This window comes from Theobroma cacao, chromosome 2 (genome assembly GCF_053813885.1).
Source record: "Theobroma cacao isolate CCN51 chromosome 2, ASM5381388v1, whole genome shotgun sequence".
In the NCBI taxonomy this organism is placed as follows: Eukaryota; Viridiplantae; Streptophyta; class Magnoliopsida; order Malvales; family Malvaceae; genus Theobroma; species Theobroma cacao.
The window spans coordinates 48,144,485-48,277,964 of record NC_142640.1 but is presented as its reverse complement, the minus strand read 5'-3'; the positions used below and the strand labels follow the sequence as shown (position 1 = coordinate 48,277,964).

The window sequence follows — 133,480 nt, the reverse complement described above, 5'->3', positions numbered from 1 at the left end:
AAGTAGGGACTTCTCTGGATTCTGCTCGGCACTGGAAACACAGGTGGAGTCAAGAGGATTTCGGGTTTAGGAGGCAAATAAGAGGGTCGTTTGGGAAGTAAGACTTAATTACTAAATAAAAAAATTATTATAAAATTAAAAAAAGAATATATTATAAAATTTTAAATCTTTTAAAAATGAGTGAGTCTCTATTGGTACTCGTCCCTCTTCCACGGACTATAAAAAAATTAAAAAGAATTTATAATATATATATATATATATGACATTAAATTTTTTAACAGTTCATTTTACATATAAAATGGGAACTGATTGAACCAGAACAATGGTTGGTTTTGTTAATATGTTTTTAGGCAATTTTGAGTTCTCGAGACAAGGTGATCCACAGGATTGACTTCCTTCAATGCAACTTGGAAACTTTGCCTTTAATGGAACTGAAAATTTTGGCCCATCCAAAAGATAAAACACAAAGAAACGCATACAAATCCAATCATGGCAAAAGGATCAAATTGATCTTCTTTTTCTTTGCCACATGCTTGACATGCCAAGTCCACCTACCACCTCTTGGCTTCTGCTAACACTACCCATTTGGATCAAAATCAAAATCAAAATCAAAATCAGTTTATTCTTCAAATTATGATAATTACCACTCAAATTAAGAATAAAAATCTAAGTGTCTTATCACATTCGATTTCACCACTAGGATATCATATTATAAGATTGTTTCTTTTTTGACACAATAACCTATAACTCAATCGAAAAATCAAAATAAAATTACGATCGAACTGTTATTATATTATAAAACTCAATAATGAATTTTGTCATTATATTTCAATTTTACTATTTCCATACAAATTTTATGGATTTTTGTTATTTTATATTTGAAAATCAATAAAATTAAAAGTATAACAACAAAATTAAATGATGGGCAACTCTTAATATAATATTGTGAGATATTTATGCGGGGGAATTGGATATATGTAATTATGAAAATATGGGTCTGACAGATTGAGAAATCATGGTCCAATCTCCAACTGCCCTCCCCACACCGCCAACCCAAATGGTACGTTTGGTTGGGGAAGAAGATATTGGAATTGGAAGTAGTAACAAAAAGCAAAAAACAGTCCATTTGAGACGCGAATACTTGGCCTCCCGGGATTGAGTGGATGTCACCGAACATTATTTATTTATTTAATAATTTTAATTGAAAAAAAATGAAAAATGGAAAGTACTGGTACTATTAAACGGCGCTCTCTTTCATCTTTTATGTGAATCCGTTCTCGACTGAGTGTCTACTTTTTGCAGATTCTCTAGAATTCCCAACTTCCCAGAAAAAAGAAAGAAAGAAAATCCCGGAAAATCACATTCTTTTCTATTCCGGGAAAGGAAACCAGAGAAATAAAATAAACAATCTTTTTTTAAATGTGTATGAAGAAACGGTGAACTCGGTGTGACTCATTTACTATAAAGAAGAAAAGAAACCGACTCTTGGCGTGACTTGGTGAGTAAAGTCGCCATCAGTGCAAAAAAATCTTTCTTCTCTAGTTGGTTTAGATTTATTTGTAAATTCTGGAATCTGGGTATTGTTTGTTTTGCCAGTTTGTTATCTGGGTAACCATCATTTTTCTTATTGTTGGATTTGTTTTGGTTTTTTTTTTTGGGGGGCGGGGGGTAAAAGTGGTCGCTTTAGATCCAAATAAGGTGTTAGAATAGAGGTTTTGGTAAGTTTAGTGTTATTTTTTTGGTTTCTGTTTAATTTTGTTCTGTTGTTAAAGGTGGTGCAAGTTTTCATTTTTTTAATGTGATCTTTATTTGTTTTGGTAATGTTGGGTCATTGAGGATCAAAATTTTGTGTTTTTATTGTTTGTTGAATGTAAAAGGTGTTTGTTTTGATCTTTAAAGATACTATGTTATAGCTTTATGTTGGATTTTTGTATTGGTTTTTCTGAAAACTGACAAGAGTTCACTAAATAAAGAAAAAGCTAATTAGTTTGTTTGCTATTGCTTGATTCTACTCTTTCTTTGGTACTTTTTACACTAAATGTCTGACAATTTCCTTGAGTATTTAATGTGAAAAATGAGATATTAGTGACTAGTACCACCGATAATCGTGACAGTTACCAATCCTAGGAGATAATAAATATGTATTGCTGTAATCTTTTATGATGACGATCTGAATAGCTGCTTGCCTTGCTCTTATCATTGTGGAGTTTGATGCTTTGGTTGCACTTTCATGGATTATTATGATATTAAAGTTTAACAAAGATTCTCATTTATCATCTTAATTTTTCTTTCATTTAGTGCAAAAAGAGTAGGTGAAATCTTTTATTTCCATAAAACTCTTACTGCTGTATCCATCCTTCAAGAACTGGATGAGATGCTCTTTCTTTTTTTTTTTTTTTTACTTTATATTTTCATGTTTAAAGTTATACAAGAGGAGAGCATAAGTGACTTGAATCTTAGATTTTACCTAAACTGCCATCATGCCTTTTAACTGATGTAATGCCAAGTCGTCTGTTGAAAAACTTAGAATTATGTACGCAAGGCATCTCGATGATTCATTTCCTGACCTTATACCGAAGGTTGAAGTCACTTAGAAGGTCAATATATTTTTTTATTAAACATCGTGTTAAGAACAATTGAGCACATGTGGGAGTAACAGATAAAGTCAGGGTGATTATCATTGCCTTCTAATGTGTCTGTGGCATCAAGTGACACAATCTTGACGTTTATAGATGACATGAGATTATCTTAGTTTTGCCAATGAATTTTGTTCTCTTACTTTAGTTTCAGTTTTGTTGTTGATTGACATTGTGATTGTTTTCTTATTGTACATATGCAACTTTTATTTAGAAATGATATACAGAAGATAAATGTCTGTCTTGCTTTCCAGCTGAAAGAATATCTGCCTTAGATTGGATGAAAATCTAGTTAGTTGATGTGCTTCACAGGCATACTGTAGCATTGAATCCTTTTCAGTGTCCCAAAGGGCACAGCTATTCTTTAATTGTTTCTCTGCACTACGTATTTATTTATTTATTTATTTATTTATTTTGTTTACTGTATCAGAGGTAGCTGTCATTTTCAATGGCTCAAGATGCTTCTAGTTTTGAATCACACCATAAGAAACCAGGTCTCTTAAAAGATCAAGTACGGCTGGTGAAGCGAAAGGGCTGTGATCGCCATGAGATTGTTCCAATCCAAGATCCTTTGTCTTTTGAGAAGGGGTTCTTTATTGTTATCCGTGCATGCCAACTGTTAGCACAGAAAAATGATGGAATAATATTAGTAGGATTAGCAGGTCCTTCTGGAGCAGGGAAGACTGTATTTACAGAAAAGATACTCAACTTCATGCCCAGCATTGCTATTATATCAATGGACAATTATAATGATTCTAGTCGAATAGTTGATGGAAACTTTGATGGTAATTCATCTTTTCTCCCATTTTACTGTCCTTTTGCAAAATGGTACTTTTGGAAGTTATTATACTCAGGAAGTAGCTACACCATTAAAAATGTCTTGACACCACTTTCTGGAGTAGTTTTTTAAATTTTTTCTTGTTCTTTTATTTTTTAAAATTAATTGATAACTTTGTATAAAGGCCTATGCTCTGACATGATTGGATTGACCATGATTTCTCTTTTTGTTTTTGTTTTGTGAACAATGACCTATTGAGAACCACTGAAAGGTGCTGTTCATTAGTGCAAGAATGTACGTATAATTATGTTAAAATGATCAAGGAAATTACTTCAATGATGTAAGTTCAACTATGGGCTAGTATGATAGCAGATGGGATGATTTTTTATTACCACTTTAACATTAAAAGCTGTTCCTGATTGACATTAAGGTCTTGGTTTGCCAAACTAATCCATTTACACAGAGTAAATAGAATGTGTCTTGCCCGACATCAAGTCCAGAAGCTGTGTATACTCTTGAGGATGTTAGTTGATGTGAGGTATGCATGTGCTTTTGGAAAAATTTTCAGCGAAACATCAAGTCCAGAAGCTCTGTGTGTGTGTGTGTGTTTAGTGAAAATATTTTGTGTTTACCATCAAACTTCGCTATGAAACTTCGCTGTGTTTACCATCAAACTTCGCTATGAAATTTTCAAAGGATAAACTCCCATTCATAGTTGAAAGCTATGAAAATATTTTAATTACTTATTTGTGCTTTATTCTTGAAAAAGCGCTACTAGTTTTTAGGTTCTGTAAAGCAATGCTGATATATTGTTTAGCATATGCACCATCTGGTGATGGTTGAATCTATGAATTTTGTGTATCTTAGTCTTGAAATTTCCAAATTTGCACCATTAATCCTTTTATTAATGAATTAACTCTCTACTAGCTTTTTGAGTAATATGTGCACTTTTTTTTTGTCTGTGTTTGTGATTATCTTCTTAATTCCATTGTCTTTTGTTGCCATCCCTTTTCATCATTCTGTTGATACATATGCTGTGCACATCTGGAATTTGTCTGCCTGTTTCTGTAGGGTGCAGTCAATTGGTTGTTACTATTATTTAAGTATCCTGGGTGTGAGGAATATCAATTTTCAATTGCCTTTGGTGACACATTGAAGTGCTAAACAAATTTCCTTGTTTGAAGAGCTTAGCCTCTGTTCTGGCTTTGGTGCCCTTAGAGCATGTAATTGGATTTCACTTGTGGTGGGGAACCCTATTAATGAGTTAAAGGCTTTCGAAGGTCTACATCAGTGGTTTTAGGTATTTATCCTTTGAATCTAGGGCACTTTTTGGTAGGTTTCTTTTGGACAACACAGTTTGTTTGGCAGACGGTTTTCTTCCATCCTTTCAACTTTCATTGCATGGATTGACCTATTTTCTTACATTAGCTTCTGTGCCTAAGCCTTTCCAACTTTGGATGATTGATTGATCAAAACCTCTTCAGAATCAAACTGTTTAAGTCTCCAGTGTTTATGTTCTCTGGGTGTTGCATATCTTGGATGATTCAGCTTGTCTGTTTTGTAAACTTCGACTCATACCTGCCTTCCATTTTGAGTTGTTTTTCTTGTTATCTTTTTTTCTGTGTTCAAATATGGTGTAGTATATGAATGTCCTTGAGTGTGCTTTATTTTTATAGGAATGAGATCTAAGACATCAATAGAAAGAGCATCTGTTTTAATTTTTTGTTTGAATATCTATATTGTTGGGAAGTCAAAGTTAAGGATTTTAACTGAAAGCAAGCAAAGCAAATGACAACCTTCTGATTCTTGTAAACAACAGATCCACGCTTGACAGATTATGATACATTGCTCCAGAATGTTCATGATTTAAAGCAAGGGAAGGAAGTCCAGGTTCCAATCTATGATTTCAAGACTAGTTCCCGAACAGGATACAGGTTGAACACTGCTTCATTTAGTGCATATCAGTACTATCATTTGCTTATAAAGCTGTTAAGGATTAAGTTTTTGCCGGTATGCCAAAGGAAAAGTAATGGTAACAGTAATAACATTGAATTGTGAATTGTAGAAGTAGTTGATCAATATAGTATTAATCCATAGTATAAAATCAATTAGATTTTTAATCAGATGGTCTGTAGTGCTTTCATATTTGGCTGCTAGATTTTATATTTAATCTAGCACATATACATGACAGGACCCTTGAAGTTCCAAGCTCCCGCATTGTAATTATTGAGGGCATTTATGCTTTGAGTGAAAAGTTACGACCTATGATGGATCTTCGAGTATCTGTTACAGGGGGAGTTCACTTTGACCTTGTTAAACGAGTCTTACGAGACATACAGCGTGCTGGCCAAGAACCTGAAGAAATAATCCATCAAATATCTGAAACTGTATGTTCAGCTCCCTTTCTTTGGTTGAAATTTATTACCACAGAGTGAGAAAAGGCTTAGTTTGTTGTTTTGTAAATCTTATGAACCTACTTTAATGCATTTCAGTGCATCATTGTTGTTTTCCGGTAGAACTCAGCATGTTCTATGTTATACAGGTATATCCAATGTACAAGGCCTTTATTGAGCCAGATCTCCAAACAGCACATATAAAAATCATTAACAAGTTCAATCCATTTACAGGATTTCAAAGTCCCACTTATATTTTAAAGGTTACTATTTGCACTGACTTTTTTGCTTGTTCCTCTATGTTACAATACTTTTAAAGTTGCTGGTGACTATACTTGTTGCTATCCCAGTAGCTATGTCCATAGCTGCTCTGGCATCTCAGTTTTTCTGTTTATTGTAGTCAGCAAGGAAGTTTACAGTGGATCAAATTAAGAGTGTTGTATCTGAAGAACATGCAGAAACAGAGGAGCAGACTTATGATATATATCTTCTACCTCCTGGTGAAGATCCAGAATCTTGCCAATCATATCTGCGGATGCGGAATAAAGATGGAAAATACAGTCTCATGTTTGAGGTTTGTCCCTCATATTTCATCTCTTGTTATCATGAGTTTAGGTCCTACAGATTTGAGTTCATATTTTCAGATATGATTGACGATATCACTGGTCCTATAATTAATGTATTACAAGAGTTAAGATTGTTGTAGGAATCTGGAGGAACCCTTGTAGATACATTGGGAAAACATGTATTTGTCTAGTTCTAAAATATAGTCTAGTTCTAAAAAAGCATAAATTTAAGATGCTTGACACTAATGAGCATATTTCAATAAACATAATTGTCATAAAAAAACCACCTGCCACTCGAATGGATTGAATTCTTTGGTTTTTTTTATCATGTTTTTTCGTTGTGCTTGATACCTCACCTTTCTCCTCTGGTGTATGTTTGTTAAAACCATACCAACTGATGAAAATTTCATTTGATGGTTTGTGATTCTCATTTTCAGGAATGGGTGACGGATAGTCCATTTGTCATATCTCCAAGGATTACATTTGAAGTTAGTGTGCGTCTTCTTGGTGGACTAATGGCCTTGGGTTATACAATAGCTGCCATCCTTAAAAGAAACAGCCATGTATTCTCTGATGATAGAGTTTGTGTGAAAATTGATTGGCTAGAACAGCTAAATCGTCAATATCTTCAGGTACTTATTAAGAATCTGAAATCTTCTTCTGAGAAAGTACTAGGATGGTGTTTTAGTAGTTTCAAAACTTCCTTCAGTTGAAAACTCATTCCTGATTTTCTAGTTTCTATAAATGTTTATAATTTTCTTCATATATTTTGCCTTTTGTTCACACAAATTATGTTTTATCTACTTTGCCTGTAATGATTCCCGCAAATTTTTTTTTCCATTATGTGAATTAACCTTCTTTCTGATGATTTTTATGTAATTGTCAATATATCCTTTGGAAGGGTGAAAACTTTTGAGTGTGGATTCATATGAAACACGGCATAGATGCTTCATAAGTGCCATTTATCTTTCTTGGAAGTGGCCAAATTAACATTTTAACTTGTGCTTTATATTTAGGAGGAGCTCAGATAATCATGTGAGGAATTTGATGATTTACTATATCAATTAAAACATCGGTCATATTTCTTGTGTCAAAATATCACTATAATTTGCAATTTAAGCTAATATTAAACTTTTTTTTTCGTAGTTTGTTCGTAGGCTACTACTAACCACTGTGTTTTAACATTCTTAAATAGGTGCAAGGAAGAGATCGCTTAGTTGTAAAATGTGTTGCAGAGCAGCTTGGTTTGGAAGGTTCATACATTCCACGTACCTATATTGAACAAATCCAATTGGAAAAGCTTGTAAATGAGGTTATGGTATGACAAGTCCCAAAAGCTTGTGATGTGTTTTTCAATTTTAGTAGCTCTCATCTAATAGTTGGACAGGCCCTGCCGGAGGATTTGAAGACAAAGCTCAGCCTAGATGAGGATCTGGTGTCAAGCCCAAAAGAAGCTCTCTTAAGAGCCTCTGCAGATAGGGTTGCCTTGAGAAATAAGCACCTCAAAAGGTGCAAATATCTGATACACATCTTCTGTCTGCAGCATGAGAATGTTATTTCATGGCCCTTTTCATGTGTATTTAACTAATAGAGTGATGCATGATAACATAAACAGTGGTATGTCACATTCATATTCAACTCAAAGGGAGAAGAATATACCCCACTTTGCTGGATATAGTGTGAACAACCGGAGGTTTGATGAGAGAAATTCAGACTCAGCTCTAGCACACCAGGTTTTTAAGTAGTTCTTTTAGCTTTGTACTTGATCTTTTACTAATATTTGTTTAAATGCTGTGGCAACTAATCTCTCCTGTATTATTCTTCTGCCCTGTGCAGGGAGTCATTACTCAGCTTTCAGATCAGATATCCTCTCTGAATGATAGGATGGATGAGTTTACAACCCGGGTCGAAGAGTTGAATTCCAAGTTAACCATCAAGAGAAGTAGTTCCAGCCAACAAAACTTGGCTTTTCAAGCGGATCCTTGCAATGGCTCTGCTCCAACTTCTTACTTCATCAATGGTTTAGGCAATGGTTCCATAATGCCCAATTCCTCATCTTCCTCCCAGCTGGCTAAGGATTCACCTTTAATCGAAGAGGTACTGTGGCTGGTCTCTTTAAGCCCTCTTATTTAAGTTTACAGATCAACAGAAGAGACCTGCATATGATCTAGATTGCTGGCAACAAGAGTCAAGACATTTGAGGTTCCTTTCAATTCTGGGAAAAGTTAGAAATTTTTAGGCATGGATCATATAAAATCTCCGTTAAGGGCTGATTTTGGTTGTCAAGGGACCAAGGGAATTGTGTCTTTGACATAATTTTGAAACACCAATGGCTAGAAACGACTTAAATATTGTTCATAGCACCTATTCAATTAAGCCTATATCTGCTCAAGTATATTTATTCATTTCAAGTTTCAGAGTCAGCTGCTATCCCTAAAATTTTTGTGCTCTATATCTATGAAGCAGATATCCATTGTTGCAAGGGGACAACGCCAAATCATGCACCAGTTAGACAACCTTAGTAATCTCCTTCATGAGAGACTTGGAGAGAGGTCTCAGCAAGCAAGTACAAGAAGGAAAAACATGGTGGCTGATGCAGAGCCTATCAAAGTTCCTCTAGTTCTAACAACATTGGTAATTGGCGGTCTAGGAATCTTCTTATACAGGGGCTTTTTAACCCGAGACTGATTCGAACCTCTGGAATATTTTTCACGTTTTCTTGTCCTTTTATAAGATTTTCTTTTGTCCCTCCAAGTGTTTTTGCAGCATTACTCTTCTACTCGGGAAAGACAGTCAAAAACTGATCATTAAGAGCTAACTGGGGGCAAACAAAACAATGCTTTCAAGCTTTCTCTTTGAGGGTTGTAAAAGAAGGGTGCTCTGGCTAATTTTTTTTTCTTCCATTTGTTTCACTTTGTGGGGGACTTCCTAGCCATATTGGCAAATGCTATTTTAGCCAGTTGTGACATTCTCTAGTTATAAATTAATAGTTATTTCTAGAGTAAAATTATGTAATCATTTTCACTTCCATGTGGATGATACGCATCTCCCTCTTTCAGTCTCATATGAAAACAATTTCGGCTACTTTGGACCTTCACATCAGATCCTCATCCAGGCTGAGATTAGCCAGTGCCATACTTATTCCAAGTTCCTCTTGTCTAGTCGGTTTTGGCTCAAATGAATATTTGGTTTTAATTATTAATCAATGAAGAATGAGAATGCTTTGCTGTTTCCCTTGGAGAGAGATAAAATAGAGAATAAAGAAAAGAACCTTGAGAGAGAAAAATATTTTTTTGATATTTTTTAAAGTAAATTATTAATATTTAGTTTTAAGTGTTAAAGATGTAAAATTTTAGCTCATTGATAAAGTGACAGTATTTGGTGAGCAGACAATGTATAATATAAATTTGATACACTTATAATTTTTGTACACTACTGACTTATCAAATGTTGTCACGCATTAATGAGATAAAAAATTTTAAAAATTTAAAATTAAATATTAATAATTTTTTAAAAATATATAAAAATAAAAAATTTCTTTATCTCTCCAACTCTCTCAGAACCATTCTTTTCTTGTTCTCTCCCTTTTATCTATCTCCAACTCTATCATCTTTTACTTTTCTCTTTCTTTCTTTAAAAATATGTTCGATAAAATTATGCAACCTCAAAAGTAATAAGATAATTAAATATTTCAAGATAATTTTTATATGTCGAAATTTAGTGATATATTTTTTTAAGTGATTTCTTCATTTGAATTTCTCCTCTTTCAACAAAAACTCAAAATACCCTATCAAATCAATCTGGTTTCAGCATTTCAACATCTGGTCTTAGCAATTTCTCTCTTAGGGTTCTAGAAAAATGCAATGTTTTGATTTGAATTCCTATTCTTTGAACAAAATCTTGAACTCTCTTATCAAATTTCTCAACTTCTAATTTGTTAGGGTTTCAACAACCTCTCTCTTGGAGTTTCAAAATTTTTTTATTTTGGATGCTTGGTGAAGAACAAGAAAACAATCTTGAAAGAGATTTTTAAGGAATAAGTGAGAATATTTTATTTTTTGTTTAATTAATCATTGAAAAACTTTTAATATTTAATTTAATTCAAAAATTTTAGTTTTATCTCTGAAATGGACAGTAGTGATCATAGTAAATAAAGTAGCTTGTCAATGAAAAATTATATAAATAGTCTAAAAAAAATTTCTAAATATACTTGGTAAAAATTGGTCATTGGTTTTTTTTAGTAATCTTGAGAATGCAGGTATAACTAGTGACTTGTAAAAATATAGCTATCAATAAATAAATAAAGTAAAATTATTTTTAGCTATTAATAAAATAAATAAAAGTAAAATTATTTTTGATTGGGAATCCGTGGATCTTAATCAATAAGAGATAAGATAGATTATTTTTGACAAGATAAGATAGATTATTTTTAATAAGATAAAATAAATTATTTGACATATAACAAAAGGAGAGTCATTATCTTATTCAGTAATAGATAAAATAAATCTTGATAAATAAAAGTCTTTACCGTTATGTTTTTTGTATTGGAAATATGTGTGACACTACTTAGATTGGTATGTATCTTTATAGTTTCTTTGATGTATTTCGATTATTTAAATTGGTATCTATCTATTTCTATTGTTTTTAAATCTAATTTCTTTTAAATAGGGACGTAATTTGTGCATTGGAAATATGTGCCACTTTCAATCACCTAGAATTCTTGTTGTGTCCGGACTAAGTTTCTGTGATGTAACCAAATTACTTAAACTAGCTCTTCCTTTAGTTTCTGAAATCTAAATTTCTTTTTAAATAGTGACGTAAATAGGTTGTTGTTATATGAGTTTTCACTTGTACCTAATCTAATAATATAAGGTTCGGTATCACCCTTAAGATATATATATATATATATATATATATATATATATATATATATGGGGTTTATATACACTACCAATTCATCAAATCATACCACATCATCACAATGATAATTTTAAAATTTGTAAGGACGTGAAATTAAATATTAAAACATTTTTAATAATTAATAAAGTAAAAAATAAAATATTTTTATTTCTCCCCAAACCCTCTTTCACATTTTTAGATTTCATTGTTGTTCTTCCTCAAATCCTAAAATCCTATTGAAACCTTAAGAGAGAGTGAGAAATTTGGTAAGAATATTTTTTTTATTGGAAAAATAGGAATCAAACCCTACAATCATATGATTGTATTTTTAAAGAAAATTTTTAATATATAATCAGAAGGAGTTGGAGAGAGAAAAAAAATTATTTTATGAATTTTTAAAGAAAATTTTTAATATTTAATTTTATCTTATATATATTTTTAAAGAAATTTTTTAATGTTTAGTTTTAAATCCTTACAAATTTTAAATATATCATTATGATGATGTAGCATGATTTGGTGAACTGATCTATACACTGTTAGTGTATCAAATATAAACATATATATATATATATATTAATCAAATAAATTAATTAGGTATTTAACAAATTAAATAACTAAATATCATATAAAAATTAATTATTTATATAATGTTTCAAAAATTTGTAATTTGTGGGATTTAAATTTTTATCCTTGCATACCTTTAACACAAGCTTTCCTATGTTAACCAACTTCTTTTTTTTTACTAATAAATATAAAATTAATTTTATATGATTTTTTGTTATTTAAGTTATTTAATTGGGATATAAATATGTTGTTGTTATATGGGTACCTGTGAGTACTTAGCTAACTTGATAACATAGGGTTCAAATGTGTTTTTTTTTTTTTTTTGAAAAGTAACTTTATCTTTGGTTATGAGGTGGATTAGGGTAAGGCTTTTAAAAGTCGACATGGATTCGGGTAGGTTTCGAGTATCACCTTTAGAATGCCTTAACGGGTTCAGGTACTCTACATTTGGTTATGGAGCAGATTAGGGTAAGGCTTTTAAAAGTCAACACGGGTTATGGGGCGAATTAGGGTAAGGCTTTTAAAAGCCAACATGGACTTAATTAAGTTTCAAGTATCACCTTAAGATTATATATAATCTTACAAAATTTTTAGATTTAGTGAAATTTGAACCTTTGTTCTCTTTACCTTTAAGATAATCCTTACCATCTTAATCAACTTACATTATTATAAACTAATAAATGTAAAATTAATTTATATTAGTTGAACTATGGTGCAAATTTAAACAAGTAAAATTCGTCTTAAGTATTTAATGAATTCAAATAATTAACAAATAGTGTTTTACTATTAGAATTCAGTTTTGGATAATGTTTTGCAACTTTAGGTGGGTTTTAATAGAGTTTGGATACCTTCATAGTTAAATGATTTTGGGTCGAGTAACTTAAAAATAACAGTACCCTACCCTTTTACATATATATTTTGGATAGTGTTTTATGATCTTGTTTGAGTTTTAATAGAATTCAGATACTTTATTAATTAAATGAATTTGGGATTGGGTAGCTCAAAAAAGCAGGTACCTTGCCCATTTATATCCCTAGTTTTAAATGCCATTAACATTAAGTGTTTACATAGTGCCATACTTAAAGTCTAAATTCCTCTTGTTTGATAGATTTTGGCTCAAATTAGTTCTAGGTTTTATATATTAATGAATAATGACACAATTACTTACCTAGGAGGATTCAATTGTCTTTTTGGAATAGGTATATATGTTTAATTAAAAATTGGAATGCATGTATATATAGAGTTTTTTTATGTCGTCCCACCTCTAAAGGTTTTTGACATTGTGAACCTGAGTTGGAGAGCAGAAAAGTGCTTGTTTATAAAGATTTACGTTGATTTCGTCCAGAAGCTGGAACATATGGTTTCTTCATTCGAATTTTCGCCTAGCAGAATAGATTGCCATAAGGTCCTGCGCCGGAGAGGGCATTCAGATATAATCAGTAACTTGCCAGACAATGTAATTGAAAGCATCCTTGGTAGATTGCCGATTCGAGATGCAGTGAGAACAAGTATCCTATCAAGAAGTTGGAGGTACAAGTGGACTGCGCTTCCTAATCTTGTATTCGATGTTATAGATGCTGACCGTTCTATTTTTCGCTTGAACAACAATGCCTCTCAGTTCGAGGATGACGATGAACTTGTTAAGGTTATTTACAGGATTCTTTGTCAGCACAAAAGCCCCATACTCAAGTTTCGCCTCCTAATCCAAAGCATGAGAAGCTATCCCGATGTTGATCAATGGATTAATTTCTTATCGAGGAACGGTATTAGGGAAATCAACCTCGAGTGTCTCAAGGAAGACCGGTATAAAATCCATTCTAGCTTGTTTTCGTGTGCAAACCTGAGGCAGCTGAGGCTTCAGCATTGCGTAATCCCATCACCTCCTCCGACGTTCAATGGATTCAACTGCCTTACTCGCCTTATAGTTTACAGTGTTACAGTCAACAATGAAGGGTTTGAGAATCTCGTTGCTAGATGCCCCCAACTTAACCAGTTGTACCTGATTTGTGTGGATGGTCTTGATAGACTGAACATTGATCATGCTCCCAAGCTGCAATCTTTGTTATTTGTTGGCAGTCTCAAATATATCTGCTTGAAGAACACCCCAAGTTTATCGCATGTGACAATTTCTTTGTCTCAACTGCCTGATATGAATGAGAATCTTTGGAATAATGGGGGATCAATCTCTTTGATCAACAACCTAGATTGCTTATCCAATCTTAAGAGTATTGTAGCAGGATTCTATTCTTTGAAGGTAAAATTTCCATTTTGTTATATTAATATAAACATCTATCTTTGTTGCTTAAAACATCTTGATGCATATTTTTTATTTCCATATTTTTTTGGGGGTGAAGTTCCTTGCTGAATGCAGGGCTAGAAAGAGGCTTCCATCAACATTTATCCATTTACGGTCCATTTACATCTCTATGCTAATGTTTGAAGACGTTGATTCACTGTCTTGCGTTGTTGGCTTGATTACAAGTTCACCAAATCTACATAAACTTGTTGTCACGGTGAGTTTCTATAATATTATTCTCTTCAATCATGTCACCATAACTATTTTGAGCTATATAATGAGATCAATTTTGTGATCATCCACAGACATGTACTAATTCAGCAGCAGAGATGGAAACAGCGACAGAGTATTTGGAAGGAGAAAGCCGCTCCATTGGTGGTTTGATGAAATTGAGATATGTTGTAATGAAGCAGATATCAGGTTTGGGGCCTGAGATGGAGTTGATGAAGTTGATACTTGCCAAGTCACCATCGCTTAAGCAAATGAAAATTGAACCCGACAAAACAGTTGATATCTCCAGTGAATCAAGGATATTGAAGGACTTGGTACGATTTCCTAGAGCTTCAAGAATTGCAGAAATCATATATCAGAACCAAGATCACAGCCCGGCTGACTGATCAACTCCTTGTTTTCCACTGCCTTTTCATCTCTCTCTCTACATATATATATATATATATATACACACACGCGCGCACGCACACGCGCTTGACACTTTGTAAATAACAAATTAATAAAAAAGAATACTCAAAATACTCTGAAACAATTTAAACAATATCTCTTTCATTTCCTTGTATTTTTCAATTTTTTCTACACTATTTTGTTGTTGCAAAATTTTATAGAAATTTGACAATTTTGCCACATATTGATTGATATCTAATGAATTAACTTTGTTAATATAAAACGCAATCAATCATTAAGTATCGTTTGTAGTCTGTAACTCTACATATTCACAGGATTTGATGTCAAATTTCGAGAATTAAATTTTACTGCAAATCATCTTGGCTGACTTTGGAAACTGCAGCTACGCTCAGCAGCGTGAGATTGATGCTCCTAATCTCAAGTTCCTCAAATGTTTCTATCTGTTTCAAAAATTCCCCACTTCTTGCAATATTCGTCAGTGTTCATGACCGTGATGAAGATTGGGGAGGCTTCCCTTTTATTTGTCTACCTGCTATAGTGTCGATTTTTGAGATCAACGGTACTCTTGTACAAGAGAAGAGTGTTTTGAATCAAAAACACATTGACCAGCTTGGAAAATGTCGCTACTGTTTTTCTGTCAAATTTTGTTAGTTGTTTTTTTCTTTTTGTCATTAATATCTAATTCGTTAAGCCTCTTAGTTTATGTATATGGTAAACTTGCAATTAAATTAAATTTAACTAAAACTCTACTGCAGTAAGATATATACATATATAGTGAAAATTGTCAAAAATAACCTTCGCAGTAAGGTGACTTCAAAATGACCGTCTCTATAATTTTAATTATTTTTAGTCAATGTTTGACATGACTTGATAAGAATACCCTTTAAACTAATTAATTCAAATAAATACATTTTAAACCAATTAATTCAAAAGAAGGCACGTCTCGGTTTCTTTCTTTCTGCTCTTCTGCCATTCAGTTAAAAATTCTAAAATTAATCTCGATTTAGATTTAGCTATCCCTTCGTCCAGCTCTCCAACGCCATCGGAGTATATATCTGGCCGTCTACCTCTCTAACGCTATCGAGGTCTACATCGGCAGTCAACTTTCTCACGATCTCAAAGTGTAGAGATGACATCAATGTATTTATTATGAGTTCTTAGGTTTATTTAGGGTTATTCGTAGAACGAAAAAGTTGATGGGTAAATTATATGAGTTTGGATTTGTCTTACCTTCACAACCTTCAATTTGTGAAATTGATTAACTATCACAACTTAGTTTAACAATTTATTTTTAAGCATATATATATTTTGATATTTGGTTGTAGTACATGAATGATAACTCATGTTATATTGAATATACATTTAATTTTTAAAATTTATATAAGAGTTTAAGTTAATTACTGCTGGTAATTTGAATTTACATTTTTTAAAGTAACGTGATTTAGATTTAAAAGTTATTAGACCAGTAATGTTTGTACTTGGATTGTTACAACTTGTCAAAAGTCTATACAGCCTTTTGCTTGATTAGAAGCTCTCCAAACTTGAGAAAGCTCAAAATCCGGGTTAGCTCGTTGTTATAGTATTATTAATGTCGATGTTGGTCCCTTGATAATCTTCTTAATAGTTTTTCTTGTGGGGGGAATCGTTCAATTATGAAGAACCATCACATGATTGTTTGCATCAGCTTCGAGAAGTAGAGCAGAATAACTTCAATTGTAAAATTTATGAATTAGATATGATTAGGTTTCTATTGATCAGATCATTGACAGTGATGAAATTGCCATTCAGTCCGGAAGCTGAAATCATATACCTGGATCCTTATGAGGAGAAATCTCCTTACATTTTCCCTATATAGTACACTGTTTTCCATTCCCAAGTTAGGTTTTCATGGAAGATTTTACTACCAGAGAGTATCTGATGAGGAAAACTCCCCAGCTCAGCAACGTTCTTCTTCCACTGTTTGAGAATCTTTTTCTGTATCTGCTAATTTGTTTCCTTCAAGAATTTGAAGCACTTCAGACATATTTGGTCTATGATTTGGATGGTGTTGGGTACAAGAAAGCGACAGCTGAATCATTCCCTCAAGCTCACTCTGATCGTATCTCTTTTTCAAGGCCTTGTCTATTAGCTCATCAAACCTTCTTTCCTTGTAAAATTTGTTCACCTGCAATAATGATAGCAGTTTGAGTAATTGAATCCATGGAGAAAGAAAGGAAGCAATTGAATTTCGGAAGCTATTCAGATTTCAAACCCAAGAATTGTTTAAAGTGCAAGAAGATCTCTGCTGCTTACCCAATCAATCATTGCCCTTTCCTCAATATCCATTTCCCCAAACTGCGAAGGTCCTTTGCCTGTCATTAATTCAAGTAAAAGAACTCCAAAAGCGAATACATCAGTTCTATCAGAGGCCTGACCTGTTGACAAATATTCTGGAGCAATGTACCCTATAGTTCCCCTCACAGCCGTTGTCACATGTGAATCCTGGTGTTCCATCAGCTTAACTAAACCAAAATCCCCCACAACAGGCTCGAACTGATCATCAAGCAGCACGTTTGCAGCCTTAACGTCCCTGTGAATGATCTTAGGGGCACACTGCTCGTGAAGGTATAATAGTCCCCTCGCTGTGCCAAGGGCAATTCTTTTTCTTGTACCCCAATCCAAGGCTGGTTTGCCTGCAAGACATCAAGAGAAGGAACAATGAAGTAAACTATAAATAGCCATTTATTCATTAAAAAATGTAGCAAAATCAAAGCAAGTGATTCAATTGTAGCAGAAAAAAAATACTGTTATGTTACCTTTGAGACGGGTAGCAACACTCCCATTAGACATAAAGGGATAAACTAAGAGCCTCTCTGTTGCTGTCATACAAAATCCATAGAGTTGTAGAAGGTTCCTGTGCACCGCTAAACTGATCATCTTTACTTCAGCTTGGAATTGGGTTTCCCCTCCAGCAGCATTTCCATCTATGAGCCTTTTAACTGCTACAACTGTCCCATCTTTAAGATATCCTTTGTAGACAGTCCCAAAACCACCCTTGCCCAGTATGTTTTTGCTGCTGAAGTTGTTTGTGGCAATAACAAGATCTTGGAAAGGGAGCCTCTTCAAGTTCCTAATGGATTCTTCTTCCTCGTTTGTGGCTAATAATATTCAAAGAAACAGACAGAGCTTACCTGAAATGTCAAGATTTTTAACTTTACTTTCAATAAACAAAAAGGAAAAGAGAAAGAACCTCACCATTGGCATTGAAGAATATTTGCTGCTTGTGTCTCAGCCGTCTCAGAAAAATGAAAATAAACCCCAAAACTAGTAGGCAGGTGCAGCTTAGGGAACCAAATGCTAAAGCAATTGCGTGGCTTTTGGGTTTTCCAGAAGGTTGTGAGTCTAACAAGTAAAAAGCACAGAAAAATGATGTCAGATTAAAGAATTAGGCAATCGTACAAATTTGGGAGAAGCCATATCAATATGGAATTAGAATTTCTAAACAGAACCGGAAAGTAACGTAATCTTAAGGCAGGTGATAGGATATATATAAAATTCTTAAATTCTAGATAGGGTGACTTAAATCGTGAATTTTACACTAAAGTCAAAAGGTAGGTGATTAATGGTTTGAAAAAGAATTAACACAACCTTTTGAACAAAACTTCAAGATAAGGACAAACTGAAGAAATATTAAGAGGGACAACTGTTCTTACTTTGTGAATTATTTAAGGAAAAAGATATTGGCATTGGTCTTGTTCTGGGGCAGTCTTGCCCATTCCCCGTGGCACAGATCAATGGGTTTCCGACAATGCTGTGTCAACTAAAAAAATGTATTAGCAAATAATAAATAGACAAAAATGGTACTAAAAAGTTATATAGTTAAATCTTTTGTTTTAAACATGGTAAAACACAGGACACCAAAGCTAACTCTAGGAGTAACTTACTTGAATGTTTTTGCATAGAACCCCGGCATAGGACCACTCAAATTATTGAAAGACATGTCCCTGGAAAATTCAGCAGATCCCACATATTGGTAACCCTTACTCTAACATGCATCATTTTGGAAAGAACACTAACTGGCATTCATGGGATTAAGAGAATTACAGGAAAGTAAGCTGAGTCATGTTTGCCAAGGAGGAAGGTATTGGTCCTGAGAGGCTGTTATTATTCAGCCTCCTGATACAAATTTAAAGAAAACCCATTATTACTTTCAAACTGATTCAAGTAAATAACTGTAATTCAGAAAAAAAAAAATGTGCTAAAGCATAGACAATATTTCAATATATATACATACAGGTATTGGAGGCTTTTTACATGGGACAGACTGCTGGGAATTTGACCAGAGAAGGAGTTGATAGAAAGATCAAGTGTGTTAAGCTTGGGAAGCTTCCCTAATTCGGAGGGTATATGTCCTGATATGTTGTTGTCCTGTAGGAGCCTGCAAAACATTCATTTAAGATACAAGGCTCTCTAGCTATAGTTAGCACAATTTGTCTGATGAGAATTTGATACTCACACATGTTGGAGATTTGTCAACTCTCCAATGGTAGGTGCAAGAGTACCAGACAAATTCAGGCTTGGAGCTCCTCTGAAACAAAATCATTTCAACCACATCACTGTATCTTCCCTAGTCTTTACTAAAGTACTAGAATATAGCTATTTATCTTTTTGTGTGTATTGTGTTGTCTTTCCAAGTTTCAATGAGTGAATATTTTGGTTGCTTTAAGTACTACTTACAGCCCAACGACTAGACCATCAGGATTGCAATTGATATAACTCCAACCGCATGGATCTATGGCTGTTGCATCCCAATTGTCAAGAACCCCAAGAGGATCAACCAGGAAATTCTTAATGACCATTAAAGCTTGCACTAAGAAAATTTCGAAAGAAAAAAAAAAAAAGGTTACTTCACAATTCAAATTTTAAAACTTCTTCAAGTATCATATATATGAGAAGGAACTGCGGTTACCTTCAAAATTGACAGCCTTTAGTGATAACAATGCAGACACAGAGGTGCAGAAGCAGAACAAGATCACACCATATAAAACAGATTTCTCTTTCCAGGAATTCATTGATCAGGTGCTTGCAGCTAGGACAACAGGCAAGGTAACTAAAAAAATCTAAGATCAGCTTCTTTATATAGCAGGAAGTGGGTGAGATGCTGATAAGAATTGCGAGGAAGATTCAAGAAAGCCAATCCTTTACTGGGCTTGTTTCATTATAAGTAGTGTTTACATCTCGTGCCAAGCCTCCCATGCAATCTTAGCATGCTTTCATCTTTACCAAATTCCTAACACAACATTATATAATCCAGGTGAAACCGATGCCACCTCTCTCTCTCTCTCCGGCACCGTTTGGAACGACAACTTTCAAGTCAACCTTGGTGTGTTGGGACGGACAGCACTGGAAGACAGGAATTCTTGGAAGCTTCAACACTATCCTGAATGAATAAAGCTCATCCATGATTCTTCAACGTGAATTGTTAAATATTCTGCTAATTACCTTTCATTTGTGCAGACTCACTGACCACCTTTAGCTGCATCACTAGCAAAAGCAGCCACATTGGCCCACAGCTGGCTTAATTTGTCTCAAGAATAAATTCGTGATTTGATTGTTAGAAGTATGGAAATGGAAATGCTAGGATTGATTAACTCCATATATAAGCAACCACTGCATATATGATAGTGTGGCTTTACAAGCTAAAACCTATTATAAATGAAGGATGAAGAATGAAAGATGAGGGGAAACAATGAAAATATCATCATCAATCAACAAGGAAACTAAAGCTGTTTAGTTCATTTTTCATTTTTATCATTCACTCTTATCTTTCACTATAATAAATGAAATAAGATAAATTAATACATTGCTAATATTAAATACTCTCATTTTATTATTTTTATGAAATTTTCAATAATAATTTATAAAGTAGTTATCCAATTATTTTTTAGAAAAAGAAACAAAAATTGAAAACCAATTTTATGTAAGTCTGAGAAAAAAAAAAGAAGAAAACAGAAATAAGTATGAGTATTTAAAGAAAGGCCCAAACATAGCCAGAACTCTAAGTCTAAATGGGCGCCCAACCCAAACATAAAATAGACTGTTCACTAAAAGCACAAACTCCAGCTAAAGTACAAAACAGTACAACACCCCACCGAACAAATTTAGTAAAGCTTTAACCTTCCAGCCATTTTTGCATCTTTAACTGCAGTATCTGATGAGAGAGATAAAGAGGAAGAACAAGACAGCAAGAGAGTAAGGAAACTTAGTTCTGCTTCTGGGTTTTCGATTTTATCCCAGGTTAGTTCTTTTTTTCTCACTGTTTTTTTCAGTCTCATATATTTACCTTTTTGCCACCCGGTTCTTTCAGTTTTATTTGATCCATGTCTTATGATCTGTTTCTTCTTCACTGATGGAAAGAATTAGGAAATCCCAATATTTTTTTAATCCTAAATTGCCCCCAATGATATGCATGAAAAGTTAATAAATTTGGTCTTTTTATTGAAGCTAAAATTACCGAGACATAGAATAGGCTATATTTCGATGAATTCATTGATATGTACTTAAATTATGCAGATGGATGATGTTTCCTGTCCGGATTTAATAAGTGATTTGCCTCAAAGCATTATAGAGGGTATCCTCACGCGTTTACCAATACGGGATGCTGTTAGGACTAGCATTTTATCAAGTAAATGGAGGTACAAGTGGGCAACGATTACTCAACTTGTTTTTGATGAGAAATGTGTGGATTTATCGAATGATCGATGTGAATTTGAGGATAGTCTTGTAAAATTCATCACTCGAGCTCTTTTTCTTCACCAAGGACCAATTCACAAGTTCCAGCTTACGACTACGTATTTGCAATGCTGCCCGGATATTGATCAATGGTTACTTTTCCTGTCGAGGAATGATATCAAAGAGTTGGTTCTTGAATTGGGAGAAGGAGAGTGGTTTAGAGTTCCTTCTTGTCTTTTTAATTGTAGAAAGCTGACCCGTTTGGAGCTTTTTCGTTGTGAATTGGATCCACCACCGAGTTTTAAAGGATTCTTGTGCTTGAAGAGTCTCAATCTTCACCAGGTTTTGGTTTCACCTGAGGCAATTGAAAGTCTTATATCTAGTTGCCCACTTCTTGAGAGCTTGGCATTGTCTTACTTTGATAGTTTAGCTCTCACTATCCATGCTCCAAATCTAAAGTATTTGTGCCTGGAAGGTGAATTTAAAGACATTTGTCTTGAAAATACCCCCCTTTTAGTTGCAATGTCAGTGGCTATGTACATGACTGATGACATAGCTGAACACTTTGAGCAAAGTTCAGGGTGCAACTTTAACAGGTTTCTTGGTGGTGTACCTCGTCTTGAGAGGCTCATTGGGCACATATACTTCACAAAGGTAAACTATCTTGCATTTCTAATTTGGTTTGTAAAGTCGATTTAGTTTGTAGTTGCTCCAAGGTACTGTCAGTTTAATGTTTTTCTGTTTTAAGTATTTGAGCATAGGTGATGACCCTGGAAGACTTCGTATTACGTATAACCATCTAAAAGTAGTAGAATTGTATCAAGTGAGTTTCGAAGATATGAAGGAGATACTCGTTGTTCTTCGCTTGATTACCAACACTCCTAATTTAAAGGAACTTCAAATTTCGGTGAGTGTTGTAGGTAGTTGTTGGCCTTCCCCAGCAACCCCCCCCTTCTTGTCTTTATATTTTCATTGACGGTTGATATTGTTGTCTTTTTCTACTTCATACACTACCTTATGGTGAATCATTCAAGATCCAAAGTGATCCTGTTCTCTCTGCATTGTTTTCTTTAGGGTTCCTCAAACACGTTAGCTGCTATTGATGCACCTGATTTGGATTTCTGGGACCAAAAATGCCCTACAGATTGCACATTCAAACAACTCAAAGTTGTGAAGATGACAGATATGTCTGGTGTGCCACATGAGATGGAGTTCATCAAATTTCTTCTTGCAAATTCACCTGCACTTGAGACAATGAGCATTTCACCTTGTGTATATCTTATGGATGGAAGAATTAATATGTTGATTGAGCTGTTGAGGTTTCGACGGGCTTCTGCTCAAGCTGAAATTTTGTTCATTCAAGATTAAGCATTGTGGGTCTGTTTATAAAAAACAATTATTTTGCCCTTCCATCTGCTAATTCCTTTCCTTTCTTTTGAAATCTCAAAGAACAGTTGGGCTCCAATTGCAATTTTTTTGTATCATATTCTTTTGAAATGTGAATAATAACATTATTGAGGAAATTGATATTATCTATAATGTTCAAGTGAAGTGATTGATCAGGACTTCATGGATGCTTATATAGGAAAGCTTGGAAATAACCTGAAGAAATTCAAGCAGTAAGTCATGTTCTTCCAGATTTGTACTGAGAATATATGATTTTCTAGAGTATCATGATTCATGTGTAGTTCTATTAGTATTTCCTCTTTTAGGCTAAAAACTTTGAGTTATGAATATTACAATACCATCACATGTACATGCACACATTGAACACATGCTTGCATAGATACATACACATAGATACACCCATGGTTGCATGCAGATAAAACCTAGTATAAAACTTGGGATTTCTAGTGATAAATGCCACTGATAGCCTTTTAAACTGCCTGACAGTTGTGGCATTAAATTTTAGAGAGCAAATAAAATTCATTTTGGAAGCATTTTTATTACAAGTAACTCACAGTAAAACATCCCCAGAAAAATTCTTCACTCACCAGTAGCAGGAAATGTAACACTCAACCTAAAAGTCAGTGTTTTTTTAATCCAAATCTGTACAATCAGAAATGAGACAGATTTAGAGTTTTCAGTATTATAATACTATACAACACGTTCCTGTCCTAAGATGCATTTGAGGTTTCTTCTTTTAAACAATTTATGATTCTCTCCCTTCTCTCAGAGGTGCATGTCATCTTGGTCCAGAGAGCTCCATTGCTTGAACCAGCAAGGAAGAGTCATCAGTAAGATCAGAGTATCTCTCTGAAGAGGAGAATTCATTGGCTCTGGACCTGGTTGCTTCAGCTCTCTGGGATGCTTCCCACTTCTCGGCAAGTCCATCACCTTCTAGCATGCGAACCACTTCTGACATCTTGGGTCTGTGACTTGGAAGGTATTGAGTGCATAGAAGAGCCACTTGAGCCATTTCTTCTAGCTCAATCCTATCATAATTGTTTTTCAGGTCCTTGTCAACTAGCATCTCAAGTTTCTTTTCTAGGTGAATTTTTCTTACCTGCATATAATAATAATAACCAGGTACATCAGATTTCTGCAATTTGATTCTTTGTGAGAATAGTCTGACAAGTAAAATTTCTTTAATTAGCTCACCCAGTCAAGCATGGCTCCTTTCTGGTTAGCTGTCTTCCCGAATTCGAGAGCTCTCAGTCCAGATATCAGCTCAAGTAGAAGGATACCGAACCCAAAAACATCTGTTTTCTCAGAGGACTGGCCAGTTGATAGATATTCCGGGGCTATATGTCCCACAGTGCCTCTCACAGCTGTTGTCACGTGGGAATCCCGGTGATCCAGCAACTTTGCCAATCCAAAATCTCCAACAATGGCCTCACAGTAATCATCAAGAAGTATATTTGCAGCCTTAACATCCCTATGAATTATCTTTGGGTCACACTGCTCGTGCAAGTACAATAATCCCCTAGCTGCTCCTAAAGCAATTCGTTTCCTTGTTCCCCAATCCAAGGCTGGTTTGGCTGCAAAGACAGAACTTACAATATTATTCACTGGTAAAATTTGCCTTATTTGACATTTAAGATTGGGGACAAATCAACATGCCATTGCATCTTATACTATTGGAGTATGCATTTGTTATATACTTCATAGTTATGATTGTTAGTTCTTAAGACTCCATAATTCGGGGGATTAGATCATATCAGTCTGAGTTGTAAGAGATTAGCAATGATTGCTGTTGCATTACCTTTGAGGCGAGAAGCAACACTACCATTGGACATGTAGGGATAAACCAAAAGTCTCTCTGTCGCTGTCATGCAAAATCCATAGAGCCGAAGGAGGTTGCGGTGAACTGCTAGGCTTATCATCTCAACTTCAGTCTGAAATTGGATTTCGCCTCCAATGGCATTTCCATCTTTAAGCCTTTTCACAGCTACTACTGTTCCATCCTGGAGATACCCCTTATATACGTTTCCGAAACCTCCTTTTCCAACCAAGTTCTTGCTGCTGAAGTTGTTAGTAGCTACCTGAAGTTCCTTGAAAGGGAACCTCTTCAAGTTTCCAAGGCAAACTTCTTCCCGATGTTGTTCTGAAATGTTCAAAAGAGTGTGTTTTATGGAGACAAATTAGCCCTTTCTTATAAACTACATGCTTTTTTCAGTGCAAGTATATTTATTTTTTCAGTTTACACTAACCATTAACATCAAAGAATATTTGCTGCTTGTGTCTTTGCCTGCACCAAAGAAGTAAACCAAATCCAAGAATAAGTAGACAGATGCAGCCTAGGCTTGAGCCAAAGGCTAAAACAATTCGGTGGCTTTTGGGTCTTCCAGAAGGTTGTGAGCCTAACAAGCAAAGCAATATTATGTCAGCTTAACAGAATTAAACAATTATACAAATTTTGGGAGAATATCAATATGGAATGTGACATAATCTTAAAGCAGGTGATAGGGTACATATAGAAATCTTAAATTCAAGATAGGGGGACATAAGTCATGAATTTTACACTAAAGTCAAAAGGTAGGTGCTTAATGGTTAGAAAAAGAATTAACACAGCTTTTTGAACAGAACTTCAAGAGGGAGAACTGTTCTTACTTTGTGAATTATTTAAGGGAAAAGATATTGGCATTGGTCTTGTTCTGGAGCAGTCTTGCTCATTCCCCGTGGCACAGATCAATGGGTTTCCGACAATGCTGTGCCAACTAGAAAAATGTGTTAGCAAATAATAAATAGAAAAAAATAGTACTAAGAAGTTATATAGTTAAATCTTTTGTTTTAAGCATGGTAAAACACAGGACACCATAGTTAACTTTTGGAGTAACTTACTTGAATGTTTTTGCATAGAACCCCGGCATAGGACCACTCAAATTATTGAAAGACAAGTCCCTGGAAAATTCAGCAGATCCCACATACTGGTAACCCTTACTCTTAACATGCATCATTTTGGAAAGAAAACTAACTGGCATTCATGGGATTAAGAGAATTACAGGAAAGTAAGCTGAGTCATGTTTGCCAAGGAGGAAGGTATTGGTCCTGAGAGGCTGTTATTATTCAGCCTCCTGATACAAATTTAAAGAAAACGCATTATTATTTTCAAACTGATTCAGGTAAATAACTGCAATTCAGAAAAAAAAAATGTGCTAAAGCATAGACAATATTTCAATATATATACTTACAGGTATTGGAGGCTTTTTACATGGGACAGACTGCTGGGAATTTGACCAGAGAAGGAGTTGCTAGAAAGATCAAGTGTGTTAAGCTTGGGAAGTTTCCCCAATTCGGAGGGTATATGTCCTGCTATATTGTTATCCTGTAGGAGCCTGCAAAACTTCCATTTAAGATACAAGGCACTCTAGCTATAGTTAGCACAATTTGTCTGATGAAAATTTGATACCCACACATGCTGGAGATTTGTCAAGTTTCCAATGGTAGGTGCAAGAGTACCAGACAAATTCTGGCTTGGAGCTCCGCTGCAACAAAATCATTTCAACCACATCACTGTAACTTCCCTAGTCTTTACTAAAGTACTAGAATATAACTATTTATCTTTTTGAGTGTATTGTGTTTGTCTTTCCAAGTTTGAATGAGTGTATATTTTGATTGCTTTCAGTACTACTTACAGGCCAACGACTAGACCATCAGGAGTGCAAGTGACCATACTCCAGCTACATGGATCAACAGCAGCCTCATCCCAATTGTCAAGAACCCGATGAGGATCAACCAGAAAATTTTTTATGCCCATTAAAGCTTGCACTGAAGAAAAGAAGAAAATTCAAAGAAACAAGAAAAAGGTTCATTTCCTGATTAAAATTTCCTTCTATGCATACAATTTCAAAAGACAACCATGTGTTTTCTTCCAATTATAATCAAAGTTCAGTTACCTTCAAAGTTAACACCTTTTGGTGAAAGCAATCCACATGCAGAACTCCACAAGCAGAGCAGGGCTACACAACACAAAACAAACTTCTCTTTCCTGAATTCCATTGTCTCAGTTGCAGCTCCAAGAAAGGTAACCAGCTTCTTTTGTATGTAGGGAACCAAGGAAGCAGGTAAGGAGCTGGTAGAAGTTTGTAAGCAGAGATTCAAACTGAAGCAATGCTTAAGTAGGATCGTTGTTGTTTTTTGCAATGTTTACATCAGTGAAAGTCCCCATGGTTCCTATACAAGAATAGAATTTGCACTCACTCTCAACTTTCTGTCAGAAACTCAGAACCAAGAGCCAAGAAAACCAGAGGGTTTGGATAGTTTTTAAAAAAAAAACAAAACAAAAGGCAGTAGAGACTAGTAACATGCCCGCCACTGGTTCAAGCAAAAGCAGAGAAAAAAGAATATATAAAAAAGCTATGCTACATTAGCCAAATCAAGATAATATCAACACAAAAAAAATCCTTTCAATCATATATTTATTTAGGGAATAGGATGTAAACAAAGCAAAGTGAGGTATTAACTGTTAAGCACATTAAGATTTATATTATAATTAGGAATGCTTAATTACCGAGTGGGGTTAGGCAGTTCTTGGGTGTCAGATTGAGAGAACCAAGTGTTGTTGGGATTGCTTTTTGATTTGCTAAAGCTTCCACTGTGGCCTGTGGGATCCAACATTCCCTGAGGTTGGCCATTTCTTTTATTTAAAAGCAGAAAATGGAGTCAGAAAATTCGATCTTCTAATTTGCTTTATAATAATTAATAGAAAAAAAAAAGGTGAGAATCTCGAGGGGATTGTGCTCGAGATTGTTGATGTAATAGCTTAGCTCCTCGTGAGATCTTTGTTGTGAGAATTATTGCACACCCATTGCTTCCTTTTTTTTTTTTTTTATCTTTTCTTATGCATTAATTTGTGTTAGGTGTTGCTTTTTTTTATTCTAGGACACTCACCTTGTCTCCCCCACTCCACAGTCAAGACTCTGTCCCATTTCACCAATCCGAAAGCACCCAACTTTATAAAGCAAAAGCTTCTCTCTCTCTCTCTCTCTCTCTCTCTCTCTCTCTCTCTCTCTTAATCTAAAGACATCAAAATATAATTTAATTGTTTTAATGTTTATTACTTTCCTGTTATTTGTGAATAATTATTCAATACATAACACTATTTCATATGGTGGTAGATCCTACATTATTGAATAATGACTATAATATCATTACCATTTGATAAACCTTTGTTCAATTTTTAGAACAAACATTCATAAATTAACGTAAATTACTATTTATAAGAATTGACGAACAAAAGTAAAGCATAGTCTGATATCATATTAAATTTTTAAAACAAATATTTAATTTAAAATTAATTAAAAATAAGTGAAAATGTTTTTGTTATATTTATATGTTTAGAATATCTTAACTTAAAATATGTAAGATTTTTTTTTATCATCCGACCTATAAATATAACAAAAAAAAATTATTTATTTTTAAATTGGATAATTGTAAGTAAAATTTAACGTTATTTATAAAAATTTTGTGAATAATTGTACTGTTTGATGACAAAATAACATTATATTTCGTATGGTGTCGGACCGTACATTATCTTGTAATGACAACAACTTCCTTAGCCCTCGGATGAAAATCCGAGGGTAATGATGGTGCTAGCTAGCAAACGCCCGAGAGTAGAAAATGAGATTCCATTTTCTCCCAAAACACCAATCATGAAAATGGAAGCAGAGGCTGATGATTGCTTGTTTTGGTACACGTGCAATGGAAACCCCACAGTGTGGTTGACTTGATCTTTCAAAGAGTTTTTCTCTTCTTCTCTAAAGTTTAAACATTAAGAAAGGAGAAGATTTGCTCGATGCAATATTCATGATCATTTTAACAGAAGTAAAGTTGATCAGATGGTTATGATTAATGATCAGACGTAAAGGTTTAGTATGATAAGATTAGCACCAGATCGGGACATTTTACGTGTATGGCCATGGAATGGCTAGGGAGCATCCTGGCTTCTTGGTTTTTCAGGCCATAGAAAGGCCACTGATAGCCAAAATCAGTTGCTTTCCTTAATCTCGACAATATGTTCGTTCAGTATTAAAAGTTAAATATTCTCATGAATTGTTCAAGTGGAAGTTTATTTGTCAATGGAGCAATGCCAACCAAGTGGAAAGGAGCACATATACTTTCACAGCTTAATAATAGGCAATCCAATATTTGTATGTAAAGTTGTGTGATTTGTCTGGTTTTTACCCAAATGCAAAGCCAAGAAGTTAAAAACAGGCACTTATCAGCAGGAATGTAGCTTTTGGATCTGTTCAGGGGGAGGGGGGGGAGGGGGGGTGAGGTTTGAGTACAATTTATGCCATTGAAAGGTAGATACGAGCCTTTTTATCACCATGAACTTCAACTTTGCATGAAAATTGCATTCAAACCACAAAGGAAGAAAGTGACTTTGGGAGGAAGATTCAGGTTAGATTGAGGTTTGGGTTCCACATTGTTTCGCTGCCCGACAAAAGGGCCTGTTTACTTGCCCATTTGATTGAACATTCGCATCAGATATCTGGAATGAGAATAGGAATGCTTGTCCACAGGTTAATATAACACAGTGAATTAAAGGCACTCTTGCAGTAGTTGGGTATATATGTCTCTTCCCATCATTAGTCCCCACCACCAAACAAGCATTCCACTTTAATGGATTCTTAAGATATAGTAGTGTATGTTTTTTAGTATGACAAGATATTGGGTCTTTTCTTCTCTCCTGCCATCTAATCTTATGCTTTGGCTCCTTTCCACGCACTTATTTTACTACTACTGTTTGCTGCTTTTAACTCTTTCTCACCTTGGGTTAGCAAAAGCTTTGGATCGAATCAATAAAAGAAATTGCCAGGCAGGGTCATGGAGGGCCAAAAAGGAGTCAAACAAGTAGGATCAAAAAAAGGAGGAAGTTGACCATATGATCCAAATGAAGAGGGATACCCCAAATGAGTAGGAAATAATTGTTCTTTTTCCGCCACTAGCTAGGGTGTGTTTGATTGAAGGAGCTACAACTCTTTTTTGAACAATTTGTACACCAAAGTCACATGAATTTAGCTCTGTCTTTGTCCCTTAAAGGCATAAAGAAGACATTATAAAGCTTCCAAAATAGTTGACACTCCCTAACCCCACCTCTTCTCCTCCTCAATTCACCCCCTGAATTTTTCTATTCAGTCTTCACCCCTATCGTTTTCTTTGTACCGAGTTCAGAGAATTCAGGTTTCAATCCACATGATTCTCCCACCGAGATCAGAGATTAATTGGAAATGTCGCCTAGCTAGACCAACAGAAATTAAGAGTCTCTTCTTTCAGTATCTCCAATCAAGGCCAAGCACTTGTTAATTTTTGTGAAGATTTCAACCAAGAAACCTGCCTCAACCAATTAATCGAGATCTCCAAAGGCTACCCTACTCAAAGGAGCTATGAACATGATAATAGCAGTTGGAAGGGCGAAGTGGCCAAGTTCTATCCATTAAAGGTTGGGCCAATAGAATAAATTCCCTTCAGAAAGGGCGCCCTTTAAAAGCTTAGGATGCCTCACACGCAAGCCATACTTTTTCTTTGCTTTTATAGTGCGTATACGACCTTTTTGTATTTACTAAATTCTTAATACCACACAACGTAAAGAGAGGTGAAAAGGAACGGTCATCTGATCTCCCCCCCTTGTTTGATGACTTTGGAATGTTGCTGATAAAAGGCACAGCAATTTCAAATGTGCATTAGCTCATGTACAGCCATTGCAGTTGTAACAAGCGTGAAAGAAGGCAGGCTTAGGAAACGTATACTATCTAACATAGGTCCCGTTTATAACCCCTTTTGATGAGCGAAATTGATGAGAGACCCAGAACCCATTCTGACACTGTTTGAGTTCAAATCTATGTTTCAACTCCTTTAATTTTTGACCCCTTGGTTAATTAATCTGTTTAATGGAAGGTAGGAATGCAGTCTAAAGATGTCTTGTTGACAAAATCACTGTGCGCAATGATATGATTTAACATGTTTTAGAAGCATTAGGAATAAAAAGTAAGTGGCAGCATCAGGATGCAGACAAAAATAATTCAGTCATAAAGCAAAAAAAATTATATAGCAAAAGGCAATACAAACAAACCAATAGAAAACAAACATCTCCACTACACATGGAAACAATTCACTGCTTTATCACAAGGATAATGGCACCCTGGAATCCATAGGTCATTTTCCAATTATGAAAGAGAATCCTGGAAGTAGTACTGCAGCTGAGTTACGTGACTAATGTAATCCACAATCTTATTTTACATGGAATTTTTTCCTTTATTCAACATCTTGATGTAACTGACGACCAAATTCGACTAGCAGACAACCCGGGCACGTATGAAAGTTGGCTCCAGTTTTGCTTTTTAGGAAAATTGCTTAGAATTCTTGACAAAAACAGTGAAAGTAGGAACTGTCAATGTTGGAGAAAAATTTGAGCAATTGGCGCCCGAGACTGTGCTTCAAGTAAACATTTTGTATCAGATTAGTGATTGATCAAACGTGGAAAACAACTGTCAACATTCACAAATCAGTTAGCAACTCGTTGCATTTAATATTGCTTAGGGAGATTAGGTTGTCAAGCAGCATAGTAAGAATTTTGAAGCTGATATGATTAAGGTCTACCTTCAACCAGGATTGGGGAAAAATAGTGAAGTTACTTTGAACTATATGCCTTTTCCCTTTGAACCCAAAAAGGAATTGTTCACGCATGTTCCAAACTTCATAATTTGGAGGGAACCCTATAAAGAGAATGATCTACCAAGCTTTTGGCTTCCTGTTAATAGCTGAATAGATGCATGTGAAGCCTCAAAGATGGTCCAGGTAATTGGGACACAATTTTAAAAGCTAAACAGTTAGCCCAACCAGCATGGTGGATTGATGATCCTTTTGGAAATGCTGTTCTATTAGCCAAGTTCTTGTAATCCAACTGTATCACCTGCTTCATAATTCTCAGGTCAAAACTGGTCCCATTCCACATCTCTTGCAAACCCCTCATTTCAAGGAATCATGGTGCCTGAATTTGGTTTGGAAACATGGTGACCACGATTGGTGCATCTAAAAGGATATGGACAGAGCCTTGACAGAGTGCATTCCACACAATAGCTCCAAGCCAGCTTACTTTCTGTTCAAAATTGCCTTTTATATTCACATACAATGTTTTTGTTCCTTCAGTCCTTTAGCTTAGTTTAGCCAGCCTATCTATAGTTGGACACCAAAATCCTAATACATCACGGTCAGTCAGCCCTGTGCTAGCCTTGGGTTAAAGATAGAATAGATTTGGTAGTTATGGTGACAACAGGGAACACAATTTGAGACAGCCGCATGTTTGAGTCCAGCTATTAATTTTTTTGCATCAGCAATCACTGTCTGAATTTGAGCCACAGTCTGGTCCTAACTTAACGGTCTTCTTTTATATGAACATTCAGAACAAAAGGCGGTCAAAGATTGCCGCTTTTCACCACGTTACTTTCTGCTATACCATGCAACTTTCTGCTCAAAGCCTGTTTTGAATTCAACTACTCAATATCAAGCATGTCAACAATGCCAGGCGCTCATCTGAATTGCTTTCTTTACTGTATATGTGAATAAAGCAGCAGCTGTCCCCAGTACCCTCAACATCAAAGGCACGAAGATAGACCAAGATAAAAAGATTATACTCTTTGCATTTTGATTAGTTTAAGAAAAAAGCACAGCAGCAATGTTTGTTTGGTTCAGATTTCAGTTACTTCTCAATTTTCCTCATTCTTTCCTAGCCCAAGACACCTTTAGTGGGTTCAGTTCTGCCAGCATAAACATACAGGAATGTCTTGATACCTCCAGCACTAGTAAGATCCTCAAGAAAACCAATAAGCAAGGTCCATCGTAAGATAAAAAGGGTCGGCAAAGGTAAAACACTGGCGCAAAAGGTGATTACCTACTTTAATGTGTGTATTTTAAGCGTTTGGAATATTGTAAGAACTGAGACACGCTTAAAAGCATACACAACAGACACGCTTAAAAGCATACACAACACTGAAAAGGATGATACCCATAGTCCATAGAATTCAAAAAAGTGGCTGCAAGCAGAAGCAGAAGCTCAAGCAAAAGCAACCCATGGCTACTTTGAGTGCAGAACTGATAAATATAAGGTGGATTCTCAGAATTCTAGAAAGAAAGCGTTGAATTGATTCCCGGACCAATAACTGCAAATATGGAAGTCGTTTCGAGCTGAGCTGAGCCTATTAAACAAATGAAGGCAAGTAATCTGATTGGTGATCAAATAATTATTAACATAGTAGGAGAGTTTAGGGTAGAAATAGTAACAAATAGATGCAACAGAGACAACTAAAGAAACTATATAGAGTAGCTATTTCACCATTAAAATGAGTACGAACTTTTACCAACCATTTCTGTAAAGCAGTGACCATGCACAACTTAAGTACTGACCAATTTAGTTCGATCATAAGTTGCAGCATTGGCTTCAAGGGGTTTGCAATTCTGATCTAACTGTGAAAATAAAATGCTTCCATAGAAAAAAAATTTAGATACAAATTCATACATAAATGTTAGAATGCAGAACTGAAATATAATGAAATAGCTTCAAGACTTGTATCAATGTCACAGTCTTAAAATTTTATTCATCTCACTGATAACGTACAAAAGATTACAGGCATTCATGTTTGTTCCCAACAGATTGAAAAAACGAATTAAAATAATATAATTTATTATTTAGTTACCTGCAATCCTTTTGCACATAGACATATTGGCAAAATATAGTGAATAAAGATCAAATGCAAACTTTAAAGCAGAAACATCAAAATCTTATTTGTTTGAGGGAACACACACAGAAATATTGGCCTCAGCACAGAAGATTGGAATGCAACTGATCGATTGGCAATATATTTTTCAGTTTCCAGTTATTTATGCACATTCTGCCCCAAGTGGAATCCAAGTTTTTAGTACATAAACAAGTCTTCAGCAAGAGTTGCATATCCTATAAGGCTATCACAGATGAACTCTAAACCCAATCAAACAGACTGACATTAGATCTTTTACAACTAGATGCAGTTTTATATGCTTTAATGATAGATGAGATCATGAAACAAGACAAATTGAAACAGAGTGTTGCAAGAGAGGTATTAACTTCCAACCATAATTGAAATGAGAGAAAACAGTGAATCTATCAAAAAAAAAAAAACAACAAAAGAATGAAAGAAAGAAGTATATATAATAGACAAAAAGTGTTCAGCATGCTTTGATTTCTTGTTAATCGTTGGATTGAAGCATTGGTGTGTGAAGAACACAAATTCCAAACGTGACCCTAGCTCAGATTGTCACGCCAATCTCCTTTCATTCGATCCCTCCTTTTTTATAATATTCTCTAGATTACTTTTATGTCATTTTGTATCAGAAAATTCTTTATAAGAGCTACATTGATGAGTTCTTAGTTGATTGGTTCTGTGACTGCAAAACGTAATCAATTACTGTGTTTCCTTGTATGTAAGGTTTATCACTTGTAACTTTTTTACGAATTAATGATAAGGGTAAATAAAAATTTAGAAACAATGACATTGATGCACGATTATCCTTTAACTTTTTGTATTTTCAATCATATGCTCTAAGAACTTTCTATGGTTCATAAGATTGGTTTCACAAGTTGAATTTGTTAATTTCATGTTTATTTTGATAAATTTTACTTTTTGATAAATTTTGCTTTCTGATAAATTTATCAAGTTAAAAATAAATTAAAAATTTTGATGGAGAGAGAATTTGAAAAAGAAAAATCAAGATAAAAACTAACCATCTAAACCAATAAGAAAATGAAACATGAGCCCTATAACTTCTACTAAATACAGAATATCCATTTTTGATCTAAACACAAACAATCAATGTGGTCTTTTAAAAAAGTCACATTTTCTTGTAACACTAAAACTATATTGTATGAATTAATGAATCACGTGACCCGCTTACATGTGATTGTCTTCTTCTTTGTAACAAGGAACCACTTGATGTGAACAACAATGAAAAACATTCTCATGCATAGATAGAACTCATTTTCTGATTTTTTTTTTTTTATAATTAGAGAAGGGGAGATTCGATCCTTACTCTATAAGCAGGGGATCATGCACTAACCAATGAGCCAAATACTCGAGTGCATTTTTTGACATATTATTGATTCCTTCTTATTCTAATTTCTAATAAAATTCAAAGTTGACCATGGACATTCGTAAATGTAAGGAAGACAGCAAAATCAACCCATTCCATGTTCTTTAACAGGTATAAAAAATTTCTGGAATTAACTAGATAAGAAAAAGATATGAATTCTATAATTTTCAAAATTCAGCACTTTGTGCAAAAATAAAATTTCACACTTGATTGTTGAACAACCTATAGTTGGATTCATTATTTAAATTGTCATAACATTGAATTTTTCAACAAGTATGATTTGATGGGTTTGGGCTCAAATTAATTTGGACTTCATTAGTATCTTAGTTAAAGTAGGATTAGGTCCCAAAAATATTAAGACTTGTTTTTATATTCCAATGCATTTTTTGCATTTTTACTTTTGAAGTAAAATACTATTTGGTAATGGCTTCAAGAAATTACTGTGTAGTGACGAAAATAATAATCAAATAAAACTTAAATTAAATCGTTTTACGTACTATTTTCTAAAAGACAAATGAAATTTTCATTAAGAGAAAGAGTTATAAAAACTATACTCCAAAACAGTAGTGGTAGAGGACAATATAAGAAAAGACATAAAAATCTCCTTTGCAAGACTTGTGTATACATACACAATAAAACCAAGATGATTTTATTTAATTAGGAATGATCATCCCCAGAGGAAGCTAATAGTGGAGTATTACATCAAGAGAATAAGAAACGAATATTATTATTACATGAAAAATTCCTGAAGGGTAATTCAGTTTGGCCTTGCTGCTGCTGCTGGGCAATGATCCTGTTTCCTTCTCTCCACATCCTACTTGCTCAGCTCCATTGGTACAAATGTAAGGGTTTCCTTCAATTCTGTATCAACTAAAAAATTATAAGCAACTAAAGTTTAAGCTGGCCAAGTTTCCTGTTTCCAGCAGGGTAAAATAAAATAAATAGGAAAAGAAAAGAGAAATTATTGGAGTGAGACTTGCCTAAATACTTTGGCAGGGAATGTGGGCGCATCACCACTCAAATTATTGAAGGATAAGTCTCTGGAAAATTGAACAAAAATCTATATCATCCTTGCCCCGAATATATCAAATTCATTAGGGAAGGAAAACTATACATATATATATATATTCATAGGGTGAAGAGATTACAACAAATGAAGCTGTGTCAAATTAGCCAAGGAAGCAGGAATTTCTCCAGATAGACTATTATTAGCCAGCCTCCTAAATAGCAATTCAAAAAACCAATTATTTATTAGAGTCAATCTGATTTTATTAACTATAACTTTTTTTTTAAAAAAAAAGTCACACAGGTTCATACAGGTATTGGAGGCTTGTTAAATGAGACAGGGTGCTGGGAATTTGACCAGCAAAGTTATTGTTGGAGAGGTCGAGAGTCTCAAGCTTAGAAAGGCTCCCTATCTCAGAGGGTATATCTCCTGATATATGGTTGTTCTGTAGAAGACTGCACGAAAAATTTTCATTTCAAAAGACATTCTGTCTATAACTTTTTTGTACTGAGAATTTTGATACTTACACCATTTGGATATTTGTCAAGTTCCCAATGGTAGGTGAAAGAAAACCAGACAAATTCTGGCTTGGAGCTCCTCTGCAACAATTTTGAACATTTACTCCCCAGTAACAATGCATCTGCTCTAATTCTCATTTATGAGTAAGAATAATACTACTTACAGGCCAACAACGAAACCATCAGGAGAGCAAGTGACCATATTCCAGCTGCATGGATCACGAGAGGAGTCATCCCAATTGTCTAGAACCTTATGAGGATCAACCAGGAGCCTTTTTATGCCAATTAAAGCTAGCACTGAATATATTTCCAGAAGAAGACAAATAAGGTTACATTCATGTTTTGAATTTTCTTCTTTTATATATTAACATCTATTCAGAAAACAGCCATGTAATTTCAATCACTTACCTTCATAGCCAACACCATTTGGTGCAACCAATGGAGATGCAGATGCAGAATTCCACAAGCAGAATAAGGCCACAGAACATAATAAAACAGAATTCTCTCCCCTGATTCCCATCGAGGTGTAGCTACAAAAGACAAAGTGCAATTTTAAACGATGCATAAACGGAAGAGGCTGAGACTAGCAACAGCAGGCACTTGCTACTTAGATATATCCCCCAACTGAATGTAAAATTGATAGTTACAAGTGCAGAAAAGAGAAGAATATATTCCTAGATTAATCCTGAGCAACAACTGCAGGTAAAGTAGTGGTTGACAAGCGATGCCTAATAAATAAACAAAGACTAAGGAAATGCGCTTCGCACTTGAACAGCTAATTACATAATGCTCCCAAGGGAGACTGATATGGTACAGGAGCTACAAGGATACAATTACGACCAAAAAAACACAAAGAATGTTAAGGAATCAATCCACTGCACAACTTATTGAGCAAAATCTTGAAATAATGTCCGATTCCATGGAGAGTGATCGAAAGTTAGAAAGAAAAGCTTGTCTAGTATATCTCTTAAGTTATAATGTTAGGGAATTTGTCATTTATGAAGCTGAAATTTCACTTCTTGAAAAGCCGACAGAATAGCGGAATGCATCATTTTTCTCATTAAAGAAAAAAAGGTATAGCAGATTGTGGAGACAAAGACACCTCAAGAGCAGCAATGGTAGAGGCAGAGCAATGGTCAGTCAGCATGCAGCCACTGAAAAATAAAAGAACCACAGATTGTCTGTGGCTGCTGGGATTCGAGCCCAGGTCTCTACGGCCACAACGTAGAATTCTTACCACTAAACTACAGCCACAATTTGTGACAGCAGTCGCAGATAAATTAATATTATTAGCTTCAATCGAAATTCTCGAATCTGTCTATATAAATCTCCCAAAAAGAGTGTTCACTAACCTTTAATCAAAAACCCCAAAAGTAGAAGAATCCGGTTCGCCAGGTAGGGCGAACATTTTATATAATTGGAGTTAGAAAAGTAGATTTCTTTGTACAAAACTTGTTTGACTTAGTTTTTTTTTTTAATTTAGAAACTATTATAAAACTCTTATAAAAAATAAAAATTTTAAATTTAGATTAAAATTGTTTGATAAATTTATTTTTATAAGTTCTTTTTATAGATAAATTATTTTTTTTTAAAAAAAAGGAGAAAGCTCATTCTCTTAAATTAAACTTTTCAGAATATGTTTGGTCAAAGCTATTATGAAACTTTTATGAAAAAATAATAATTTTTAAAATTAAATTAAAATTATTTGACAAAATAAATTATCTAAACTTTAATTTTGATTAAAATTACTATAAAAGGTATGCAATCACTTAATATATCAAAAAAAAAAAATTTTACTTCAAGTTCATATATAATTTTAGACGTTAAAATTTAAGCAATCTGTAAAAAAAAATAAAACAACTTTCAAACTTGTATGTATTAATAGTATTAATTTTTTGTTAATTTAACAAACAATTGGAAAAAAAATACTTCAAGAAAGAAGAGAAAAGAAGAAACAATGTATTTAACATTAAAATATTTTTTGATGAATTATTTTCTCTTAATTTTGAAAAAACAAAAAAAATTTAGATTTTAGTATTCTATTATTAGATTTTTTTTATAATTTTTGTAAAAAAAAATAAAAGAGACAAAGATCGTAATTTGAGTTAGAAAAGTGTGATTTATATATGGAAGGAAATGAGAGAGAGAATGATTGAGAAGAATAATTTTTGACAAAGTTACGTGCTTTTATTAAAAAAAAAAAAACTCTAGAGCTTTTCTGTAAATACGATTTGATATGATTTTTTTTTTCTAATTTTATTCTCACCGCCACTATTGTCTTGGAATTGATCTCTTTTCAATATATTCCATGGCCGACATACTATCAAATGTCATAATCAAATCTTAGCGACGACAAGATCAACGTGTATATATGCGTTTGTTGTTAATCACAGAAATCTTTTACTTCATTCCTATAGGTTCCTTTCAAGTCTTCTTCTGATCCGTCAAAGTTGGCCACCTTGTCCCTTTCCGACACACGCTACATGAGACGGATTTGAAACATTCCATTCATCCTCTTCACACCAGTTTCAATCTTTTAAGGCCACAAATTTCACAACCAAATATTCATGTAAATCTCTCATAGAAATAATATAAACCAAGTTCAATACAAACTTAAAACCCAAACTCTGCCAAATGGATGACAGTACATGTTCAAGTTTTTGGGTAACGTTGACACGAATTGAAGGACAAAGTACTAATAATACCGCATGCTCTCATTAGGCAATGCCTGCGGAGCAATTTATTTTTATTTAAATGAACCAACAGAAACTATAAAAGGAAATAACACCGTTCAAACTACTCCTCTTCCTCTTCTTCCTCTTTCCAGCAGCATTTCAGAGTTGATCTAGGAGATCCACAGCCCCCAGTACTGTTAAATTTCTGGTAGATGACGGAACCACCGATTCCAAGCTCTTCAATGCCTCTCTCTCCGCAACAGTATCCTTTCACATCCAGCAAACAGTTCTGTTCAAGTGACTGACCCGCAACATCAACATGCACTGCAACAGAGAAGTCACTTGGTTTGAAGCAAACCAACACCCTTTCCACCAACTGCTTCAGATTCAAATCTTTCGGATCATAGCCCACAGCTTCAAAGCTTGCATAACTAAACCCATCTTCTGGTGTAACATGAATAGTAGAAATTGCAGCCCCTTCAATTGCATTCATTGAATAACCACAGGGATCAAATTCAAAATCACATATCTCAGAATCTGGTAGAATCTTCCTTATGCCAGAGTTAATGGTCATAACAGCAGCCGAGCCTGATTGGTCTTTGTAGAATACTGAAGCCATTTCCCTGTCCAAACCAGTCAAGCACATCTCTACAGTGTAAATAGGGCCACTGGAGATGACTGCTTCTGCAGAAGCAGAGTACACATGCCATTTCTGTTTATCCAGGCCACCCATCACATAAGCCTTGCTGCCTCCGCCTAGCTTCCCAAAATAGCTATCAAGGATAGCAACTTCTTCAGAGAAGTTGCGGTGAGGATATGGCTGAGCACCGGGGAAGATAAAGCTCCCACGAGTATACCTAACAGATTTTATGGCAAGAGAAAGACCGCCAGCCAACTTTAAGATGGGTGGGATTGCAAGAAGCAATTTTGTTGTCCCACAGGTTTTAATGATGATCTTGTAAGGATAGACAAAGAGGCTAGACTCGGAAAGGACATAAGAGTCCACCTGCTTGTTTGACAGTGAGGAAACAATGGTGCACTCAGCTGGACCTAGAATCTCATCCAACTGGGCTTTCGACAGTGATCGCAGACCCTTTCCTTCAGGATCAACAAAGATGCCAGGCTCAAAAAATGAAATTTCGAGCCTCTTTTCATAACCCTCAAATCCAATTGCAGATACTGCCATTGCGATGTCAACCATGGGATACCACTAGAGCTGCAAAGTTTCTCAGAATCACACAAGTACACAGTTGCCAATTGCGGAGATCACAGTTGTAAAAAAATCACAGTCGCGAAGAGAGAGGAGGAAGAGGCCAGTCGAAGAAAAGATCTAAAACTAACAAAAGCAAAACAACAGCTGATTGACCACTACCAGTGGTCAGATGGCAAACTTGAGGATATCAGGATGGCTTGCGAGCGCACTGCAACACAATAAAAAGAACATCAGCATTATATGATAAACACAAGTAAAAAAGGCAAAAGCCTTCTTCATTATCAGCAATATGCAAAGATAAGCCACTACATACGTTGGAGTATGCAGCAGATCGGAACTTCTTGATGCCACCGTTTGGTCGAACGTCTTCAATGCTGTAACCGAGGGGAGCTTCGTAGAATAAGGATTTACTACTACTAGACTTCTTTTTCCCGCCTTTAGACTCCATTAGATTATATCATTCAGACACACCTACAAAAATATTAAAAACAAAAATTTGTCAGCTACATCATGTCAATATCAACAATGAATTCAAAAAATCAAGAAAATCTATGCTTAATTTCTAGACTTAGGAGAAAGTCCAGTCTTCAGACAAATCCAAAGTTCCAAGACAATACTGCCAAAATTCTGTGGAGAATTTGACTGCAACTGAGCAAAAAAGAGAATATGACTGCAAAATTGTTTTTCTCTTTCAAATACTAACATCTATATTTAAACAATAATAATCATGTAACAATATGGTATACACAGAGCAAGTCCATAGATATCTCCACATAAAGTTCAAGATCAGAGAATCAGACACAATTACAAGATTATTAAAAATTACAAAAAAAAAAACACATTAAATTCAACAAACACAAGAAAATTCAAACGATAGCAACAACCACAACTATCTTCTACAATATTAATAAAAATTCTAAAAACTACATAAATATAAAGAAAAGATTCAAGAAACGTGAGGAAAGCATTTCAGTTTATTCATCCAATAAATATAACAGTTTTGAATTTGTTAAAACATATAAAAATATATCCAATAAATAATTATAACGAAATCAAAATCCGTATTATAGGGCAGCTTGAAAAAAGATGATCATCTCGTCAAAGAATACATATTTTAATCCAAATACAAAACAATCAATCTTAGATTCAAGTCCCATGCAAAACTATCCGACTAATGATTCTAACGAAATCAAAATCCGTATCATAAAGCAGCTTGAAAATAGAAGAACATAAGCCTAAATTACTCATCTCGTCAAAGAATACAGCTTTTAATCCCAATACAAAACCAATCAATTCAAGTCCCATGCAAAACTATATATTAAAAGAATAATAAGCCAATCGTAAATCGTATCACCAATACGAAAAAAAACGAGTAAAAACCGCAAGAATCGATACTTACGATACAAAACTTGGAATTCTTCAATCAACGCCGGTAACAAAAGAATCGTTTACCAACCTCCAATCAGATCCTAAAGAGAATCGCAAAAACAACAAATCAGTACATGAAAAAGAACCGATGATTACTCAGATTTGAAAGAAACTCAATAGAAGAAGAAAAAAAGAGTACTTACCAAAATATAAAGAATTCAAGAAAAAAATCGAACGAAGAAAAACCTTCGGTAGATATGAAAAATAGAAGACGAGAGGCGGCGTAAGAGAAAGAGAGGTTTCGGTTGTTTCGAATTTCTCGCAACTCACGCAAATTATGAGAATGCGCTTTTGGGGCAGGAGGGGTAGTATTTATACAGGGGGGAGTAGGGCATTCTTCGTGAATCATGGAAAAGAATGCCACTGCTTGTTAACGATATTACGGTCTTGCCACTCCCCCGTTTTCAGGAAGGTTCCGGTAGTTTTCTTCTTACTTTATTATTTTTTTATTTTCCCCTGACTAATCTGCCCTTCCTGACCGCGGGCCAGCTGGATTTCCAATGATTATAAGTTTATAACCGATTGGGACCTAGAACTGGCGATATCTTTTAAACGTTGGAAACGTGTTTTCTGACATTGCATTAATTTTCATTAATTAAGATTTAAGAGTGAAGTATTTATTTCTCCTTGTCGAATCCAATAGCTTGTGGCCCTCGGCCAAGTGGAGTATTAAAGTGGTTCAATGTATTGTTTGAGAAGAGTGCACCTTCAAAATCCGAAAGGAATCAAATATTACTTTATTTATTCACATAAAATTATTAAAATTTTAAGAACAATGACATTTAAGTCTCCTTACATATTTCATTATAATATATTTAAAATATTAATAAATTAATATAATAAATGAACATATATCAATATTTTAATTTTTACTTGTGGAATTTAAAGATTATATCTTCAATTAAAATAATACAAAATAAATTTGAATATAAAATCGAAATCATTTGAACTTAAGAATGAATCCTCTCACTCAAATTAAGAGTTAAACATAGACACATATATTTTATTTTATACTTTATAATTTGAGGTCAAATGAATTTGTCTCATGAGATTTATAATTTACCACTTAACCACCCTATATTTATTTCCATTACTTTTTTGGTTAATGTTGTTAACTTTATTTTCAAGAATTTTCAAGTTTATCGATGTTTATTTTATTATTAATATTAATTTAATGATATAAAGGTTTTACTCTTATAATATCAAAAAATTTTAATGAATAAAAAATATTTAAATATCACTTTTTAAAAACATAATATTTTAAAAAGTTTTTGAACTATTTAATAAATTTTAAATGAATTATTAAGTTTTTAAATTTTATTTTGAATTAAATAAATCATCACAATTAATAATTAATTAATTATCATTGATCAAAACGTCGTTTCTATTTTTTATATCATGAGAGGTTAACATAAAAGTAAAAATATCATATAATTATATTATCATGTCACATCAATAAGTCACACTAATTTATTATGTCATGTCAACAAGTTAAGTTAATTTTAAATAACATAAAATAATAAGTAATATTTTAATTAATAATAATTAATTAATTATTATTTATAAAAATTTAATTGAATGTAATAAATAATGAATATTTATTAAAAAAATTAATAATTTATGAAAATTTTTTAATTATTATATCAAATTTAAATTTATTTAATTTAAATTGTAAAATACTTTTTCATTATTTACTTTTAAAAAAAAATTAAAAAAAAAAGAGATAGAAGATTAAGAGGAGATCCTTTTTTGTGAACATAACGATCGCATGATCAAATCTATAGTTCAATCAATCATTCATTCCCGCACTATAATAAAAGGAAAAACAAAAGGTCGGCTACCTAAATTGGCCAAGCAAAATTTCAAGTCACATACCCCACAGGGTAAAATAGACATAAAGGTGAGGATATTTCAGACATTTTAGATGGCAAAAAGGAAACCTCCAAAATATTTCCAATCTCTCTTTTAATTTATAGTATTCCGAAATTGGGTGGGTTTTGCTTTTTTTGACTAAGATGGGCGGGTGGGGGGCATTGATTCACAGCCGGAGAGTTCAGAAAAATTGGAAAAGGTCAATTCGTGTCCCAGATGAAACCTCTTACGCCCTCTTCAGATTTTGTGTGGGGGACGCTCGCTTTTGTTTTTATGATGATGATGGTAAGATTCTCACTGGCCCATCCTTCTGACACGTACGTGACTCCGGACTTGTAATTTTCTTTATCGTTGCTTTTTTTTTTTCTTCTTCTTATGTTTTATTGTATTTCTATAAATTATATATTATTCATTAAAAAAGACTCTAAATTTATTTTTTGAGATTTTAATTTATTATTTGATTAAATACTTAAACTAGGGTTAAATATAAATTTCAACGTCATTTCAATTCTCAAATAATTGATAATGACGTGGTATGTTGATATAATATAATTGATGATGATATAATATATTAATATGGCATGATAACATGATCACGTGATATTTTTTACTTTTTACATCAATATCATATGAATATAAAATGACAAATAGTATTTTGACTAATGATAATTAATGAACCATTAGTCATAAGGGTTTATTTGATAAAAAATAAATATAAAATGGTTTGATTGAAATGCAATAAAAGAATAAGGACTTATTTGAATTTTTTGTGAATAATTTAAGAGCTTTTTTGAGCATTATCTAAAATTTTATTAATCTCTTCATGGTACCTAATTACTCGATCTGAATTCGTGTAGATATAATAATTATATTTTACAATTCACATTCACGCACTTCATAAATAATTAAATTTATAAATATAGACAAATATTACAATTAAAATATATATAACAAATTATTTTAAAAATATCTCAAATAATAATTTTAAATAATAACAAATAAATAAACAAACATTCATAATTAGATTTGAGTATCAGGTATCCAAGGAGCAATAGCTGTACCTTGCTCAAATCTGAAACAAATACTAAACTTGTTACTTGAACTTGTCTCAATCTCGATTATAAGGTATATGTATCTTATATAATGGGTTAGATACTCACGAGTATCCATTGTTGTCTCTATTTTCATAAGAGTTAAGCTGTTAATTTTGTCTTGTTAAAATTATAAAAATATACTCAATTCAAAATTAATCCATTGATTGGTAATTAAAAATATTTTATGATTTTTTAAAGTAAAATTAACAACCTAATCTAGTACTAATTTAAAAAATCCACAAAATTCTAATTAAAAAAAACAAGTATATATCATACGAAAAAAATAGATATCACAAAATGCAAATGAAGATTATTTTATAATCTTTATTATATTGTGATAATTTTTAAATTTAAAAAATTTTTTAAAAAAAGAAAAGAGCTTTGTTCTCCACTCACGTCACATGTTTCAAAAGCTTGTCCGGTTTTGCCAACTGGCAGATCGTAATCCACTCAAGCAAAGAATGTTTAATGCAAATAATTATAAGGTCGTGATTCCTTGATCCAACAAAATAAAATAATTTGTGAGATTGGATCACTGGCCAAAACGACAAGGAAAAGATTCTTTGTTAGTCTTTTCTTTTTCTCTTTTTAATATTTAATTTGTACACTTTCTTTTGTCTTTCCAGTTTTCTCGACAACTTTAGAGATCCGAGACAATTATCCAAAGATACCGATATATATAATTTGTACCTTTTTAATTTTTTTAAAAAAATTCAAATTCAAACCTTTTAAATAAAAAAAATTAAAATGTGCAATATCACGAGTTACTGTAAAACTTATAAAACATTAGAATAAGTTTCACTCTTGCGGTAAAATCTTAGTTGCAGTATTTCTTTCTTGCAGTAAAACTCTCGTTGTAGTAGCTCTTTCACTTATAAGAGAGAGAGGTTTACTTTGAATTTAATACTTGTCATGGAGGGTTCTACATGAATGAAGAATTAGGTGAATTTTGATACATTTTTTTAATCAGTTGTAGTTTTCGAAAAAGTGTGAGTTAGTATTGTTCTTTAATCAATATTAGGTAAGATGTTTTGGCATAGAGATTTTAAATTTGAGTTAGGTTTTCCTTTTATATATAAAATATGTTAATTTGACGATATCAAGAAAATAAATTCAAACAAGTGGGTATATAATCTAACCTTACTAAATAAATAATACCATAATTATTGTAATATTTAGAGACTGTGTCACACATGAAAAGTAGAATTCTAATTGGATACATTGGGCTAGTTAGGTCAGTGAAATGAATGCCTAACTAAGCCCAAAGCATGTAACTCTATATGGGCTTTGTCCTTCATCTTTGGACGATTGATAGTTTGAAAGTGGGCTTCAAGGATTTTTTGCATGTTCAGAAAATATTGAACATTTCAATATAAATTTCAGCTTTCTATCACCATTTTTTTGTTTTTTTTTTCTTACAAATTTTATGAAAAATATGTCTTTTTTTCGAAGTTGAAGAAGAATGTATCCATTAGACTTGATATATCGTCCCACATTAGATGTAAATGTGATTGTTAAGATAATTTAAGTCAATTACTACTAATAATTTGAGTTTAAGTTTTCAATAATTACGTGTTTTAGATCCGAAAAGTTATTGTTCCAATGATACTTGGGCTGCTTATGGCACAAAGTTTTATCCAAAAGCCTAGTATTGATTATAAAGAGATATATTATTTTGTGGTGGATACAATTACATTTGTAAAATTATTAGTATGGCATTAAATGTGAAGATTGAAATACGTCTAATGAATGAAGCTACAACTTATTTATATGGATAACTTGATATCAATATCTATATGAAAATCCTTAAAAGACTTAAGATGCTTGAAGCACATAGTTCCCAAAAATTTTATTTGATCAAATTAAATAAATATGTATATTGGTTAAGTAATTCAATCACATGTGGTATAATCATTTTAGTGAATATTTGTTAAAAGAAAACTAAAAAAATGATTTTATCTATCCATGTGTTTTGTAAAAAGAATAGGATTTCAATTTGTCATAATTATTGTTTATGTTGATAATTTGAATATTATTGAAACTCTTGGAGAGTTATTAAAAGGTGAATTACTTAAAGAAAAAATTTGAGATGAAAGACTTTGGAAAAATCAAGTTTTGTTTTGAGTTTTCAAGTTAAATATTTGACAAATAAAATTTTTATCCATCAATCAAATTATATACCAAATGTTAAAATGATTTTATATAAACAAAGTACTTCCATTGAGTTTACTAATGGTTTTAAGGTTACTAAATATGAAAAAAGGCTATTTTCTACCTCGTGAGTATGATAAAAAGCTTCTTGATCCTGAAGTACCATATCTTAGTACAATCGGAGTACTAGTGTATCTTGCTAACAATGCACGACTTGATATATCATTTGTTGTAAATTTATTAGTAAGATACAATTATTCTCTCACTTGAAGATATTGGAATAGAATTAAACATATATTTAAATATTTCTAAACAACAATAGACATGAGCTTATATTACTCAAATATATTCAAATAGGATTTAATTGATTATGCATGTCTAAGATATTATCCAATTCACACAAGGCTTGATCTCAGACATGGTACTTATTCACATGTGGAGGTATGATTATTTCATAGTGTTTTGTAAAACAAATTATATTTGCTACTTTTTTTGGCTATGCGTAAATTTTAACAAATCACAAGGTAAGTTGTGAATATATCTAGTCTAAGATTTGTAACTTAATATATTCGAAAAATATGTGGCATGTCAACTAAGAACGAAATTCCAATAATGCTATATGAGGATAATATTGCCTACATAACTCAATTAAAGGACTAATACATTAAAGGTAATAGGACAAAACATATTTCATCAAAATTCTTCTTCACTCATGATCTTCAAGAAAAAAGTAATATTAGTATTCAGGAAATTTGTTCAAGTGACAATTTAGCAGATTTATTCATCAAAGCCCTTCTTATTGCAATGTTTGAAAAATTGATACAAAAGATTAGAATGCATCATTTTAAAGATCTTAAATAATGCAATCATTAAGGAGTAAAATACGCATTGTATTCTTTTCTTTTAGTAAGGTTTTTCCCACTAGGATTTTCTTGATAAGTTTTTTAATGAAACAATATTTCAAAAGTGTATTCTTGAAAAGAATTATATATTCTTTTTTCTTCACTTGAATTTTTTTCCATGAGGTTTTTTCTTATTAAGATTTTAACAAGACATATTCTTAATATGATGGACATTCAAGGAAAGTGTTATGAATATATATGTGAATGTCTATTATGACCCAAGAAGTTCAAATTAAGTTAAATAGCGCAAGATATAAGAATTATAATTTAATTTGAACTCTTATATTGAATTGAATTAGGATTAGAATTTAAGAGGTTATTGGCTTATAAATAGGCCCATCACTTTATTTATAAAGATACACTTCAATAAGATCTTTCTTACTTCACTAATACATTCTTTTATAATTATTTTTTAAATTATATTTTATTATCATAATTATTACAATATTTAGAGATTGTATCACACATGAAAAGCAGAATTTTAATTAGATACGTTGGGTTAGCTAGGTCAGTTACGTGAATGTATAACTAAGCCCAAAGCAAGTATGTACTACAAATGGGCTTTGTCTCTCATCTTTGGATTATTAATATTTTGAAAGTGGGCTTCAAGGATTTTTTGCATGTTCAGAAAATATATATTGACCATTTCAATATAAATTTTAGTTTTCTATCACCGCTTTTTGTTTTTCTTTTCTTATAAATTTTATGAAACATATGTCTGTTTTTACAGTTAAAAAAGAACATATCTCTTAAACATGATATCTCGTTTCATATCAAATGTGAATATGATTATTAACACGATCTAAGTCAAATACTATTAACAACTTAAATTTAAGTTTTTAATAATTATATAATTCAGATCCGAAAACTTGCTAATTTAATGATACCTAGACAGCTTTTCTAGAAAATGAAAAATTGAAAACAATGCTTATGTGCAATATATTTTAATAGTTTTGTTAAATTTGCTAGGGTAATTGAAAAATTTTGCAAAAATTAAAAATTAAATACACTTATTTCATTTGAGCCTCAAGACTGTTTCACTTTTAGATAAGTTGAGTGATGAATTATTTTAAAAGTTTAAATATGTTTAACTTCTAATATATCCCGTCACATAAAAGTCGGATTAATGATTAATGAGTTTTGCATGAATATAAGTGTGAAAAAAAAACAAAAGAGTACAAGGTTAAAAATGGTTAAAGAGCATTGCACATAAAGCTGATAAATGGGTAAGATATCATATAAAAAACTTAGAGAAAAAATGAGTGAAATTATCGAGATTCCAATTTGAGTCACATAATTCTGATATCATGTTATGTTGGTGTAATCTATTATCCCAAAAATTTAAATTGTCAAGAAATGGCTCAACTTATGATTAAGTTCTAACATATATGATAATAATTTTTGTACTAATTTTTATTCACATTATTTACGAAATTCACTAATTTTCAATCTCTATGTTATTTCTTTTATATAAATCATATAATAGTTGATGCTATTGTGTGTTTGTGTCTCCAATTTTCTTTTCAACGTTCTAATACTTTTGTAAAAGGCTTCCTTCATCCAACTAGATGCTTAATTAGGAGAGAACAGTAGTCATATTACTTGCCCTGTCACTTTTTTCTCAAAGATTTATGTTCTTTACATGACATGTAATTATTGAATAAATTCAGAGATGAAATCTATCCATTTATGAGTAAGTCAATTAATTTACAAATGAGGTACTGCAATCAAATTAATAAATTATTATTACATCAGATGGAACAAAAATGTGAAGACAAAAACGATAAGAGAAATAGTATTTCCCTCAAAGCATATATGTAGTAGTCTCCACTAAATAAAGATTGTACACATGTGATCCGTGTCACAGAGAAGGGGAAAAGTTGTAAGGTCAATTGAATTGCATATGAACTAGTCTGGATTTTCAAGCCATTGAACGTGGTTTTGTACGACAAAGAAAAGCCACATGCATGCTTAAATTATGTGCTCCACTATCCAACTTGTGTTTTATTTGTCATTTGAAAGAGAAAAAGCCTTTGGGTGCTCGAACAACTTGGCAGTTACTACCCAACTGATCACAAATTCACAACCACCTATAATTCAATGATATTGTACGAAGTTTACTAACATGATGTAACTTGACAGCATTGCTATTGCATGTAGAACAGCTCATTGTTAGATCCCATTTAGGTTTTCCTAATGCAGTAATCATTATTAAATGGATAAGGGTACCTGTATCCATCTACCATCCAGGCTAATTTTGTTTTTGTTTTTCACATTTCATTTGATATGCATTAGTAATAATAATTCTGTAATATGTCCCAACTTTTCATATTTTTCAAAAATAAATATATATGCATTTGGATATTTCTTTTTCACCAAAAGAGGGAAAAAAAGAAAAACCCAATTCATGTGCCCTGCTACCTTCCCCACCAACTAGCAATTACAACGTGACATAACTAAGAATTAAAGAAAACATTTTAATGTGCATGATTAATCTGCCACTCGTTTTATTTCTTAATTAGGTAAAAAAAATGTTTATGTCATGAATTTATGTTTTCAACTTAAATTATATGTTTTTTAGATAGAGAAATCTTTTATTGATATAAGATTCATGATACTTACACTAAAAATAAATCAATAATTTTGACGTCGGTAGGTCAAATCGATCTCTTTTTTTTTCACTAATTTAATAGTCGATTTAATTAAAGATTACATATATTATATTAGAATTTCTCTCTTGATGTGTTTTACTAGTACTTTGTTACCAGAGATAAAAGAGAGGTAATGTTAAAAGGGTTACTATCTTGTTCCTTTAATACACCACTTACCAAGTGCGGTGAGTGGGGGCAAAGGGGCAGGCCACATTAAAGTTTCTAACATAGTAATTCCTTTACGTCTCTTTTATTTGTTTTTATTTGATTTGTACCATATGTACTATGATTTTAAATATTAAAAATAAAATATAATTTCAGATCTTTTTTTTAAAAAAAAAAAAATATTTTTTGATTACATCTTGTCTAATAATTTGATTTTGAGTTAAAATTCTTATTCCTCCCCCAAGTGCAGTGAATATATGTATATCCCCAATGGTCAAGTGCTTCTGTCACCATGAAGATATTTCACTCATTCAAGCTTTTGTTCTTCGTACTTTTCCTCTCCCAAAACATCATACAATCCTTTCAACAACTTCCTGAGGGTGATGACCTCCAGAAGAATTACTACCAAATGGACCTCCCTCAAGTCACAGGACCGGAAAGCATCGCCTTTGATTGCAAAAACTGAGGGCCTTATGTTGGTGTCTCTGATGGCAGAATACTCAAATGGCAAGGACCCAATCTTGGTTGGAAGGAGTTTGCTATACCTTCTTCAGACAGGTATTTTATGCTACATCTGCCTGCACGAATACAATTACTTTTTCTTTCCTCTCATGTTTCTTTAAAGAGTATTGGCTGCAACTATATGTTTAAGAGAAGCAAACACTTCTGTTTTTGATAGATTTTTTTTTTGAAAGGTATAAGATTTCATTCATGCATCAGTCTAACGGTGACATGTTGTTAGACTATGAAAGAATCCCAAAAAAACTAACCCTCTGCTAGTACTCCACTCACCTCAACCCCCTGGAAACAACTCACTAAGAATTTAAAACAGGGCCATTTACCTGGTCTGTTTCCAGTTCTAATTACCGAAGTGGTTTTCACTTGTTGCCAGCCCACTATAAATTACCAAAAAAACTTTTATACATCATGCTTAAAATGTAACAGCCATGCATTACCGCTCAGGTACAGCCATGAATATATCATGAACATGATCATCTTGTTCGAAACTGGACTTTGAATCACCGGGGCAGTGATTTGCTCAACCTCATGATGGTGTCAGTGATTCGGTTTGCCTATATAAGCACTTGTTTGGGCCTCGTTTTTATAGATAATTTTATCCAACATGCATGTCTCCTTGCTAGAACATAAACCTAAAACCATACAGTTGGGTCAGCTCTTATTGAGCTAAGATATTCAAAGAAGTAAACCACAATACGACTCCCCACTCTTATCGCATATTGTATTATCTGTTTTTCAACAACTAGCATTGAAAGCTAAGCTGACAATATTGTTGCTGCAAAGACCTGGAAACCGACTTTTGATCTGTTAGCGTTGACCCAACATTTCTTGCCCTTTTATACTTGTACTATTTGAAGTCTTACTGAATTAAGAACTGGAATACCAAATTCTATATAAAATAGTTATTTGTCTAGTCCGTTCTCTTAAGTTAATAGTACTTGTTGACTTGAAGAACTTAGTTTGGAATTATTCACCATATATTTGTTCTAACAAAAGAAAATTACTATATGTTTGAAATAATAAGCAACTGATTGATTGCTCGTTTCTTTCATTTGTTGGGTTAGGAATAGGAAGGTGTGCGATGGGTCAACAAATCCAGACCTTGAATCAACATGCAGAAGGCCATTGGGCCTGAAATTCAACAGTGCAACATGCGATCTCCACATTGCAGATGCTTACTTTGGTCTCCTATTGGTCGGACCCAATGGTGGGGTGGCTCAACAACTAGCAACTTCAGCTGAAGGAGTACCTTTCAAATTTACAAATGCTTTAGACATTAATACCAACACTGGAGTAGTTTATTTTACAGATAGTAGCATTATCTTCCAAAGAAGGTACCTCAATTTTTCTCTCTCTATTGACATATAGATATATATATAGATATATAAACGAAAATTAATTATTATTATCATGATGGTGTAGGCATTATTTTTTATCAACAATAATGTTTGATAGAAGCGGAAGATTACTTAAATATGATTCTTGGACCAAGGAAGTAACGGTATTATACAAGGGTTTAGCGTTTCCAAATGGAGTGGCTTTAAGCAAGGACAATTCATTCCTTTTAGTTGCCGAAACAACTAAAATGAGAATTTTGAAGTTCAACCTTGATAGTACGACAGACAGTTATATTCCAGAACAGTTTGCGCAGTTGCCAAAAATGCCAGATAACATCAAGAGAAATGATAAAGGAGAGTTTTGGGTAGCACTAAACAGTGGAAGAGGAAGGATCCAAAATGACGGCGAGACCAAATTTTCTGTTGAAACAACTATCCGTTGGTTTACTCTAGACCCTGTCGGGGTCAAATATGACCAAGAGGGAAAGATTATGAAGCAGTTGGATGGAAATGGTGGAATCTGGTTTGATTCGGTTAGTGAAGTTGAAGAATTAAATGGAAAATTGTACCTAGGTTCAGTAGTCAAACCTTTCGTTGGTGTCCTATGCACATAAATTTTCAACTTCTATATGCCACTCCATAGAGTTTAAGTTGAGAGAATTACATGATTTAAATCTAAAAAGTTACTGGTTCAATGATACTTGGACGATTTTTCTCGAAAATGAAAATTGAAAGCCATGCCTATGTACTCTTTAATTTTAGTAGTTTTATTAAATTTTCTAGGGCAATTGTAAAATTTTGCAAAAATTAAAAATTAAATACATCTATTTCATATGAGCTTCAAGATTGTTTCACTTTTAGATAACTTTTTAAATATGTTAAACTTCAAAATTGTCCCGTCACATAAAAGTTGGATTAATGATCATTGAGTTTTCCATGAATATAAGTGTTAAAAAAAAAAAAGGAGTACAAGGTTAAAAATGGTTAAAGAGCATTGCACATAAAGCTGATAAATGGGCAAGATATCATATGAAAAAGTTAAAGAAAAAATGAGTGAAATTATCAAGATTCTAATTTGAGTTACACAATTTTGATATTATGTTGATGTAATCTGTTATCCCAAAAATTTAAATTGTCGAGAAATTATTCAAATTATGATTAAGTTCTAACATATATAATAATATTTTTTTATTAATTTTTATTCACATTATTTACGAAATTCACTATGTTTCTCTCTCTCTCTCTCTCTCTCTCTCTATATATATATATATATTAATCATATAATAGTTGATGCTAGTGTGTGTTTGTGTTTCCAATTTTCTTTTCAACATTCTAATACTTTTGTAAAAGGCTTCCTTCATCAACTTGATGCTTAATTAGGAGAGAACAGAAGTCATATTACTTGCCCCGTCACTTTTATCTCAAATATATATTTATATTCTTTACATGACATGTAATTATTGAATAGATTCAGAGATGAAATCTATCCATTTATGAGTAAATCAATTAATTTATAAATGAAATATTGCAATCAAATTAATAATAAATTATTATCACAAAAGTGTTAAGGCAAAACTGATAAGAGAAATAGTATTTTCCTCAAAGCATATATGTAGTCTCCACTAAATAATGATTGTACACATGTGGTCAGTGTCATATGTAAAGGGAAAAGTTGTAAGGTCAATTGAATTGCATATGAACTGCTGGTCTGGATTTTCAAGCCATTGAAATGGTTTTGTACAACAAAGAAAAGCCACATGCATGCTTAAATTATGTGCTACACTGTCCAATACGTACTTTATTTGTCGTTTGAAAGAGAAAAAACCTTTGGGTGCTCGACTAACTGGCAGCATTTATGCTTACTACCCAACTGATCACTAATTCACAACCACCTATAATTCAATGATATCGTACAAAGTTTACTAACATGATGTAACTTGACAGCATTGCAGTTGCATGTAGAACAGCTCATTGTTAGATCCGATTTAGGTTTCGCGAATGCAGAGATCATTAAATGAATAAGAAGGGTACCTGTATCCATCTAAGCTAATTTTGTTGAAATTTAGATTGACATCTAACTTGAAATTCATTGACAATAAATGAAGAGACTCTTATTATATTTATTTATTTAGAATATTCTTAACTTAATTGATGTGAGACTGTCATCTCTTTACTATCCTCCTCACATGTGCAGTTTTAGGTTGTTAGGTGGATAATTGCCTTGTATTCTCCTAGAGAAAAGGGGTGCAATGACACATTAAGTCTTCTGCCTGCAAGATTAAGGCTAGAAACTTGGTCGATTCAATTTAAAATTAATTGATAATAAATAGAGAGATCTTGATTATAATTATATATCTAAAATACTACTAATTTAATAGATATGGAAATCTCACCACTTTAATAAATCTAATACTGAATCGATATAAAAAACCAACAAACAAACAAACAAAAAATAAGCAATTACTATATATTTTGAAAAACTTGTTATAAATTATAATCCATTCGTTTATGGTTGACAATACATGTTTCTATTAATTTGCATTGTTGCTTTGGTGTGTGTATGTAAGATTTTGCTAGATTCCGTTGCCAAATAGTCAACTTAGAACCAATAATTGTAGACACCTCAAAAAATAAAATAAAATAAAATAAAATAAAATAAAATAAAATAAAATAAAATAAAATAAAATAAAATAAAATATAAAATAAAATAATTAAAAAAAGAGAATAATTAAAAAAAAAAAAGAAGGAATGGCTGGGCGTACGCCCAGCCATCCCTCCCCCAACCACCCTGAATGATGGGGGTTCTGGCTATCAACTCCATGGTGCCAGAACCCCATTACCGGGTTATCCAAATTTTTGGACAACCTGGCTTCAAAAGATGGACAACCTGCAAAAAGAGAGGGAAGAGAAAAAAAAACGATTCAAAAAAAATAGAGAGCCAATCGGTCAAAAAAAAAAACCAAGTTAAAAAAACCAAGAAAACCACAAATGCAAAAATCCTAGATCTACCAGCAGCAAGCTACCTAGCCACAATAACAAAAAAATCAAAACAAGCACAAAAAAAAAAAAAAAAGAAAACTAGAGATCTGAAAAATGAGTGAGAGGGGAGTTTAAGGGTAGAGAAAAAAGTTTTTTTTTTCGGGTAGGGGAGAACCGGCAGGGAGATCGGCGACAAAGGAGGCCTACCGGCAGAAAGTTGAAGAAGGAAGAAGGAGAGAAAGGAAGAGAGGAGATCCGCCGAGCGAGAGAGAAATAGAGAAGAGAAAGCCGAAGGAGAAGGAAAGAGAGGGATCAACCGGCCAAAGGGGAAGTTGAAGAGAGAAAGAAACGAAAAAGAAGAAGAAGAAGAAAAGAAAAAGTTAGAGAGAGAATAGAGAAAGTGATGGCTAGAGAGAGAAAAAGAGAGCCAAAAATGAAAGAGGAAGGAGAAAATAAGGTTTAAATACCTAGGGCTTGAGGGCCAAAACGGCGTCGTTTTGAGCGGTTCTACAGGCACCAAATGGTGTGTTTTGGGTCCTGCCTTGTGGGCCTCAAGAAGCAAATCGGTGTAGCAAATTTGGGCTTCTGCGAGCCATGGAGCTGGGCTAATCTGAGCCTAGAAGGGTATAACCCATCTTCTTTGGTTTGGGCATATTTCAATTAATTTTGAGTTAGTCCATTTTGTTAAATAAATTACATTTTTTGTTGTGATTTAAACCATATTAGGAAAAGTTAATTATACACATGTATATATATATATATATATATATATATATATATATATATAAATGTTTCTTTTAATGCTAAAAAATAATAATGATAGTAATAAATAAAAATAATAGTAAAAGAAGAATAAATATATATACATAAAATAAGTAAATAAATAGAAAGAAAATTCATAATACCTTTAGATTTTTTTTAAATATAATAAATAATAATACTAATAAAAATAAATAATAAAATAAATAAAAATAAATAAAATAAAATAAATAATAAATATAGTAATAATGATAAGTAAATGAGAAGAATAAAAAAAATAAAAAATGAAAAAATGATGAAATGATTATTCGAAAAATTTCACCTAAGAAAGGTAAAGAGTTGCTTTTTCTAAGTGGATTTTTTTGAATGTGAAGTTCGAGACGGATTTTCACCGAAGCGTCGGGATAAATTCAAACTCTAAACTCCAATACCCGTTAAGTCAAATAATCATTGTTAATAAATGATATATATATATTAGAAAATAACAGATTTACATAATATTGCATCCAAACTTAAATTAGTTAATTAGCTTAAATAAATATTACTAAATAAAGTTAATTTAATCATTTGAAAAAAATTAATTAATCGTTTATTTGACAAGTTATATAATAAAGTTAAATGTTAATCAACAATGTTAATTAAAAGATATGGATCTAAATAGAAAATAGAAAAACAAAAAATAATAATGATAATAAAAATAAATAAATAATCCATGAAAAAAATAATAGATAATAATAAACATATAAACAAAATGATAAATTGTTAAATACATAGTTGAGTGAATTATGAACCGCTTAAGTCAATAAACGCGTGCATGTAGACATAATCACTTTATCCTGTCATAGCATGCCACATTTATCTTGCAAATGGTGCGGTAATTCCGATGATGGGATTTCCCCGAAGAGCTTGTAGAGACTAGTTCTTCCGGGGATATCTTTAGGTGAGGAGAATTTCGAGACTTCACCAAAGCGTTGGGATGGTCTTCGAATAATTTTTCAATAAAAGATTACCAATCCCATTATTTAAAATAAACGAGTCATGACATCATTTTACGCTTGCATCACGTGCATACGTAAAACCAAATAAAAGATTCAGGCAGTCAGTTTAATAAAAATTTAGTTAATAAGTAGGAAATAAATCAAAAGTAGGCTATAATAGGATAACTTAAGATTAAATGATACCGTTCGTGGAACGAGCACCACGGAGGTGCTAACCCTTCTCCATGCGTAACCGCACTCCCGAACCCATCTCTAAAAAACGTGGATCAGTTCTCGTTCTTTCGACGGATCTAAAATTAATTTAGGACTTTGTCGATTAGAATCGGGTTAATAGGTGACCAATTACACTTAGATAAAAAAAAAGATTGATGGCAACTCTTAAACTGATTTATTTTCGCCGACGTCTAGCAGACAGGTTCCGAGACTCGCACGTTACTACAGATGACAACTCCGCTGGGGACATCGAAAGAAAAGCCATTAATTAATCATAAGTTATCTTAAGCCTTAAATAATTTACTGTTTTCCCTAGCATCAATTTTGCATATTTTTGTTTAATGCATTCATTTATTTTGCTATTATTACTTCACTATTGTTAATAATTGCGGGAAATTTAGGATAAGGGGAGTGTGAAATTATTGGTCCAAGGTCAGTATATTCCTTCTCACACACTACACATCTTGCATTCATGCATAAGCCTTCCACTCGGGCTTTGTCCTTAATTAGGAGGGAGTTAAGTAGCTACGCTCTTGTGAGGTGATAACCTCCGCATGGGCTAGTGAAGACTCCCACTCAGATCGAACCTAGTCTGTTTGAAGCTTGTAATGGGTGAGGATCGGGGTGCCTTACTAGTCCATGTGGACGACAGTGAGGAGCGATTTGGGAACCTTTAGCTCCATTTTCAACCCAAACTCAGCATGTAGAATACCGAGAGTCGCCTTTGCTTAGGTAGAGCTTCACCCGTGAGAATATACCTTTTGACTAGGTACACATGAAGGAATTTTTATAATCTCCTTGTTCTAAATTCTTTTCCGCGAGTAATAACGATATTAGGTTATTAATTACTTTTATTCATCTTTTTGGAATTTTTATTTATGGTGCTAACTTGAATTTTTTGTCATATGCATATTTGCATCATAATAGGAAAAGTATTTGTCACCTGACAACCTTTAACAGAGTAGATCCAGTTGCATACATGGAGTCATCATGGCCATCCTCAAGTTACGATGGAATTTATGAAGTGACTCAGCATATGGCGAGTGCCCAATAAAGTGAAGGAGATTGCTTGTCAAAGGATCATTTCTCATCACTACTTGATAGGGTCCACCTTGATCTTAAACAGAACGACTTCACCGATTTACTCAACATATGGGATAAGTGGGGGGCTACCACTCTGGCAAATTTCGATAGAAAATATGACCACATAGCTCGACTCCTTAAGGTCCAGATAGATGAACAGTTGTTGAAGGCCATTGTGCAATTTTGGGATCCGTCGTATAGATGCTTCGTGTTCAATAAGGTGGGTATGGTCCCCACAATTGAAGAGTACTCGGCTCTCCTATAAATCGATCTTGATAATTTGGGCAAGATATGTTGGAGAGGACAAAAGACTGGACACAGGCGAAAGTTAGCCAAGATGATGGGTATTACCCCAGCAGAAGTTGATCAAAACCTAAGGGAAAAAGGGGACAATGAATGTATCCCATGGAGTTTTCTACGTAGCTATATCATGAAGTATCGGGACACCGAGCAAGAACAACTTGTGATGGCCTTGGGAATTTATGGGCTAGTGATCTTTCCCAAAGTCTTGGGACATATAGAGGTTGAAATTATAGACTTCTACGAGCAAGTCATCAGCAAGGCCAATCCTTCACCCTCTATTCTAGCGAAAACTCTCAGATCACTGAATTACTGTCAAAGAAAAGGGCAAGGACGATTTGTGGGATGTGCACAACTTCTTTCCATCTGGATAGTAAGTCACTTTGAATGCAAGGTCGATAAGTTCAGAAAACTATTTCATCCGCAAACCACCCCTATCAGAGAATTTTGTGAGAGTGAATGGCCAGAAAATAGGACTAAGGAGCAATGGATCTCTAGACTTCGGGAACTCATGAGTGTGGAAGTAACATGGAGAGCTCCGTGGATGCCACATCACCCGATCTTGTACAAATGTAAAAATGAACCTTGGGTACCGTTAATGGGGCCATGGGGAGCAATCAGTTACGCCCTAATTATGGTGAGAAGACAATTTGGGTCAGAGCAGTTTGTGCCGATGACACACCGAATTAATACTTTGGAGTTTGCTTATGGAGAGCCAGGTTTTCTGAAAAGGATTGAGGAGATTGAGCAAGCTTGGAAGAAAACCAGCCGAGTTGATCGAGGGAGGTACACCGATGAAGTGACTACCGGATATCAGATATGGCATGACCAATGAGTTAAGGATGTGGTATATTCGAAAGAAGATGCACTGCGTGGCCTAGTTGATCCAGAACCACAAGACGCTTTGCTCGAAAGTGAGTTGGCTCGAAAGAAGTCTGAAGCTGAAAATGCCAGTTGGAAGCAACGGTATGAAGACCTCCAAAAAGAGTGTGAGAAAATGAAAAGAGAAGTAATTGAACAAAGAAAGAAGGTCTGAAAAATAGAAGGGAAGTATGAGAGCCTGAATGATAAGTTTTCTGCCACAACCAGTGAACTTCAAAGGGAAATACAAGTGAGAGAAAATCGAGGCAATGAACTTTAAGCACACAATGATGGATTAAGAAGTCAAGTGCAATTCCAACAAGAGTCCATCCAATTACTAAGATAGGAGTATGAAGAGCTCGAAGGGGTCATGACTACTTATTAACAGGAATATGAACGCCTCAAGCAACAGAGCACCAGAATTCAAGAGTGGGGTGAATCTTACAGACAAGCTTATACAGAGAAACACGACCAGATGGATTACTTGGTCTGGCAAATGAGGGAGGTGGCTTACAAGGTGAGATGCATGGCTTGGAAGACGGACATATTAAGGAGCCAGGTCTTTCCAGTTGGAAAATAAGAGCAACAGTTGATTAAGTATTTAGATGAGGTGTATAGCCATTATAATAAGATTGGCGAATATTTCTAGATGACTCCTGACTTGTAATCAAAGACAAATATCTTATGCAATGGATGACTTTGTTGTTGGGCATCATGTGACGAATACTTTTAGTACATAATCATTTATACATGCATAAATCATTATTTCATGACAATAAGTATTTTCATCTAAAAATAAAGATAATGGGTTCATTTTTTCATTCATGCATCGAATACGCATCTAATTCATGTTTATGATTACAATAAGGTTCCAAAATAGCTCGACCACCTAAGCCAAGTGACCAAAGTGTTCATAATACACGTCAGCGAGCAAGGATCATGGAAGAAGAACAAAGAGAGCGAATGGACAGAATGGAAAGAGCTCAGGAAGAAATGAGAGAACAATTAGCAAAGATGATGGAATTGATGATGAGTTTTAGTAAAGGAAAAAGAGTGATCGAAGAGCCAGCTCCGTCAGAAAACCCACCAGCTCAAGACAGTGGAAACTAAAGGGATGATCCACCCTATCCCAAAGGATTCACTCCACCACATGCCCAAACCTCTCAAAGGGTCCACTCTCAAGTGATGCCATCCGTTTATTACAATGCACCACCTCCGATGGGCCATCAACAGACTCATGGGCAATTTGGGTCATATTCTAGGATAAATCCTGCTGAACCAATACACGTCCCAGATTTAGACGATCCAAAAGAACAAGAGAAACTAAAAAAGGACTCGTCACAAACAGGAGAAAATGAAAAAGACCAGAAAAAGTACGATTTGTTAGAAAAGCGTCTTCGTGCTATCGAAGGAGTTGATAGGTTTGGTACCATGGACGCAACCGAGCTATGCTTAGTGCTGGATGTATTGATCCCTACCAAGTTCAAGGTTCCGAAATTTGAAAAATATGACGGAACAAAGTGTCCCATGGCACATATTACCATGTATTGTCGGAAGATGGCTGCACAGTCTCACGATGATAAGTTACTGATCCATTTTTTCCAAGACAGCTTGACTGGGTCAGTTGCTCGGTAGTACGTACAGCTAGATCGAAATCGTATTAAGACTTGGAAAGACCTAGCAAGAGCCTTCATAGCCCAATACAAGCATGTGGCTGAATTAGCTCCTGATCGGTTGTCATTGCAGACTATGGAAAAGAAGCAAAGCGAGAATTTCAAGGAATATGCCCAAAGGTGGAAAGATACAGCAGCGCAAGTTCAGCCACCTCTCACTGATAAGGAGATGACTGTGTTGTTCATAAACACACTCCGAGCTCCATTCTATGAGCGCTTGATCGGCAATGCCACAAAAAACTTTACAGATTTGGTCTTATCTGGAGAAATAATAGAAGGAGCTATCAAAAATGAAAAAATTGAAGAGCATGAAGTTGCCAGCTCAAAGAAAGGGAATACGCTCAAGAAAAAAGAAGGGGATGTGCAAGCAATCGTTCACGATAGCCAACAAGCCCACAACTTTAACCCATATTACCTGTACCCCTCATACCAACCCTTCTATCCGAACATAGGCAACATCACACAAAACCCATATGTGTACCAACCTACCCCGCAATCAACGTTTCAGACCAATGTTCTTCCACAAACTCCACCACCAAGACCGGTAGCTTCAACCAATAATCCTGGTCATGATCAAAGAGGACCTAAAACTACCCTAGAAAAACCAAAGTTTGATCCTATTCCAGTCCCTTACACTACATTGTTGCCACAACTCATAGAAAATTGACTCATTGCTCGAACCCCTTTAGAACCACTCTGACCACCTTTCCCGAAATGGTATGACCCGAATGCGCATTGTGATTACCATTTTGGAATTCAAGGGCACTCCACCAAGAATTGTACTGCTTTAAAACATAAAGTCCAAGCGCTCATTAAGGCAGGACTTTTAAATTTTGTCAAAAAAGACAGTTCAAGTGTTGATGGAAATCCTTTACCTAATCATAAAAGATCGACAGTGAACGTCATACATGAAGGGATGATTTGAAGGGTGAAAAAGAGTATTGATGAGATTCAAATGCCAATGGATAAAGTGTTTGAGGCGTTGTCCAAGATAAATGCCATCACTCCAGAACCCATCGACACAAAAGAATTGGGGCATGATCTCTCTTATTCTTGCAAATTTCATATAGGGGCAATTAGGCATTCTATTCAAAATTGTGATAGCTTTCGTTGTAAGTTGCAAGAATTGATGGATTCATCAGTAATTGAGTTTTATGAAGAAGCCGAAGAGAATTTGGTCGGAACCATAAATGGAGACACCCCAGCTGAAGTGGCATCAAGTTCATTCGGGGCGAACAAACCTAAACCTCTCACCATCTTTTATGAAAAAAACAAGAGCCCGATGAATGATACATCCCCTACTATGATTAGAAGTGGTATTACCATCGAAGTCCCCAGCCCGTTCCCTTACAAGAGCGATAAGGCTATCCCATGGAATTATGAGTGTAATATTTTGGGTACAACTTCATCCGCCCCCCAAGCATCTTTTGAAGATCTAACTGGTATGGGGGTATAACGCGATGTGGGAGATGTTATTCCCCTGAGATAGCGAAAAGAGTTGGAAAAGGGAAACCTGCACAGGGAGAGGGAGGCCTGAAGAAAGCAGATACCTTTTCCAAGGACCAAGTTGTCGAATCTGTAGTTGCTCCGAACAATGAGGTCAAAAATTTTGTTACCGAGAAAGAAGCGGGTGAATTTCTCAAGTTTATCAAACACAGTGAATACAGTGTGGTAGAACAATTAACCAAAATGCCTGCTCGCATCTCACTGTTGTCCTTGCTTTTGAATTTGGAAGCACACAGGAATGCACTACTTAAAGTCTTGAACCAAGCTTATGTGTCACAAGATATATCAGTGAAAAAGTTAGACCATATTGTGGGGAACATTACAGTGGGGAACTTCATTGCCTTTAATAATGAAGAAATCCCATCGGGTGGTCAGGGAAGTAACAAAGCTCTGCACATTACCATCAAATGCAAGGACCATACTGTACCTAAGGTCTTGGTCGACAATGGTTCAGCATTAAATGTCATGCCTCGCTCTACTTTAACCAAGTTGCCAGTAGATGTGTCTTATATGAGAACCAGCCGCATGGTTGTAAGGGCCTTTGACCGGACCACAAGGGAGGTGGTAGGGGACATTGAACTACCGATAAAAATTGGCTCTTGCATTTTTGAGGTCCAATTTCAAGTCATGGACATTGCCCCGTCATACAATTGCTTGTTAGGGCGTCCATGGATTCATATGGCGGGAGCCATACCATTTTCCCTTCATCAAAAAGTTAAATTCATAGCTGAGGGCCAACTAATAAGTGTATCTGCGGAGGAAGACATACTGGTTATTCAACCATCATCTGCTCCCTATGTAGAGGTGACAGAAGAAGTCCCAGAATGCTCTTTCAGATCTTTTGAATTTGTTAATGCTACTTATGTGGGGGAAAAAAAAGTGATACCGACTCCTCGTTTGTCAGTAGCAACTAAAATGGGGGTTAAGCAGATAGTGGGTAAAGGATGACGTGCCAGTTTGGGGTTAGGAAAGAATTAACAAGGAATTAACCGTCCTCTGACTCCAATAAAGAATGAAGAAAGGTTTGGTTTAGGGTACAAGCCTACCAAAGAAGAGAGAAGGAAACTGACAGCTCGAAAGAAAATTAAAAGGATGGCTCAACTTGAGGGAAAGGAAGAAGAATTTGAGGAACGGACAATCCCACACTTATATGAGACTTTTCGCTCTGTAGGTTTCATTCATCCCGAAGCACCAACAAAGGTCAATCAGGTTCTACGGATATTTGATGAGCTATCAATCCATATGATCAAAGATGAAGAACCTAACGAGAAGATTCATGTGGTGTATCCAGTACTGCTAGGAGAAGAGCTAAACAATTGGACAGTCACGGAATTGCCCATTATCTTTAAGTCTTTAGAAATGTAATGAACAATTTTATCTAAATGCCTATGTCCAAGGGTGTTAAGAGTAATTTCTTGTTTAAGTAGGGCTTTCTGTTACCTTTATCATTTAAATAAATGACAATGCATAATGTGTTTCATAATTCATCAATCTTTTTGCATATTTCCTTTCATCTATTCTTTTAGCCAATAAATACTTGCCCATACACGCGTCCAACTTTACCTGTTTGCAGGTCTTTAAATAATGAACACGAAGACAATCTAGACAACGATTTGAATATCGATTTTGAGATGATTCCGAACGTTGATGAATTGAAAAATGAAGAGGAGGTGGATGACTATGGCTTACCCCCTGATTTGTCAATAATGTTGGAACAGGATGAAAAGGAGATTTTACCTCATCAGGAACTCACAGAAATGATTAACCTCGAAAATGGGGAAGAGAAGAAAGAGGTTAAGATTGACATCTCGTTGTCATCTGATGAACGACAGAAGCTAGAAGAACTGCTCTGTGAATATGTGGACGTGTTTGCTTGGTCATATCAGGACATGCCAGGTCTTAATACTGACATTGTTGTCCACAAGTTACCTTTGGGACCAAATTGCAAGCCTATTAAACAGAAGTTGAGAAGGATGAAGCCAGAAATGTTGCTGAAGATTAAAGAATAAGTAAAGAAGCAATTTGATGCTGGATTTTTAGAGGTGGCTAAGTATCCTGAATGGGTGGCTAATATAGTTCCAGTTCCTAAGAAGAATGGAAAAGTTCGAATGTGCATCGATTATAGGGATTTGAACAGAGTCCGAAGGATAGCTTCCCTTTGCCACATATTGATACTCTTGTGGACAACACAGCAAAGCATGCTTTGTTCTCATTCATGGATGGCTTTTCTGGTTATAATCAGATTAAGATGGCACCCGAAGATATGAAAAAAACAACGTTCGTAACTATGTGGGGAACGTTTTGTTACAAAGTAATGCTATTTGGATTAAAGAATGCAGGCGCCACCTACCAAAGGGCAATGGTAGCTTTGTTCCACGATATGATGCATAAAGAGATAGAGCTATATGTGGATGACATGATTGCAAAATCTCATACAGAAAGGGATCATACTGTCAATCTCAAGAAACTGTTCGAGAGATTGCGAAAGTTCCAGCTTAAGTTGAATCCTGCAAAATGCACTTTTGGTATAACTTCTGGGAAATTGTTGGGTTCATAGTAAGTGAAAAAGGAATTGAAGTGGACCTGGATAAAATACGAGCTATTCAAGAGCTACCACCTCCCAAAACGCAAAAAGAATTGAGAGGATTTTTAGGGAGGTTGAATTACATTGCTCGATTTATATCCCAGCTCACCTGCAAATGTGATCCAATCTTCAAGCTGTTTCGAAAACGAGACCCAGGAGAGTGGAATGAAGAATGTCAAATAGCCTTTGATAAAATCAAAGAATATCTCACAAATCCACAGGTGTTAGTGCCACCGATGGCTGAAAAACCTCTTATTTTGTATTTGACTGTGAACAAGAATTCTATGGGATGTGTATTGGGACAACATGATGGAACCGAGAAGAAAGAACAGGCAGTATATTACTTGAGCAAGAAATTCATGGAGTATGAATCCAAATATTCTGCGCTCGAAAAGATGTGTTGTGCGCTAGCATGGACCGCCTAGAGGCTCCGACAGTATATGTTGTATCACACAACATGGTATATTTTTGAAAAACCCTGCCTGTCTGGAAGAATAGCTCGATGGCAAGTGCTATTATCTGAGTATGATATTATGTATGTGTCCCAAAAATCAATCAAAGGGAGTGCCATCGCTGATTTCCTTGCAGATCGAGCTAATGAGGATTATGAATCTGTAAGTTTTAATTTTTCAGATGAAGATTTGATGGTCGTCTTGCACATAGAAAATGATGGTCCCAATGAACTTAATCCATGGAAGATGTATTTTGATGGAGCATCCAATGCTTTGGGGCACGAAATTGGGGCAGTGTTGATTTCTCCAAATAGAAAGTATTATCCAGCCACAACGAGATTGAATTTCAATTGTACTAATAATATGACGGAGTATGAAGCGTTGGTAATGGGATTACAAGCAGCAATCGAGATGAAGGCTGACGCAATAGATGTTTACAGAGATTCGACTTTGGTGATATGTCAAATGAGAGGCGAATGGGAAACTAGAGATTCTAAACTAGTTCCATATAAAAAGCTGGTTACAAAATTAAGAAAACAGTTCAAAGAAATCAACTTCAACCATTTGCCTCGAGAAGAGAATCAGATTGCTGATGCTTTTGCCACCCTCACAGCGATGTTCAAAATAAAAGAAGCGGCTGATGTACGCCCTTTTGATTTAGAAGTCCGTGAAGTCTTCGCATACTGCTTGAATGTTGAAGAAGAGGTTGATGGTAAGCCGTGGTATCATGATATCATGCAATACATCAAGCACCAGGCATATCCTGAGAATGTCACGAACAATGACAAGCGAACTCTTAGAAGATTAGCAATGGGTTTCTTCCTTAGCGGAGAAGTGCTCTACAAAAGGAGTCGAGATCAAGTACTCTTGAGATGTGTGGATGTTACGGAAGCCAACAAAATAATGAAAGAAGTCCACGAAAGAACTTGTGGAGCTCATACTAATGGACATATGTTGGCTAGACAAATTATGAGAGCTGGTTATTATTGGTTGACATTGAAATCAGATTGCATAAACTTTGCTCGAAAATGCCACAAGTGTCAACTATACGCTGATAGAATCCATGCTCCACCAACCCCATTGCACGTTTTCACAGCACCTTGGCCATTTTCAATGTGGGGAATAGATCTAATTGAGCTTATTACGCCGAAAGCCTTTAATGGACATCAATTCATATTGGTGGCCATTGATTATTTCACGAAATGGGTAGAAGCAGCTTCCTGTGCCAATGTGACACAAAAGGTGGTGTGCAAGTTCATCTAAAAGGAGATCATATGTTGGTATGGGCTACCGAAAAGGATCATTACTGATAATGCAAGCAATTTGAATGGTGCGATGGTGAAGGAGGTTTACAATAAATTCAAGATCAAGCATCATAACTCGACAACTTACTGTCCAAAGATGAACGGAGCAGTAGAGGCAGCCAACAAAAATATCAAAAAGATTGTCGAAAAGATGACTAAAGTTTATAAAGACTGACATGAGAAACTTCCTTTTGCCTTGCATGCATATCGAACTTCTGTGCGTACCTCCACCGGGGCAACTCCGTACTCATTAGTGTATGGTACAGAAGCAGTTCTACCTGTTGAAGTAGAAATCCCATCATTGAGGGTGTTGATGGAAACAGAATTGGAAGATGCTGAGTGGGTCCGCTCCCACTACGAACAATTGAATCTAATTGAGGAGAAAAGGGTTGCGGCTCTTTGTCATGGCCAGATGTACCAACGAAGGATGATAAGAGCATACGAGAAAAAAGTCCGTCTCAGGCAATTCCGAGAATGAGAGTTAGTTCTCAAAAGAATACTCCCTAATCAAACTGATTTTCGGGGAAAGTGGGTGTCGAATTGGGAAGGGCCATATGTGGTAAGGAAAGCTTTTTCAGGAGGAGCTTTGATTTTGGCTAACATGGATGAGGAGGATTTGCCTAATCCGATAAATACGGATGCGGTGAAGAAGTATTATGCTTAAAAAAAAAAATAGAAGGGGTTCGTGCTGAAAACTCGAAAAGGGCGGCTTGAGGTCGAAAAACAGGAAGTTAGAATGGAATTTGAAGATGTCAGCCTAAAGGAAACACAAGATTGAGGTAGAAATACACCATGAATGGAGTTCCATAATTTCTCAAAATAAGGGAAGCTAGGGAGTCTGCAACCTACAGATTTGCTCAAAGCATCAATTAAAGACAATTCTTGAAGTCGAATATCAGATTGTTTTCTCTGAGTGGTCTAGGTGTTCATTACTTAAAGATCTAATGTTTACCCTGTAAATTCTTTTTGCCTTGAATTATCTGACTTCTCATATATGAAATTCTCATTCGCCTCTTTATTTTAACCCTTTTGTTCTTTACTATCCCATTGATTTCACATAATGGCTGTCATGGAAATTAATGATGACTGGTAAAAAAAATAAACTAATTAAGCAAGAAATTATACTTATTGTTCAGCAAAAGACTTAATAATGAAGAAAAAGAATGGCGAAGCCTTAAACTTGGGGCAAAATCAAATGTCAAAAGAAAATGTGCTTAGGGAAAATCCGGAGTTACTTAAAGCCTCTAGAAGAAAGGCACAAGACGAAGGTCATTGAAAGCTACAGTGAAAAATCGAATGAAGCAAGAGAAGGGTCTTGGAACCTTAATGAATTATAAACATGAAAACATTTCATCATGTCAATCATGCATACATGCCTAGCCATGCACTCGACAAGAATCAAAATTAATTCATGTCCCAAGCTTTGAAGGTCGAAATTCACTCGACCTAAAATGTTGAGATTGTAAAACTTTAATGGAAGGATTTGAGTCTTTTCATTTCATGTTAATCCAATTAAGTTAGCATTAACAAATTAAATCGAACCTGTTGTGAGATAGGTCGAGCCTAGATTAAGTTTAGGAATTTCAATTTTTAAATCGAACCTGTTGTGAGATAGGTCGAGCCTAGATTAAGTCTAGAAATTTTAATTTTTAAATCGAACCTGTTGTGAGATAGGTTGAGCCTAGAATAAGTCTAGGAATTTCATTTTTAAATCGAACCTGTTGTGAGATAGGTCGAACTTAGATCAAGTTTGGGAATTTTAATCAAACCTGTTATGAGATAGGTCGAGCCTAAATTAAGTTTAGGAATTTCAATTTTTAAATCGAACTTGTTGTGAGATAGGTCGAGCCTAGATTAAGTCTAAGAATTTTAATTTTGTTTAAATTGAACCTGTTATGAGATAAGTCGAGCCTAAATTTAGTTTAGAAATTTTGTTTAAATCGAACCTGTTGTGAGATAGGTCGAGCCTAGATTAAATCTAGGAATTTTAATTGAATTTGTTCTAATATGGGTCGAGCCTAAATCAAGTCTAGAAGTCTCAATTTTGTTTAAATCGAACCTGTTGTGAGATAGGTCAAGCCAAGATTAAGTTTAAAAATTTTAATCGAATTTGTTCTAATATGGGTCAAGCCTAGATCAAGTCTAGAAATTTTATTTTTGTTTAAATCAAACTTATTTTGAGATAAGTCGAGCCTAGATCGATTTGATTAAACCAACTGGCTTCGAGATAATCCAAATGTGGTCTCTACGTTTTTGCACTATCCTTGATTCTCAAGAATGTACAAAGAGGGGCAACTGTAGACACCTCAAAAAATAAAAATAAAATAAAATAAAATATAAAATAAAATAATTAAAAAAAAGAATAATTAAAAAAAAAAAGGTATGGCTGGGCGTACGCCCAGCCATCCCTCCCCCCAACCACCCTGAATGATGGGGGTTCTGGCTACCAACTCCTTGGTGCCAGAACCCCATTACCGGGTTGTCCAAATTTTTGGACAACCTGCAAAAAGAGAGGGGAGAGAAAAAAAAACGATTCAAAAAAAATAGAGAGCCAATCGGTCAAAAAAAAGAAACCAAGTTCAAAAAACCAAGAAAACCACAGATGCAAAAATCCTAGATCTACCAGCAGCAAGTTACCTAGCCACAATAACAAAAAAAATCAAAACAAGCACAAAACAAAAACAAAAAAAAAAACTAGAGATCTGAAAAATGAGTGAGAGGGAAGTTTAAGGGTAGAGAAAAAAGTTTTTTTTCGGGTAGGGGAGAACCGGCAGGGAAACCGGCGACAAGGGAGGCCTATCGGTAAAAAGTTGAAGAAGGAAGAAGGAGAGAAAGGAAGAGAGGAGATCCGCCGAGCTAGAGAGAAATAGAGAAGAGAAAGCCGAATGAGAGGGAAAGAGAGGGATCGACCGGCCAAAGGGGAAATTGAAGAGAGAAAGAAACGAAAAAGAAGAAGAAGAAGAAAAGAAAAAGTTAGGGAGAGAATAGAGAGAGTGACGGCTAGAGAGAGAAAAAGAGAGCCAAAAATGAAAGAGGAAGGAAAAAATAAGGTTTAAATACCTAGGGCTTGAGGGCCAAAACGACATCGTTTTGAGCGGTTCTACAAGCACCAAACGGTGCGTTTTGGGTCCTGCCTTGTGGGCTTTAGGAAGTAGACCGGTGTAGCAAACTTGGGCTTTTGCTGGCCATCGAGTTAGGCTAATCCGAGCCCAGAAAGGTATAACCCATCCTCTTTGGTTTGGGCCTATTTCAATTAATTTTGAGTTAGCCCATTTTGTTAAATAAATTACATTTTTTGTTGTGATTTAAACCATATTAGGAAAAGTTAGTTATACACATGTATATATATAAATGTTTCTTTTAATGCTAAAAAATAATAATGATAGTAACAAATAAAACTAATAGTAAAAGAAGAATAAATATATATACATAAAATAAGTAAATAAATAGAAAGAAAATTCATAATACCTTTAGATTTTTTTTAAAAAAATATATAATAAATAATAATACTAATAAAAATAAATAATAAAATAAATAAAAATAAAATAAAATAAATAAATAATAAATATCGTAATAATGATAAGTAAATGAGAAGAATAAAAAAAATAAAAAATGAAAAAATGATGAAATGATTATTCGAAAAATTTCACCTAAGAAAGGTAAAGAGTTGCTTCTTCTAAGTGGATTTTTTTGAATGTGAAGTTCGAGACGGATTTTCACCGAAGCGTTGGGATAAATTCAAACTCTAAACTCTAATACCCGTTAAGTCAAATAATCATTGTTAATAAATGATATATATATATATATATATTAAAAAATAACATATTTACATAATATTGCATCCAAACTTAAATTAGTTAATTAGCTTAAATAAATATTACTAAATAAAGTTAATTTAATCGTTTGAAAAAATTAATTAATTGTTTATTTGACAAGTTATATAATCAAGTTAAATGTTAATCAACAATGTTAATTAAAAGATATGGATCTAAATAGAAAATAGAAAAAAAATAATAATGATAATAAAAATAAATAAATAATCCATGAAAAAAAAATATATAATAATAAACATATAAACAAAATGATAAATTGTTAAATACATAGTTGAGTGAATTATGAACCGCTTAAGTCAATAAACGCGTGCATGTAGACATCATCACTTTATCCTGTCATAGCATGCCACATTTATCTTACAAATGGTGCGAGAATTCCGATGATGGGATTTCCCCGAAGAGCTTGTAGAGACGAGTTCTTTCGGGAATATCTCTAGGTGAGGAGAATTTCGAGACTTCACCAAAGCGTTAGGATGGTCTTCGAATAATTTTCCAATAAAAGATTACCGACCCCATTATTTAAAATAAATGAGTCATGACATCATTTTACGCTTGCATCACGTGCATACGTAAAACCAAATAAAAGATTCAGGCAGTCAGTTTAATAAAAATTTAGTTAATAAGTAGGGAATAAATCAAAAGTAGGCTATAATATGATAACTTAAGATTAAATGGTACCGTTCGTGGAACGGGCGCCACGGAGGTGCTAACCCTTCTCCGTGCGTAACCGCACTCCCGAACCCATCTCTAAAAAACGTGGATCAGTTCTCGTTCTTTCGACGGACCTAAAATTAATTTAGGACTTTGTCGATTAGAATCGGGTTAATAGGTGACCAATCACACCTAGATAAAAAAAAAGATTGGTGGCGACTCTTAAACTGATTTATTTTCGCCGACGTCTGGCGGACGGGTTCCCGGACCAGCACGTTATGACAATAATTCACAAGAACAATCCACTAAATATAATTTATTTCTTCAAATGGGACTAATTAATAAACAATTGGTGGACCTGGCTGGTGGTATATGCCAATATGAAGTTTCTGTATTTGGTCCTTTGATTAGTTCTTGCATTTATTGCATAACAATTTTAATACTTTCAATTAATTAATTAGCTATAACTTCACATATGCATGTGGATTATGAACACAAATCCTCTGCCCCCCTTTTGTGCCCCCACCCATGCCTCCTCTCCATATGTTTGCCATCTGTCCTATCCTTTAATGGGATGTTAAAAACAGCAGTCCCACAATTTTTAACACCGTTAATGTCACTTTAAAAATAAAAAGAAACAAAATCTCATTCTAGGTTTTTTTCCTAGTTGCTGCCTACTTTACTTTTTCTTTGCTTTGGCTGCTGCTCCTCTTTTGCTTCACTTTTACCTTTTAGCGAGATACTTTTTGTAAGTTTTTTTATTAATTCTTTAGATTTCAATTTTATATTTATTGATTCATTACATGGTGTTTTATTGAATTTTGTGCTTGCAAATAACGTTTTTCATATTTTTCTTTTGAAAGGCATTCAATTTTTTTTTATGTCTTATTCATAATTATTCATGTTTCATTATGTATTTTGTTCTTTCATGAAAATATTGATATCAAATTTAGTTGTACGTGGTTCTCTTTTCATTAACTTTTTAATTTAAGCTTTTTTTATTTTTTTTATTTTTTAAACTTTATATATTTATATATATATGTGTATATGTATTGTTTAATTCAAATTTGATGTATTTTTTTCATTAATTGTGTTTAATTAATAAATTTTTGAGCATATAGAATGAAATAGTAGAAAAAGAAGGTATGATTCTTCTATCAATTTAAAAGATAACTAAATTTATTTATTTTTTATTTTTTAGGGTATGGATAAAGAAACTACAAATACAATTAATAAAGATCAATTATGTCGAAGATTAGAATTTACTGAAGATGATATTCTCCCATCAATTGAACCAATGGAGGAGCAGAATCTTGAGCAAGATAAGTGTTAACATGATTGATTCTATTACTAATATTATGATTTCAGCTCATGCAAATATATCTGAAGAAATTACTCCAAAAGTTGGAATGGAATTTGAAATAGAACAAGATATTTATGATTTTTACAACAGATATGCTAAAGAAGTTGGATTTAGTATTTGAAGAACTAAAAGACATAATGATAAGTATGGTAATTGGATAGATAGGGTTTTTTGTTGTTCTTGCCAAGGAACTCGAAGAAATGATAAAAGAGATGATAATGTCAAAAGTCATAGTCCAGAAACAAGATTTGGGTGCTTAGCTGTATTAAAAGTTTCACGATATGATGATAAATTACGTGTTACTAAATTTATTGCAGAACATACACATGCATTAGCTTCTCCACGTAAGCGTATGTTTTTAAGATCTCAAAGGGCAATTAATCTCCCTCAAGCTGTTGAACTTGAAATCGCTGATTGCTCTGGAATAGCACCAAAGGAGAGTGTTGGGTTTTTGGCAAGAAAAGTTGACGGACTCGAGAATCTTGGTTTTATTCCTTAGGACTACAATAATTACTTACGTTCTAAGAGAACAGAAGCAATGAAAGTTGGAGATATTGGTGGTGTCTTAGAGTATCTACAAAATATGCAACATGATGACCCTAATTTTTCTTATGCTATCCAAGTTATATCCACGAACACAGAGAAGGTGAATTCAAGTTACAAAGATATATGTACTTACTATAAAATTAAATACTCAGACATAATGAACCAAGATTTTTCACTTCCAGAAATGTACTCTGGGGACTGGTCTATCATTATTTTCATTTTATTGGCATGCTAAATCCTAGTATGTACACTATATGTATATGTGACCAAATATACTTTAAGCATTAGAGCTTCAACCGTAAGATTGATGTGGCCAATTGTTTTTATTTGATTTGTACAATACGTACCATGATTTTAAATATTAAAAATAAAATATAATTTCAGATATTAAAAAAACAATATATTTTGATTACATCTTGAATAATAATTTGATTTTGAGTTAAAATTCTTATTCCTGCCCCCAAGTGCAGTGAATATAAGTATATCCCCAAAGGTCATGTGCTTCTATCACCATGAAGATATTTCACTCATTCAAGCTTTTGTTCTTCGTACTTTTCCTCTCCCAAAACATCATACAATCCTTTCAACAACTTCCTGAGGGTGATGACCTCCATAAGAAGTACTACCAAATAGACCTCCCTCAAGTCACAGGACCTGAAAGCATCGCCTTTGATTGCAAAAACCAAGGGCCTTATGTTGGTGTCTCTGATGGCAGAATACTCAAATGGCAAGGACCCAATCTTGGTTGGAAGGAGTTTGCCATACCTTCTTCAGACAGGTATTTTATGCTACATCTGCCCGCATGAATACAATTACTTTTTCTTTCATCTCATGTTTCTTTAAAGAGTATTGGCTGCAACTTTATGTTTAAGAGACGCAAACAGTTCTGTTTTTGGTAGATATTTTTTTTGAAAGGTGTAAGATTTCACTGATGCATCAGTCTAACGTTGTCATATTGTTAGACTATGAAAGAATCCCCAAAAAAGTCGCCCTCTGCCAGTACTCCACTCACCTCAACTACCTGGAAACAACTCAGTAAGAATTTAAAACAGGGCCATTCACCTGGTCTGTTTCCAGTTCTTACGGAAATGGTTTCCACTTGTTGCCAGCCCACTATACATTACCAAAAAAAGTTTTGTACATCATGCTTAAAATGTAACAGCCATGCATTACCACTCAGGTACAGCCACGAATATATCATAAACATGATCATCTTGTTCGAAACTGGAGTTTGTTGAATTACATTAGAATTTTGACCGGGACAATAATTTGCTCAACCTCATGATGGTGTCAGTGATTCGGTTTGCTTATGTAAGCACTTGTTTGGGCCTCTTTTTTATTTATTTTTTATAGATAATTTTATCCAACATGCATGTCTCCTGGCTAGAACATAAACCTAAAACCATACAGTTGGGTTAGCTCTTATTGAGCTAAGATATTCAAAGAAGTAAACCAAAATACGACTCCCTACTCTTTATCGCACATTGTATTGTCTGTTTTTCAACAATTAGCATTGAAAGCTAAGCTGACAATATTGTTGCTGCAAAGACCTGGAAATCGACTTTTGCTCTGTTAGCGTTGACCCAACATTTCTTTCCCTTTCCTATACTTCAGTACTGCTTGAAGTCTTACTGATTTTAAGAACTTGAATACCAAAATTCTATATAAAATGGTTACTTTGTCTAGCTCGTTCTCAAGTTAATAGTACTTGTGGACTTGAAGAACTTAATTTGGAATTATTCACCATATATTTGTTCTAATAAAAGAAAATTACTATATGGTATAAGCAACTGATTGATGGTTTCTTTGATTTGTTGGGTTAGGGATAGGAAATTGTGCGATGGGTCCACAAATCCAGACCTTGAACCAACATGTGGAAGGCCACTGGGTCTGAAATTCAACAGTGCAACATGCGATCTCTTCATTGCAGATGCTTACTTTGGTCTCCTATTGGTTGGACGCAGTGGTGGGGTGGCTCAACAACTTGCTACTTCAGCTGAAGGAGTACCTTTCAAATTTACAAATGCTTTAGACATTGATACCAACACCGGAGTAGTTTATTTTACAGATAGTAGCATTATCTTCCAAAGAAGGTACCTCAAATTTTCTCTCTCCAATGACATCTAGATATATATAAACAAAAATTAATTATTATTACTATAATGGTGTAGGCATTATTTCTTATCGACAATAACATTTGATAGAAGTGGAAGATTACTTAAATATAATTTTCGGACCAAGGAAGTGACGGTGTTATACAAGGGTTTAGCGTTTCCAAATGGAGTGGCTCTAAGCAAGGACAATTCATTCCTTTTAGTTGCTGAAACAACTAAAATGAGAATTTTGAAGTTCAACCTTGATAGTACGACAGACAGTTATACTCCAGAACAGTTTGCGCAATTGCCAAAAATGCCAGATAACATCAAGAGAAATGATAAGGGAGAGTTTTGGGTAGCACTAAACAGTGGAAGAGGAAGGATCCAAAATGAGGGCGAGACCAAATTGTCCAGTGAAACAACTATCCCTTGGTTTACTCTAGACCCAGTCGGGGTCAAATATGACCAAGAGGGAAAGATTATGAAGCAGTTGGATGGAAATGGTGGAATCCGATTTGATTCGGTCAGTGAAGTTGAAGAATTAAATGGAAAATTATACATAGGTTCAGTAGTCAAACCTTATGTTGGCGTCCTATACACTTAAAATTTCAACTGTTATATGCCACTCCGTAGAGTTTTAAGTTGAGAAGATATTTCTATTGTATATTAGTTATAATTACGGAGTGAGGTTGGCATCTGCCTCTTGATTTCTGAATTTTATGTACTTACAGCATATCTACCATATTGTCATCAAGTGAACCTATATGTTCAGTTCCCTACTTTTCCCACCTTTCAATTTTTGGAGTTGTATGTACAGTTATACATCCACTTGTAATATATAAAGAAGTATGTATGATCCAGGTCCTTTTCTCAGCATGTGTCATCTATCATCAACATTATATTCAAATGCAAGAACCTAACTTCAGTGATAGAGTCAGGATTTTGTGTTTGAGGCACAAAGACAATGTCTATAAAATAGTTATATTAGAGTTCAATGTTTGACAAAAATATAAAATAACTTAAATGAAAAAAATTCATGTAAAAATTACACAAATAACTCGAATTACGTGTTAAGTACCAAATAAAAATATTTTTTAATAACTATTGCATACTAAGATTGGACATCTTTAATTAAGTTCAACGGTCTTTCATGGAGTTGAAGGCATTTATCACTGAATCAATATCAAAGTCTCGAATAATTTTTTTTTCAACGAGAATAATCAACGAATTTCTAAGAAAATCATTTGATATTCTATTACAAGTCTCTTTCTTAACGAGTTTTATAGAAAAAAAAATGCATGTTCTGATGTTGTAGTGAAAACCAAAAGAGTTAAGACAAGGTAGATCAATCGGTATAAACTTTTGATATTCCTATCTTTTTTAACACTTGACATAACTCAAAAACTGTAGATATATTTTCAAAGCCTGATTATGAAGAATGTCAAACTTGAATAGATCTAAGTGATAGCTTAGATACATTTTATCATTTTCAGTAAAATCATTAGGGTAATATTTATTTGCAAGGTTGCAAATACTTTAAACATCAAATAATTTAAAATCATTTTGAGAGTCTAAAAATGTGCCAAAAGTGAGCAACTCTATCACATTCTCATTAAATCTGAAATCCAATTCTTATAAGAGTGAGTCAATAGTAATAAAAAATAAGTCAACTCGACAATGATGCTCAATTATGACATAATCCTTTTAAAGACGATCTTTACCTAATTTATATCTAACCCCATGTTAGAAATTTCAATTTCATGTCTCACAAAACTTTTTCGCTAACACAAACAAAGGTTCCCATCAATCTTCTCTCAATTGTTGGAGACGCTTTTTAGTAAACAATACTATACAAATTGCATTAAGTATGTCTTGAGACTTAAGTTGTAAAGCTTTGAAGAGGTCATTTGTTATCTCCTACAACTCTCTCATAAGATGCAAGATAAACAGAAATTCAAATAACGTATTGGTATGTTATAAAAATTATAAAATAAGGGGTAAAATTATAAAATTATTGTAGGATTAGAATTATAAAATTTCAAAAAAAAAATAAGAATTGTTGTAAAAATTTTAAAATTTTTAAGGGTCCTACTCCCCTCCACCTCTGCCTAACCTGCTTGAAATTAGATATTAATTTGATTGTAGATTGATAGATAGATATCCACCACAATAAATTATTTATACGTTTAAGTCTTCGACGAAAGAGTTTGAATACCTAAATTTTCCTATATATTCTATTCTCAAAAGACGATGTCGTTGACGAGCCGCAATGTTTATTGGCACTGAAACTAGATACAGATTAGTCATGAACTCGTATCAAAAAGAATTTGCCAAATATTGAATCACTACGGCAGTGCTTCCAACCTTCCAGTGGAACAAAAGTTGCATGTAATTATATAATTTTTCGAGTGAGTGATTGAAGAAATGAGAAAGGTACATGAATTATGAAATCTTGAAATTATATTGGATAGGTAAGGAAGAGATCTTGAAATTATGCACGAGAATGTTACGTATATTAATAAATTAATTTTTTATAAGAAGATAAGCATCTTCCGACACATTCATTTCTGACACATACATCCCTCTAGTCTAAACGAGCGACAAATGAACAAGAGCAATTACTCTACGTCTTGAAAATTCTAATCAATTGGTTGATGGTTGACATTAATACGTCTCTCTATTAATTGGCGTCGGTGCCTTTTCTGTCCTTGTAAGATTTTGCTGGATTCTGCATTGCCAAATTATCAGCCTCATGCAGCCGTTAACTTGGAAATTTGGAACCAATAATTCACAAGAACAATCCATTAAATATAATCTATATCTTCAGATGGACTGATAACCATTGGCGGGTGGGTGGTGCGCATTTGTTGAGGTATATTGACCCAAAAATATGTTCCAACTGTATACCCATAAGTTTTTGTATTTTGCCTATTTTCTTTAATTTGTTTTTGTGTATTGCGTAGAGATTTGACAATTTTAGTTAGTTACTTGAAAACTCTTTATTTGCTACACGAGAATTTTAAACTTTATGATTTCTTTTATTTGAAAAGAGAAACTATGTTTTCAATCATTTAATTTCATTGCTTCGGCAGTCTTTGTTCTGATTTCGAGGTGAATATAATGAGGATTCCCGTTATCCAAGAGAAGAATAAACACTGACAATTGGTCAGTACAAGCTTGGGATATGCCATGGTTACCAGGTCAATCCTTGGGGTGATTTGGAATTCACTAGCAATGCTATAAAGGCAATTGAATGTTGATATCCTTGTAACTGGTCTATGTCATTTGGGTGTATCAAACTCAGTAGTACAATCTGAGGCCAAGAGACAATATTCCCACGACATACTGTGCTTTCAAATGAAATCATGGTGGCTTTTGACTTCAAAACTGGCCTCTGTGATGTTTCGACCATGGTGGTGATAAATGAGGTGGTGAACTGAGGTGGCTACGAATGCAGCTGCACTGTCCTTTTATTGCGTCTATGTCTGTTATTGCCTCTGTGTTTTTCATGGTTCTCATTCTTATCCGGGGTTTGTATTTGGTAGGAAAAGGTAGTTTGAATTCAAATAAAAATGTTAAGTTCAAATTAAAATTGTAAATGGCACGGAGAAAACTAGCCAATTTTTATTGAGAGGTCAAAAATAGAGAAATAAAAGTTAAATATTTTAACAACTAATATGTTGAACTTAATCAATAATCAAAAGATTAATAATAGAAAATAATTTTATGTAACATGTTAATCAAGAAAAAAAGACTTATAATAGTTATTTAAGAAAATTGTACTCGATCGTATTTCTTAGATTGAAATTTATCAATTATTAATTATGTATTGAAATAATCCACATACGATATAACAAAAAAGAAAAGAATATGGTTGATAGTTCATTAAAATTTAAAGAAGAAAATTTATAAAAATTTAGAATATATGAGTAAATAGAATAAAAAAGAAAAAATAAACAAATATAAATAAAAATAATAATATAAATTGAAAGAAAAAAAAACTTTAAAGTTGAGTAAGGCATGTAAGATCATTTTGTTATTCTTTATTTGTATTATTATTAAATAAAAATTATTTTGAGGAAGCTGTTCAAGGATTACATAAAAAATTTTAAAAATTTTATACAATATAGAGGGTGGCCATGGCCCCCTATAAGTAAAGGAGGCTCCGCATTTGGTAAAGGGATTAACCCTTGTTTAAGTAATAATAATTCTGCACCAAATGCTACTCGGCTTATATACTAAATGTAACGTTGGCTTCAATATTCTAAACCATCTTGTTATATGTAACCTTGTGTTGTAATATTTTAGTACATCTAGAATTCTAAATCCAAGTCAACACCCCTTTTTTGAAAAACAAAAAAAAAAAAAAAGAGAGAGGGAATTGCATTAATAGGGATAACAAAAGTTAACCTCCAAACCGCACAATTTATAAAAGAAGCTCCTGACTATACAAAAATCAGATTCAGGAGTCAATGTCTCAAAGGTAGCCTTGTAAAACGCATTCCTTATAAACAACACCACCTTATACAAAATAGACACCATCTACTCAATATGAAAGATAGAAAATAGCAATGTGTGACCAAAAATCAAGCAAAAGGCAGCCAAGATGCCCCAAACACAGACTCTCTGCACCACACACCTACAATGGCAACATCCTCAACAGAGTCATAGGATGACAAAAAAATATCTGATATCTCCAATCTCCACTTATCCTAGAAGTATTGCAGAAACAAACATAGGATCAACCTAGAAAACTAGTAAACCATCATCCAACAGATGACAAAATCCAAAACCAAACTGCAACCCTACATTAACAACCGAATGGGGAGAAGGAAACGTATGAAGAAAGCAGACAACACAAGTCAAGATTCCCATTAATCTTCAAAAATATTTAAGACATCATTTTGGCACAAAACATCATTCTTAGTGAAGCTATCAGCAATATGGTTTTTCTCTGGAAAAATGTTATTCACCTCCCTTTTTTTTAATCCCTTCTTCATTTTCCCAATGTGTAAAATCCACTTCCGAAATCTCCATGGTGCTTCAGCTGGTGCATTAACCCATTTAACTGCCTTTATAGAGTTGCTCTCAATGACAAAGGAGTGGGATAGAGCCCACTTGGAAGCTGAGAAAATGAGGAACACCTCCTTAATGGCTCTCACTTCCGCAAGTCTCGCATCACTCACCCCTATTGATTTGGAAAACATCACTCTAATCTGCCCTTCCTCATCGCATAACACCCTTCCTATTCTTACTTCCCTAGGGCACCCTTAGCTACTTCGTCAACATTAAACTTCATCTCGCCATGTCCCGATTTGCATCAACCTTCCATAAGTCTATCTTTTCCCACTTTCCTCATTACCAATCTAAAGGTTGTGTTTTTATATATGTTAAGGACACTCCCATACTCTAACGGCCATTTTGCTCTAGCCAAAATTGCAACCTTGAGTTTACTTTCTTCGTACACTTGACTAGCATTCCAATCCTTCCCTTTAAACACCTTGGCATTTCTATAAAGCGATGTAGACCATGTAATTGCATGGAACCCCATTTACCATATATTTTGCTCACCCTGTTTCACACAAGTACTGTTCCAGCATCTAAAAAAAAGTTCCTACATCATTAGGAATAGCCCATTGAATCCCCCATTCATCACACCATCTCATTCAAACTCTCCAACTTTCTTTGCAATGAAAAAATAGGTGTCTAACAGTTTCCAACTCATTTTGACACAGCATACACTTGGTAAGGTCATTGAAAATCATACGTCTTCAAACCAACTTAAACTAACTCAAACTTGATTGCCACCCATTCATACAAAAGCTACCAAGTAAAATCTTCAATTCGGAAAAAAACAAGGCCAGCCCATATATCTTTCTATGGTCCCTCATCGACAGTGTTCGACTGCATCACCTCTCTACAAAAAGATTTGACAAAGTACTGCTCCAAAGCCGTCCCACCCCAAACCAATGTATCTTCAAGGTCCTTACTTAAGTGGTACTCTTCCACTACAGATTTTAATTGTTCCCACTAGCCTTCCTCTCACCCAAAGGGTTGTCATTAAAGTTCAACATGCCATTCCCAAGCCTTTCCATTCCATTTTCTGGAATCTCTAATGCACTCGTCTTTGTTTGTAGCAAAGGTAAAAATCCTTGAGAATCTCTCTTTGAAGGCTTCCCTTTCTATCCAACTATTTGTCCAAAACCAGATGTCTTTGCCATTACCTACAACCATATGTAAGTAAGGATTAACCTGCATCAAGAAATCATCAATAAGAACCAATGGTTTAAAAATATTTTTTAAGTTGACGAACACTCCTTGTTGGTGTTAATGTTGAGTAAAAGGTAGGTGGGATTTCCTCCAATCTTCTCCACTATAACCTCTCTCCAAAAACTATCCCTCTCCCTTCCGTATCTCTATAGCCACTTATTAAGTATTATTCTATTTTTTATCTCCAAATTAATAATACCATATCCCTCATTCTTTTTGTATCTACACACCTTGTCCCACCCAATACAACGAATTTTAGGTTTCTCCTCCACTCCATTTCACAAAAACCTTCTCTTAATTTTTTCAAGTTCATTTTTAATCCTTTTAAGAATCAGAAACAAGGAAATAAAGAAAATAGGAAGGCTTGCCAACACTAATTGAAGAAAGGTGACCCTTCCCCTGATTGAGAGGGCCTTAGTTTTCCACCCGGCAAGTCGTGACTTGAATTTCTCAATGACAGATTTCCAAACTTTTATTGAGTAAGGTCTTGCACCAAGTGGCAACTCTAAGAATTCAAAAAAAAAGCTTCCTAACCCTGCAGGCAATCAAATCTGCACATCTTCGGATCAACTGGTCCTCCACACTTATCTCTATAAGACTATTCTTATGGAAATTAATTTTAATTCTTGACACAAGCTAAAGGCATCTTAAAATTCTCTTCACATTGAAGAGGCTATCAACTTAGGGTCTCCAGAAAACAATTGTGTCATCGGCAAACTGCAAATGAGAAATCACAAGTCCATTTTTATCAATAAGGATCCCTTAACATAAATCACAAGCCTCAACCTTGCTCATCATTTGACTGAAAGCCTTTGCAACAATGTTGAACAAAAAAGGTGAGAGTGGAAAGCCTTATTTCAACCCTCTTTTCATCCTAAACAAATTGGTTGGAACCCCATTAATAAGAATCAAAATACTAACATTATATAAACCCCCCATAATCCAATTCTTCCAAATCTCCAAGAATCCCATCTTGGTCATCATAAACTGAAGGAAGCCCCAATCCACACAATCGTATGCATTTTTAAAGTCAAATTTGAACAAAAGGCCCAATTTTTTCTCTTTCTTTATAAAATCAATAACCTCATTTGCGATCAACGAACAATCCATCAACTGTCTCCCTTTAACAAAGGCAAACCATTTCCCACCTATAACTTTCTTAATAACCATTCGAAGCTTATTAGCCAGAAGTTTTGCCAAAATTTTATATGGGCTCCTCACCAAGCTGATTGGCCTATACTCTATTATTTGACTTAGGTTTTGAACTTTATGAATCAAGGCAATGAAAGAATTGTTAGCTCCTTGTTTTAACTTACTCTTCACAAATAAGTCTTCTAATTCCTTGGGAATCAAGCCAACACCCGTTAGTAGTTTATTTGTGTTGAAAGTCCAATTACTTCCCAAAAAAGGCTTAATTGAATATAAATATATGCCCAAAGCTCACGTCGTCTTTCACTAATGCTTTTGCCACCTTCATCAGTTATAATTCTTATTCTTCAGCCACTAATCCAACTCTCACATTGTTTCCAATTCAACCATGAAGATTTCTTCCAATTCAACCATGAAGATTTCTTTCATTCAAGTTTTTGTTCCTTGTGCTTTTGCTCTCCCAAAAAATCATACAATCTTATCAATAGTTTCCTAACGGCACATGACGTTGTCCCCAAGAATTACCACCAATTCGACCTCCCTCAAGTCACCAGACCTGAAAGCATCACCTTCAATTGTAAAAACCAAGGACCTTATGTTGGTGTTTCTAATGGCAGAATTTTCAAATGGCATGGACCAAATATTGGTTGGAAAGAGTTTGTCATTCCTTCTCCAACCAGGTATGTATATACTTATTATATCAACCTGCATGGATGAATAAATATGTTTTTCTTTCCTCAATTATTCACTATTTGTTCTTTGAAATAACAACAAACTGATTAATTGTTGGTTTCTTTAATTTGTTGGGTTAGGGTGTAAGAAGCTTTGCGATGGTTCCATAAATCCAAACCCTAGACTAGACCAACATGTGGAAGGCCATTGGGTCTGAAATTCAACTATGAGACATTCAACCTTTACATCGCAGATGCATACTTTGGTCTGCCAGTGGTTGGATCCAACGGTGGTGTGGCTTGACAACTTACAAATTTAGCTAAAGGAATCCGTTTCATTATAAATGGTTTAGACATTGATTCCAAGACAAGGGTGGTCTATTTCACTAATAGTAGTATTTTCCTCGAAAGAAGGTACCTCGCTTTTACTTTATCTCTGCCCTACCCTATTCATCAAATTCCCTCCCCTAATTTTTTTTAATAGTTCGTACTAATTGGTGCCAAATTTACAAAAAGAAAATAAAAGGAAAAAAATAAGAGAGGTGTAGGGAAGCTAAGTTAATTCAATTACAATAAATATTTTAGGTTTTGTATATTTTTCTCCAAGGAGTAGGATAACTGAAGTTCTCTCTATATAGATATTAGAGAAAATTATATTTACATATAGATTCAACAGATTTTAGAAATTTACTATAAAGATTTAAGGAGGGTTTTACTTAGATTTAATGAGAGAGACATAAACAAAATCAAATCCGACAACTTCTACATTAACTAGAGGATTGCCCGCACATTGCGCTCCGGTAAATTTCACGTTCTGGTGAGGCAAGGGAGACAATAGAGTATAATTTTTGTTTGATAGCAATTAACATAATATGTGAAGAACAATTGTTACCTAAGGTTGAAAGCCTTTGCACAATATTGCATTAAACATAATGACAAACATAAAGGAAGGCAATTATATTAAATTGATTGGCTTATGGCAGTAATCATCTACAACCAAAGTGTTTTACATACAAACTTTGGTAATCCACCAAATGTATATATTTCTAAATTGGTGGCTTGCACAAAATTTCAGAATTTGTTTCAAAAGTGCAGCCACATTCAGTGGTGGAATATATCTGCATGAGTGTGGAATTCAAAACTGGTGTTGTTTATCCTATTAACAACAAAGTAAGATGAAAAATAAATAAATAAATATATAAATTAGTGACATACAAAAAAATTAAAGCGAAAACAAAAATTACAAATATGGTAAAATAATTGGAGATGAGATTTTAAAAATAAATAAGTTGAGAAAATTAAAAAAAAAAAAAACAGAAGAGGAAGACCAAGAAAATGACAAAGAAAGCGATGACGAGAAAAACTGATAGAAAAAGGGAAGAACAATTTCAAAGACTCTGGAAAATAATATGAGTTTACTGTCAAGACATAACATGTTGTTGCCAATGTTAAATCATATTAAAATTTAAATTTTAGATTTTATAAAATATAAAATATTGCATTCACAAAACATCTCATGAAAGAGTCAAATAGCAAGACAAACAACAAAAACTTATCATGAAAAAAGACTATGAGCTACATGCAATTATATATCATGAATAGTCAAAGAATAGGCACTCATAGTAGAACTTTTAAAATGCAAATAAATAGAATATTAAATATACAATGGAAAGCAAAAAGAGAAAGAGAAAACTTTGCAATAAGACCAAAACGATTAAATATACATTATACATTGATAGATGCTTCAAATACGCAAATGCATGCATACCCGACATATGTACGGAGGGAGAGAGAGAGAGATAAGAGAAATTACTGTTGGCCCTCGTTGATGCCAGGCAAGGGAGCGTCCTTCTTGTTGTAGCGGTGACCAAATTACCATGCATTTCTTCACGGACAATTCCTAGACAAAAAATTAAAAATTTCAACCTCAGTTGATGGCGTCAGAAAACTCAACGCCTCAAACAAATTGAGCCAGCTAAACACCAAAGGCTCTCCCCTTCTTCTCCCATTGCCCTTTAAATTTCCTCCCACTGCACTGCAAATCCGCTAACCACATCTCCTCGGCAAAAAAGGTTTACAAAATCCATGACCGCTACAAACATGGACATGAAAAAAAACGAAGAAAGTAAAAAAAGGGAGAACGGAGAAAGCTAGAGGGTAAAGGGAAAAAATCTAAAAGAATGGTAAGAGGAAAAGATCAAAAAGCCATGATCTTTCTACAAAATACTACCTGCATCCCAATATTCAAGCAGAAATCAATGACGTGGTGCTCTAATTGAGAGCAATTGTCCCCTCCTCAAGACAGCTTTTAATAAATGTAGATAGTGAAAACTTGTCAACTTTTGAGTCGTTAAATCTATAAATGAGAGGAGTTAATTCATTTACTCTTGTTTGACAAAACTCTTATTCACATATGTACCACGTTATGTTTTGATGATTTGTGATTTATAATAACCAACTAAAAAAAGAGAAACAAACACTTTTTTTTGTTTATATCTATATCTATCTATCTATATATATATATAATTTTTATTCAAACTATTACAATTTATTTCCAATAATAATAAAAAAAAATTAATTACTTGCGTAATTGTGTAAGTATAACTTCTTATTAAGAATAACCTTTGACAAAGGTGGATGGTTACTTAAATATGATCCTGAAAACAAGAAAGTATTTGTAATATATAGAGGCTTAATGTTTCCAAACAGGGTTGCTTTGAGTGCTAATAACTCCTTTCTTCTAGTTCCAGAGTTTACTACTGCAATGAACATTTTGAAATTGGAGCTTGAAGGTGAAGCAAACAGTTGTATTCTATAACCGTTCATACAATTGTCAAGAACCCCGGATAACATTCAAAGGAACGAGAATGGAGATATTTGGACAAGACTCAATAGCGGAAGATCAGGAAGGATTCAGGATGATGCCTACTCCAAGCTTCCAGATCCTGTTGAAGTCAAGTTAGATCAAAAGAGGGAAAAATTTTGAGATGGAAATGGTGGAATCATAGTAAATTCCATCAGAGAAGTTCATGAATTATAGAACATTGTACATAGGTTCAGTAACCAAACCCTATTTAGGCATCTTAGGTGCATAGACTTTTTAGGAGATAAAATACTTCTTCTTTTTTTTTTTTATAATTAAATATGTTTTGCATTTTACTTTGATATTACTTTGACGATAGCATTTTTTAGTTTCCCACTTTCCCCATTTTTTTTCCAATTTTAAGAGATGTCTATATACTTGCGAATAATAGAAGTTTCCAGGTCATTCACAACAAGTTCCATATATGCTTCAACTAGCTTTCTTGGATTTAATTAGAAGCAGAAGATATATAATAAAATATTATATATTTATGTTGTTTAGATTCAAGGTGATTAATTGTTGAATATAGATATGCGCTCAACACAAATATATTTAAATTTTTCATATATTTCAAAAATTGGATTTTCATATCTATATTCATCAAATATATATCATACAGATAAGAGAAAAAAAAAATCATTATGCGATTACACTTATTTTGGCCTCTAAGTTTTATGTTATGCACTCAATTTAGAGGTTCTTACACTACCACAAATTTGACTTAAAATAATACATTTTTAACAGCACTATGAATAAAATGTAACTATAGAAATTATATACAATAACAAATACTGTACTTATTTATATTGTTACTAAATGTTACAGCACATTTTTAGCAGTCCTATGGACAAAATGTAATCATAGAAATTGCATACACTAGCAAATATTGTACTTTTTTATATTGTTACTAAATGTGAAAATAGTGAAATTAAAAATTTAAATTGCTGCAATTTTTTTTTTATTTCACTACACAAAAAGATATGTTATGAGATTAAGAATCAATTTTGCTGGAGTGGTATAAGCTTTTTTGGGTAAATTTAATGTTATTTAATTACAAAATAATGGAGCCCACTGATGCATTAAATTCATGGTCCTACGAAGGGCTCTTGCAGCTGTTAGGAATTCAGGGTCCTGGTGTAAATAATCGCAATTGTACTACTGTTCGTGCTGGTGTTTCTTGTTCTGCTGGTATTTTATGGATTGGCAGAATTTCTGGAAAAGTTATTACTCCCTGGTGGTTCATGAGTCGAAGGACCAGGCACCTGGAACTACATTTGAGTTGAAACTGTCTGAAAATTCCAAATTCTCATGGTTGGGTTTAAGGTTTTAGCTGTGCTTTTGAACTTGGCCCCCTGGATCTGTACAGACTTTTTTGTGTCCAGCCTCCAGGGGATGGTTACTCTTGAAACAAAACCCTCTGCCCCTCGACCAGGCTTTTGCTTGTCTCATCCAAAGCCTCTGCAAAGAAATCACTGGACTTAAGACTGAAAACAGTCTTGCATACCAATTATAGTTGTATAAGGATTCACGCGCGTGTTGAGTAATAATAATTCTGCAGTCAATGCAATCCGTCAAATATACTAATTAACAATTCTACATCAAATTCAACTCTAGCTTCAATATTCTAAATCACCTGTACTTCAGGAATTATAATTCTAAATTGATTTGACTTGAAATTCCTATTCCTTCCCAAAATAGGAACAACTGAATATAAATATATGCCCAATGCTCACATCCTCTCACAAGTGCTTCTGCCACCATTATCAGTTATAATTCTTATTCTGCAGCCATTAATCCAACTCTCCTTGTTTCCAATTCAACCATGAAGATATCTCTTTCATTCAAGTTTTTGTTCATTGTGCTTTTGCTCTCCCAAAACATCAAACAATCCTATCAACAGCTTCCTGACGGTGATGATGTCCCCAAGAATTACCACCAACTCGACCTCCCTCAAGTCACAGGACCTGAAAGCATCGCCTTCGACTGTAAAAACCAAGGACCTTATGTTGGTGTTTCTGATGGAAGAATACTCAAATGGCATGGACCACATCTTGGTTGGAAAGAGTTTGCCATTCCTTCTCCAGTAAGGTATGTGCATTCTATCGTCCTGCATGCATGAGGACACATGTTTTTCTTTCCTCAATTATTCACTATTTCTTCTTTGAAACAATAACAAACTGATTAATTGCTGGTTTCTTTTATTTATTGGGTCAGGGATAGGAAGCTCTGCGATGGTTCCACAAATCCAAACCTTGAACCAATCTGCGGGAGGCCATTGGGTCTGAAATTCAACTATGCGACATGCGACCTCTACATCGCAGACGCATACTTTGGCCTGCTAGTGGTTGGACCCAACGGTGGCGTGGCTCAACAACTTGCAACTTCAGCTGAAGGAGTCCCTTTCAGATTTACAAACGGTTTAGACATCGATTCCAAGACAGGGATGGTCTATTTCACTGATAGTAGCATTTTCTTCCAAAGAAGGTACCTCACTTTTACTTTCTCTCTTGGTGCCAAATTTACAAAAAAGAAAATAAAAAGAATTAAGATAAGAGAGGAATAGGGAGGCTAATCCGAGTTCAATTACAATATATATTTTTCTCCAAGGAGTAGGCTAGCTGAAATTCTCTCTCTATATATATATATTAGAAGAAATTATATTTACATAGGTCCTTACTATCACATTACATGCAGTAGATTCAACAATTCTAAGAATGTATTATAAAGATTTGAGGAGGGCTTTCCTTACATAGAATGAGAGAGAAATAAAACTAGAAGATAAATACCTTTTCTAGCCATCTTTACCTATTTTAAAATTTTTCTATATTCATAATAAGATGTATGTTTAATTAATTAGATCAATTAATCTTTAGCTACATCTCATAAGATAAATTAGTTTGAGATAAAAAAAATTATATTTAAATTTATAAAAAATTTTATTTAAAAGATTTTAATTTATTTTTTATATTAAAAAATTAATTACTTACATGATTGCATGATTGTGTAGGTATCACCTCTTATTAAGAATAACTTCTGACAGAAGCGGACGGTTACTTAAATATGATCCTCGAACCAAGGATGTAACTGTTATGTCCAGAGGCTTAATGTTTCCAAACGGGGTGGCTTTGAACGCTGATAACTCTTACCTGCTAGTCGCAGAATCAACTACAATGAGAATTTTGAAATTCAGGCTTGAAGGTGAAGCAAACAGTTATATTCCAGAACTGTTCGTACAATTGTCAAGAACCCCAGATAACATTCAAAGGAACAAGAATGGAGAATTCTGGGTAGGACTCAACAGTGGAAGATCGGGAAGGATTCAAGATGATGCCTACGCCAAGCTTCCAGATCCTGTGGGAGTCAAGTTAAATCAAGAAGGAAAAATTTTGAAACAATTGGATGGAAACGGTGGAATCACATTTAATTCCATCAGTGAAGTTCAAGAATTGAATGGAACATTGTATATAGGATCAGTGACCAAACCCTATCTAGGCATCTTATACCCATAGAATTTTCACTAGACAAAAGTACTTAATTTAAGCACTTAGATGCATAGGATTTTTAAGGGACAAAATACCATTTATTGTTTTTTCCTTATAGTTAATTTGTTTTTATCATATTTTTATTAAAATAATGGTCTCTTTGTTTATTTTTATTTTCGAATAAAATCTAAAAAATTGACATTTTATTATTTGATCTCTCAATAAAGTGAAAAGTGGAGGAAAAATAAATAAATTGTTAAACAAAGTTATTGATTAGTATTTGATTGATGACTGAGTTGATATTAATGATTATGTATTGATGCTAAAGTTGAAATTCCTAATAAACACTAATATGATGGTGACGACCATCACTCCTCAATTTTTATTTTTTTTATTCTTATATATAAAACTGAATATATATATATATATATATATATATATATAATATAATTATTTTTATAATAACTTTTTAATCATGCTTTATGTAAAAACTTTTCTCATTTCAGTGGAACCAAAGCTGTAATTTATTTCCCCGTGGAGGAAAACCTGTATGCACCAGATAATTGTGAAAGACAACAGTCAGAAAGCTTAAACTCCATAAAACACAAAGGATGCATTTACAAGGGGATCAACTGAATGAAAGTTCTTGAGCAGGGTGAATGAATACTAGAAAATGGCGAAGGGCTTGGAAACTGGCATGTCATGCCAATAGTTGAAACTGCATGTCTTTGGTTTACATTTCCATCAGTCAGCACCTTTCTTGTCAGGTTTGTACACACTGAACTCACCAAATTCTCTTTTGCCACTGCCGAAAACAGTGACCAAAATTAAATCCTTGGACAAAGAAAGGGAAAGGAAAAGGAAAAGAAATAAATATATAAATAAATTAAATGAGTTGCCATCAATTCCTTCTTCACGTATATAGTCAAGCCCCTTACAGAGTTTTTTTTTTTTTTTTTGGGGGGGTGGGTGGTGGGGGTGTATGGTAGGGTATATCATAAAATGCATTGGATAAAAATAAATTTGAGTTGGGGACTTGGTGGGCTCAAATAAATGTTGTGCTTCATGTTGAGGACCTGAGTGGTGATGGCACATGCTTTTATGGCCTTGATTGCGAGAAAAGTTCAATGGATATATCAACACCAGGAAACTCCAAGCTCAATGCACAAATTTTATTGGCTGAGGCATTTAGAATCTAGGTTCTAGTGGCAAGGGATTACCAGATAATGCCAGCAAACTGCATCATTAGTCATTGACCTTTTTGTAATGTTCTTTTTTCATCCATGACCTAAAACATTCGATCTTTTCATCCACAACCGCTCAAATTTGTTCTAAACCCATCCATTTGTCAATAAACCATTAGAATTCAGGTGGAATATGAACGAAATTTGCAACATGGCGCATTGGTGAACATACACGTGTCAAATTCCATCCAAATTTTAACAATATGTTGATGGATGGATGAATTTAGAACAAATTCAAAAGGTCTTGGATAGAAAATCAAGTTTTTGAGGTCGTGGATGTAAAAGAAACTTTATGAATATTCCTGCCTTTACTCAGATGCAGTCATTACCCTTACTTTGAAACACTTCCCCACCCTTGCAAATTCCCTCCAAATCAACCAAATTGATTGAATTTGGTTTCTTAATTACCTTTTCTTCCTACGTTCTCTAATGTTACACATATCACTCCTTTCCATAGGAACTTTCTATAAGAAAAAGAAGCTAAAACATTTAGACACAAAGATAACAGTAGAAAGGCATACCTGTGCAGTACATCCCAGCCAGCAGGTAAAAAACTAGGACGAACAGCTTCAACAAAAACCTGTCTCCACCGCTGACAAAATTGACGAATGCCTTCCTCTCCATATTCATTTAATATATGATCCACAACTTGTTTCCCATGTGGTCCATGTCCTAGTAGAGATAATTTTGAATTATGTTTAAGTGGGATGTTTCCATCATATCCGGCACAAGATGAGTCGACTATATCATTTTGTGTGCTTCTCTCACAAATGTTTCCATCAGAAATGACTACACACACACTTTTAGCATCAGAAATTTCAGTGCTATGTGAATTCACACCATTGTAAACTGTAGTTGAAACTGTCACCACTCCAAAATCAGAACATGTTGGTGGATTACTTGTATCAGTATCTGTTACGATACAGAAATCCATGTCTTCCTTTAATGTATCAACTCTTGTTGCATAAGAAACATCTGCAGTAAAATCTGAACCATCAGGATTATCAACTTCTGGTGGATCTGAGGTGGTAGATATCATCTTTATCACATTATTATTTTCTTGCTTTTTATCAGGAAGAATCCTCGTAGAATGTTTTAAAGATAAGCCTTTCTTCTTCTCTAGTCTTCTTCGCTCATGAGGACTCATGCCCACTACCAAGGCTCTTTCTAAATCTTCCTTGGATATCTCCCGTCCCCCGTAATATCTCATAACAATCTGCAAAAGCAACACAAAGAAGAAAATTGAACCTATTTCTATAAAGAGTCATATGACATGTACCAAAAAGATGCACCTGTTTATAATTGACAACAAATATTATGATGGAAGTGAGTTTTTACATGTACAAAAGATAACAAAAGAAGCACTAACCAAAGTGGCAAGCATTACATGTGTGGCTGAATAACTATTATAAAATTTTTAAAAAGTTTCTTTTATCTAATAGAAGTTGAAACAAGATAATGAAGAGAAAGCCAAAAAGAAAGTGAGCTTTTACATGTGCAAAAGAGAATAAATGGAAAGACAAAGGAGAGGGAGGGAGAGAAGAAGATAGTGATTATCGAGTTGAATTGTAAACCAACTGATTTAAATGTTTAAAGAGAGACATTAAATGCGCAAGACACTAACTCAGCCAATGTATCACCCCCTACCTATTAAAAGAAATTAACATTGCAAGTACTAGATGGGATTATACTTAAAAGTACAAAATTTTTTCATGAATTGGACATTTATTAGTGATGAATTCATCATGGGAAAAAAATCAACTCTTAAATATCAGTACTTTAATGATATACTGACTCCCCAATCATATAAGTGAAATCAAATGATTAAGTAATAAATTTGAACCTAGCATTAGCAAGGAAAGACGCAATTGTACAGGGAGTTTTGTTCTTCTAACTTAATATGTTGTTACATCAAATATAAATTTTGTATCAAATGTGAAGCATCTGATGATACTATCATACGTAAAAAGCTTCAGAAGCCCAATGTCAATTTTTTGTCAAGAATGGATATTTTTACCAGTCTTAGTACTTACGTTTGATGTCAGTCATGCTAGCAAGATTCAAATAGTTTGAACAAGTTTCACTATACATTCCACTTCTAAAGTTATCATGATGCACTCATCAAGCATTCTTTAACAGCATTGAACCTTTATGCTTTTGGGATTCCCAGGCCCCTTCAATGGCCTGACATAGAACAGCATATTCTTCTCATATCCAAAAGGCCCCATTGTGATCCATTGAAACAAGATTAAAGCTGTCTAAATTTTACAAGGAAAGCAAATATCTAAAGATAACTTTCAGACCTGGGTCAGTTCTTCACGGCGGCTGGGTGGCATTTCAGGTCCATGACGCAAAAGAGCCTTAGCTGCCGTTCGCAATTGTAGTGGAGAGACACCTGAATCTTTGGAGTTCATTGAATCAGATGATCCAGATATAATTGGTGCTTGGTTTGAATCAACCACCTTGCGGACATAAAGTGGAATTCCAAATTCTCCAGCAATTTGTTTCTTGTGCTTCTCAGCAGCAGCATGAGCAACTTCATGACAGTCAACACAGAGCAGGACTATGTCATGAGAGCGATGGCTTTTCAAGTGCTCAGGAAAGTGAATTCGGTAGCATGAGGGAATTATTCGGTAGCGTAAGTAGTGATTGCCTTCACCACAGCTGACACATATATTTTTCTTACTCTGGATATAAAAATCATTATCTTCATCCTCTGGGCGACCTTTTGGTTCGAAAAGAAGCATTATTGCAGGAGGGTCATCCTCAACAAGTTTTGCCAGATCTCGACAAAGATACCTGTAAGATAACAACATTATCCTGTCAAATTGAATATAAATATAGTGGTTGAAATGGATATAAGATACAGAAAAAAATGCACCAACCATTCCAGCTTCCTGCGATCACAATAACACAACAACCGCCCATCGTTTGCATAGATCCTACAATTATGATAAACTGGAGATTTGCAGGAAAATTTTTGAATGAACAGCTCACGTGAAGCTTTCTTAGCAACTTGTTTTGGGTTTTTGAACCCATTTTGTTTGGAAACTATTCTAGTTTCTAGTTTCAGGCTACTGCTCATCAATAAAGCATAGTTAAATAAAGACAATGGACAGCTCCCATTTGGACCCAAGCAAATTTGAAGAATCACAGGAAAAATTTTATCAAGATTGCTTGAATTGTCCTGGATTAGTTGATGGACATCAATCCAATGACTGCAAACAAGAGGGGAAGGAGATGGGAGTGAAGAGCTGAGATTGGAAGAATCTATATTCAAATCAGCTTGAATTATGGTGTCGTAAATATCTGCTTGAGTTGTTGGAACTCTTTCAGAGAGAGCAACAATAGCATAATCGGATAATATGTATCTTGTGCTCTCATCATGCACACGAGCCTGAAAAGTAGTGCCACATGTAAAGCATCAATAACTACTGTTTTCAAGAGAAACCAAACTAACAACAAAGTAAACAAGAACATAATAAGTAACTTGAATGGCTGGTTTCATTGAATGCAGCATCCAGGTCAACAAAAATTACATTAGAACAGTCTCAGACTTGCATTAGTTGTCCTCACATATAGTGTATCGATTTTAATTTCTTTTGCCATTAGCAGAAGCATGGTGTCAGAGTTTGGTGATCAAAGTTCAAAAGAAAATCTCGTCGTTTCTGGCATGTTATGATTTAAGAAGACAAAATTCTTTCTGATTATACCAAATCACAAATGAGACATTCATAACAGATCAAGATTAACAAACGATGGAAACAAGTTTTTCCTTGCACCCACCAACAATAAAAATGGCTCCAGTAGATAACTATTACCAAATTTAAGGATCACTTAAAAATTTTTAACAAAGTTTGAAGGGGACCAGAAAATTTTTGCCGAGCTTCCCTTATCAATAAGGTGATTACTCCCTTCAGTCTTGTTGAGTAACGAAGTGATTCTTAAATTTGTAGTTTACACTGCAATTAACACCTACCATTAAATCTCTCCATGCACACAATCTCCTAACAAGACCCTGAAACTGGATTAAGAACAAAGCATTAGAATATGATGTAAAATTAAGTACTAAATAATTAAAGAACAAGCATCTATTAAAGATTTCAGTGTTGTAGTTAGTAATATGGAGAGGCCAAACCTTGGTTTCACCGGATGTAGAAGGAGCACCCCCTTGGCTGTTCAATTGGCGAGAAAGTATTGATAATGCAGCAGACTCCCCAGGAAAATCTTCAATCTCTTTAGCGTAGAGTTGCAAACAGATCATGTTTGATCGTCGACTAGCCTCGAGAACAAAATTGAACTTGTCATCGGGGCAAGATGAATATTCTGATACATTAATATCTTTAGCATTTGGATGCTAATAGAAGTAGTAGACATAGGTCTTTCTAGTAGTTGAATATTGAAAATTAAAATTAAGCTTATATGCTATGTGACATATTGTATGCACTCTTCCAAAAATAACCTCTTTCTTTCATGCCCAAAACCAATGGAGTAGAACAATATTTGCCTCAGACCTAGGCCTTCAAGTGACATCCCCTCTAAAACCCATCCCTGCACCCCCAAACACACACAGAGGAAAGAAAAAGACCAGAAGTCATTGATTTTAAATGTCTTGATTAACAATATAGAATAACAATTCTTTGGATTTTGGGCATATCATCTACTTCTTGTTTAAATCTGTACCGCTACCACCTTATGTAGAAATTCTGCTATAATCTTTTATCTTTCCTTTTCCAATCCACTCAGAGACAAACAAAATAAAAGAGCCAATATCTAAATAAGATTTGGGTAGAAAACATACCATGGTCCTGTTGTTTAAGCTCAGAAATTAAACAATTTGCAATATATAGCAGATAATGTGCATCGGTACAAGCATACTGCACCATTTCCTCTGATAGCGGACGTTGTCTCCAGTCTTCACGCTGAAATGGAATGCAGTAACAGAATAAATAGTTTAAGATATGTTCTAGTTATAGAACAAAACGATGCACAATAAGCTTTGAAAAGCACTAAGCAAGTGTCAAGCACATACCTGTAATATTTTATTTTTGGCCACACCACAATAAGTTTCAAGTAAGTAGGCCAAAGATCTCTGGGGTTTCGACAAAACATCACATGCCTGCATCAAAGTCAGAGAAATGTGAATTGAGTATGACGGTCAGTTGTTGAAAGGAATCATCTCTCCAATGCATGTGTTTCTGATAGCAAACATTTAACTGGGAAAATTATTCCTTGTTCATGAGAAACAAATGCTTGAAGCTCACCTTTGCAGTATCAAATAGATTAACAACATATATGTGGAAGTCTCTTTGTAACCAGACAATGTCACCATCAGCCCCATGGAACACCTGCATAACATCCCAAGTGGTCCAAGACATGATCAGGATACTTTAATCTTATTACTGCCTTAGCACCAATGCACTATATAGTGAGTCAAATGTCACTAATGAGTAATTTATAAGACCAAGAGTACACCAAAATTTTACTTTTCAGAAAAAAAAAATGGTATAAACATTGCATTAAGGAAAACAAAAGCACAGTTTGATCAATGCTTCTCATCTTCTACAGCAAACTAGAGGCAATAATATAGAACAAAGAAATATATAGGGCTCCATTTGGATGTTGCTTTTGCAATCTGTTTTTTGCAATTTGATTTCACTTCTTCAAAAGTTGCTATAAAGCAAAACTTGGATAATAACAAAAGTAAACATATACTATTTGATTATAAATGACCAAATAATCAAAATGTAGTAAAACTGTTTCTAACATAATTGTTCCATATATAAAGTAAAAGCATACATTTTGATTATTAAAAAGGATATATTTTTAAGTTCCAATCTATTAAATTATTATTTGAAAGCCAAATTCATACTAGAAAATTATACCTTGCATATATTAGGATCAGCAAAAACGGGACGAAGAATGCCCATTGCATCATGTAAAGCAATTGTATCCACTAAATAATCTTCCTTCTCAGTAGAAATCTGCTCGTCATACCATAAAATGAAAATTTGAAAGTTTAAGAACAAAAAAATCACAGGCAAAAAGTAGAAGCAATACTTTTGTCAATAGTTTTGGACCTGTATAAGAGCAGTGAAACCTAAAAACGACCGTAGGCTGTGCTGCTCGGTATCAACAGCGAAAGCCTGCTCTTTGCTCAACACCTGAGCGAGTTGACTCAGTTGCGACTCGGTTTCAACCCAAACATAAGAGTCATTCATTTGCATGCCCATTTTCGTATCGAAATAGTCGATCGCAGTCTTAAGAAACAGAAGCTGAGGATTCTCCATCAATGCCGTTATCTCCGCTTCATACGGATGAGTCAAACTCGAAGATTTCTCTGCAGTATAAATTAATCATTTTTCATTAAAAAAAACATGAATTTTTTTTTAAAAAAAGTAGGAGGTTATTTACCATTAACGGAATCCGTTTGGCGGTTGAAATGGTTGAAAGGAGAATAGGAGTTATCGGCTAAGACCCGCTTGAAACTCTGCTGCGGCTTTGGTTCGGAGTGTAAATAGCAGCAACTTTGAGGTCTTTTCAGTCTTCGGCGTCTTCTGTATAGTTGAGCTGTGAAGAAGATTGAGATTGCAGCAACCGATGCGATTGTCAGTAAGATTTTCATCTTCTCTTTCTTATTCCCCATTTCTGCAACTCTCCGTTTCTTCTATTTTAGCATTCCAGTTCCGAAGAAAGAGAGGGAACGCCTCAGAAAGAGAAGGGGTTTAACATTGCGGCGAGCCGGCGGCTCATGCTAACGTACGAGCGAAACGCTGTCGGCTTACGTGGCACTTTAAACGGTGCGTTGTGAGCCCAAATATTTGGGCTGAGAGGATAGCCCAACTAGTTTAGGTAACCGCTCTTTTTCAAAAGTTGGTTATTTCGCCATTTTTAGCCATTTTTGCATTTGCTAAATCGTAAAGAATTTGTAGATAATTTAAGAAAAGATCAAAACCAACGCCAAATCCCAAGTTGAAATGAAGCTTGGAGGAATGTTTGGGAATCTGGGGGTTTCTCTAATGGAGAATGTCTGTAAAATCAGAAGAGTTGTTGAAGAACAATGCCTTCAACATGGTTGCTATGGAAACAATGCAAAAGGAACTCGAACTTACCAAGTTTGGCCAGGGAACAATGTACCTTTCCTTTTATTATATCAAAATAGTCTTGTTTTTCCATGCTTGTAATCAAAACTTGCTTGCTTAAATGCAGGTGTTTTTCTTCCAGGGTCGACTTGTATGCGGCCCAGATCCAAGAGGGTTGCTCCTGACAGCTGTTTCTATACTTATTTCAAGTTGGATTTTCACCATTTACATTGGATATGATTTACCAAAGACTAATTCCACTCTTATTGTCAGTATATGTTTGATTCTGACTGTGATGGTCAGTCCATAATTCAAACGTAAACAGTTACTTTATTAATGATGAACTACAGGTACTTGTCAACTTGATCCTGGTTAGTGTAATTGACTGCAGGTTCTTGTCAACTTGATTCTGGTTAGTGCAATTGACCCTGGAATCATTCCTAGAAGTGAACAAGCAATATCTCTTGAAGATATCGGTACCAGTAGTAATTGGACTCGGAGGAAGAAGGTAACTATTAATGGGGTGCAACTGAAACTAAAATATTGTCGGATTTGTAGGATTTTTAGGCCACCAAGGAGTTGCCATTGCGCCATATGTGACAATTGTGTTGAAAAATATGATCACCATTGTCTATGGGTTGGTCAGTGTATTGGGCTGGTATGTAACAACCAAACTGCTTCAAGTACATTACGCACACATCTTTATAGCCCCATAGGCAACGTTTGTTTTGCCTGAAATTAAGTTTTTATGGCTGTTTATGCAGAGAAACTATCGCTTCTTTTTGACATTTTTGATAACAGCACTAGTCTTCTTTATCTACATATTTGCTTTCTCTTGCTGGAGGATCCACCAAAGAACGTTGGAAACTGGTACTGGGTTGTTTGGAATGCTAAGGAACTGCCCTGAAACCTTGGCACTGACAGTGTTTAGCTTTGCTGCCATTTGGTTCCTAGGTGGCCTTTCTATTTTCCATTCCTATTTAATTGCAATAAATCAGGTAGGTCTAATCTAATCTGTTGAAATTTATTATTTGGGGGAAATAGTTTTAAGATGAGAAGATCATTTACATTCGTTACAGGGCCATATAAAGAATGCATATGCATATATATCCAACTTTTGTTCAGATTACTTGCTTGCAGGTGTTGTCATTATTGAAGTTAACTGATTCTTTTCTTTCCTTCAATGCTTGTGTACTTGATGCAGACGGCTTATGAGAATTTTCGGTACCGCTACGTGGGCTCTTCAAATCCATATGACAAAGGAATAATAAGTAACATTAAAGAGGTGCTATTTGCACCTTTACCACCTTCTGGAGTTGATTTCAGGGCTGAAGTGATTCCAAGGTAGAGCACGGATGATGAGATGCCAGTCTGAGGTGAACGGTGAACTATTTGTAAATGAAGTAGCTGATGCAGATTGAGAAAAGTGTATTATGCTATTTTAGGACAAGTATCCTAAGAATCTTCACTCTTTCAACTATATGTGTGTATATATGCATGCATGTATGTATGTATTTACCGTTACTTTCCTAAAGAAAATTATATGCTTGGATGGGGATTACCTTTTTCAAATGAAACCTGAAAACTAGTTTTAGACTTACTTATTTAGCAGCATATTATATTGACAGCAAGACCTTTAATTTACTAGGGCATTTAATTACCAGTTAGGTCTGTTCATACTCAACGTGTAAATTCAGGAAAAAGATTTTAATGTGCATGTGTTAGATTTGGCATGTTAGTCCCTGTTACAGCTAACATGGTTTCACATGTCAAAAGCTGCAACCCTGAACAATTTATATGAAAGCTATCACCAAAGTGACTGAAGATGAAATCCTTTTCAGAGCCATTATGATGTCTTGATACTTCCATTCCTCAATTGCTTCGAAATTTACATTGCAAAGAAAAAAGGCTCATTGGGGTACGTTCATAACTTTGATCCATGTCCAAATCGAGTGAATGGACTGCACTCTGAAGCGGATGGAGCTGGTTCCTTGGTTGACAAAATGGCAGAGAGACCACATGATGAATGGGGTCATGTAGACAAAGCATGGTGGGTGGATGGAGATGGCTGCTTGAGATGGGCACCAATGTTGGCATTTATGGAGGTTCAGTATGTGGAACCACACCATCTTACATAATGACTTCCCATGGGTCTACCTGATAATTTTGAATGAAAAATGTATCTAGATAGAAAGCTTTCAGCTTCCTTTATTATATCTAGAAGGAAATTAAACTGCATGGGCTAGAGCACTGTAGCAGATTAGGAAGAACAAGAGCTAAGAAAGTGGGAAACAATGGAAGCCAGAGGCAATTCATGGAGACATCACCATCTTTCAATTGTTTCCTATAATTTGAATACACTTGGTAATGGTACATTATGTGAAGCCCAAGTCTGACAACATCAAAGGTCAAATCCATAATCTGCTTATAGCACATCAATTCATCCCTTATTCTCAACCACCAAAACACTCTTAGGGTCCATTACCTGCAACTGAGATTTTTTATTGATTGTATGATGTTGGAGCAAAAATTTTAAGAGCTTGTGAAATGGAGGGTTTGGTTGAGACAATTATGGTCCAATTTTTATTTCCAAACCTATCTACAGTGCATTCATATCCTCTTTGATGATAGTACCACTTCAACCTTGTCCCCAAACACTTCCTACATATGAAGTGCAGTATTTCTACAAATAGATTTGAATTATATATTTAGATTAATACCTACTTTAGTTTTTTTTTTTTCCTGTACGCATTTTAAGAAAAAGTAGATAACTTTTGTGGGAGGCATTAAAGGGGAAATATATTAAAAGCAACTTGGAAAACTTGAAATTATTCTATCTTACTAAGAAGTTTTTTGTGACTTGATCTTATATTTTCAATTCAAATAAATGTTTTAGTCTTCTATTACCTTCAATTAAGTCACCATAATTTTATTTGAATCAAATAGGTTTTTATAAATAATAATTGATTAATTATTATTAATTAATATATCATTAGTTATATTATGTCTACGTAACGCTGACGTGAAAAGTGAAAATATCAAACAATTTTATCATCGTGTTATATTAATATGTCACATCATTATCTATTATAACATGTCAACATGTTATATCAACATCACATGACCTAAAATGAAATATAATATTTTGATTAATAACAGTTAATCAACCATTACTTATAATAATTAATTTAACTCAAAATAAAACTATAAGAGCATGTTCATTTTTATTTAATAATACCTTTTCCTTTATAAAGTTTAGTAATACTTTTCAATTAACAAGAATCTATGAAATGGAGGGTTAATTACTGGGTAACTAGAAGCTTTTTCATAAGCTGATGAATTTTCTAGCAAATTGGATCCGTGCATAGCAAGTCATCTTTAATTTTTCTTTTGTTCTTTTTGGGGTACATACTCATCTTTAATCGTTATGTTAATGTTAATCTTATTTTATTCACTTATGACGATGGAACTATTACTTTACCACTTTATATATAGATTTGCTTGTCGCCATAGGAACCCTCTCTTTTGCACTTTCTTTTTGGTGTCACAAACCCAACCTCTGATTTCTTCAAAAGAAAAACAATCTCTGGACTCTGATTTTCTACCTTTGAGAAAAAGTACAATGTTATTAAAGCAATGAGCAATAATGATCTTATCACGATCAGGACCATTTGATGAAGTATCTTAACTCATATGCTAAAGAAAAAAAAAAAAACAAACAGTCACTATTAACACAATAAGGACCGCTGGCTGGTGCTGGATTCATCAAAACATATTTGCAAACTGCTTTTAATGCCATAAAAAGTTTCAAGTTGGACAGTTTCTTGTTGGATTGGATGTGAATCTGTGGGGAGAGGAAGCCAAGTAGCCAAGTGAGAAATAGAATGAATGGCTTTCCCCTTTTTTTTTTTTGTTTTTTGGGTAGACAGAGCAGCTGCACCAACTAACAGGGATATGTCTCTTGTACTGGCAGCTTTGGCGGGGTTGCTTAAGCAGTGAAACAACAAGTGTTGTAAAGCGACAGGGACTCCGATTGCAAGCAAAGCACCTAACAAGCAGTCCCTTTTTCCACGTTTTCCTCCTGATCCCAATCTGTAACTCGACACTCTTGTAGAATGGCATCCATCAACTCTCTTGCATAATCAGTTTCAGACCTAATTACCTAACATTGGATTTCCTTATGAATCACCCCACCCTTTTGACCCAAATGGATCACCATTCTAGTCAATCCTTACTGTACAAAATTGTATTATTTACAATTATTTTTACCTCTTTATTTCAATTCGGATTATTTATCACATTCCTTACTTTTAATATAATTATCATAGAAACGATGCTAAAAATTTAAAAAAAAAATCAATTCAATCAAAAATATAAAAGCTTTGTCTTCGAAGTTGATGCTTATTTACTATTTATGTCATTATTTTTATCTTTCCATTTTCGAACAGATTGTTTTTTTGAACTAAACCATAATGCCCAATTCAGCTTAGGGCATATACATCCTGGACATGTTCATACTTGTGAAAATAATTGCAACTCCACATTCTATCATGGGCTATGACAGCTTGGCTAAATTTTTGTTTATTCTTGGTCTAAGAATTGACATTCTTTTTTTTTTTTTTTTTGGATTTGTTTAGACCCTACTACTTGTTATTGGTGTCAAATTCCAAGTTTTAATTTAGTTAATTCTAGTCTAGTGATTAAAAAGCATGACTTAATCTTGTTTGCATGTGCCTCAAAAATATATAGATTATATATATATATATATATATGGCTTTTGTTAAATTTGATTTTTCTTAATTAATTTACATAATTAGTGAAATTGAAAACCCATCATTGTCAAATGTGAACAAAACATCATCAATGAAACAAAATATTTAAAGTACAATTCAATGTACCAATAATAGGCTTAGTAAGGCATGCACATGCCTGCATAAACATGCATATGCAAATTTGTTAAAATTCATTAATTATGTAAGCAATTATTAATATAGTTGAATGGATACATAATAAAAGTGTTTTGTTGTTTGTCCAATAAACAAAAAATATGTGGAAATCATGGATTTAAATGTGTGTGTATATATATATGTTTTTTTCCTTTCTTTTCATTTTCCTCTTTTAATTACACAACTTTTCTTTCTTTTATTTCCACTAAAATCCCATATATAGACATAGTTTTTTTTTTAATTAGAAAAAAGGAGATTCGAATCTTTCTCTTTAAAGAGAGAGATTCGGTAGAGAGATCATGCACTAATCAATAAGCTAAATGCTTGAGTGCCTCATATATAAACATAGTTAAGTAAAAACAAAACTACAAATCATTTTTAAAAATACACTATTTTATATTTAATAAGAGATTTTATTGTGATGGGAAAATATTTGAAAATTATGTCCAATATTAGAGAGAGAAGTAGCAGTAGGAGGTGGTATGGGTTTAGTAAAATGACAAAAATTTGAACAAGTAGGGTTTTGGTAAAATGACAGTTTTGAATTAGTTGCAAAAGCATACAAGAAAACTCAAATCCTAACAACTTTTAGCTAAGTGGTTGGACTATATTCATCCCAAAAAACAAAAATTGGTTAACATAATAATTACTATAAAATTAAAATATTCTTGCAAATAATTAACCTGATGTATAAAATAAATTGTAACGACTCGAGTTTAAGTACCACTGTATCAATAATTTTTCGAGTTATGGAGACTCTAACATACTTAAATTCAAATTGTCAACAGTGAATGACTTTAATTATTCTATAAATTTTAACAATTACATCCTCATTTGATACGATACACATCACAATCTAATACCAATTGTAACAACTTGAATCCAAACACCACCAAACAATAACTTTTTCGACTTAAAATACATGGTTCATGTTTAAATTCAAATTATTAATAATAATTTATTTAAATTTTGATATAAATTTTAACAATCATATTCACATTTGATACGAGAAGTATCACAATAAAATTCACGAAACATATACTATTTTTTTCCTCAAAGAGGTAATTCCAAAAATGGTCAAAGCACTTAAATTAAGAACATTAACATGGATTAAAACATATATCCCAATAGAATATTAACTTGGTACAAAGAAAAAAAAGGTATATTTCGAAATTCACAACAAAACTTGATCCAACCTATATTAAACTAAAATCAATACTTCCATTTGTCGGAATGCAATTAATTTTATTTGTATGGACCGACTAATGTCACGAATTCTGAGGAGTATAATCCTAAGTATTATTTCTAAAAGTACTAATTATAAAATCTAAACGTAACATTGTAACTACCATTTACCAATAGAAGATTATGAAATTTTGAAATAATATTTTATTTATCATTTTATTTATTCTCCCTCTCTCATTTATGTCGAAATTGCCCTTGAAGAATCCTCTTTCCTCAACCAAAGGGGATGTCCCCAGCTTTTACGGGCAGCACCCTACCAAGAGGGAAATGTCCTTTTTTTTTTAAGTGGGTGAAAGGATCCTCATCAAGTTGAGATCGTTCGAACCGCATCATGACACGTGTCAGAATTATTCTTTGAGTGGGACCTCTAAGCCCCCGGCCCCCACTCCTCCTCCTTTGCAGCGTCCACGTGACTCAAAATGCATGTGTCACATGATTAATGGACAGAGCCAAGATAAAGTGAAGTGCTTTGTCCAATCGTGTTTCGCCACGTCTCGAGCTGTCACCTCTTCTCACGTGTACTTGACTGTCGTTTACAATTATCCAATCCTCACTCTTGCGTGTTGTCTTTTCGCCTCTGCATTAATTAGTTTGCTTATAGGTTAATCTCATATTAAGAGATATCTTCATTAAAAAAATTATAATAAGTTTTAAATTTAATGAAAAAATACATTAAACCCATCAATTCGATCTTAAATTTACTTAATATCAAACAGTAATTAAGATCATTTTTTCGTACATTACAAAAAATCAATGCACTTTATGGTTAAATTTATCTTTGGTCTATAAATTTTATCTTTGATCTATAAATTTTATCGTTTTAATTTTAATATTTAAATTCAAAAAATTCAAATTTTATCGTTAAATATATTTTCTCGAAACAGAAAAACAATAAGTACCTGCATTGATAATAAATAATTGTGATGAAGTTTGAACTTTTCATGCCCTTTTATTTAGCACTGAATCACATTCATATATAATCATCAACTATAAAACAAAACACAATCTGTTTTGAGATCTAAAAAGATTATAGCTTTACGTGCAACGTTGGAGTCATGTAATTTTTAAAAATAATGTTATCATATAAAAGAATATTGTTTCCTTAAACTATGATCATGTGAGAATAAATGCTTATTATTGGCAATTATACATACAAATTTCAAATGCGTGAATTAATTACCCTAATGTTTAAAACTAAATAAAATTAGCAATGTGTTTAATTAAATGGTTAGTATAATTGAGTTAAAAAAGTACAAAGAAAAATACTAGATAGTCTTTTATAAATATCTCACAATCCTTATCTTAAATCTTACATTTTAATGTAAAAGAATAAAAGCTAGGATAAAAAAAAAGAATTTTCGATTTTTTTTAGAAAAAGGTTTTTCAGACAAATATCTAATTTAAAATTAATTAAAAATAAATTATGATACTTAAAATATCTTAAATTTAACATATATGAGATTTATTTTATAATCATTTCAATACTCATCACTGCGTAGGGATTAAGATTTATAATATGACATAAATTAATAAAAAACCCAATAAATAAAAATAACATCTACTCTATTATTATGTTAAAATTTTAAAACAAATATGCAATTTAAAACCATCTTAAAATTTATTATACTTAAATATACAACCTCCAAATATGAGGATACAACCTCACATGTCACATTTAGGTAAGTGGGGTTTATATGAACAGTTATTTACTGACTCTAAAATACGGTGACAGTTTATTGAGGATTCAGGTTTTGGTTTCTCAAGTTCAGTTTTGCCCTTAGGGAGGATAAAATATTTACTTTTAATTTTGCATAAATTTTTGTAATTATGTAAAAAAATCTAAAATTTTTATAAATGAAATCTCATTATATTATTTTTTTTGTCAATTAATTTCAAATAAATTCATCAATACTATTTACATATATGGACCTAATTATAAATTATGGATTCCACATATGAATATAAGCATTAATGGTAAGTAGAGTGTAAATTCCCATAATTTTATTTATTTTCTTATAATATGAAAATACAAAAATGGAGTAAGGGCATAAATGTCAGAGTAAGGCGATGACTTTTTAGCCAAGTCATCAAAGAAGGTTTCAAAATTAGATTGAAAATAGTAAATAATATAATAATATTTAATGTGCACTAGTATTAAATAAATAAATAATCCTTAAAAAATAAATTATATCAAAGGAAAGGATGGTTTGGTAAATTTGGTATATAAGAAGAGAAAAGCGGTTAGTGGGTCGTCTCTTCACTCCTGTTCAACGTCCCTTGCCTGCAAAGTTGAGACTTTGAGAGAGAATCAATAGAGAGAAGAAACCAAGCAAACCAACAAAAAAAGAAAGAAAGGAACAAAACAGCAAGCTCCCCCAAGACAAAAACGGGGCAAAAACAGAGCACTCTGTTTCTGTTTCTGTTTCATTCACCTCTTCTTCTTCTTCTTAGTGGGGAGTAATTTTCTGCAAGTGGGTCATTTTGATTTGGCTCAAGCTTCCTTTTTAACATATGGGTTTTCTCTCTTGTAAATAATAGCTAGTTGGGAGAAATACAGGGGAATTGAGATTGAAAGTTTTGGAAAAAAGAAAATGTCTTTTAAAAGCAAAGGAGAGCTGTCCACTAAAAGTTTTGTATCAAAGAAATGGACGTTTCTTCTTTGCTTGGGCTGTTTCTGTGCTGGAATGCTCTTCACCAATAGGTAATCCGTTTTTTATTCTGCTTCTTCTTCCTTTTCAGTTTCTATGAATTACCAAAGCTTAAAAGTTTTGGCTTTTCATTTCTTCAAACCAAAATTTTGCTTGTTTTTAATGTTGTTTTAAGATCTATATTTAGCTATCTTTTGCTTTATTTCAATGGTGAAACTATGTTAGTTTGTTTCGGTACGTATTGTTAATCAAGCTTGTGATTGTTTTTGAGTTTCATATTCTTTTTATAAGAGATAATTAGTGGGTCTCCCTTACTTCCTCTGCCTATCAAGGCAAAATGGATCTAACTTTTTTTTAATACATAGGCAAACAAACACTTTTGGTCTGATGTGATATTAAATTTTGAGGTTTCAAAATTTTCATTTTTCTTTTGGTAGAGGAGGTTTGAAATTGATAAGTCAATCTTTATATATTGATACAAATGTTCAGCTTTTTCGGGTTCCTATTTTTATATATAAATTTGACAAAAAAACTGTAGTCTTGTTATTCATGGGCCAATGAAATCTGCATCCATAATTAGCATTCAAGCCATTTTCAACATTTCTTGGGAGGAAGAACTCTGACACCTGCTATACATAGGTGTAATATTGGTTTATCATCTGGCAGTTGTAACTGGGACATTTTTAATGAGATTGTATAGTCATAAAAGCCTCTCAAATGTTTTAATTTTTAATGCTTCTATCTAATTGTGCGGCTTTTATTGTTGTTTTCCTTTTTTTTTTTCCCTCATGAAAGCTACATCTTTGAAGATCATTGTATTGTACTGAAGATTGAATGGGTCCAATGAGAACCTTGACTTACTGAAAATTTTGACCGCTTTTCTGCTTTTTCTGGGCACATTTATAAGTTTTAATTTTGCTGGTTTATATTTTGGATTACAGTTAAAAATTTGTTTTGAATTGTTATGAAATAGTTGACTTGTAGGTATTGTTGAGGTAAAAATATAATGGCTTTTTAATGGGTGAAATTGGTGACAGGATGGGGAGTGTTCCTGAATCTAAAGGTATCATGCGGACAACTGCAGTAGAAGCTGAAAAACTAAAACTAATTTCAGAGGGTTGTAATCTAAAAGCTGTGAGTATCTTAATTACATCATATAAACCTTTTTTGTTAATTAGCTGAAATTTTGCAGTTTTTAAGCTGATTGGGTTCCTTTATTTGCATCAGAAAGAAGAAAAGCATGTATCTAAGGACATCATTGGGGAGGTTTTTAAGACTCACCATGCTATACAGTAAGTGTTGTTTTTGCTTATTTATGCTTGATTTGATTTAATCTAAAGTAGCCTGATCAACAAACTTATCATCTTGTTGTCAATGTAGAACGTTGGATAAGACTATTTCAAACTTAGAGATGGAATTAGCTGCTGCAAGGGCAGCACAAGAATCTTTACTCAGTGGTTCTCCATTATCCACAGATGCAAATAGAGCTGATACACCTAGGAAGAGAAGGTATCTGATGGTTATAGGAATTAATACTGCTTTTAGCAGCAGGAAAAGAAGAGACTCAGTTCGTGCTACATGGATGCCACAAGGTTGTTGGATTGATTCTTTATGCCCCCTCCTTTCCTTATTTCATTCCCCTAAAATACACTAGCCCCTTTCCTAATGTTCATATGCCATTTTGATTACTGAATTAAATCTTTTTTTTCCCTTTTCCTTCTTAAAACTAATGGAAAATAGGTGAAAAGAGGAAGAAATTGGAGGATGAAAAGGGCATTATTGTTCGCTTTGTTATTGGTCATAGGTGAGGTTTTAATTCTGATTTTATAGTATTGTTTTATAAGTGAACAATATCATTTCCTTTAGCATGTTTTTCTTACATTGTCATGCTACCTGATCCTCCTCTCAAGTAAGCCATTGGGAATTTTCAGCCCTTCTATTGGGAAGAATTACTTTTTCTGGTTGTTGTTAGGTTATTATCTCAATTTCATTTATTATTGCCTTTAAATCTTCATGGGCTACTAGCGGATGTAGCATGGGAGGATTTCCATTGGAAATCCTAAACCCTTGCATGCTAAGCCTTTCGAGGCTTCTTTGATTTTGGGTTGCATTTGGATTTCCCAGGGAAATGGAGCACAAGTCCTATTTATTATTAATGACATCCAAAGATGGCATGTTAACTTTTGCATGCATAAGATAAAATTTACCACTAATTGAATGTTGATGTTTAATCGAAAGATGGCAATGATTTTTCTTGTTTTGTTTACCATTCTGCATCATAAAAAATACTGCCTGCAATGGATGGAAATTTTAATTTGTGCTATAAGCAATTAAATTTACTTGTATAGATTCTTGTTTTGAAGTTTTTTAAGTTTGTTTCTGAGATCTTATATATAATGTGCAGCAGTGACTATGTAAAGGTGGAAATTGAGAGCAATAATCATCCTAAATTATGACTTTAAAAATTTAATGTATAATTTTATTAAATCAATTTTTTTTTTCTTATCCAGTGCCACAACAGGTGGTATTTTGGACCGAGCAATTGAAGCAGAGGACAGGAAGCATGGAGACTTCCTGAGACTCGTATGCTGTTTTAGCCACTGTTAATCTTTTCTGTATATGCCATTCTGCTATAATTATGCTTGCTTTTCTAAGAACATTATATTATTATTTACTCTGAAAAATAAGTAAATGAATGAACCTGAGTAATGTGTTGTTTACATGTGAGCAGGACCATGTTGAAGGGTACCTTGAATTGTCTGCAAAGACTAAGATATATTTTGCTACTGCAGTTGCTTTATGGGATGCAGATTTTTATGTCAAAGTTGATGACGATGTCCATGTAAATATAGGTAAGTTTAGCAATTTGTTTACTAGGAGTAAAGTTCTCGATCCCACCACACAAAAGGATTAGTTTTTCTTATAATTATTCTTTACCAAAAGATCCAAAAATTTATCCTCTTGTATAGCCTTTATGGTTGTGTTTGATGATCAATGTTTATCTTACATATTTCCTTCCTGTGACTGTGAGAATTATGATCCTTGTTGCAGTTAAAAGTTAGTTAATGTTCCTTTAAATAATTTTATTAATTCTTTGTCATTTTAAGTCCCGATCTCCTGTTAATTTGCTGCAGCAACACTTGGAGAAACTCTAGTTAGACACCGGAAGAAACCACGGATCTATATTGGGTGCATGAAATCTGGTCCGGTCCTCTCTCAAAAGTAAGCCAGAGTATCTACATATTTGTCTTTTTATCCTGCAAAAGATTTATGAGAAAGTAGTACCAGTTTTCTTAATTGTTATGTTATGGACCAGGGGAGTGAGATACCATGAACCTGAACACTGGAAATTTGGTGAGGCAGGAAACAAATATTTTCGGCATGCTACTGGACAGTTGTATGCCATTTCGAAAGATTTGGCCACATATATATCAATAAATCAGTAAGATTGAACATCTGTCTTTGTTTGAAATTTAACATGAAGCTTATGTGTGTGAATCTGAAGGCCTGTTGTACTTATGATGATTATATACATGCATGATAATGTTAGGCACGTTCTACACAAGTATGCTAACGAGGATGTTTCACTGGGATCTTGGTTTATTGGACTTGATGCGGAGCATATTGATGATCGGAGACTATGTTGTGGCACGCCACCTGGTAAAGTCTTAAATGCTCCAAAATATTTTAGAAATATGATAGTATTAGATTGAAAGAGAGAAGTTGTTTGCATAGAAGGGGATGATGTAAAATCTAACTCGAACTATATTTAATGTTGGTGAGAATGCTGGTTCAATGTTCACATGTCATAGACAAGCTCGCTGTGAGTCATTGTCATATCATTTCTAAAATCTGTTGAAACCTACTAAACACCTAAAAGCTGAAATGACTAATGGTTGTATGTATACAATGTTTATCTTTTTACCTTTCTTTTTCATTCTGAACTATCATGGAAGGTAATCTGAATTGTCATTTTGTATCCAAAATATATCAGGCATGTTATTGATGTGATTTGCTCAACCAAAATAAGATTTATACGTTGAGCCTTCTGATGAGACCCCCTAAGCATTGTATGATTCACTGAAATCCGTACTTCTTTTTGAGAGGAAGCACATTTCTGGTGATGGCATTCATCATTTGTAGAAGTAAACTATACTAGACATAAATGTTTGTGGTTTGCTTGCATTTATCCATTTTTCTCATAACATATATTTTTAGTAACTTTTTGAAAGGACATAGAGTGCTAGGTGTTTCCAGCCCATGTAACATACACTGAAATGAAATTGTTATATGGTATGCATTCTTCAGATGGGGCTCCAATAAATATATACCATTACTCTTTCAAATGTCATTTGAGCTAAAAGCAAGAAAAGCTCACTGCATTTCCTTTTTTGCCTGATAGAAACTATGAAATGGTCTAACAACTGGATTTGGAATGCAGATTGTGAATGGAAGGCTCAAGCTGGCAACATCTGTGTTGCTTCCTTTGATTGGAGCTGCAGTGGAATTTGCAGGTCTGCTGATAGGATTAAAGAGGTTCATCGGCGGTGTGGGGAAGGTGAGAATGCTTTGTGGAGTGCTACTTTCTAATAGGCAGCTTCATGTTCTTCCTCACTCAGGAGGATAAGCTAGGTTGACGAGCAGACGTGCAAATCTTTTGCCATAGTTTAATGAGTATAGATATGTCATATCACAGGGGGAGAGAGAGAGAGAGAGAGAGAGAGAGAGTATTGAAATGGGGGCCTTTACAATAGAAGGGAAGTGTGACTATAGCAGCCCGAAAAGGAAGCGGCTGTCACCACCCACCCATTCTTTCAGGCTTGAGGGCTAATTTGTAAGTTACAGTTCCATGAAAGCTCGTAATAATACAAAATATTTTTGGTGCCGTTTCCCTCCATAGTCATCGAGTTTGCAACTATGAGCAACATTCTCTTGTTCTGATTTCCTCCCAAGGTTCCTTAACATGTTCCTCATCATGTTTTCCGTCCCAATTATGAAGAAATATTCTCAGTCCTTAATCATGTTTCTCATCTTTGCTATTCTCTACCATGGTTGATACTCAAACATGTCAGTAAGTTATTGAATTTGAATTGGTGTTACCCTTTAAAGATGTGCTTAATAAAAAGTTGAGAATGGAACAAGATTTTATAAGAGAATGAATCTTTCTTAATATGATTGACGTGGGGAACCAATCATGTAGCCATGTCTTGCAAAAGGAGCTGAGCAAGCGGTATCAGTGAGCTGAAGCTCCCATGAACCTTCTGCCCTCTTCTCCAGTATTCCAAGCAGATTCCTTCTGTTGGGATGGCTTAAAGCTGATATTGGCTCAACTTTTGGTTTCCTAAAGTTGATTTGGACTATAAACTCAATAAAACGTCAGATTTTCCAATTCCAATTAAGATTTGACCAAACTTTACTTGGACTACAATGGAAATACCCAGAGAATCCAAAACAACGAGATTTTTGAGTAAATTCAGTGGCTTTTCATCCTATGTTCCCAGATACAAATTTTCAGAATTCAATTCACACAATGCCTAACTAGTCACTAATAAATCTTCGCAAATCCAGGAGCAAAATGCCCCTAGAAGTACAACGGTTAGAAAGCTGACAAAGGTGCTACGAATTACCCTGGAAGACAGAAGTCCAAAAAAGTCCAAACATTCTTCTATTCGTGTAAATTTCCTCTTGCAAACATCATTTGTAATAGTTTCTAAGATGACTGGTGGTAGTGAGTGGAACTGCTTCAGGAAACACCGCCCTCAAAGAGAACTTGGTGTGGTTATAAACTGCTTGAATTGATAGCCGCCTGTACGCTGTAAAACCCGCTAAAAACAATTATGTGAAAGACAATAGAAGGAATCATCAATGCCCCAAATTTCACTTTCCTTAGCTAAACAGTAACAAACTACAAAAAAAAAAAAAATTGCAAGCTTCAAGCAGTTTATTCAACCTGTTCAGCTCTCTAAGAGCCAAACTTTGGCCAACATTAATTTGTTATAAGCCAATATGATCATGAAAAATGCAGAACGCAGTGGAAAATTAAGGATGACAATTGCTTTTAGTGCTTTCAATACCATGACATGGGCAGGGAAACACAATGAAACAGGGGATGAAATCATGAAAAAGAACATGAAACTACCTCATCGATTCCATGAATAGAGAAAGAAATGCAATATTGTAAGGAATTAAAGAGTTAGAGTTGGGTTCGAATCTGTTTGTCCAATTAAGAACAGTGGCACGTGATATTGGCACGGCTCAATCAAAAAGCAGTCTCAATTCTCATTTGAGAACTGTGCTTTCTTATTGAACCGGACCAATATCCCGTTAAATCTGATCCGTTTTTTATGTTAGATTTCAGTACCCCATGTGCTGCCACCATCTGCAGCAGCATCTGCTAGAGAGGAAGAACCAAGAAAAACCAACAGGACTTCATGGAAGAAGAAAAGAGGAGACACCTTCAAACTCCAAAATGGTACTACCACTACTACTATATCTTTGGGGAAAAAAAAATGAAGAAAGAGCATGCAAGTTTTGTATTGGAGAGACTGACAGACACGTTCAATGTTTGAAAGGAGACCAAGGGAGAGCAGGGTGGGCAATGCGGATGTATGAGAAAGAGGGAGAGAGAGAGAGAGAGAGAGGGACCCCAAAATCCTTTTATTAACATGGTTATCTCCTCAACAGCATTGAATTGAAGAAGTTGCATTCAAGTTCTCCAACTACTCAACGACAAAAGAGGTTGGGGGGTATTAATAGGAGACGGTACAAGAATCATGAAAAAGCTCATGGAGACAAACATGGAGCTTTGAATGTAGCATAGTAACATTAAAAGAAGAGGAGGGGGATGTTGGTTCTGTTCAATCGGGCATTTATGGATCAAAACCGCAACAACAACAACCCTTTGGGGTCTTTCCCAACACCCTATAGCAATTACCCTTCTTTAAGGGCACCTCCTAGGTTCAGGTTGCTCTTTGCCATCTTTTTTGCAACCAATGCATTTGTCTTGTCCATTTTGAGACCCTGTCCCGATGCTTTAAAATATCATGAAATATACAAAGAAAAAGAGTCATGATCATATATTGTTAGAATAAGTTCAAATATAACAACACTAGAACATTTTGTAGTTGGCATAAATCGAAAGGAAATCAAAGCAATTCATACTTGATACCTTTTGTTTCATAACTTCAAAAATAAGGACAATCTAAGCCTAATTTATCGGGAAACTTTGAAAACAAAAAAAATGGGAAAACCAGAAAACCTAAGAATCCTCATATTTATGCCAGCATAATGGCACATCTCCACAGTATGTAAAATCTTGACTTCTGCTCCTTTGCCATAGCCAGACACCTCTTTTTGTAGCCAGAAAGCTCCTTCAAGCTCCTCCTAGACATGCTTGCCTTGTTGACTCTTGTTTGTCTTAGGCTTCAAGGCTTAGGCCTTCATATAACTACACAGCAAAGAACCTAGAGATTGAAATAATTAAAGAGTGGTCCAAACTACATTTGTAGGTGTTGGAGGGCCTAATCAGGGAGTGTAGGAGAGAAATACAAGAAAATATGGAACCTTACAAGAATGGGTTGGGTCCAAAAACGATGATGGGTCACCCTTAGAGAAGTGACTGAACCTTAACAAACGCACCACCTGGGCGCGGCTCATGACAATGGAGGTTTCTTGAGACTGCTCTTCTTGTGTGCCTAGGCGTTACCAAACTCACCATGTACGTCTGGCTACTCTGAGCCTCGACCCTACATGTGGTGTATTTTGACTGGTCTTTCACTTGGTGTCATGGGAGTGAGTAGCCACCTTTTCAAGTGGTTACTTTTTTTTTTTTTTTTTTTACCCTGTTCAAGTTAAGACTTCAAATTCTAAACTGGTAAAGAATATCCTTTGGAACATTTTGTTTGTCCTTTTAGGAACACCTATTCCAATTTGTTACTTAAAAAAAGTGTAACAATTTGGCACACAACTACTAGCAAGCACTAAGCATAAATAAATAGATAGAACAAACAATTAAGATACGAAAATTTTGAGTTTTAAATATATCAAACTCGCTCAATGTATTTAAGATTTATTTAATAAATCATATTATCTTATATCCGTATAACATATAATCTATTTAATTAATTGTATAAACATGTTTACTTGACGCATTTATGATTCAATTATGATTTATTTAAATCTTCATATAAATGTTTTATTTCATTATAATTGATAATGATGATGATAAATTTTAGAGTAAAACCTAAACCTCTTTAAGTTTTAACTAAAATTTCATGTAAGTTTATTAATTTTTAAAATATATAATGAAATTCAAAAGTACAAATATCGTTAATAAAAAATATAAAAGGACTAAATTTTTTTTTTCTCAAACAATGTAACTGATGCGCCTCCATTCATTGGCCAACCACCCCATTACATGTGCTCCCTAAGGAAAAGGAGCACCGATTAGGTGCACCCCAGTGGGAGGAAGGTACCCCTTCCTTGGCTTAATTTTTTAAAAAAATTATAAATAGTAATTTTTAAAATTAATAAATAAAAAAATATTCTTTTCAATTTTACCACGTTATCAAACTAACGAAAATATTAATGATTAACTAACGGTTAGAAAAATATTTTTTTAAAAATAGAGTGTCCATTTCAAAACTAATTGACTCACTTGACATTTCGATTAAAACTTAGAGAAGTTTAAATATTTTACCTCAAATTTTATTATACATGATGAATATTATTGTTTTGTTATAATTAGTTTTATGATTATTAATTTTAAATTTAAATAATAAAACTATATTTTATTTGTAATTGTATTTCTTTTTAATTTAATTATGTTAATTGTGTCTAAAATTTTAATCATGTTAATCAGATTATAAATTGTACCGTGTCATATAAAATTTAACTAAACCTGTTTAATAAACATATCTATGATTGTATTTAAGATCTTGATATATTTAATTAATCATATTATAGTTATATTTACTTATATAATTGATTATATTTTATATTTATATGATACGGTTAAAACATACGAATACAAATCATCAAGTCTACCAAAGGGTGAGTTTATTATGACTTATATGAAAACAAATTCCATATACCCATTGGAAAATGATTTTTCATTAAAAATTTTCTTTTATATCTTTCTATTAAATGTGTCAAATTACTAGTGAATTACTAGGAATTAAGAAAATTTCTCGTTTGAAATGTGATCATTTCAATCAATTAATTTCACCACATAATTAAAGTCACATCAACTACGATGAGTGCGAAAAATGTTGTTCAGCCGTAAACCTAATAACTCTTAAAATCACTTGTATTTCATGATGTTTTTATCAACAAAAGAAATTTTTCGAGTAAAAAAATAGTAAAATAAAGATTTATTCAAGTACAACAAAAAGATAAATCAAGAACTTATTCACATATTTTAATTAAACATAGTTTAACAGTACATCAAGTTGGTCCAAATATTTTAATAAACATATCCATATTTATATTTAATTAATTTTATTATATTCATATTTATCTCGTCAGACTTTCGGCTGGTCTGAAAGTTATAAATTTGGTTCAATTCTAGCATGGACCTCGATCACAAATGGGGTTTGGGTTCGGGCTTTGGCAATAGCAGAGTCCACACGTCTTAATGGGAACATCTTCCTTTACGATACCAACAATTCTCCTTTAATTATTGCTACTTCAGTTTTTTCTTTCCATCGACCCAAATCTACTCACTCTTTTTCCTTCGGTTTGCAACATTCCCTTCCTTCTTCTTCCCTTTCTTGATCTCTTCTTTATTTGTTTTTTAATACTTATAAGAAATCTGAATTAATTTATATTATGTTTATGTTATATTTGATAGATTTAATTCCTTCCTTTTCTCTTTGGTTGCAGACTTTGTCGCTATGGCTAAGAGCTCCTTTAAGTTGGAACACCCCCTCGGTTCGTTCTCCTCGTTTAAATATTTCCATTTTTTTTATCCACCGTCATGAGTTAAATTTCTTAATGATCTTTTATAGGCAATTGCTTTTGATCTTGAAAAACCCTAATTTTAATACTTTCCCAATTAATCCACTGCATCTCTTGAATTTTTCTTTCTTTTATCTGGGTCTCTTTTTTTTTTTTGGTTGTAATTCTCAATGTTTTCTATTGCTATTGCTTTTACAGGAGAAGAAACAATTTTGAAAACCCAATTTAGAGGAAAAAAAAAAGAACAATTAATTGTTGGGGTTTGGAAAATGGGAGAATAATTTTGTTATCTTTGTAATGCTAAAACGTGTGTTGTTTTCCTGTGCCAGAAAGGAGGCAGGCTGAAGCTGCTCGTATTAGGGAGAAGTATCCGGACAGAATCCCGGTACGTAATGTTCTGTTGCTGTGTCTTTTAATGTAACATCTTTATGTTTTTTTCTTTTCTTCAATGATAGAAAAGTTGTATTGGTGTTTGATTGTTTGGTGTAGGTGATCGTTGAGAGGGCGGATAAGAGTGATGTGCCTGATATTGATAAGAAAAAGTCAGTTATTTTCTCTCTACTTGTTTTAGCAACCGTCAATATTATTGATTTTTATTTGCTTGCATATGCATTATGCATTTGGATTTCATTGATATGTGTTACAGTTCAAGGTGTTTAAATTATGTAAATGATGGTGCCATTGAATATTAGTTGATTTATTCTTTGAAATGTAAATGTTAATTAAACTTAGAACAGTTAATTGATTTCTTCTTGTAGTTTTTGTTGCTGACGTTCTAAATTTGTAATCTTTTTGCTGTATGGTGGTTGTGATTTTGGTTCTTGAATTCTTTAGATCTTTGAGTTCTGGATTCCTGTGGATTAAGATATCCTAGCTAAAGAAAGAGTTGTCAACCATTTTTAGATGGGGTTTTTGAGGAATGAAAGATAGCATGTTGTTCAAAGTGTGTTACCTATACCCTTTGGAATTTTTGCCCAAATAATTTCTTTAAAATTATAACTTTCTCCAATGCTTGTCAGTTCAAGACTTCTTCTTTTGTACTAGGTAAGATAATGGCCTCCCCAGAATATTATGTCTCAGTAAATAATTTTGTTTCTTTAGTAAGAAGAAAATATTTGGTGCATGAACTTGTGCTTTCAATGTGATTTCATGAATCTTTTCTTACACTCGTTTTTAAGTTTTCCTGGTCTAATTTTTACGAATTTATGACCTGCATGTTTGATAATGCCCTGGCTAGATCAAGAAGCACTAAACTGTGCTGTTAGTTATGTCAGCCAGAGAAAATGAATTTGTTAATGATGTTTGTTAGGTAATTCTAATGATCTATTTAATTTGTGTTACTATAGGAGTTGATATATTCTGTTTGTTATCATGTGACTGTTTTGCATTGTTGCAGAATAAAGCACATTTTATGATAAGATGGTTGTCTTTGTCCAAGAAGTTCTAATATGATTATTGCTTTAATATTTCCCTGTTGGAACCTGATTCAAAAATTTTGAACATCCATTCTCCATTTGTTCCCCATATTACACTTCTTCTTGAAGCTGATTCTCCTTTTGAGATCAATGCAGATATCTGGTTCCTGCTGATCTAACTGTTGGCCAATTTGTCTATGTTGTCCGGAAGAGGATTAAGCTGAGTCCTGAGAAGGCTATTTTCATTTTTGTGAAGAACATTCTACCACCAACTGGTGGGATGAAACTTGTAGATTTCTTATTGCTCTTGTTTCATTTCCTGTGCTACCAGTTTGATTAAATGGTGTATTTTAAATATTGGTGCAGCTGCTATGATGTCTGCTATATATGAGGAGAACAAGGATGAAGATGGTTTCCTTTACATGACTTACAGTGGTGAGAACACATTTGGAACTGGGATCAGTGAGGCAATATGATCAACGGATATCCATGTGAATATGACTCACGAAAAATAAAAATAGTTTTAAGATGTAAATTCTTTGTTGCTTCACTTGGTGGATACTGCCTACTAGTTCAATATTCTCTGGCAAATGGCCTCCGCTGACATTTTCTTTTAATGTTGGTAACTAATTTATGTGAGCTAAACAACGTTTGCCTTGCTGTGTAGTGCTATGTTGGTTTTGATTATGTAAGTAGCTGAAGCTTTTTAGGAATCAGATATGGTACCTTGATTAAACCATTATATGTTACTATCTGTCATCCTATAAAGCTCTTTGAAGTCGGCCTCTCGACTGTCAACCTGTTCTTTGCTTTCATTGGCTTAAAAGCACAAAAAACCATTGAATATGAAGCCACTTTGGATAAAGAAAATGGTTTAGTACCATAAATTACCATTTGCATGAGTAGATTGGATAAAGCTTCACTTTCAACATTGAGAGTGTCAAATTTTAATCCTTAATTTTATGCTGTCGAAACTCTCATGAAATCTCACTTCTCCCTGGTCAGTCATGGCTGCAAGCCCTCTCCCCAGCAGCTTGGGAGAAAGTGGGGATGGGAAGAGATAAGATGTCACAATATATGAAGAGTTATAAGAGGAGGAGACCAACGAAACTTTTGATAGCATAAATATAAACGGGTCATTTTAAAAACTAATTTTTAAATATAAGATGTTTTTCAAAAATAATATTTTTTATAATTTTAATTATTTTTTATCAAGTTGGATAAAATTACATTTTATGAAATCTTTTTATATTCAAAATGCATGTGATGTTACATGTTATATTAAAAAAAAATTATTGTTATACGTTACTTACAAAAATATGTTATACGTTATGTTGAAAGAATATTATTGTTATACGTTATGTACAAAAACATATTACACATTATAGTTAAAAAATGTTATTACACGCTATATTGAAAAAAAATATTGTTATTACACATTTTGTATAAAAACATGTTATAAGTCATGGTTAAAAAAATTTGTTACAAGTTATGTCGAAAAAAAATATCATGATTAAGAAATATTGTTACACGTTATGTCAAAAAAAAATATTGTTGTTACACGTTATGTACAAAAACATATTACATGTCATGTTAAAAAAAATATTATTACACACCATGTTAAAAAAATATTATTGTTACACGTCATGTTCAAAAAAAATTTGTTACACTTTAATACTTAAAATGTTGTTACTTACAAATCAAACTTTCAAATCCTCTAAACTCTATTTTTTTGTTTTTTATTTTTACAATTTAACACCTATTAAAGTGTTTCTAACATGTTTAATTAGATTTGTCAAAATGAGATTGATTCATTTTTTATTGAAAAAGAGTTGAGCTGGGTTTAAAATTTTAAACCCATATTAAAACATGTCCTAAATGGGCCAACCCATTTGATCAGTGGGCTGAGACGGGCTAGCCCTATGGGCCAGAAGAAACAAAATAATTTTAATTAATTTAATAATTTTATATATTTAACTATATAAAATTAATAATTTATAAGCAATCCTTGTAAAATTTAACCTTTTACGAAATAAGAAACATACTATGAGTGTATTCAAATATTTCACAATTTTGAAGTTGGTCTAAATGAATCATTATGTATCCTTAAAGCTTGATATTTCCTAATTAATTTATAAGATTTGATAAATTTTTTTCTTCTCGTAACTAAGATTTAAGGACATCGTTAAAAGAAATATTATTATTGACAAGGTGAGTGTAAAATTTTTCATGAATTTTATGTTGTCAGAAGGCATAAGTTTTTTTAATCATCAAATCTTTCTTTCTATCCGAAGATTTTCATTCTATAATTCAATAATAGAGTCTTTAGTTTCGTAAAATAATTTATATGATTAAAACGTGTTCGTTTAGTAATTATAGTAATTTATTGAGCAAGTACACTATTGTAGCTTTAAATAAAGTAATTATAAATGCTGTATTTACTATATATATACATACATGTTTTTTCGAGTTGTCAATTCCATCTCGAAGGTTCCGTGATGGACTGACAACGCGTACCCTGTGAGTACGTCAATATAAATCCAATAACTTTTCTAAAATTCAAAGAACTGGACATTAGAAAACGATAAGGTCATGTGAGCTAGGTAGTCGAGCCTCAAACCAGAGGTAGAGGAAAGGGGGTTCCTAGCAGGGGCTGGCGCTCACAAAATTTTTAAAAATTTTCATTTATTATATATATTTTTAATAAGTTTTCAAGATTTTTGAAATTTTTTTATTTTTTATTTTTTTAATGTTTTTAAATTAATTTTTTAATAATTAATATAATTAAAAAATAATACAATGATTCTACATATCTTATCGGACTTTATCCTAATTTAAATTACTCCATACTTTTTTCTCTCATTTTTTTTTTGAAAGTTAAGAAATTCATTGATTAAAGGGATAAATGAATTTCCTCTTTCTCTAATCTTTTATCCTTTTATTTTTACCTTTTACTCTTTTTTCTACAACTCACTACTAAATTATACTTCATTCTTCAAAAAAAATTTATCAATTTGTGCGAATGGATAAAGAAGGATGGAGATCACTCACCACCATAGTATGAAATCAAGAGAAAATAAAGTTATTTTTTTATCTTCTTCTTTTTATTTATATTCTTTAACTATTTATGTATTTAATTATTGGGTGAAATCTTGTATATTATATTTAACTATTTATATTTCATACAATATATTTTTACATTTAGTGTTTTAAGTTTAAATATAAATAAAACAAAAATATTGAATGTTGACTATACTATTTTGGATCATTTTCAACAATAAATATTATGAAAATAAGACTCCAAAACAAATTGAATAATGAGTTTCTTGTATATAATTTAATTATTTATATTGAAAAAGATATTATTAACATTTTTAGTATAGACTCAATAATTATCGAGCATAATTTTCCTAAAGATTATTGTAAGTCTTTTTTTTCTTATTACTTTTAATTTACATGTTATATAAAACTATGATTTATTATAAATTTTTTTATTGTTGAACAAGTTAAATGTATTAGTTTTAAAAATATTTAGCTCTTATTTCTTTTCGACGATGACCCTCTCAATAAAAATTGACTAGTTTTGTACTTGGTTAGTAAGGCCCATATTCTCAAAGTTTTAAAATTTTAATTTTTTTTATTTTTTAAAATTTAAAAATTTTATTCTTACAAATATTAAAATTTTAATATAATACATCAAATTCTGACTCCATGAATGCCTTAAACCCAAACGAATATGACCCTACTGGCACTATATGTTTCATAGCATTTAGTTTCCTGCTGTGAGGTTAACATTTTGTTATGATGTTGATAAGGTCCTTGCAGCTGATGGTTGTGGTATTCTTTTACCTGGTGACACGTAATTGTCTCCACTGATGTCTTTTAAGGCTGTCTGCTTGCACAGGCTGCTTTCCTGTATAGATTTGATGTATAAGCCTGTATACTTTGTCAATCTTCAGTGCTAGTCTTATGTCATATGAGGGTCTAATAGGTATTTTAATTATTCAATGATATATTATCATAAATTTATTTGATAATATTGTAAAAAAACTATGTTATTAGTTGATGAACTATTAAGCAAAGAGCTGTAGTTCTTTAGTTTCTTGTTTGTCAAAATCGTTTTAGATTAAATGTGACAACTTGCTTAAAGCTTACACTTATTATGCCTTTATAAAAAAAGATAGAATATTTTAACTCCACCATTAAGATAATGACCCTAAAACAAACAAGTGGATGTAGTGTACAAGATACATATATTGAATATAATCTAATTAAAGAGCTCCATGTAAGTCTATCACTCAATAATTGAAAAGAGTTCTATTATAATTTATTAATTGTCTTTATACTTGAAAGGTTAATATAATTTATTTAGTATTTATATGACTTTAATGTTACTAATAGGTGATGTTGAATTTAAAAACTATATCCTGGTACGTTGGGTTATATACATGCTAAATAAATTATATGAGATGCTCAATAAGGGATTCATAATTTTCTATTGAAAAATATATTCAAGTGATTTTCATATAATTGTTGAACTCATGAAATCCGAATGGTATGTTTTTTAAAAATTGTTTTAGAATTTTATAATTTATGTTAATATTGTATGTTAGTGTTTTTGAAGGAAAAAATATTTTTCAAAGTTCAACAAAAATGAAAATCATAAATTGGTATTATATAGATTGGATGTAATAAGGGAAAGTATTTATCCATAAAACCGATAAGGAATATAGTTTGGTGAAAGAACTTATTAATAATGATTGTAATGAAATGGATCTCATTGATAATTTTTCTATCTATCATGGTAGTTGCAATAGGTTTATGAACATTATTGCAATTAATGAATAAATTAAAATTTTTCATTAATTTAAGAAATTAAATAGTAAGATTAGATAAAATTTCAAATAAAATATTAATCATGAGATGATATGAACCTATACTGAATTATTACTTCATTTGCTAGAGAATCTTTTTGAGCATAGAAATAGATGTATATGTGCTTGAGAATAGTCTCGCATGGTCTCGAATATTCTTAGAATACTCTTTCCTGCATAAATGACCAAAACTTCTGCTGCATATGGTTGGTTGTTGAAAGAAAAGTGTATTTCTTTCCCGTTTCATGCATAAATTTTATAAATTTCTGCTGCGTACGTGTGAACTTGTGATGGCCGTTTCCCCAGCCGCTGGACTATGGAAGACAAGGACAAAAAGAATCACGTGCAGTAAGCAGTCGTCTGCACATCGTGAGCCACGTTGTCACTAAAAAACGAAGGACCGATTGGTTGAACGACGTTTGTTATTACCAAACACATCTTGTCGATCGTCATAAATAGAACTGACCCCTATGCTTTTGGCTACATTCTACAGGTGTCCGAATCATTCAATTTTCGTCTTCTTCTTCTAGAAAACAAAAAAAGTCCTGTGAAACCAACCATGAGAAAAAGAAGACGCTTTTAACGAGTTTTTCGTTCGTCAAGGTTGCATGGGGGAGTTAGGAACCCGTCTTGATCGAGGGAATCTTAAATTTTTAATCTGAATTAAAATATTAAGTTTTTATTACAAAATAAACAATTTTATAAGATACTTCTAATGAGATAAACATAAAAAATATTAATATTGATGTTGTAGATATAAAATTATAAAATATATATTTAATACGAGAAAATTTCATAAATATTATATTTTAAAACGTAGTTCGAAATGAATAATTTAACTTTTATATTTTAGATTTGCACTATCAAAATTCAATGTACAACCAAATACAGCAGTTTTTTTTTTTTTTTGAAAGTGACGAAATATAGTTTTTAGTGTCATCTTTTTCAAAGCCTGCTTTTAAGGATCCTCCATTTCTTAACACGGTACATGAAAAGCACCGTCCGCATCAAACAAAGTCATGCGTAATTCATTAAAGACGAAGACATCAGGGGAACTCACCACCATTGAATTTTTTTGCCGTGTTTTGTTGAATTTCTTTTCCTGCTTTTTTGGTGCTTCTAGCAGTTTGACTCTTGAGTCTTGGTGGTACAGTTATCGTTTAATGGAGTCCACATCTTTCTTAGTATGAATAGTTTTAGTGGTACAGTTATCGTTTAATGGAGTCCACATCTTTCTTAGTGTGAATAGTTTTAGTGGTTATTGGCTTTACTTTTTCTTTTTAACTTATTTATTTTTTAAAAATAAAAATTGAATTAAATAGTATTTTATGACAATTTTTTAAAAAAATTAAAAAAAATCCTAATAGAAGTTTTTTTCTTTTTTTTTTTTAAAACACATCAGCTTTTTAAGTGAGTTATTTTTCTTTCAAAAGATCCTCTTTCAAAAGACCCCTTTCTCCCTCTTCTTTTCCTTTTCTGTAAATCATCTTTCTATAATTTTTTTTATTCTTACAAAAATTAAAAAAAAAACTTAAAATTTAAAATTACATTCAAGTATTATTTATTTTGTTTTTCTGTTTTGTTTTTCATTTTATTTCTACCTTTTTTTCTTGGTTTTGAAAACTCTTTTTATTGTTTGATATTTCTTAATTTATTATTTGATATGACAATTATATGATATGTATTTGTTCTTAACTTCTTTTTAGTGTATACAATATTTGTTAATTATGATTGAAATAATTAGTCAAATATGTTAATAGTTATTGAGATAAATTAGATAAAAATTGAAAAATCAATATTTATACTCGTTTGTGGTAACTCAGTTTTAAAAATTTTTTATTTAAGGTATAATCATAGGCTATATTACAAGAAAATTGAAATAGACTTTAATTCCTTTGACAACAGGAATTGCAGCATCCTTGAACTTTTAACAGTGAATTTAACATTTGATCTAACAGTACCCAATAAATGATGTGACATTCTTTGATAAAATAAATAACTCATTAAATTGAAAATTTTGAATTATCTAATGTAATAAAGGTTGGACAGATCAATTGCACATATTTAATTAAAGTTTGATAACAAAATCTAGAATTTACGATTAGATAAAGTACAAAGGTCTTATAAGATTTGATAAAAAAAATTCACTTTATTTCTTTTAGTATTTGTTTGGTTTGATTTTTTCTAACTTATCTACCTCTTAAAAGTAGAAACCGAACCAAATAAGATTTTAAAAAACTCTTAAAAAATAATTTTTTTAAAGAACAAAATCTAAAAAAAAAAAACTTAGAGAAAAGCTCAAGAGAGGAGCTCTTTCTTATTTTTCTTTTAAAAATATACCAATATTTCAAGAAATTTTTTTTTATTTCAAAAATATCCTCATCTGTTAAAATTAATTTCAACATGACTTTTTCCAAAATTATTCATCGTCTCCCAACTAATCTCTCTCTTCTCCCTTTTTTTACAAATCACTCCCTTTTCACGCAAACCCTGATCTCTTTTTCTTTTGATTATTAGAAAAAAAAATAAAAGATTTAGTAGTAAAATAGTAAAATTTGATATTTTTTTAATTTTTACAAAAATTAAGAGAAAAAAAGACTTAAAATTTAAAATTATATTCAAGTTCTATTTGAAAAAAAAATCATTGATATAGAATTGGTGAGAAATCTATATTATATACGAAAAGAAGCTCCAATGCAGCTTCTACATTTGGCTACGTGAAGGCTGCAGGAGGGGGCTGTGAAGCTTGAACGAGACTTCAAATGGGACTTCCAAATTTTGCCATGTGGACCCTAGAGGAGAGGAGTTGTGATGTCTTTGGTAGGTGGGCCACATCCTGAGAGGTATAAATTGGGCAGGTTGTGTGCAAGGCACAAATTTACCTCTAGTAAAAAAAAAGGAAAAAAAAGAAAAGAAAAAAAAACAAAATGATGGTATTTTTAATATTTAAAGTACGTTAGAATCAATATTAGTTTGATTAACGGAATCTAACATAATTTACATTTTTTAGAGAGATAAAGAATGTTTTTCAAACTAGTAAGAGTAATTTATTTTTTAAAAAAACCTTGTGAAAATTATTTTTTCTAATTAAATTATTTATAATTTGATATATTTCATACATAATGAAAATATAATTTAACCTATTTAAAATTTAATTTGATAGTAATTAAAGATAATTTTAAAACTACTTAAAAGTTCCAACCGTATTTATAACTAATCAAATCTAATAATTTTGTAACTAAAAACGAAAAGTCTTAGACAAAAGAGAAAAACATAAAAAACAAAAAAGAATATAAAATGGAGAAATAAACAACAAAGAGGAATACTTGCCTTTTCGTTTAAAATTAACACAATAATTAACACCTATAATTTTCAGAAGGTTAAGTGTATTTTCAATCAAATATCAATAGGGTGAGTGAGTACATTTCAAACTAACTAAATGTAAATATAATTTTAACCAAATTTCAAAATAGTTTTTTTTTTATTTTTTCCCTGTTTAAATTATAATAATTTAAATGAGTTTCACTCCGTCATAAAAGTGTGTCTGCATGGAAATGATTATAAGGACATTTACTTCCTTGTTGGCCTTTTTAATTACTTCAACTTATTTCAACCATATAAATTGGGGGAAGCTATTGACAAAACCTAATTATTTGAGATTAAAATTGTAACAATTGAAATTTGTGTGTGAAAATTAATAAAACTCTAATAAAATTTTCAAGGGTTTCGTGTATCTAATTCTAAAATTTAAACCTTTTAATAGAAAATGGGTGCGAAATAGCTGTATTCCTAAAACATTAGAAAGTATGATTAGGATTGAAGTGGAAAATAAAACTCTAATAAAAATTTTGAAGGATTATTCATGTATATAGTTTTAAAATCTAAAATTCAAATCTTTTGATTGAAAATGGGTGTGAAATAGATGTATAATTAAAATTAAAATCTCAATGAGAAGCTCCAAAATATGCAATAATGGGCTCATTGGCCTATCTATTCTCGTCCACAAACGTCAAAATCAACCGTTCCAAGCAGACATGTCCTTCTCAACAACCATTAAATAACATAATTTTTTTTTAGCTTTTTACTTTGATTTTTTGTTCAAAGATTCCTGATATGTTGAACTTGTCTATTTTTTCCTTTTCAAATAAATTTGAAAGGTTCGTCTTTCAAAAATAACAGTAGACTACAGGTGTAACACGTATATTTTTTCAAAAATAACTTGTCAGCTCAAATATAAGAAAATATTTTTTCTTCTTGTGTAACACGTATATTTTTTGGATATCAATAATGTTTCACACTGTCGTATGTTTTATGGGCTCTTTGATGGGAGTCTAGAGATGGAATGTCCAAAACAAGGACAAAGACAATTTCATTTTTAATACAAGGACAAAGACAATCTTTTAAGCATTCCAAAACAAGAGGAATACTGCCCCCTCACCCCTCTAACTTTCTTTCTTGTTATTTATTTAGTAAACAGTATTAAATTCAAGTCTTTGAATAGTAACTTTAGGAAAAGCTCCCTCTCTATTTTTTTTTTTTTTAAATACGTTAGTTTTTCAAGGGAATTTTTTTTATTTTAAAAATATCCTCATCTATTCAAAATAATCTCAACATTATCCTCTCAAAAAATACCCATTCCATCTCAATTGATCTCTCTCTTCTCTCTCTACAAATCACTCCTCTTCAACCCAAATCTTGACCTCTTTCTCTTTTATTTTTCTCTACAAAGACTATTAAGAAAAAAAATAAAAGACCTAGCAGTAGAATAACAAAATTTGAAGTTTTTTTGTTCTTATAAAGATTAAGAGAAAAAAATACTCAAAATTCAAAGCTACATTAAAGCACTATTTCTTCTTTTTCTTTCTATTTTATTTTTCATTTGTTTTCTATCGTTCTTTTGTTTCCACTGTGATCAAATGAATTCATTATTAATAGAAAGTAATTTATTAATATCATTTATGGTAATTTTAACCAAAATTAAAATTTTTATAAGTTATTTTACTAAACAATTTATCTATAAAAAAAAAAACTTACAAAAGTCAATTTATCAAATAATTTTAACTTAATTTTAGAAGTTATTATTTTTCATAAGAACTTCATAATAACTTTTAAGTTAAAAAAAAAAAGATCAAACAAGTTTTTAATCTTAAAATTTTTTATTATCCCTCTTAAGATTTAATAGAAAATACATTCACCCTCCAAATGTATAATATATAGCGTTCATTCTTAAGTTAATTATTAAGTTAATATTTTAATTTAATAACATATTAAATATTTTGAACTTATAATTAATTCAATTATGTATTAACATTGAGATGAGTGCATTAAATTATCTTTGGTTAAAATAAATTAATTACCATTAATTTGAAAAGAAAAAGTTTATTGGTATAGAATTGGAGAGAAATCTATTTTCAAAACAAAAGGACGTTCCAACAGAGCTTGCACACTTGGCTACGTGGAGGCTGTAGGAGGAGGTTGTGAAGCTTGAACAAGGTTTCCAATGCGACTCCCAAACTTTGCCACGTGGACCTTAGAGGAGGGGAGTTGTGATGTGTTTAGTGAGTGGGCCGCATCTTGAGAGATATAAGTTGGGCGGGTTTTGTGCAAGGTACAAATTTCCGTATAGTAAAAAAAAAAAAGAAAAAAAAACAAAATGATGGTATATTTAATATTTAAAGTACATTAGAATAAATATTAGTTTGACTAACAGAATCTAACATAATTTACATATTTTAAAGAGATAAAGAATGTTTTTCAAACTAATAAGAGCAATTTATTTTCAAAAAAAGTTGTCCAAATTATTTTTTCTAATTAAATTATTTATAATTTAATGTATTTCATACATAATGAAATTACTTAACCTATTTAAAATTTAATTCGATAGTAATTAAAGATAATTTTAAAACTAGTTAAAATTCTCAACCGTATTTATAACTAATCAAATCTAATAATTTTGTAACTAAAAACGAAAAGTCTTAGACAAAAGAGAAAAACATAAAAAACAAAAAAAATATAAAATACAGAAATAAGCAACAAAGAGGTATACTTGCCTTTTCGTTTAAAATTAACACAATAATTAACAACTATAATTTTCAGAAGGCTAAGTGTATTTTCAATCAAATATCAATGGGGTGAGTGAGTATATTTCAAACTAATGAAATGTAAATATAATTTTAACCAAATTTCAAATTAGTTTTTGTATTTTTTTCCTGTTTAAATTATAATAATTTAAATGAGTTGCACCACATCATAAAAGTGTGTTTGCATGGAAATGATTATAAGAACATTTACCTCCTTATTGGCCTTTATAATTTCTTCTATTTATTTCAACCATGTAAATTGGGGACGCTATTGACAAAACCTAAGTATTTGAGATTAAAATCGTAACAATCGAAATTTGTGTCGTAAAATTAATAAAACTCTAATAAAATTTTTGAGGGTTTCGTATATCTAATTCTAAAATTTAAACCTTTTGATAGAAAATGGGTAAATAGATGTATTCCTAAAACATTAGAAAGTATGATTAGGATTGGAGTGGAAAATAAAACTCTAATAAAAATTTCAAAGTATTATTCATGTATCTAGTTTTAACATTTAAAATTCAAATCTTTTGATTGAAAATGGTACAAAATAGATGTATTCCTAAAATATTAAAAAGTATAATTGGGATCGGAAAAATAAAGAATATGATATGGTTTATGAACATACATATATATATATATATATATATGTAATATGTTAGTGTCACATCAGCACTACCACGTCATCGTATAATGCCACGTGGTATTGCCACATCATCACTCGATGCCACGTGGCATGTTACATCATCATCTTAAATGCCACGTCATAAAAATGTGACACATCAGCGCTGACGTCATCATTTAATAGTAAAATTGGATGCCGTGAGAGAGAGATTAAATTGATATAATTTTCAAAATTAAGAGATTAAATTATTTCAATTTTAAATACGTGAACTAAATTAAATAAAATTGAATAGTATAAGAATTGGAGTGGTCTTTTGATCAATTTTTTTTACTACTTAATTTTCTAACAAGAGGTCTTGGCCTCCTTGTCTCTCGGCTTACCTCATCAGCCCCACTTCTCTTCCAACTCTATAAATTCCAGGGATTCCCCCATTCATTATTGCTATATCCAGTTTGCAGCAATTCCTCTCCATTCCCCCGATAAACAATAACAAGCTCTTCAACCACCCCTTAATTTCCTCCCCCAACTCACCCACCATGCTGAATTACATTCTTTGGTTTGTAAGCCATTTGAAATTTGCCTGGAACTTGCTGCTTAACTATTCCTTGTTCCCCAATTACAACCAGGAGCAACAGCTGCAGCACCGGCCGGGCGTTGCCGAGAAACTTGGCCTAGTCACATACAAGTGCAAGCAGCAGCAAGGCTGCTTTGACGACAACGACGAAGAAGAAGAAGAAGCTTGTGCTGTGTGCCTATGCAAGATTGAAGAAGATGATGAGATGAGAGAGCTGAGATGTAATCATCTCTTTCACAAGGTTTGCTTGGATAGATGGCTTGGTTACAGCCATTCCACGACCTGTCCCATTTGCAGAACTTTCTTGACTCCTGCTAAAGTAATAGCCAGTGTTGAAGTGCTAACATTCAACTACTGCACTTTCAGCCCCAACCACCGTGATAACTGGTGGCTGCGCTAGCTGATAACCTCAATAAATTTTCTCCGGCGGAGGGAAATTTAAAAATGTAAAATAACTGTCGGTTTTTATACTATTTACGTTTTCTTAAATAAAATATCCAAGTTAATTTTCGGAGATATAAATACCAAATTATAATTAAACTATTTAAGAATTAAAAGAATTTAAAATTAATATTCATAAATATATATATTATTTGTCCTTTCTTAATTTAGTTTGTTATTGTTTTGGTAAATATAAGTATCACAGTCTTCCATTCCAACTTAAAAGACATGTTTATCATGCCAGGTAGAAATCAGAAATAAGTCCAGAATTATTCAAGACTTGAGTGCAGTGCAGTGCAGTGAAGAAGAACAGCAAGGAGATGCTGGAGGAAGAAAGAAACAAAGCTGGACAGTGTGTATGCAATGCAGTGTTTGAATAAGGAAGCTGTGTCCCATACGCAGCCTTTAAAGAATAGCACACTGCACACAGCTTACACGGATGAAACTCACCGTTTCATTTCTGTGTATTTTAAAAATTAGTTAATGTAGTTAAATTAACTGAATAAGTTAGTATAGATTAATCTTTTACTGCCCTATGTATATAAGATAGTGTACATACCATTTTCAGGAATGGTATTTTTCTTTCATCTTTGTCATATCAAGTCGAGAAATATCTTTATTTATAAATGGAAGAATTGGAGAAAAGATGACGACATACCTAAAAATTGGAACATATGCACAATTATAATGCTTGATTTATTTTTTATCCTAAAAATAATTAAAAGCACACCAATCGTTAAGAGTCTCAAGCCTTACTCCACGAGAGTTCACACTCTTGGCGGATAGTGCTGACACGTGGCAAAATTTGAGATACACTATTAGTGAATCATAATTTAACACCTCAAATTGAATAAAAAATTAATCGAATATTTTTTAAAAAATTTCTAAAGATTTTTTAAATGAATTGTTTTCTTTAAAAATAAAGGAGACTGTACTATGCAAAATCGTCATGGTGACGTACTATTTCCACGTCATCTCATAATATTTTCTTGATTATATTATTTTGATAACAAAAAAAGGGCTATCCATATTACTCATCTCTTTTGCTAACTTCCAACCTATGTAGTTTTACTTCTTTATTCTTAGTTCTCATCATCACTTCTTTCTTTATCAAGTACTATTTCGATTTCTATTTAATATTTTTCTTAATTAATCACTTCAACACTTATATATATATGTATTAAAACAATTAATCTTATCAAATTGTCAATTAAAGGTGAAAGGATACCTATTCAATAATATTATGTAAATTGTTTTTTAAACTATTTGAAAGGAAATTAATAAAAAAAATAATATCTAAATATTTAATTTATTTATTGATACATAATTTTTTTATGTAAATTGTGCCAAAACCTTGTTCATGGTGTCAGAGTCACATGGCATATGTAAGGGAGGGATTAGTTATGTTTGAGGAGGCCGATTCCTTGGCTGGCAATGGTACAACTACATGGGATTAACATATCATGAAAAGAAAAACGTGTGCGGCGGCTTTGCCTGGATTGGATTGGCCCCATTCTACTTGTCTTATTAATCGACACTTGAAAGGGCGTCGCCTTCTCCAGCAAGTTTCTCATCCTCACAAATATATCAACCTTTTTTATCTTTTCAAATAAATTTGGACTGTTCGTCGTTTATCAGCCAAGATATGTGGATGGAGTTCAGTGTTCACTGGTGTTCCAGGGCATTGAAGATTATGAACAGAGGTCACATGATTTTTTAAAAAATCAATTAAAATTGATTAAATATAAAAAAAAATCAAACCGATCAAATATAAAATTGATTTGGTTGATCCGATTTTGGATCAATGGATTAAAATTTTTTCATTTTTTTTACAAATTATAATATTAAAATTTATAAATTTCATCTATAATTATATATATATGAAATTAATTATAAAACTTATATGTTATAATGTTTTATATCAAAATTTATATAAATAATAATTAATTATAAATAATATGTTATAAAATCTAAGATGATAGCAAATAAACTTATTAAGTATAATCATATAAATAAAATTTATTATAAGTTATAGTAATACTTATGTATAAATTAAATATATGTATATATATAATATATATTTTTATTTTATATATATATAAAATTATTGATACAAATTATATGTTAAAATGTT

General features: G+C 33.1%; 13 protein-coding genes, 1 long non-coding RNA gene, 2 other non-coding genes and 3 pseudogenes across 27 annotated transcripts; 11 read left to right on the top strand and 8 right to left on the bottom strand.

The window, feature by feature from the left end:
- The first annotated feature begins 1,215 nt into the window (after positions 1-1,215).
- Positions 1,216-9,380, top strand: LOC18610124 (Phosphoribulokinase / Uridine kinase family). 3 transcript variants are annotated; one of them, XM_088804105.1, is made up of 12 exons: positions 1,216-1,498; positions 3,067-3,421; positions 5,234-5,348; positions 5,606-5,801; positions 5,957-6,070; positions 6,208-6,381; positions 6,811-7,005; positions 7,569-7,691; positions 7,782-7,882; positions 7,989-8,106; positions 8,210-8,470; positions 8,840-9,380. In XM_088804105.1, the coding sequence occupies exons 2-12, from the start codon at positions 3,085-3,087 to the stop codon at positions 9,059-9,061; spliced, it is 1,956 nt and encodes a 651-aa protein (XP_088660231.1). In that variant the 5' UTR covers positions 1,216-1,498; positions 3,067-3,084; the 3' UTR covers positions 9,062-9,380. The 3 variants fall into 3 exon arrangements, with proteins under 3 accessions (XP_088660231.1, XP_007045675.3, XP_007045676.3); XM_007045613.3 differs by having other exon boundaries at positions 1,218-1,498; positions 7,761-7,882; XM_007045614.3 differs by lacking the exon at positions 5,957-6,070 and having other exon boundaries at positions 1,218-1,498; positions 7,761-7,882.
- Positions 9,381-13,193: 3,813 nt separating this feature from the next.
- Positions 13,194-14,749, top strand: LOC18610123 (F-box/FBD/LRR-repeat protein At1g13570-like). The gene is made up of 3 exons (XM_007045612.3): positions 13,194-14,090; positions 14,191-14,349; positions 14,438-14,749. The coding sequence occupies exons 1-3, from the start codon at positions 13,194-13,196 to the stop codon at positions 14,747-14,749; spliced, it is 1,368 nt and encodes a 455-aa protein (XP_007045674.3).
- Positions 14,750-16,492: 1,743 nt separating this feature from the next.
- Positions 16,493-20,122, bottom strand: LOC18610122 (protein CLAVATA3 INSENSITIVE RECEPTOR KINASE 6-like). Of its 2 annotated transcripts, XM_088803747.1 has the most exons (12): positions 19,720-20,122; positions 19,488-19,620; positions 19,267-19,338; positions 19,045-19,188; positions 18,855-18,926; positions 18,695-18,754; positions 18,464-18,561; positions 18,006-18,152; positions 17,567-17,908; positions 17,186-17,443; positions 17,064-17,105; positions 16,877-16,935 (listed from the first exon to the last, which is right to left on the bottom strand). In XM_088803747.1, the coding sequence occupies exons 1-11, from the start codon at positions 19,820-19,822 to the stop codon at positions 17,086-17,088; spliced, it is 1,449 nt and encodes a 482-aa protein (XP_088659873.1). In that variant the 5' UTR covers positions 19,823-20,122; the 3' UTR covers positions 16,877-16,935; positions 17,064-17,085. The 2 variants fall into 2 exon arrangements, with proteins under 2 accessions (XP_088659872.1, XP_088659873.1); XM_088803746.1 differs by having other exon boundaries at positions 16,493-16,935; positions 17,064-17,443; positions 19,720-20,111.
- Positions 20,123-20,883: 761 nt separating this feature from the next.
- LOC18610121 (F-box/RNI-like superfamily protein) lies at positions 20,884-23,012 on the top strand. Of its 3 annotated transcripts, XM_018115553.2 has the most exons (4): positions 20,886-21,047; positions 21,324-22,136; positions 22,231-22,389; positions 22,557-23,012. In XM_018115553.2, exons 2-4 carry the CDS (start codon positions 21,324-21,326, stop codon positions 22,848-22,850), a joined length of 1,266 nt encoding a protein of 421 aa, XP_017971042.2. In that variant the 5' UTR covers positions 20,886-21,047; the 3' UTR covers positions 22,851-23,012. The 3 variants fall into 3 exon arrangements, with proteins under 3 accessions (XP_088659308.1, XP_017971042.2, XP_088659307.1); XM_088803182.1 differs by lacking the exon at positions 22,231-22,389 and having other exon boundaries at positions 20,884-21,047; XM_088803181.1 differs by lacking the exon at positions 20,886-21,047 and having other exon boundaries at positions 21,318-22,136.
- A 376-nt stretch (positions 23,013-23,388) lies between these two features.
- On the bottom strand, positions 23,389-27,453 carry LOC18610120 (protein CLAVATA3 INSENSITIVE RECEPTOR KINASE 6-like). 3 transcript variants are annotated; one of them, XM_088803179.1, is made up of 12 exons: positions 27,436-27,453; positions 26,822-27,098; positions 26,561-26,693; positions 26,339-26,410; positions 26,117-26,260; positions 25,928-25,999; positions 25,767-25,826; positions 25,536-25,642; positions 25,136-25,285; positions 24,688-25,029; positions 24,084-24,463; positions 23,389-23,988 (listed from the first exon to the last, which is right to left on the bottom strand). In XM_088803179.1, exons 2-12 carry the CDS (start codon positions 26,922-26,924, stop codon positions 23,668-23,670), a joined length of 1,884 nt encoding a protein of 627 aa, XP_088659305.1. In that variant the 5' UTR covers positions 26,925-27,098; positions 27,436-27,453; the 3' UTR covers positions 23,389-23,667. The 3 variants fall into 3 exon arrangements, with proteins under 3 accessions (XP_088659305.1, XP_017971040.1, XP_088659306.1); XM_018115551.2 differs by lacking the exon at positions 27,436-27,453 and having other exon boundaries at positions 25,536-25,633; positions 26,822-27,297; XM_088803180.1 differs by lacking the exons at positions 23,389-23,988; positions 27,436-27,453 and having other exon boundaries at positions 24,075-24,463; positions 26,822-27,309.
- Positions 27,454-35,670: 8,217 nt separating this feature from the next.
- On the bottom strand, positions 35,671-37,241 carry LOC108660937 (uncharacterized). The gene is made up of 7 exons (XM_018115556.2): positions 36,981-37,241; positions 36,737-36,869; positions 36,582-36,653; positions 36,366-36,509; positions 36,197-36,268; positions 36,029-36,088; positions 35,671-35,909 (listed from the first exon to the last, which is right to left on the bottom strand). The coding sequence occupies exons 1-7, from the start codon at positions 37,135-37,137 to the stop codon at positions 35,732-35,734; spliced, it is 816 nt and encodes a 271-aa protein (XP_017971045.2). The 5' UTR covers positions 37,138-37,241; the 3' UTR covers positions 35,671-35,731.
- Positions 37,242-37,754: 513 nt separating this feature from the next.
- TRNAH-GUG (transfer RNA histidin (anticodon GUG)) lies at positions 37,755-37,826 on the bottom strand. The gene has a single exon. It is a non-coding gene; the product is annotated as a tRNA-His (tRNA).
- A 1,295-nt stretch (positions 37,827-39,121) lies between these two features.
- LOC148764356 (Adenosylmethionine decarboxylase family protein) lies at positions 39,122-40,651 on the bottom strand. The gene has a single exon (XM_088803638.1). It carries the CDS (start codon positions 40,446-40,448, stop codon positions 39,369-39,371), a length of 1,080 nt encoding a protein of 359 aa, XP_088659764.1. The 5' UTR covers positions 40,449-40,651; the 3' UTR covers positions 39,122-39,368.
- Positions 40,652-40,882: 231 nt separating this feature from the next.
- Positions 40,883-42,175, bottom strand: LOC18610119 (uncharacterized). The gene is made up of 3 exons (XR_016024640.1): positions 42,032-42,175; positions 41,860-41,929; positions 40,883-40,931 (listed from the first exon to the last, which is right to left on the bottom strand). It is a non-coding gene; the product is annotated as an uncharacterized LOC18610119 (transcript).
- An 8,781-nt stretch (positions 42,176-50,956) lies between these two features.
- LOC18610118 (protein STRICTOSIDINE SYNTHASE-LIKE 10-like) lies at positions 50,957-53,379 on the top strand (annotated as a pseudogene). The gene is made up of 3 exons (XR_016024704.1): positions 50,957-51,281; positions 52,307-52,576; positions 52,665-53,379. The product of XR_016024704.1 is annotated as a protein STRICTOSIDINE SYNTHASE-LIKE 10-like (transcript).
- Positions 53,380-74,159: 20,780 nt separating this feature from the next.
- On the top strand, positions 74,160-76,559 carry LOC18610117 (protein STRICTOSIDINE SYNTHASE-LIKE 10-like). The gene is made up of 3 exons (XM_018114643.2): positions 74,160-74,462; positions 75,508-75,777; positions 75,856-76,559. The coding sequence occupies exons 1-3, from the start codon at positions 74,197-74,199 to the stop codon at positions 76,382-76,384; spliced, it is 1,065 nt and encodes a 354-aa protein (XP_017970132.2). The 5' UTR covers positions 74,160-74,196; the 3' UTR covers positions 76,385-76,559.
- A 4,228-nt stretch (positions 76,560-80,787) lies between these two features.
- Positions 80,788-86,965, top strand: LOC18610115 (protein STRICTOSIDINE SYNTHASE-LIKE 10-like; annotated as a pseudogene).
- Positions 86,966-88,546: 1,581 nt separating this feature from the next.
- On the top strand, positions 88,547-90,242 carry LOC18610114 (protein STRICTOSIDINE SYNTHASE-LIKE 10 pseudogene; annotated as a pseudogene).
- Positions 90,243-90,707: 465 nt separating this feature from the next.
- On the bottom strand, positions 90,708-98,165 carry LOC18610113 (Polynucleotidyl transferase, ribonuclease H fold protein with HRDC domain-containing protein). Of its 2 annotated transcripts, XM_088804016.1 has the most exons (13): positions 97,874-98,165; positions 97,540-97,799; positions 97,345-97,443; positions 96,724-96,807; positions 96,492-96,578; positions 96,261-96,381; positions 95,598-95,785; positions 95,439-95,483; positions 94,345-94,856; positions 93,763-94,258; positions 92,300-92,675; positions 91,981-92,131; positions 90,708-91,020 (listed from the first exon to the last, which is right to left on the bottom strand). In XM_088804016.1, exons 1-13 carry the CDS (start codon positions 98,103-98,105, stop codon positions 90,960-90,962), a joined length of 2,712 nt encoding a protein of 903 aa, XP_088660142.1. In that variant the 5' UTR covers positions 98,106-98,165; the 3' UTR covers positions 90,708-90,959. The 2 variants fall into 2 exon arrangements, with proteins under 2 accessions (XP_088660142.1, XP_007045663.3); XM_007045601.3 differs by having other exon boundaries at positions 91,981-92,675.
- A 267-nt stretch (positions 98,166-98,432) lies between these two features.
- LOC18610112 (putative protein S-acyltransferase 1) lies at positions 98,433-100,679 on the top strand. Its single transcript, XM_018115200.2, has 7 exons — positions 98,433-98,592; positions 98,669-98,839; positions 98,933-99,199; positions 99,306-99,539; positions 99,746-99,885; positions 100,267-100,300; positions 100,383-100,679. Exons 1-7 carry the CDS (start codon positions 98,437-98,439, stop codon positions 100,677-100,679), a joined length of 1,299 nt encoding a protein of 432 aa, XP_017970689.2. The 5' UTR covers positions 98,433-98,436.
- Positions 100,680-106,967: 6,288 nt separating this feature from the next.
- Positions 106,968-112,266, top strand: LOC18610111 (putative beta-1,3-galactosyltransferase 2). The gene is made up of 11 exons (XM_018116445.2): positions 106,968-107,433; positions 108,418-108,514; positions 108,608-108,672; positions 108,761-108,972; positions 109,121-109,184; positions 109,891-109,963; positions 110,112-110,232; positions 110,515-110,602; positions 110,697-110,822; positions 110,931-111,040; positions 111,822-112,266. Exons 1-11 carry the CDS (start codon positions 107,324-107,326, stop codon positions 111,968-111,970), a joined length of 1,215 nt encoding a protein of 404 aa, XP_017971934.2. The 5' UTR covers positions 106,968-107,323; the 3' UTR covers positions 111,971-112,266.
- Positions 112,267-112,822: 556 nt separating this feature from the next.
- LOC148764355 (uncharacterized) lies at positions 112,823-114,103 on the bottom strand. The gene is made up of 2 exons (XR_016024708.1): positions 113,742-114,103; positions 112,823-113,193 (listed from the first exon to the last, which is right to left on the bottom strand). It is a non-coding gene; the product is annotated as an uncharacterized LOC148764355 (long non-coding RNA).
- A 2,854-nt stretch (positions 114,104-116,957) lies between these two features.
- LOC18610109 (autophagy-related protein 8C-like) lies at positions 116,958-119,494 on the top strand. Of its 2 annotated transcripts, none has more exons than XM_018116536.2 (6): positions 116,958-117,116; positions 117,263-117,310; positions 117,667-117,722; positions 117,827-117,879; positions 118,909-119,027; positions 119,119-119,494. In XM_018116536.2, exons 2-6 carry the CDS (start codon positions 117,274-117,276, stop codon positions 119,226-119,228), a joined length of 375 nt encoding a protein of 124 aa, XP_017972025.1. In that variant the 5' UTR covers positions 116,958-117,116; positions 117,263-117,273; the 3' UTR covers positions 119,229-119,494. The 2 variants fall into 2 exon arrangements, with proteins under 2 accessions (XP_017972025.1, XP_088659817.1); XM_088803691.1 differs by having other exon boundaries at positions 116,981-117,116; positions 118,909-119,041; positions 119,119-119,270.
- Positions 119,495-130,754: 11,260 nt separating this feature from the next.
- On the top strand, positions 130,755-131,942 carry LOC18610108 (E3 ubiquitin-protein ligase RHA2A-like). Of its 2 annotated transcripts, none has more exons than XM_018114746.2 (2): positions 130,755-131,146; positions 131,591-131,942. In XM_018114746.2, the coding sequence occupies exons 1-2, from the start codon at positions 130,868-130,870 to the stop codon at positions 131,720-131,722; spliced, it is 411 nt and encodes a 136-aa protein (XP_017970235.2). In that variant the 5' UTR covers positions 130,755-130,867; the 3' UTR covers positions 131,723-131,942. The 2 variants fall into 2 exon arrangements, with proteins under 2 accessions (XP_017970235.2, XP_007045658.1); XM_007045596.3 differs by having other exon boundaries at positions 130,758-131,351.
- The last annotated feature ends 1,538 nt before the right edge of the window (positions 131,943-133,480 follow it).

Bases quoted from the DNA above. Each gene is read 5' to 3' on its own strand.
- LOC18610111 (XM_018116445.2), top strand. From the start codon at position 107,324: ATGTCTTTTAAAAGCAAAGGAGAGCTGTCCACTAAAAGTTTTGTATCA. The intron at 109,964-110,111 runs GTATGCTGTTTT...ACATGTGAGCAG, and splicing joins ATGGAGACTTCCTGAGACTC to GACCATGTTGAAGGGTACCT. The intron at 110,233-110,514 runs GTAAGTTTAGCA...AATTTGCTGCAG, and splicing joins CGATGTCCATGTAAATATAG to CAACACTTGGAGAAACTCTA.
- LOC18610121 (XM_088803181.1), top strand. From the start codon at position 21,318: ATGCAGATGGATGATGTTTCCTGTCCGGATTTAATAAGTGATTTGCCT. The intron at 22,137-22,230 runs GTAAACTATCTT...TTCTGTTTTAAG, and splicing joins GGCACATATACTTCACAAAG to TATTTGAGCATAGGTGATGA. The intron at 22,390-22,556 runs GTGAGTGTTGTA...TGTTTTCTTTAG, and splicing joins TAAAGGAACTTCAAATTTCG to GGTTCCTCAAACACGTTAGC.
- LOC108660937 (XM_018115556.2), bottom strand. From the start codon at position 37,137: ATGCATCGTTTAAAATTGCACTTTGTCTTTTGTAGCTACACCTCGATG. The intron at 36,654-36,736 runs GTAAGTAGTATT...AAATTGTTGCAG, and splicing joins GATGGTTTCGTTGTTGGCCT to AGGAGCTCCAAGCCAGAATT. The intron at 36,269-36,365 runs GTATGAACCTGT...ATTGCTATTTAG, and splicing joins TTAACAAGCCTCCAATACCT to GAGGCTGGCTAATAATAGTC.
- LOC18610108 (XM_007045596.3), top strand. From the start codon at position 130,868: ATGCTGAATTACATTCTTTGGTTTGTAAGCCATTTGAAATTTGCCTGG.
- LOC18610113 (XM_007045601.3), bottom strand. From the start codon at position 98,105: ATGGGGAATAAGAAAGAGAAGATGAAAATCTTACTGACAATCGCATCG. The intron at 97,444-97,539 runs GTCCAAAACTAT...TATGACGAGCAG, and splicing joins GTTTCACTGCTCTTATACAG to ATTTCTACTGAGAAGGAAGA. The intron at 96,579-96,723 runs GTGAGCTTCAAG...ACTTTGATGCAG, and splicing joins ATCTATTTGATACTGCAAAG to GCATGTGATGTTTTGTCGAA.
- LOC18610124 (XM_007045613.3), top strand. From the start codon at position 3,085: ATGGCTCAAGATGCTTCTAGTTTTGAATCACACCATAAGAAACCAGGT. The intron at 3,422-5,233 runs GTAATTCATCTT...TGTAAACAACAG, and splicing joins AGTTGATGGAAACTTTGATG to ATCCACGCTTGACAGATTAT. The intron at 6,071-6,207 runs GTTACTATTTGC...TGTTTATTGTAG, and splicing joins GTCCCACTTATATTTTAAAG to TCAGCAAGGAAGTTTACAGT.
- LOC18610123 (XM_007045612.3), top strand. From the start codon at position 13,194: ATGGTTTCTTCATTCGAATTTTCGCCTAGCAGAATAGATTGCCATAAG. The intron at 14,091-14,190 runs GTAAAATTTCCA...TTGGGGGTGAAG, and splicing joins CAGGATTCTATTCTTTGAAG to TTCCTTGCTGAATGCAGGGC. The intron at 14,350-14,437 runs GTGAGTTTCTAT...GATCATCCACAG, and splicing joins TACATAAACTTGTTGTCACG to ACATGTACTAATTCAGCAGC.
- LOC18610117 (XM_018114643.2), top strand. From the start codon at position 74,197: ATGAAGATATTTCACTCATTCAAGCTTTTGTTCTTCGTACTTTTCCTC. The intron at 74,463-75,507 runs GTATTTTATGCT...TTGTTGGGTTAG, and splicing joins GCCATACCTTCTTCAGACAG to GGATAGGAAATTGTGCGATG. The intron at 75,778-75,855 runs GTACCTCAAATT...ATAATGGTGTAG, and splicing joins AGCATTATCTTCCAAAGAAG to GCATTATTTCTTATCGACAA.
- LOC148764356 (XM_088803638.1), bottom strand. From the start codon at position 40,448: ATGGTTGACATCGCAATGGCAGTATCTGCAATTGGATTTGAGGGTTAT.
- LOC18610109 (XM_018116536.2), top strand. From the start codon at position 117,274: ATGGCTAAGAGCTCCTTTAAGTTGGAACACCCCCTCG. The intron at 117,311-117,666 runs GTTCGTTCTCCT...TTCCTGTGCCAG, and splicing joins TAAGTTGGAACACCCCCTCG to AAAGGAGGCAGGCTGAAGCT. The intron at 119,028-119,118 runs GTGGGATGAAAC...ATATTGGTGCAG, and splicing joins GAACATTCTACCACCAACTG to CTGCTATGATGTCTGCTATA.
- LOC18610120 (XM_088803179.1), bottom strand. From the start codon at position 26,924: ATGGAATTCAGGAAAGAGAAGTTTGTTTTGTGTTGTGTAGCCCTGCTC. The intron at 26,000-26,116 runs GTAAGTATATAT...AATTTGTATCAG, and splicing joins GTAAAAAGCCTCCAATACCT to GAGGCTGAATAATAACAGCC. The intron at 25,643-25,766 runs GTAAGTTACTCC...ACATTTTTCTAG, and splicing joins TTCTATGCAAAAACATTCAA to TTGGCACAGCATTGTCGGAA.
- LOC18610122 (XM_088803746.1), bottom strand. From the start codon at position 19,822: ATGAATTCCTGGAAAGAGAAATCTGTTTTATATGGTGTGATCTTGTTC. The intron at 19,621-19,719 runs GTAACCGCAGTT...AAATTTTCTTAG, and splicing joins AAAGGCTGTCAATTTTGAAG to TGCAAGCTTTAATGGTCATT. The intron at 16,936-17,063 runs GTAAGCAGCAGA...TCATTATTGCAG, and splicing joins AAAGGGCAATGATTGATTGG to GTGAACAAATTTTACAAGGA.
- LOC18610112 (XM_018115200.2), top strand. From the start codon at position 98,437: ATGAAGCTTGGAGGAATGTTTGGGAATCTGGGGGTTTCTCTAATGGAG. The intron at 99,200-99,305 runs GTATGTAACAAC...CTGTTTATGCAG, and splicing joins TTGGTCAGTGTATTGGGCTG to AGAAACTATCGCTTCTTTTT. The intron at 99,540-99,745 runs GTAGGTCTAATC...TACTTGATGCAG, and splicing joins ATTTAATTGCAATAAATCAG to ACGGCTTATGAGAATTTTCG.